Genomic DNA, 108624 nt, shown 5'->3' with positions numbered 1-108624 from the left:
GTGCTTCGTAGGTGATCACAGCACTTTGAGTTAGGTGCTATTCTTATTTGTATAGCGAAAAGAGACTCGGGGTTCTGGAACTATGTAGGCTCACGCATCTAGTAAGTAGCGGAGTCAGCACTTGAACCCAGGTCTGGCTAACCAGGCTTTGTGCATTTCTGCTGACCAACAGGTGGCTGTCAACCCAGAGACTGGCCCACAGTGGACAGCGTGGCCCGTCAGGCAGGCAGGGATGTTTTGGGGGGACCAGTTTCATGAGCAGCCACGTTAGGGGTGAAAGCATTTGAGTTTAGATGCTGTTAGTGTCCTTAGGCAACCTCTGAACCACAAGAAGTTAGAAAAGCAAAATCAGATATTGAGGATCCCCTCCCGGGGTTTCTGTGACGATTAAATTACATAATCCATATACAAAAAGTCGCATGCAGAGCCTCACATCTGACAAGCGCCGTTGTCTCTCGGCATCCGCAGGGGATTGGTTCCACCCCCTCTCAGACACCAAAAGCCACAGGCGCTCAAGTCCTTTATAGACAACGGCGTCTTTACGTATAACTTGGGCACATCCTCCCATATATTTTAAATCATCTCTAGATTATTATAATATCTCATACAATATAAATGCTATGTAAATAGTTGTCACACTGTAGTTTTATATTTATATTGTTTGTTGTTGTATTATTTTTTATTGGTTTTTTTAAAAAATATTTCAATCTACGGTTGGTCGAACACAAGGATGGGGAGCCCATGGATACAGAGGGCCAGCTGTACTCGGTAACTGTCACCCCCCATCAGGGTTCTTATGACTCCATCTCCCTGTGAGAACCTCAAAACCGAGGTAGGGATCAGATTAGAGAATGAGGGTGGGATCCTTCTGTGGACGGGGGCCACTAATGGATATGAGCTGTGTTATCACACAGGACTCTAATCAGAAATCACACCCACCCCCAGCCCAGGCTGCACCTGCCTGCCCAGCCCAAGAGACCTTGGGCAACCCCCTCCCTCTTTAAAGTATGAGCCTAGCAATAAGATGAGGAGGTGAGCAGAGGGTCTTAGCTTTTTTTTTTTTTTGAGACAGAGTCTCACTCTGTTGCCCAGTCATGGCGTCAGCCTAGCTCACAGCAACCTCAAACTCCTGGGCTCAAGCAATCCTTCTGCCTCAGCTTCCCGAGTTGCTGGGACTACAGGCATGCACCCCCATGCCTGGCTAAATTTTTCTATACATTTTTTTAGTTGTCCAGCTTATTTCTTTCTATTTTTAGTAGAAATGAGGTCTCGCTCTTGCTCAGGCTGATCTCGAACTCCTGAGCTCAAATGATACACCTCCCAGGCCTCCCAAAGTGCTAGGATTACAGGCGTGAGCCACCATGCCTGGCCCTCAGCTGTCTTCTCAGTGCAATAGTGTAGTATGAGAAGAAACATATCCAGAGACTCCCAGGACCATTCAGGCCTTTAATGATCCAAGACCTAATTAAACTAGACCAGCCTGTGTCCAGGTGTAACAACAAACAGCTGCTTCTACTGGGCATGGGAAATCCCGCGGCTTTGCTGCGGCTCAAGGTCTAGCACAATGACGTTCTTTGTGGGAGCTCTTTCTGAGGAGTCCACGTGTCATGGATCCTATCCAGGCTAAGCAGTGGGACATGAAAACACACATACAAAGAGTTGCCAAACCAGATAACATTCCAAATGACAAACAATTCATTTTAATTAAATACAAACAAGGAAAAAAGGCACCATGGCCCATTCAAGTATTTTGCATAGATGTACAAATATTGTAAACAATTAATAGGTGGACAAGAGAGAAGAAGATCTGTTGTCTGTGAACAATCTCCCAAATAAAAAGAAAATTCACATTGCCCTGGATCCCAGACACAAACACACACACAGTGGATGGTGTGAGAGGACACGCGGAGGGTGACTTTGGGGACATGGGGTGTGGATTTTGCAGAACCTCTCCTTAGCAGGCTTCCCTCAGGATGGGGGACCTTTCCAGTTGGCATTCCCTTGGCTTTCTCGGCTGTCCAGCAGAGCTGTTATATATGCATTTAGCACAATTACTCACTTTAGAACTGGTCCCTAATTTTAAAAATGCAAGACTTCCATACCCTCTGTCAAATAAGAACAAATTAGGAAATAGGTAAGGAGAGAAGATACTCAAAAGAAAGACTGCAAGAAATGGTAAGGGCCTACTGCAATGGGGGGAAGGTGTGTTGCAATACAGAGAACACTCTGACCAGAAAGTCTGCAAGCTTCTCGGACCTTAAGATCTGCAAGCGTCTCCAAGCTGGGGCAGAAAAGGGCTTTCTTTTTACAGGGCCAAGTCCGCAAGGCTAAAAGGAACTGACACAAGCAGGTACTTACAAGTTGGAGCCCGGAGCCCAGGCTAAAACTCCCAGAAAGACAGGGAGACAGAGGCGCTATCTTGCTTGAGATTTATATTTCAGAGATGGCTCCAAGGCCCTTAAGAAAAACATTCCAGAGTTGTAAACCTGGCAGGAGGCTAATTTAGCTTTTATAAAGATTTACATACATCTCTATCCGAGTGGGTGGTAACTCAACTAAACCAAACTTTAGTTAGGCTTCCCTCCTCCCCACCAGACCCTGGACCTTGACCTGCCCTCAACCTCAGCCAGAAAACATTCCCCTCCTTAACAGCCCATCCACCTCCAAATAAGGCTGGGCACAGAGGCATTCCCTGCATGTGGCTCTCTCTAGCCATGTTTACTTCTTCTAATAAAAGGAAAGGCCTTCTCTGCCTGGGCTCCGAGACGCTTGCTGATCTTGCAGTAGGTCAGTCTGAGCATGCTCCCCATTGCAAAAGCCCCCCTCATCCCCCTTTGGCAGTATTTCCTTTCCCCAACTTGCAATAATCCTTTCGAATAAGGTCTCTCCTTCCCTAAGCCCGGGTTTATTTGTATCTGACACCTCACAGGAGCAACGACGGGCACTGGAAAGAAAAGGGGATGCATGGGGGGGGTCTCCCCCCCCGCCCCCACCCCGCAGCCTCCCTGAACGGGGCCAGGAGGGAAACAGCCAATATAGAACCAGCTGCCAAAGGTCTCTATCGAATTCAAAAAAACCTCCACCATCTTCCAGTTCACAGTACAATTTTATGGGATGGAGGTGGTATTAAAATAATGAAAAAATAAAAACGAAACAAAAAGCAAGAAAACCACCCAGGTCTCTTTGGGGTATGGTTCCGGGGAGGGTGGACTGCAGGTTCAGACGCCTCATGCTGTCACAATGGCCGTGGCGTTGTCCCTTCAGACCCGCCTACCTCCTGGACAAGCCACAGGAACATCTATGAGGCATGGGCTGGGGTTTGGGGGTGTTGTTTATTTTCACTTTACTTTTCTGGGGCCCCGCCTTAAATGGAAGGCTGTCTCCTGACTTAATCAGGCCGCCAGGAAAGTGGGGAATGGATCTGGGAGCAAGAAGGGCCCAGGCCAGGGAGACAGGGTACCGGTATCACAGCCACCCTGAAGGTAGAGGAACTCATTTTCCTGAGATCTTTCTAAATCCACCCCAGGTTTGTGCGCGTCCCGTATCCCCCATTTATCTACAAACCCAAGAACATCTAAGAAGCACCTGTGTGCAGAGAACTATAAGGAGGCCCTGGGGTGGCAGGTGGCCTTAGTCCTTGCACTGAGGTTTTCGGGAACAAACAACTGCTCACTGCAGGAGGCAGGGAGCCCCCTGGAAAGCCCCAAAGGAGTGAAAGTCAGGCCAGCTCCCCTCTGGAGAGCCACCCAGCACCTTCCTGGAGCGGGAGACGGTCTCTCGGAGAACGTCTCCCGCTACTTTGAGAAAATTGTCCTGTCTAGCAGAGCACCGCACAGTCCTCCCTCCCTGCTCCCGGAGGACGGGGCCACTGGAGCCCAGCTCCCCTACCTGCTTACAGCTCTCCTTCTGCGAGGGTCAGGGACGGGCAGCAACCAGGGGGAGAGGACAAAAGGAAGTGAAGGATAAAAGCCAGGTTGGGGAGAAGGGGAGGAGCCCCAGCGCTGATTGTTCCAGCACAGCTGCTGATGGTTGTCTTCTCGAGGGCTCTCAGCTGCAGAGACTCCCTTGGTTAGAAACAGGTCTGCTCTTGCTCCGAGAGCCACGGTCCCACCTCAAGCCAGCGACCAGACCACCAGGGCAGGCTGGCTCCCTTGTGCACACTTTGTTAACAGCTGGGCCTCCTAGGGTGTCTGCTGCCTTCGCCACACCTGCCCCCATCCCTGGGGGAACCTCACCTCAGTGCAGGTCAGGGAGTAAGGAGGAAGACCCTGCCCCTGCTGAGGTCACAAAACACGATGAAAAATAAAGACAGGACCTCCAGGGCCATGCCCTGAGTCTACTCTGGCCAATGCTCTTGAGATCTAATGCAGGAAATCCAGTGGCCAACCTTGAGGCAGGACCCTGACTTGTGGTCACAAGCACCTGGTCACCGGAAAGTCAGGACTGCGGAGGGTCCGCTCACCCAAGCACCACACATTAGAGGAGGTCTGAGGGGGAAGGTAAAGCTAAAAGCATGGGGCACTAGGAAAGTGCAGAAGAAAAAACAAAAAGCAACCCAAAATGACCGAGAGTCGGGAGTCGCAACCTTTGGCATCTCAGCTCAGAGGAGGCCCGAGCCTGGCGCTCCCCTGCTGTCTACACTGCCTACAAATAGTACCTGTCTGAGTCAGAGTGACCCGTGTGGATAAGGGGACGTGGGCATTTGGGGGGAAGTGGGGAGGGGACTTGGCTTGTCACATGCAGGCACCTAGCCAGAAGTCGTCACCTCGACCAAGCCCTGGGCAGGGCCACAGCAATGGCTGGCCTGCCCCTTCCTCAATCCCTAAAAGCTAAAAGGCATGGGTACGTGCCAGCCTCTGTCCAGCCTGGGGCCATCAAGGGAGACAGAAGCAGTGGGAAGGTCTCATGCGTACCCTCCACCACAGGACATGGACGGGTGGCTTCTGCAAGCCACATCCTGGCCTGAGGGGCTGAACAGGACGTTTCCCCGCTGGGCTGGCCAGCTCGGCCAGCCCTGACCTGGGAGGTTGGGAGCAGAAGCTGCCCCCTGTCCTCCTCCGAGCACTCCCCTCCCTACCGGGGCTGTATATTGCACAAAACCACCCTTAGAAGCCATGGGCTCACAGTCCCCCTGGGTCTCCGAGGAAGCCGAGGAGGCACCGAGTCAAGAAGGAGATTCTCGGAGACGTGGTGGTTCTGGAGGAGGGTGGGCGGAGCTCAGAGGTGGCCGGACATGCTTCTTTCAGGTTCCCTGGCCCTCGATCCTCTGTGGAGTCCAGAGTCCTCAAAGGAAACGAAGATACCCCTCAGGCGGGTCTAGATTTTCGAGCGAGTCATCCCGCCAGCCCTCTGTGACCTGTATTCTGGAAACTGTGGAAAGAAGGAGAAGGGAGGGAGAAAGACATCAGCTCACTGCTGATCGACAGGACCGGGTGGCGGGAGCCGTCCTCCCGATTGTAACAGCCTGAAAGGTCGGATGGACCGTCCACAGAGAGGAAAGTTTTCCGGTGGAAGCCTGTCCATGCAACTGCTCGCCCAGCGCACCAGCCCTGCGGGGAGGCTGTGGTGGGGGCCCCAGCTCAAACTGACTGGTCATTCCTGCCTCCTCCCTTCCCCCCTAAAGCCGCAGTGCAGCCCACAGACTTCCCAGCGCCTTGTGGGAACGCAGGTTGTCGGCCAGAGTACGGGACAAGAGGTCGCAAGAGGGCCTGTGTGTGCACAGCCCACCCCGCCTCGCTCTGCACAGCAACCTGATGAGGCTGGGGCCTTCTGCTTTCTACAGCGGATTTCCTTTCTACAGAAAGGAAATTGAGGCTGGAGAGAGGGACTTGCTCAGGGTCCCTCTGCCGGTCAGGTGCAGACGCAGGTGTGAAGCCACCATAGCTCACGCTCCCAAGCAACGCCTTTCACAAGGAGACAAAACACCCTGCCACAAATATGACGGACGGTCAAGCAGGCACCAAGAAATGCTAAACTTTTGTCCTTGGCTATTGTTCTGGAAGCTCAGCCCGGAAGAGCAGAAGCACGAGCTGGTTAGTTTCCTCAGCCCCACACTTGCCCCATTGAAGCCCTCTGGTACTGGGCTCTTACCTCCAGGGCTCAGGCGGACGCAGTGGACTCACCTTTGGAATAGGTGCTGCCAGAGGCCGGGGCTGCTGCGGGGTGGCAGCAGGGGGCCGCAGCGTGGAGGCACCGCCTGGCCTGGGGAGCACCTTGCGGCCTGGCACTGGGTTTGCCGGGAGCGCTTTCTGGGGCGGCCGAGGCCTGGAGAAGTCCTGGAGAGAAAGCAGTAAGCCTCACTTGAAGGACGATGGCAGGGCCCATCCGAAAGAGAATGCTCCTGATATCTTATGCACCAAAATCAGATGAAGAAAGACATATACTTCATGTTCTCACTTTAAAAGCAATGGTGTGTCTGTGTGCACGCAGCGTGTTTATATGCTCAGGAAGGAGCCTTTCTGGAGAGCAAGTTGTAGCGTCTGTCAAAATTAGAAATGATCATTCTCTGACCTAATCATCCCACTACCTATGACCCCTGTTAGAGAACTATTTGCACAGGTGCACAAAATTGAAATGGCAAGGAGGTTCCCCGCAGCACTGCTTGTGACAGCAAAGAAACTATAAATAGCCAAAACTTCCATCGGTGGAGAAATAACTAAAATTATAAGGTGATAAATGATGCAGCATTTAAAAAGAATGAAGTAGGCTGATGTGGGTTGATGTTTGACGGTTGTTAAGTGAAAAAAGCAAGCTGAAGTGCAAGCTGCAGGGGACAGTTTATCTAAAATAAGTCACCACGCGCCCCATCTAATGTAAACATCCAGGAACAGAAAGAAGTCGAGAAGGCCACAGACCAAATTGGGAACAGAGGTTACCCTGGGATGGGGTGTGCAAGGGGGCGGGGTGGTCCAGGTGAACGGTCAATATTTTTAGCAAGAGCATATGTGTATGTTGCCTATGCAAATAAAAAGAAAATCTAAGAAAAAAAGAAGAAACCACATTTTTTTCACATTGGTTGATTTTTACTTTATCTTCCCACCCCCACAAGAAGAGAGGCAGGGGTGGGGTCCTTGTCTGTTTCGTGCACTGACACATTTCAAGCTTCCGGAACAGTGCCTAGGATACAGTAGCACTCGACACACATGAGTTGAATAACTGTGCTAGCCAAATACCTTAAAATAAATATGTATTTCTTCTGTGTCTAAAAAATGTTTTAAGGTACAAAGAATGGCCTGTGCCACCCACAGGCCCCCATGCTGGTGGAGTTGAAGGAGGAGCCAGACGGGAGTTCCAGAGCCTTCTCTCTGCGGCTTGTTCCTCTCTCAACAGGGTCACTAATAAGCATAAGAACGGACAGAAGACGAGCACGCAGAGGGCCGGAGCCACTCAGAGAGCCGAGATTCTCCACAAGAAGCTTCTCTGCATCAGAAAACTGACAGCAGAAACTAAGGCTCAGGCAACAGAATCGAAGTAAATTCTTGGGACCCAAAAGCCACCTTCAGTTCCACCCCAAGGACAATGCAATCCCCTCCTTCCCCATCCCAGACCAGCTGCCAAATTGCAGTGGCTGCCGGAAGCCAGGGCAGGGATCTCCCGAGGGGAGTGACAGCTGGGCGCAGGTGTCTGGGTGCAACTGGGAAGGGCTGCACTCCCTTGGCCACTTGCTGTGCGCAATGAGCCACCAGGGGTGGGGGTGGGGTGGGGGATTGTTATCTGGGCAGGAGCCTTATCAGCCCGTCAGCACTGAGCCTACCAGGGCAGGACCTGCCACAGGCCACATCTGATAGGTTTCAGCTCAGCTCTACCAGGGGCCTCGCCCAGCACTGTTTTCCTGAAGCGGAAACAGCCCCGGAACCACTCCGGCCCAGGGCTCCCTCCCTCACGGGTGGCATCTCACCCCATCGGGTTGGGTCGCACAAGCCACACACGGGGCATCGCCCCCCACCAACCCCTATCTGCACTAGATCCTGGAGTCCTGTCTATTTCCTCTTTTACACATTTCTCACTGGCTTCACTCCTCACCCCTGCCACTCACTGCTCCCAGCTTTTATCATCTTTCTCAGGACAACCTCTAAATCTTCTAACTAGGACATCCAATGCTGCCAGAGTGATCCTTTCATTTTTTTAAAACTATTTTTTAATTGAAGTGTAATGTAGACATAAAAAGGTGAACAAATCATAAATGTACAACTAGATGAATTATCACAGTGTGAACACACTAAGTAACCCCCAGCCGGGGAATGACGTGGAAGATTAGCAGCCCCAGAAGCATCTATGGGCCCCTCCCAGGCACGACACCTCCCTCCTGCCTACGGCAGTCCAGAGTGATTGATCTTTGTAAGATCTCCCCACGTCACCATGCTCTACTATCCCCTTCCCATGGAATGCAGACCAAAGTCCTGACCAAGTCTACGTGGCCTGGGCATAGTCCATCCCCTCTTGGCTCTCCAGCCTCATGTCACAGCTCCTCGGGCCCCCCACACACGGGCCTTTAAGTTCTTTTGACCTGTGAGGCTCTCTCCCATCACAGATGGGATGTTCCTCTTTCATGTCTCAGTTCAAATGTCACCTCCTCAGGGAAGCCTTCCTGGATTTCCCAGACTGGGTCAAGTCCCCTGTTATCTCTTCCGAGCACCCTGAACCTCTCCTTCACAGCACTTATTGCAGTGTAAGGACATGTATCCCAGAGTCTCTTCCGCAGCAAAATTGATCCTGGTGGCAAAGTTGGCATCTGCTTAGCTCACGGTTGCCTGGCAGAGCAGATGCTCATACACATTTGTGAAAAGAGCAGAAGAGCTGACAAAGTTTCACTGGCCACCTCCCCAGGGGGTCTACATCCCCTCCCCACCCCCCAGCTGGGAGGCCTTGAAGCTGCTGCTTGTGAGTGTCCCTGGGGCTGGAGGAGTCTCACTCAGCTATCTGAGCACTGGTTCAAGTCCTGGTTCCTCCACTCACAAACTGAGCAATGGCAGGCGAGTCCCTTCAACCCTGACACTCATCAGCCTCAGTGAGAAACGAGGGCAGCAGCAACTCACTTTCTGGGATGGTTCTGAGGAGGGAGGTGGCTGGCCTGATCCTGTCCCTGCAGCCCCCTCAGAGCAGTGGCCTCCCACTGCCTGTCACAGAGAAAGCCAGGGGCCCGGAGAAGCTGTGCTCGGGAACTGGGTTTTGGGGCCCCTGCCACCAGCTGGGCGGCCCCCTGCCAGCAGCACCCGCGGGCTGCACTGCTTCCCCCACTGTCCCTGACACTCTGACTCAGTCCTAGTGCTCTGCGCCTCAGGGTGACACGGGGTGAGGCCAACCCCATGTTTTCTGAACAAGCCTGCGGTGGGTTTGTAGGAACAAAGGTCTGAGTGGGCTGCTCCCATGACACATGGCCCTGTCCCCCCGCAGGCACCCTCGTGTCCCCCTCACCGCCTGTCTCTACATGGCTGCTTTCTCCTTTCTCTCCTCTCTCTGTCATGACTGAATTGTGTGCCCTCCACCATTTGAAAAAAAATTCATACGTTGAAGCCCTAATCCCAAGTACCCCAGAATCTGACCGTATTTAGAGATAAGGTCTTCAAAAAGTTGACTAAATTAAAATGAGGCTGTTAGGGTGGCCCTAATCCAATCTGGTGTCCTAAGAAGAGGAAATTTGGACAGAGAGAGAGACCGCAGGGACGCACGGGCACAGAGGAAAGGCCATGCGAGGACGCAGCCAGAAGGTGGCCATCTGCACACCAAGGAGAGAGGCCTCAGGAGATTCCAGCCCTGCCAGCACCTTGATCTTGGACTTCTAGCCTCTAGGACTGTGAGGCAATAAGAGTCTGTCATTGAAGAGTCCAGTGTGTGGTGCTTTGTCATGGCGGCCCCTGCACACGAATACACTCCATCTCCTCTCCCCTCTCCCCTCCTCCTGCTTTTTCCCCTTTCTCCTCTCTCTCTGCCTGTCCATCCCTCCCCTCCCTCTCTCCACAGGTTTCCTATCCCACCCCTGCCCCACACAAGGGGAATCGGACAGTAGCAGTTTCAAAGCTGAGCACCAGACCGGATGCTCTCAGCTCTGCCAAACCGCACCACTGCCCCACATCCCAGGGACCCGCCACGGGCTGCAGCCAGCCCCGCAGTCCTTAGCATCAGAGACAGCCTGGGCCCTCTGGAGCCCTTGGAACATGCCCAAGAAAAGCAGTCTCACTTGAAGTGTCACACCCAAAACACACAGGTTGGCTCCAGAAGGCACCACACCAAGCCACCACCCCGGAAACACCTGTGTCTGCACGGAGGGAACTTCCGCCAGAAGGTGTGGTTGGAGCCCTCAGAGCACAGACCGTGGGGTGGGGGAAGGGGTGGGGGCTCTGCTTCCATGAGCACCAGTGGTGGGGGAGGAGAGCCTGAACCCCTGCCCTTGCCCTGCCCGTCGGATGAGCAAGGGATCAAGGTACTTCCCTCTGTAAGACTTCTGGTTACTGGAAAATACTGACAGGTACAAGTTGGTGGGATAAGTTCTATGATGAGAGCAGTACAAGGGTACGAAACTCAGGCTTCCTGGGAGGAGTGGCATCTGAAAGCAGATCTGAGGATGAATAGGAGTTGGCATGCCAAGGGCAGAAGGAGAGTGTCAGGAGGGACAACAGCGGGTGCAAAGACCTAGAGGACACAGAGAATGGGGAACTGAAAGAAGTTAATTTGGTGGGGGAAGGTGGTTAGTGGTGTGTCATGAAATAGGCCACCCGGGGAGGAAATGCTATGTGGCTTAGGAGCTGCCTGGGCAGGCTACTTCCTCCTGCTCGTTGCTCTAACCCATTGCATGGCCCCCGGTATTCACCAGAACACAGGAAGAGCAGTCACTGTGTTCCATCTTCCCAGCCACTGACATTACCCATTGCAGGTGGCCTTAAGAGCGATGCTCCCAGCCCAGGGTTGCTGAGAATCCACTTACCTGGGAGAGGATGCAATTTGGTGCAGGGGGCACTGGCCGGCTCGGGGGAGGCCTCCTGGAGGACTCCCTTCTCTCTACTTGAGCCCCAGGCCCTGGGGAGTTCCTAGCAGCCCTGCTCAGGTGTGCTGGCAATGGCGCAGGTGGGGACCCGCCGTGCAGATAGTCCGGAGGGGGTCGGGGAGGAGGCTGGGAGGGCTTCCGTAGGGTTTCAGGAGTGTTGATCACCTGTATGCATAAGACAAGGAACGTCTGAGACAAGGACTCCTTACTGCACTTAAAAACTCAGGGGTGCCCTTGTGTGCCTCGTTGAGAAGACCAGAGCCCAAGGGGAGAACAGACAGGCTGACTCATTAAACCCCTAGCATCCCAGAGGTCAGATGCAACCTTGAAAGTCACTAGGGGACGTCAAAACAAATTGACATGTCTCTCAAGCCAATAAAATGGCTTTTATTACCAGTCCCAAGGGCCCACAGAGGCTCTTAGGAAAATTCAGCATGGTCCTGAGGGATAACAGCAAAGTAACAATGTTCGAGGGACAAAGCTCTTACCTTTCGCTTGCCCTGCGGTGTCTGCAACTTGAAAGTTGGGTTGGCATGACCAGTTCCGCTATTCTGAGACACCCTGAAGGGACAGCTAGTAATGAGGAATGGGAGGGGGAGACGGTCAGCAAAGGGCAGCGACTGAGTTCCCTGCTACCCAAGCACAGCCAGCAAGTAGCTAAATCTTCCCCAAGTCTGCTCTGGAGGAAGTAGGATTGGTCTTCTCAAACCCCATCTTCCCAAGGAAGACTTGTGTGTGGCCAATGGAGAGCTCCCAAGGAAAAAGAGTTGGCCTTATACAAAAGCACCTTCCCTTCATCCTTTTAAGACCGTTCCCCTCTAAGGAGACATCACCAGCCATCAACGAGTCCCCCTGGGCATAGATTCAGAAAGACCTGGGACTTACAATCCCCTCCAGAACAAGTGTAATTTAATAGGGACTCAGAGACTACACATGTGCAATATCCAAAAGAAGGAATCACTTAAAAAAAGACTTTGGTCTTTGTCCTGAGTTGATGTCCAGCCACCCCCATGACTGACTTGGGCTAGTGATCCCTTCTGTCGCCTCAGTTTCCTGCATTTTAAAATGGGGAACAAATCAATTAGATAAAGGATGGCAAATCAATTTTATTTTATATTCCAACCTGAATTGGTTTGGGTCATCTGCGGAGAAGGGTTCTGGAGTGAGGACCAGGCTCGGTAGTGAGAACTTACAGTCAAATCAACTAGTGATGTCTGCCATGGTCACAGAGCATCCCAGCAAGGAAGAGGACAGTGTGTACCTTGCATTTATCTTCCTTAAGTTAGACCCAGCACCCCCAACACTTTCCCTAGGTACTTCTTTCAAAGAGCTTTATGATTCATAAGTAGACGCCCAAGTCCCTCCTGGGACCCCAACGTACCTGAACTGTTGCCTCAACTTGGAAGGGAGGGCCGAGGGCTTGAGTTGGCCCAGTTTGTTGTTCTGTCTGCAGCAGTAGAACATCAGCATAAGGACCGCCAGCACAAAGAGGGCTGAGAATACTCCCGCTATCACAGGACCAACACCTTCCAGAAACAGAACCCAGATGGGAGATTTAGAAGCTATCTGGGCTATAGCAGTGGATTTCTGACAATGTACTTCTGATTCTTCTTCAGATATTTGATTTGCATTTAATTTGTATTACTCACTTTAACTGACAAATTACAATAAAACACACACACTGTGTACCACTGGGAAACCACTAATATTTGCTTAAAGGGCCAGGTCAACTTGCTTTGTGCAGACCTTCCGAAGCTTCTACGGCCACTTTTGCTTAATTGAAGAGAGGCAAGCAGGTCAAGCTCTGTTCTCATCTGACACTAGTTTTCAGCCTGAATCATACTTTTCCTGGACACAAGGCAACCACCACAGAATACTGAGACTGATTTAAGACTAGAACCCTCACCCATAATCCATAATTTCACATTTTGTTTTATGAAAACCACCTCAATGTTCTCACAAATTAAAAACTTAAATGGATAAAATATATGTATTCCAATAAAACAAACAATACTTTTTTATACATTTTATACATTGGGGTTTCATCCCTGAAAGATTTTGGGTTTTCTTTTTCTTTTTTCAAAAGTACTTTTCTACTATTAAAAAAAAAAAAAAAAAAAAAGTTTGGAAGCCACAGGGCTGGAACCCATGAGAGTTCCACTAAAAAACTTTTAAAACTTTTTTGCGTGTCTGGTTCCCCATTTTAACCTTTATTCACCAAAGGAAATCTAAACTGCCATAATGTACCCCAGGTTCATGATAATTTTTAAGTATCCAAAAAGGACTAGTCACTGTCCCACCCCTCAAAGGACTGAAACATTCAGTGATCTACAGACTATCTTTTTTTTTTTTTTTTGAGCTCTGTTGCCCAGGCTAGAGTGCTACGGCGTCAGCCTAGCTCACAGCAACCTCAAACTCCTGGGCTCAAGGGATCCTCTGCCTCAGTCTCCCAAGTAGCTGGGACTACAGGTATGTGCCACCATGCCCGGCTAACTTTTTCTATATATATTTTGTTAGTTGTCCATATAATTTCTTTCTATTTTTAGTAGAGAGGACTCACTCTTGCTCAGGCTGGTCTCGAACTCCTGACCTTCAGTGATCCACCCGCCTCAGCCTCCCAGAGTGCTAGGATTACGGCGGCGTGAGCCACCTCGCCCAGCCCACAGACTGGCTTAATCTCTCTCTAAGCAGGCTCCCCTCCTCAGGCAGGGAGGACAAAGGGCCATTGGGCCACGCCCCACTCCAGGCTGCCCAGTCCCTCCTCCTGTCCCTCCTCCTGCTCCGCCCCTCTCTCGATCTACAAAATCAGGACGACGAAGCTGACTCCACGTGCATGCTCAGCAACCTGCCCCCCGCCCCCACGGCGCCCGCCCTTCTGCCAGGGCGGGCAGGGCCACGCAGGCCGCCACTCACTCTCGGGGGGCATGGGCCCGCTGTCGATGCTGCCCCCGTGGCCCGGCGTGTTGCAGAAGGGCGGGGCCCAGCCCGGCAGGCAGTGGCAGTTCTGGTTGTTGTTGCACACCTAGGGCGACGGAGAGGCAGGGACGTCAGCACCGCGGAGAGCGACAGCCGCCCGCAGGGTCGCCCTGTCCCCGCCCCCGCCCCCGCCCCCACCTCGAGGAGCCCAGCACCCTCACGCACCCCGTGGCCGTGGCACTTCTTCCCGCAGCCCTCGGTTTCAAAGAAGGACGTGTTCCTGCACTGCCCCTCGAAGCAAATCTGCAGTGGGGAGAAAGCGGCATCATCAGTACAGGGGAAGGGACGCCGGTGGGGAATTAGGAGACGGGGTTTTGGACTTAGAACATAAGCGTGCCCAAAAGGGCAGGCCACTTCAGGTCATTTATTATAGAGAAAAATGGAAAAAAAAAACAAACTAAAAAGCCAAGGACAGGACAGCCGTTAACTAAATTCTGCTATTACTTTTGAGATCAGGGAGAAAACAATAAATACTATACTGTTAAAATATTATATTTAACAATATAATATCAAATGTGTGTTATTACAGTATATATTATGTGGATTATGTTAATTACTTGTCTATTAATATGTACTAATTGTAATATTATACTTAAAAATAATGGTGGTGACAGCAGGTTACTCTGTGCCAGGTACTATATACCAAGTGCTTCAAATGATTTTTATAATTTCATTATCACAACCAACTCTGTGAGATAGTTGAAATTAGTTTCCTCAAGCTTCCCTGACTCCTAGTCTGGTTTTAATTCATATGTGAATTAACGATGAGGGCGAAAATGGCCATAGCCAGCCCATCTAAGTGCTTTACAGGGATTATCTCCTTTACCCTTCTAGCAGTTCTGAGCGGTGGGTGCTTGCTGTCACTACACACGCTTCATAAAGCAAGCCCAGGGTTCCTGGGCTGAGGCCCAGGGTTGGGGAGGCTGGGGTGCGAGCCCAGCCATCCTCCCTCCTGAGCTCATGCTTCTCAATCACTTCCCTCTGCAGCTGGCTCCTGAGTTAGGCTGGGAGAAGGGACTCACATGGTTGTAGCCACACTTGGTCCCAGTCATCACCAGGCCTGGGTCCAGCATGTCACCCTCCTCCTCGGGCCCCCGGTAGACATGGGTGCCCCGGCACTGGATCTGCCTCCCGTTCATGATGATGGTGGTGTCGATGGGCACCGCGTTGGACTCCAGGGGCCGGGCCTCAGAGCTCTGGCACTGGATCTTCCCACACTTCGCATCTCTGGGCCCGAGAGAGGGAGGGAAGGAGAGGCAATCAGAGGCAGGGTGAGGGCTGGGGGCCCAGAGGGCTTCGCTCTTTCTTGACCAAGACAACAGGCTTGTGTGCGGTCGGGCAAAGGTCCAGGGCAGGGATCATGTTTTAGGGACCCCCCCAGGAGGGACTCCATGTGGACTGAGATCATGGGAGGGGAACAGGCTCCTTGTCCCTGAGCAGATCTGGGCCAGAGAACTGGCCTGGGAAAGTCCTTACTTCAGGGACAACTGCCTGACCTGAGCAATCTGTCTCTTTTTGCTCTTCCCACCACCATCCACCTAGGAGCTCTAAGAAGCCAGAAGCCTGGGGTCATCTCTGACTCCCCATTCTCTCCCACTGATTTCCCTGTCTCCAGTCTTGCCCCATAGGAGTCTGATTTCCACACTGCTCTCAGGCCAAAGTCCCAACTTTCCCTAGCCACGCACTCAAGGCTTTTCACAATCTGGCCCCTGCTTAACTGTCCAGGCTCATTTCTCGGCAGCCCCTCTCCACGGCACCCCAACATTATACCTCAGCTCTACCAAACTGTGACCAGTTCTTCCAACTGCTAGTTTTTCTCTACTCATCTCTCTGCCTAGAACACTCTCCTAGGCACCAGCACCACTCCCCACCCTGCTCACCTAGATAAATGCTCCAGATCTCAGCATAACTGTAGGTATAGCTTCCTTTGGGAAACCACCCTCATCCACTAAGCTAGGTTGGGTGGCTCTCTCCACATTCCCATTATCACAATGTATTGTTAATTAAAAGTTCCAACCACTCAGCACAGTATCTTGCACATGGTAAACTCTCAATAGACAGTGGATGGATGGATGGATGAGTAGATGAATGGATGGATGAGTGGGTGGATGGATAGATGAGTGGGTGGATGGATGGATGAGTAGATGAATGGATGGATGAGTGGGTGGATGGATAGATGGGTGGGTAGATGGATGGATGGATAGGTGAGTGGATGGGTGAGTAGGTGGATGGTTGGAATGAATGAATAAATGAGTGAATGAATAAATGATGGGCTATTCAGATGAAGGTATAATTAGCAACTTGCAGAAATGATTCAAGAGGGCCAATTTCCCGCCCCACTGTAAGATGATCCCAAAAGGAAGCCTGCTCAGCTTTCTAGGAAGCATTGCCATCCACAACCCCCCTTTCCTTAGGGCTGAATGGTACATTATTAAACAATAGGCTAAGAATAGATGACTGACTTCAACTGACTGACTTAAAGGCCCAGCTCTGGGGCCAGCCATGCTGCTGGGCCAGGCAGGAGTGGGGAGGGCAGAGCAGGAATTGCTTTGTCACCCTCACCTCATGGGGGCTGCCCTGTGGTCCTCACCTCATGTTGCACTTCTTGTGTTCACCATTCATGTCCTTTCCACAGTTTCCAAAGGTGTCTCCTGCTACATTCACCTTCTCGAAGCAGAGATCAGGGGCAGGCCGGGCTCCTGGCAAGAAACATTGATCAGTATACTTGCCCAAAGTTACCCTTGGTAAAATCATGAAGTTAAGAATGTCTGTTGGGAGGGGACACTCAGCCTTTTGTTTCTGTACCCCGACCAGGTTATTTCCATCTCCATAGTCTCATCAAGACCTATTCCTAGAAAAATCAGCTCTTCCTGCCTTATTGAGCACTTATATCCATGGAGGTTTACATGCTATGCCTGCTCTCTAATGAAGAAGCCATGTCCCATTTCAGGATTTTTAAAAATAGATAATACATGCACACAATTTTAAAAATATAAAGTATGTCTTTGGAATCTCTTCTCATAGCCATCCAGTTCCTACTTCCCTAAATCATGGATAAACAGCACTTATTAACAATGTATTTTCTAGAGATAATTGTATTTCTATCTTCTGTATCTCCCAGATACAATTCTGTGTGTATCTTCTAGAGATTGTCTATCTAACAAAGAGTGAAGGCATATTCTATTCATTATGCTAGACCTTGCATGTTTCACTTAATTTATTGTGGAAGATGATTTTATATAGTAAATACAGAGCTGCCTTCTTTTATTCAGTTATATAGCGTTGCATCTTATGGATGTACCAGAATTAACTTAATCTATTCCTACTGAGGACATAGAGGTTGTTTATTGCTATAACTAATAATGGTGCAATGAACAACTCTGTAAATGTATCTTCACAAACATGTGCAAGTACAAGTGTCAGCTACATTTCTAAGCAGTGGAATTGATGGGTCCAATAAGTGCATTTAAAATTTTGATATCTCCAAATAACTTTCGAGGAGGTTATACCTGTTTCCTCACACCCTCCACAACACTATATCAATATCCTTGTTATATCATTATTAACTTTTGGTCTTTGCCAATCTGATCTATATAAAAACCCTACCTCATAGTAGCTATAATTTATTTTCCCTTGATATGACTGAGGTTACACATCGTTTCATAGCTTAAAGGCCATTTGCATTTGCTTTTATGTCTCCATCCTCTGCTCATTTTTCTTTTGGACTATTCTTATCCATTTGCCCACCCTGAGAATTAAAAGTGCCAAAGGACTGAGAAGAATGTTGTCCACTGGCTCTCCCTGAATGTCTACCTGAGTCCAGGGGATGAAGGAGGTAGTATCTGGAGGTGCTGTTTTGAAGCTGTGATTCTACGCTGCCCCAAGGGCCTGACAGGGAGGCTGGCTCGCAAGTGCTGGGGCGGGAGGAGGGCTGTGCTTACCGGGCCCCCACAGCTGCTGGCACTGCTCCTGGTAGGTGAGGCACATGCCGTTGTAGCAGTAGGCCTGGCCGCCCTCGCAGGGGGTGCCGTCCATCTGGTAGAAGTTGGTGGGGCAGTGGGGAGATTTGCCTGTGCAGAACTCCGGGAGGTCACATTGCCGGGCCTGCTCACGGCACAGGGTGCCAGGAGCCAGCAGCTGGGCAGGGGCACAAGAAGGAAAAAAAACAGTCAGTGTCCTCCTTGCTCTCAACCCTATCTTGTTGAGCTTGTAAGTATCACTCCTGTGGAACAGAATTTTCCATTTTCACTCTTTCAGAGTACTTTTTACATGACCTCATTAGTTCAAACCATCATCAACCTTCTCATATGAATGGTGACTTAGAGTTTTCAAGGTGTTTTCACAAATGCTAACTCATTTCTTCTTCAGAGCAGTCTCAAGAAGTAGCTAAGAAATAATATTTATGGAATAATTTACAGTTTACTACTTGCTTTGTAATACCAGCTACTTTCATGCAGCTCCCACTTACATGCACAGGACAAATAGTACTTCATTTCATTTTCATGATAGTCCTATGTCATATAATTTTCCCTGTTTTATAGATGATGAAACCTGAGGCTGATAGAGGTTAGACAACGTATCCAAAGTCTCATAGTAAGTGGTGGAGGAGCCTGGCCCACTAATATTAATACATACACATAAATACATGTACACGCACGCACACACATACACACAACTAGCATTCATATAACATTTTTGAATTTACAAAGCTCCTTTGCAATAATACATCTCCATTACCAAGCCAGGCACTGGGATGAGTGTCTTATCTCATGTGATCCTCACAATACCCATGAGATGGATACTGCTATTTGCCCCACTTTACAGATCAAATAACCTGATAAATAACACACCTGGGGAAAATGGAGAAAACTGCCTTTTCACTTGAGTCTTACTGCTCCCCTGGGTGGCCAAGGTTACTAATACTCTTCCTATTTTACAGATCAGGAAACTAGTCCTCAGATGGTTAACAGGTTGCCCCAGATCACACAGTCAGGGCTTGAAGTCAGGGTCTCGGATACCAGGGAATCCTTTCTGAGGCTCAAACTGAAATCCTTGGACTGAATGAAATGGTCACACTCATGCTTATTCTTAGGCTTTCGGCCAAGACTGGAAGGACTTGGCGCCGCACTGTGAGTTCCCTGAGCTGGGCAAGGAAGCCTGTGACTGAGAATAGAGCCCTTTCCCTGCCCCTGGGTGACTCCACACCACCCACAAGGCACTCCCAGGAGAAAAGGCAGACAGGCTTCTTTCCTGGCCACTCTCAGGTTGAGAACGGGCCAGCTGAGTGGCTTGTGCTGAAAGAGCAGACCCCCAGTTGCAAGGCTGGGTGGGGGTGATGCATGCAAGAGGAAGCAGCAGGACACACCTCCACCAGCCAGGGCCAGATGGAGGTGAAGGGGCCCCGCCCTGCAGCCAGCCTGCCTGGCTCCAATCCCAGCTCCTCAACCCGCAGTGGGGCCTTGGGCATGCGCTACTTAACCTCTTCGTGTTTGTTCACCGTAATTCAGGATAATAACCCTCTCCTGGGGTTATTAGAAAGCATGAGTTAGAATAAAGGACTTGAACAGTACCTGGCACATAATGAGCACTCAGCAAGTGGTAAGCACAGGCCCATAAATCCCATCTAATACCTTAGGGCCAGATGGACTTCAGACTTCTCAGATTTTTGAAAGCAGATATCATAATACATATGTATATGTGTATATATAATTACATATGCATATACATATATGTGTAATATATGTGTGCATATGTATGTATATAAGTACATATGTCTGTATATACATAATTACAAATGTATATTACATAGCCACCCATCAAGGCCTGGGATAACAATTTATGATCAAACACATTCATATTTCTCCAATGAAACATAAATATTCAGTTTAGTTGTGATTAAAGAAAAGGCTATAATTAGTCTCACGTCAATTCAGGTCAAGTTTGGTCACCAAATGTATTTATATTTTTTTTTCAATTTTCAGAACTTTCTGAATTTCAGAATTGTGAATTAGAGATTGTAGTCCTATAGTAACACCAGTAGTAATAAACTGTTTATCTCCCACATCAGTGTTAGGGATGTGGACTCTGGAGTCAGGGGAAGTTGGATTCAGTCCCTTCCTGACTGCTTGATTCTGGATAAGCCACTCGTCCTCTGTAAGTCTCAGTTTCCTCATCTTAAATGGAGATAATAGCATACATGCCTTTTTTTTTTTTTTTTTTGAGACAGAGTCTCGCTCTGTTGCCCAGGCTAGAGTGCCGTGGCACCAGCACAGCTGACAGCAACCTCAAACTCCTGGGCTCAAGCGATCCTCCTGCCTCAGTCTCCCAAGTTGCTGGGACTACAGGCATGTGCCACCATGCCGGGCTAATTTTATATATATATATATATATATATATATATATATATTTTTTTTTTTTTTTTTAGCTGTCCAGATCATTTCTTTCTATTTTTAGTAGAGACAGGGTCTCGCTCTTGCTCAGGCTGGTCTTGAACTCCTGACCTAGAGTGATCCTCCCGCCTTGACCTCCCAGAGTGCTAGGATTACAGGCATGAGCCACTGCGCCCGGCCTACAATAACTATTATTATGAGCTCAAATAAAACCAAGCCTATTCTCTCTCTGGACATTTAAAAAAAAAAAAAAGTCTACCATCTCCAAGGAGGCACCACCCTCTGGAATGATTTGAGCTCAGTGATGCCCAGAATAGGAAGGGTAAAACTTTGTTCAGCTCCAAGTTTCTGAAACTCTGATGCCATCCCTACCCGAGGAAGGAGGTGAATCCCCGCCATGCCCAGCAGAGCAGGCGCTGACAGGTCAGAGCCCCAGGCAGGGGCAAGGGCCACTTACCTTACACTGGTGGCAGCAGGAGCCGTGGGCACACTCCGCGCCTGCCCTCAGGGTGCAATTAGAGGCGTTGCAGCAGGGGTTGTTGCATTCCTGGGGAGGCAGGGGAGAGAGTGTGAGCCTCTGGGGGTGGGGTGAGGAGGTGGGAGGCTGGGAAGGGAGGGCTTTCCCCACCCCACCCCATGCCCCCTAGCCCCAGCCCCCTGGGAACTCTTTACCCAAAAATCACTTTACAGTTTTATTGCTAAGCTACCGTGCATTTATCACAGAAAATATATATATGCACAATCATCGTCACACCATAATTTAGACGCAGCTACATTTTGAGTGTGATTATTTTCCCAGACATTTTGTCATATATATGTTTATATAAATATGCACTTATATTTATTTTACACAGTAATAGTAAAACCACACGGGTTTTAACTTAACATCATATGCACATTTCTCCTTGTCACCACATATGCTTCTAAAACATGACTTTTAGCATAATGTTACATTATACGGCAATTCTATGATTTGTTTCTCCCATCCCTGCCCCAAAAAAGAGGGCCTGGGAGCAACGGTGCTGAAACAACCTCTCTGCACACTCCAGGTCAACTCCTGGGTCTGTTGCCTCAGACTTCTTTCTCCGTCTGCTGCTCTTCCTAAACCCTCCCTGGCTTGGACCTCTCCGGAACAGAAGGTCTCTAGGGGTTCCCTGCTCTCCTCTCTTCCTCCCTGCCCCACAGCCTGAGATTTTAAAATGATGATGAGACGCCCCAGTGACCCTGAGGGTCCTTATCGCCCTCCTACAATATTCACAAGCCAATCAATCCATAAACCATTTCTTGACAGTGTGGGGGGCTCTGCATGTATCTCCATCGCAGCCTTGTGAGGCAGCCTCGTCCCCAGGCCACAGATGGAGACACGAAAGCTCAGGGAAGGCCAGTGGCTGGCCAAGGCACACACTTGTCTGGGGCCCCCCCCATGGTCACTAACTGGCCGAGGGTCTAGCAGGTTGGAGAGACACATCCCACCGCCTGACGACAGACACCTGTCCACCTGTCTCCCCTAAGAGAAGGAACAAGGATACTTTTCTCCCATTAATCTCCCATCATCCCAGGCTCCAGGCAGACCTGGGTTCCTGCCCTTCTACCACACCACATTTCTCCCCACCTGCAGGCACAGGCTCCTCCTCTGCCTGAAATGTGCCTTCCCTCCTCGTCCTACCACCATGGCCTTCTGATAGGGGCTCCATGGTCACCTCCCACCCAAGCAAGGCAGCTCCCCCTCACGTTATATCTGTTCAGAGCACCATGTTATTCGCCCTCCTGGCACTTGCCATGGACTGTATTTATATACTTCTGCAATTAATCGGTCAATGTGTGTTTCCCCCACTAGATTAGCAGCCCCCCAAGGACAGGAACTCTGTCTACTTCTGCCATCCACCCCATCACGAGCACCCGACACCGTAGCCCACACCCAGCGAGTATCTGTTGAATGAGCAGCTGCTTGGAATATAAGCCCCACTGGGCCCTTCACACTAATACAACTAACTCCCTCCTTTCTGAAGGGTCTGGGCTGATCTCTGAGCTTGTTCAGAGTAAAATTCTTATTTTATTCTGAAAGTCACATGCTGGTGTCAAAAAAAGAAAAACCACATCATAAAGAAGGTTATAAAGTCAAATCATTTTTTCCAAATATACAGAGCCTTGGTCTCACCCTCAGAGTTTACTGTCACTCGTGTATTCCACACCAAATTGTTATGCATGCATTAACATACATATTTTCAGCCTTCAAAAAATAGAGCTGAAACGATCCAGTTCTGCTTTTTGCAGGCCCATATGCATTTGTTAAAAACGACAGAGCTCTGCTGTGTGCCCTGCACAATCACTTTGAAGATCAGAAGGGAGGAAAGAGCTCATATACAAACAGCCCTGCTCCTCCTTCCTCCTAGCTGCCCTTTCGAGACTTGTCAGTGCTTCCTACATCCCCTTTCAGTCATCTCTTCTCCAGGCTAAACAGCACGAGCTTGTTATTTTAAGCATCCCCATAAGGCCCACGTTCAAGTCCTTATATCCGGCCGTGTGGCCTCCAGAATAAACTCAGTGCAGCTGGAGGCCGAGGAGACATCTGTAGCTCCACTGGGGAAGAGAGAGCCAGCATGCCACCTGGTCCTGGCTTCTGGTTAGCCCAGACAGTCACAAGAGGAACTGATCTTGAGCACAAACAATGCCAACCAGAAACCGGCAGAGCTGCAGGAACAGTCCATCTGGAAGGTTTACTCTCCACATCTTATTTGCCATGGGATCCTGGATAGTCATGTTCAGGAAATGCCTGTGACTAAGACATTTTCAATTGCATTCTCTTTTGACCCTGAGCTTTGGAACCAATGCAAAGTCTTCCCCTCCTGCTAGCACTGGCGTGGCCCCTCACCTCTTCCTCTCCACAGTCACACTCTTCCCCATCTTCCAGGTAGCCGTTCCCACACCTCCGGCCTCCATACAGCGTCCTGGTGTCTGGCATGTTGGAGAGACACATTCCACCACCTGACTGCAGATACCTGTCCAGCTCCTTCCTGTTGCATCCATTGAACACTCTGGGAAAGGGGTGCCTGGCAGAGGACAAGGTTGGAATTAGTTGGGAGTCTGAGCACCCAGCAGCCAGACAGCTGTCAACCCTGCTACCCATGGGGGCTGCTTACACCTGGGCTCAGATCCCTGTAGTCGCATGCCTATACATTCAGCCCCCTTAGCACATTCACCAATACATTAATTTAGAATTTTCATCTTTAATGATGAGATATCAGCCATCCCATAATGTTTTTATTTTTCTCATTCTTCCCCGAGGAACTATTTGAGAATCAACAGTGGCAATTTCTGTCCATTGCATGAGGGGTTTACATTAAGTAAAGAGTTGTGGGTGTGTTACAATAGGTCTCTTGAGCCTTAGAAATGAATCAAATATCAGCCAACTCAAACTTTTCCTGAAGCTAATACCAGAGGGATATTCTCTTGGGACAGAGGACCAGGCAAAAAAAGGGCCAAGATCATGGGTTTAATTTCTTTGTGGGCCAGTGATCTGGTCTCAGTTTTAAGGATGCAGAGGCTGCTCCAAACTCAACCAGCCAATTCACAAACGCATGCTCTTTATCATAAGAGTATAGGAGATCCTGGGTCCCACTGGTTCCCACTGCTGGGGAAAAGAATGAAGAGTACCACCATTTGGGTCTACAAAGAGAGAGTTATCCTGCTCCCCATTCTCTAAACCAATCAAACGGTAAACACTGGAGGGTTCCTTCAGTGGTAAGATATGCTATAAGGAATTTGCTACGAATAATTATTAAATTATTAAAATTTGTAAATAATTTAAAAACAAATTGGGGTAGTAATTAATATTAACTCTCAATCATTTGTCTACAGATATGCTTTTTAGATTGGGAGAGAAAGGGGTAGACTTAACCATGAGCTCATAGGGTTTTGAACATGACCCATAAATATGTATCCTGCATGTCAACATCATCCTCTGTGTGTCACGGCCAAGAAGTAATAAAAAATTCCTGGACACTGGCGCTCCAAGAAAGCCGCATTTCCTCTTGGAGATGTTGAAACACCATCCTCTAAGAAGTATAAGCAGGCCCTAATGGTCTGGAGTACAAGAACACAAGGTCCCAGCATGGATACCTTCCAAGAAGCCTAGAAGAACCCAGTGCTTTGTATTGTCTGAATCCACACATGAGAAGATAAGTCCTTTGAAGAAACTCCATAATTCTCTTTCAAAGGCTCTGGTTTTAAAAACCCTCGTGACTCCTGGGAGATGGAGCTGCCTTACTCTTGTTCCTCCCCGCTGAGGAGTCCCCATGGGGTGTGTGGATGGTCCCCTTCCTTCAACGTGCTCTAGAGGTTACATCAGAGCTTTCAAACTGATCAAACTCCCTTGGGCTGGAAGGTTTAAGGATTGTGGCTGTTATTAAAATGGGTCAACATCAAAAATTCATGAAGTAAAAAAAATACCTGTGGTCAGGCCAATTTTTCAGCTGAAAACCCTAAGACAGAAATTAAGTATATTTAGGGTTCTACCAGCATGAACCCTCCTGCTGGAAGCCTAGTGCTCCTTCCGCACACTTGCCTGCCTGGTCCTTTTCCAATTTCTTTGTTGTAAAAACCACACTTCTCTCCAAGGCCCCACCAGAGGTGTAACAGAGGCTCCCTGGGGCCAGCTGGGAGGAAGATCTGAGTCACACTGGCCAGGCATGTCCCTTCCTGTTTGACTCACCCGGTGGCAGCTGCCATGATGCACCCACCGTCAGCCGCACTGGCCGAGCAGCAATCTGCAGAATCATGGCTCATGCCAAAGTTGTGGCCCATCTCGTGGGCCATGGTGGCAGCCACGCCAATGGCATTCTCGGAGTGGTCCTGCTCAGAGAGAGAGTTGAGGTCAAGGTGATAGTTCCGCCTCTGCCCCTCTTGCCTGCCTTTTCCTTAGCCAAGTCTTGCAGGTCACCACTGATTCCACTGTCTCTGAGCATGGGGCTCTCCCCACATGCCTTTGACAGCAAGTCTAAAGCCACTGTCATTATTAAGAAATCAAATGTTTTAAAGTCCATGTTTCTTGAATTCTTAAAGGTTGCAGACCACCTCTGACTCACTGATGAATTTCCAGACCAATAAATGCTTTCTGAATAAATGAAAGATGAGGTTTTTCCCATTCTTCCTCTTAATACACACACACACACACACACACACACTATATATATATATATATATATATATATGGTAATTGACATAGGAAATACCACCTTGATTTAAATATTGGATGCACTTGGCTCAGTGCTTTCTAAGCGAGCCCCGTGAGGTAGATACATCCCAAGCACAGAACCTGGCATAAGAGTCTGATGTGTAGATGTGTAATTATCAGAAGCAAAGACAGGAAAACAAACAAACAAACAACCCAACAGAACAGAAGCAGCAAAAAGAGATTTACTGAACACACATGTGTGTTTCTTGCATTATTTCACTTAATTCCCATTTTTATCCTAAGATTATAAACTGTAAAATTATCTCTATTTTATAATTGAAGACACTCATTAACTTGCTCAAAGTCACATAACTGCTCTTTGAACCGTAGAGGTTCTGACTCTAGAGCCTGTGGTTTTTAACCTTTATATTATTTTGTCAATAAATACAAAGTTGATGGAGGGGTGGATAAATAAATGGATAACAGGCTTCCTTGATATCCTATTCAAAGGTTAGAAATGACTAGTCTAAACGTTCTCATAAAGTCAGAGTGAATTTCAAAAGGTACTAATTTCCTAACCATGACTTTGAGACAGCCTCTTGTTTCATAATGACACACATAACAACGTCAGACCTGGAATAAAAACACTTTTTTTTTGAGACAGGGTCTCACTCTGTTGCCTGGGCTACAGTGCAATGGCATCATCATAGCTCACTGCAACCTCAAACTCCTGGGCTCACGCAATCCTCCTGTATCAGCCTTCCGAGTAGCTGGGACTACAGGCACATACCACCATGCCGAGCTAACTTTTCTATTTTTTGTGGAGACAGGGTCTTGCTGTGTTGCCCAGTTTGGTCTCAAACTCCTGGCCTCAAGCAATCCTCATGGCTCAGCCTCCCAGAATGCTGGGATTATAGGCATGAGCCACTGGGCCTGACCTAAAAACACTTCTAATTTCTATTCTCTTACTGTCCCCCAGCCCCTGGTTTGGAACATATGAGAGATCTAGTCATGTATTCGTGTAATTGCTTCAGGGTCCTCCTGAGCTTGAAAATCAGGAAAAACTACAATAAACTATAATAAATGAAAATTCATCCTTGGGTATGTCCATCTCCTAATGACTTCATTTTAAACAACTACATTTCCTGATGTTCAAGGCTTTCTGCAGAACTGACATACTGGCCGGGACTCACCATGTTGACTCCTCCAGATTGGTACACGGAGCACATGGCCATGAGGGGGGCCAGGCCGATGGTGGTGCCATGGAAGGACATGCCCCTGCAGGAGAAAAGGACAGAGGGTGACGCGGGTTCCAGTGTGCTGGAGAGGAGGTAGCCACTGGCCCTGCTGACATTCCCAGGTCATTCCCAAGGGAATGGGGCCAAATGGACAACTCCCAGGTTGCCACACCTCTCACTTCCCCTCACCTACTCCCTCACTGCTCCAGGGAAACAGAAAGAAAGAGCAAAAGGTCACTTTTCCCCACAATATGCCCATAGTCAATGCTCCGGAAGGAAATGGGCAGGGCTTGCAAAACTGCATCCCATTCCTGCCACACAGGAAACGACAGAGCGGAGGTTGAGGGGAGGGTGGCACAGGTTCTGATGCTGAAGTGAGTCAGGCCCACTTCCACCAGCTGCCAGGGTCCCGGGCCTTATCCCAGGCTCTGTGGTGTGTGTCCTGGGGGGTGGAGGTGGGGCAACTGAGGCAGCAGCTGTGGGGCTGATGCTCTGTTCCCACATCACTCTGGGGCCAGGGAAACAGCTGTGTCCCAGCAGGGGCCTCACAGAGTGCAACTGGGCGCAAGGATGAGCTGTTCTGCCTTTGTTCTGCAACGGTGATCCCTGTCTGCCAACAGCAAGCTACATTTTCCCCAGGTTAGCCGTCCCTCCCTCAGCTATACACACCCAGGGTAGGGGAGAAGGAATAAATGAAATACCAGTGTTTTTTTACATGCCACAAACATGTAATCCATTTAAAGGATCAGTATGGAGATGTATTCCATGATACTTACATCTCCATGTTTGTCTTCTTTTCTAGACCATGATAGCTTTGAGAATGAGACTATCTTATTTATTTTGGGATCACTAGAACCTGGCACAGAATCTGACACATAGCGGGTGCATAATAAATGTTTGCTGAATTAAAGGCAGACTTATCTTCAGAGAAACAATCTGCAAAGAAATATGCAAAATACATGCAAATCCATATGAAGCCCAACTGGTTATTTTCTAAACTTAGACCAGGCTCTGAGGAAGTTCTACTGGAGGCTCAGTTTCAACTCTGGCCCAAAGCAACACACCACACTTCCAAAGTTCAGGCCAAAAGATTTAGTAGCCAAAGACTCTTCCTAGATGAATGAACTGTCCGGAAGTAACCACTGACAGCCCAGGTTCGGGGAAAGTTCTTTTCCCTGGTTTCTTTTAAAGGGCAAACCAAGGCTTAAATGATCATTACTCAGAACTATACTTAGGGGGCAAAAGAAAAATGGTTGTATTATCTACGTGCCTTTTGTTGTAACTGCCTCAAAATACCTTTGGAAGTAAACACTAACACATACCAAATAATCACCCTCAAGGGACTGTCATGTGCCACCGTGACCCCCATCAACGTCTGCTCTTTTCTCTCCAGGAGTGATGAAAATCCAGCACAATCCCGATTCACGGTCTCCCTCCCACTAAGCTCTCAGTTCCTGCATTATGTGCCGCTTTGACGATCTCAGGCACTCAGCCCTACACCCCTTGGGAGCTAAGGAGAGGGAAACCCAAGGAACCCCCCTCCTGCACCTGTGCTGGGAGATTAGCTCATGGACTAGAACAAAGTGACGAGAAGATCAAGATGAGACCCTTAGAAAGTCTGTTTCGAAGTGGCCCACGACCCATGGTCAGTCACGTCCCAAATACATACTCAGTTGTTTCAGATGTTCGACTGATTATGAGATCACTAGATCTCTAAATTATAAGATCTAAATTGTCACTAGGTCCCTAGAATTATAAGTCAAATTTTCTCATATAGACTGAAAACACTTTTTAGGACTGTTAGGACTCTTCGGCTTTTTAATTCTTTCCAGGGTGTGCTGGGTGCAGAGCATATGTGTGATCAAGCACGTGCCTGATCATCTGGACCGAGGAACCGGGATGGCTTTGTACAACCAACGCTCGCCACTGGGGAAAGAAAGGGTCAGGCTCTGAGCATGCGCACTGCGGGCAGAGGCTCTGCAGCCCAGGCTAAACGCAACACACATGGAAAAAGGCCATTTACGTGATTAATTGTGCGTTGTCATGGTTCTTCTGGGTGAGCAGCTTGCGCCTCCAACTCAGAAATGACCAGAGAGTAGAGTACGGGTTCTCTGAAACTTCACACATGTTGCCATGAGTCCACACTTCCAAGCCCACGAGAGCAATCCGGATGTTCAAGGATCGGTAAAACTGAAAGGACACACAGAAAAGCATCCGTCAGCACCACTGGGGATGTAAAAGCCCCTTCCTCGCCTAAGCGCTCAGAGCACAGATACCAGATTTCTCTTCTGCCCCTGGCTCCAAGGGGATAAGGGAACACATATCATTGACATTTTTCAGAAGGGGACGATGAGATCCTGAGAGAGATGCACAACATTCTGGTGGCAGAACTGCGGTGACGACACTTAGAGAACACTGAGATAGGACATAAAATTGCTTTCAAACGTGTACACAGCCAGCGTGTGGAAAAAGGACCAGCGTCGTTCTGCGTGATTCTCAAGCAGGGCTTAGGTCAACAGATAAAACAGACAGGAAGATAAATTTCATTTCAAATAGGAAAAGAGCTTTCAAACAAAGCTGGTGCTGAGTGAGCTCAGAGCTAAGCTTTGCTGTCTTTTGCAGTAAGCACCCTTGGCCTGGCTGTCTGGTACAATTTTCTCTCCCAATTCCTTACATGGCCTGGTCTTTTTTTTATAAGTATCTATATCTTTTTTTATAAGTATCTAAAAAATTATCTTGTACATGGATTTTTTTAAAACAACTTGATTGAGATACAGTTTACGTACCATCAAACCTACCTATTTTACCTATACAGCTCAGTATTTTTTACTAAATTGATGAAGTTATGAAGCCATCACCATAATCTAGTTTGAGAATATTTTCATCGCCTCAGTAAGATCCCTCATGTCCAAGTACAGTCACTTCCCACTGTCACCCTCAGCCCCAGGCAACATTAGCCTGCTTTCTGTCTCTACAGATCTGCCCTTTCTGGACATCTTTTATAAACAGAACCATATACTACGTGGTCTTTCGTGTCTGGCCTCTGTCACTTGGCATAATGGCTTTGAGATTCATCCCTGTTGTAGCCTGTGTCAGTTTATCATTCTTTTTTATTGTGGAATAATATTTCATCGTATGGATGTACCAAATTATATGTGGATATTTTATTGTAAAACGTGTCCCACTCCTTTTGGAAGTAAATGAGCGTAAGTGATATGCAAGTGGATACGCATGCTTACTCTCAAGAGTTTCCTTCCCATCCAGGAAGGGTTCTGGTTTTGTCAAGGATACCACGAACAAGTTGCAAGCACCAGCCTACAAAAGGTCCTTGATAATACTCAGGGTTTTGTTCCACCCAGAGATCCTGAAGTTCTACAAGTAAGACCTGAACTCTTGACCTCCTTAAGGCCAGAGCTACATCCAACCTTTACGACCCGTCATCTTTCATCTCATGAAAACATAAGCAGGAGGATGGTTTTGTTTAAAGCTAACCCTACCTGAAGGTGTGGGTTCAAGGGGTTCTCTGATGGGTCTACCCTAGAGAAGACTACTGAGCCAGTGACTTAAAAAAAAAAAAAAAAAAAAAAGCCCCATGTATGGAGAGATCGTATGGGCAGGAGATACCATCTTAATCCAGAATTGGCAGGTATTGCCCAGCTAAAAATAATAATCACAGCACTAATGTTTATCAAGAGCTTTCTATGTACTAAGCATTGAGGCTTAGAGAAGTTAAGGAACTCAGCCCAAGTCTCAGTAGGAAGATGGTGGGGCCAGGATGAAGGCCCAAATTATGATCTCAGAGCCAGCTCATGACCCTATGCTGCTTAAGTGCTGCAGTATTACACATCCAGATAATCAACTTGCCCCTAAGAAACAGGAGTCTAACACAGGCTCCAGAGTCGTGAAATAGCAGTTTATTTCAATGGAAAGTCTGATTTTTCTGTTCTGTGCAAAGTCCATCATTAGAGAAAATAAAGGGTTTGGATTCCAGTTTGAATTTGCTTTAGGGGGAAATTTGGCTTTTAAGGAAGTCAACTTGGCTTTTTCACAGTTAAGGAAAAATATTTCGGAATGGGTTCATGATTCAGCAAATCGGTACAGTTCATTCCAGTTTTAGTTCAACCGTAGTTCAGTTCAAGTAGCTGGGTCAGCAAGCTTCAAAGAGGCGGCTGTGCCTTCCCCCGCCCCAGCCAGGAGTGACGGAGGAGAGAACCCAGACTGTGTCACCGAAGGGACCAGCCAGCCAGGCCTGGGGCTTCCAGTAAGGACTGGGACTTGCTACTGCTGCTCTTCGCCCTGCAGTTTCCACAAGCGCCTTCCTGCTATCACCCAGCCCAGCTGGAGCGTTCACAAAGAGCAGTCCCAGCCAAGTCCCCCTCCAGCCAGGTCTCCGAACAATAGATGTCACATGGGTGAAGACAGAGTCCCACCTCCTGCATTGCCCCCAGGAAAATAAGCTCTCCTTGTTTTCCCAGATGTTGAGTGTTCGGGTTGTAGGATTGTTTAAATGTTATTGTTGAGGGGGTTGGGAGCCAGAGAGAGGACTGGACTGTGTCCCCAGAGTCCTTCTTTCCAGGAAATGCCAGTGCTTTGACTTTCACCTGCCACTGACCACCGATCTGTGTTTCCATAGACATCTAGAGCAGAACAAAAACAGGGGGCATAGAAACTGCCCTCTGATGACTTTAGAACACTACTAAATTTGCTTTTTAATCACTAGAAGATACTTTAAGTTCTTTTCTTTATCCTGTAGTGTTTAGGAAAAAAATGATTTCCCCTTTAGACGTGGGAGTCATGAATCCCTAGCAGGCCCAGAATTAAGCTTGAGAAGTTTTAGGAGTGTCCTAAAATTGTATAATAAATGTTATCGGATTCTCAAACAGACCTGTGATCCCAAACACATTAAAACCTACTTTTTAAAACTATACACTACTGGCCTACCAAGAGGCTACTATCATTCTAGGTTACCTATTCTGCATTTTCTACTATAACCAATATCTTCTTTCAGACATACAAAGTATTTCTAAGTCCCAGAACAGCCTGTTCTAGTAAAATTCCAAAATGTGGATATTTCTTAAGAGCATGTTGAAAAAGTTCCTGACCTACGAAAGTTAACCATCCATACAGCCTTACTAAGAGACAAGAAATAATTTTAGGATAGCTTTTTTTTTTTTTTTTTTTTTTGAGACAGAGTCTCACTCTGTTGCCCGGGCTAGAGTGAGTGCCGTGGCGTCAGTCTAGCTCACAGCAACCTCAAACTCTTGGGCTTAAGCGATCCTACTGCCTCAGCCTCCCGAGTAGCTGGGACTACAGGCATGCGCCACCATGCCCAGCTAATTTTTTGTATATATATATTTTAGTTGTCCATATAATTTCTTTCTATTTTTAGTAGAGACGGGGTCTCACTCTTGCTCAGGCTGGTCTCGAACTCCTGACCTCGAGCGATCCACCCGCCTCGGCCTCCCAGAGTGCTAGGATTACAGGCGTGAGCCACCGCGCCCGGCCTAGGATAGCTTTACAGATGGAGACTTGACAGATTGGCCCCAAACAACCCAATTCTCAATGTTTAAGGCTGTGCAATTTTCCTCCCCTGACCTACCTCAATTCCACCCTAAGTCTGAGAATTCCGGGGCTTTATACCTGGAAGGAACCTTAAAAATTCTTAAACCGGGCTTTTCCACGTCCCAGGTTCCTCAGGAGCCACGGCAGGGGTGAGGGAAAGGGGTCAGAAGGACAGTGCTCTGGTCCAAACCTCTGCTTCAGCTTAGAAGCAGTCTGTTTTCATCTGACTTTTATATTAGACATTAACATAAGATTTCATTTAAAAAGGAAACAGGATTCTACCATAAAGATAAAAATAACAAAAAGCCATTGATTTAGGACAACCCCTCTATTTTATAAATTCCAAACAAAACAAAATAAAAACCTGCAGCCCAAGGAAAATGAGTTACTTGCCCAAGGTTACATATCAGGACTTTGTCATGACCACTCTGAGCCTCTGTGGCCTTGCTCATTCCCCTTCAGAAGCTGGCTGAGGTGGCCAATCCAGCAGAAGGCAGCTCAGGTGCCATGTGGTCTCCTGCCCTGTGGTCCCTCTGAGGTGCTGGTACTGGGCACCTTTCCCACGAAGTACACACCTGGTCTCACCTTATCAACATAGTTGGCGATCTCCATGAGCTTGTGTTTGGTGGCGTCCTGGTCTCGTCGATTCTTCTGAAACTAAATGGGACAGGCAGAACCAAATGAGATCCCAGAACCTCTCACAGGATCCTTCCTGTGTCCCATTATTTGTTTTAGCATGTGTTCTTATTTAATTCTGTCTTCTGTGAGCTGTCATATTCATGCAACTGTCTTCCCGGCCAAGGTGACAGCTTGTGAAGGGCAGGACCTAGTCACATCCATCTTCATATCCCTAGCTACTAGCTCCATGCAGGGCATACAGCAGGCATGCAATAATTACACAGTGAATTGAATTGTCTTCCTCTAACCCTTGAAGGAAATCTTACTCTCCACCCTCTGAGTCACAAGGCCTCTGGTAAACTCCCATTGGGGCTTAGAAGAGGGACAGATCTAATCTTTGCCTTGGTCCTCACCCCGACATGAAGCCACCATCACACAGATCTCAGGAGGCTTCCCTGTAGGTGGCCAATCAACACTGGCCAAACTATTGCGAGGCATTGTGCTCAGCAGTAAGTAGGACACAAAGAAGTGTGAGATTTTGGCCCTAGCCTACGGGAGCTTCCATCAAAACAGAGAGAGGACCAGAAAAACTACAATGACAGATCCTGTATTTAAGGAGGATACAGTTGAAACGGGCTGAGAAAACGTGCACAGAAATAACCGCAACGCGAGGCCACATGAATGACACAGGATGGGTGCTGGTAAGGACCGTAAGACATTGGCAAATCCACCTTGTCTCACACGTGGCGGTGCCATCCGCAGTAAGAATTCTGAGACCACATCAGACAGAAATCAGACATTTCTAATAAAGCACAGGAACGAAAGCTGTGCTCCACGAGAGATGCCTACATGGGTACCGGGAACAGGACATTTCAGCATGAAGGCCTCACACTTATATTCCTCCCAAAAGGACAGATTTCTTGCAGCTGCAACGATGAAGGAGAGCTTCACAGTGTAGAGAGAAAATTTGCTGCAGTTGTAAATTAAATTCGCAAATGATGGGCATGTCTTGTATGGACACTGCCATGGTTACCTGGAATCTGGGTGCATCTTTAATTTACCCATTATACATGTTCCTTCAACTCCAAACCTTCACTTCCTTCCTCCACCCCATCCCACGAGAACATCTCAGCAAGAAATAAAAAGAACAGCCCAAATCAGCACCTGGGGTATTTGTCTGGCTGGGGGTGTGTCCCAGCTCCGACACAGGGAACAAATCCACCGTCTCTCCCTTTCTCCCACTGCTTTTGGACATTCCTGGGTTTCCTCAGAATTGTCACTCACCAGAAGAGAATTTCATCGTCACCACTGCTTTCTAAAGTTAAATTCAGTGTGACACACTGTGACTCAGACCTTTCCAAGGTATTAATCTAGAACTTTCTCATTAAAAAGGCCTCCCATTTCTAAATTAGTCCCACAGCAAAGTGCTGCAGCATTTCCATTCATTTAGCAAATATTTACTAGAACATCAGGGTGGAATTTTATTGTCTTTCAAATACACTAATCCTATCTTTAAATGACTGCCCAACCAGACCCCCATAATTGAAGGAGTGTATCCTCTTGTCCAGAATAGTCTGAAGTGAGAGTCAGCAAACCTCCTCTGCAAAAGCCAGAGAGTAAATATTTTCGGCTTGGTGGGCTATGTGGTCTCTGCCATGGTAGCTGGGAAGCAGCCACGGACAATACACAAACAATGTGTTCTAGCAAAACTGTTTGCAGAAACACGTGTGGGCTGGACCTGGCCACTGGGCTGTAGTTTGCAGACCCCTAGTCTACAGAAAAGACTATCTCAACCTTACATTTTCTAGGGTGACACAGGAAGTCCAACGTGGTGCAGCACCATTCCTTCCTGGCTACCCTATATTCTGCTGGCCTCATGAAAGTCCTTTACAGGCCTGTGTTTATAGAGACCCTGTCCCCTCCTACAACATCCCACCTTACTCTCCATTCCCCTTAGATCCGGTTCCATCTGAGGAATGAACAGGCTGAGAACAACCCTGGGAGCCCCCACCTAGACCCAGCGAGGGAGGAGCTGCCTGCTCATTCTAATGCGTCTCTGCTCCCTCCTCTGAGGTCAGAGCCCAGAGCAGGGGCTGTCCTGTCTGGGCACCTGGTTGTAAATCACGCTAACACAGCCCTCCCCTTCCGTGTTTTCCCATCCTTTCAGATTAATTGATTGTCAGAAATACATATCTGCCTGCAGAGGACGAGAGGGAGAGGGAGTAAGGGAGGTGGTGAGGGGGTGACGGGGGAGCCTGGGGACCCAGTCTGGCCTGTTACATCCCCACCCACCCCCTCCCACAAACCACTCAGAGCCTTCAGCTCAGCGGACCCAGAACCCTGAAAAATGAGCCTATTCCCCGGGCTGCACCAATCCCAGCCCTGTCGAGAGCCCAGGGCAATGGCTGAAGACGCTCTCCTCCCTTGTCTGTAACAGGAGACACCACAGGCCTGGGGGCCCTTGAGCAGACACTTTTCCTCTGGGGCTGGCTATGACCCTGGAGGTCAGGAGACAGAAGGTGTCCGATTCCTGCCCTGCCCCCCACTTCTCCGGCTGGGCTGTGGGAGACTCAAACCCGGTGGGTTTTAAAACTCTGCACAGAGATTCCTCTGGGGCCAGTACAAGGCCAAAGGGGAGAAATACCCTCCTTTTAAACCAGAGCATCTGGGTTTCTATATGCTAAACTACTGTGGTCCCCAGGAGCTTTTATCTACATAAAGGATTCTGTAGCTGGGAAAAAAACGTGGCTCAGACCACTGTATTAGATGATCTTAGATGCAAAGGTTAAATGGAAGTGTCCCAGAGTTCGAGGAGTCCAGCTTTCTCCTAGCAACCCTCCCACACTAGGGACAGTCCTGCGGGGCAGGGGCTGGGGTCGGTCACCTCCCACAACTGCAGAGCCTGGGCTGGCTCCTACACCAGCTTTGGATTCTGTTCCCCACGCCTCTGCCCCAGCCTGTACACACAACTAGTCTTTGGAGAGGAAAGAAAAAAACATAGAAAACACACACATACCAGGCTGCTAGAAAAACCAATACTGACATCAGTTAAAAAGCTAAACTCTTCTCAAAGTGGAACACGATGTTCCCTCAGCATGGAATGCCCCTCACCTCCACTTCTCTGCCTTGTGAACTCCTCCTTGTCCTTTAAGACAGCTCCAGGGCCATCTCCTCCTGTCACTGAGATCCAGTGACAAATACCCGAAGGCCTTCTGGCCTGAAGTCTAGTGTCCTTCCCACACCTGGCACTGCCCCTGGGACCGACGCTTCGGGATTGTGACAAGGTAGAGCCACCTTACAAGGAGGCCTTTTGGGAACCTGATCGCTAATCCCTTTGGGTGGGGTCCAGACAGACTGGAGTTGTGATGAGTTCTATCCTAGGGGTGCCCCAAGGCCAGTGTGCACCATATTGGAACACAGTGGGGGCTCAGCCCATCATGATGTCCAGGTGCAGATGTGCTTAGTTATACGGTTGGGCCCTACACAAAGTGAGGACCGAAGGTAACATCAGGCTAATTTAGGCAACTATGGGCTCTGGGGCCCGAACCCATTCTTCAGGTGTCAGCTTCAACATCAATGCCTCAGAGAAGCTTTCCTCAATTCCCAAAACCACGTTGGACCCCTCTACCTGCACTCTCATCCTCCCCAAGAGTCCACCTTAGCAGTTAGCACACTTGGGACACGTAGAGTTTTTGTGCCGTTACTGTAAACTCTGCGATGCCAGGGTGGCTCTGTCTTTGTGACAGCCATGTCATCTGGTGCCAAGCACTGTGCTTGGCACATACTAAAAAATCAAGAAATTGTTGATGAATAAGTGTATGAAATGTATGAGGAGCTAGTGTTCATCAAATCTTAGAACCTGTCTCAGTTGAGGAATACGGAGTTGAAGGCTAACATGCCATTCGTTTAGGTCAGTAGATCTCAGACTTGCCTGTGCATCAGAGTCACTTGGAAGTTTTGTCAAACATGGATTGCTGGATCCCACCCTGACGGTTTAGGACTCAGTAGGTCTGGGGTAGGACCCAAGAATTTATAAGTTCATAGGCACTTCTGATGCCGCAGTCTGAGGACCACATTTTGGGAACAACGGTTTTAGGTCCTCATTTGGCACCTATGTGATTGTAAAAATGGAAAATAGAAAATATAAAATAAGAATATAAAAATGGAAAATAGAAAAACATGGGGGGCAAAAAATGGTATTCAATCAGATGATTGAAAATAGACTTATTATCTATGTAAAAAAAGAATTTTTAAAATTTCTGTAGACAATTCATGGACCCCTAAGATAAGCATCAGAACCTGAAGGTCTTTGGACCCAACTTAAGAAATGTCAATCCAGATAACTGTCCTGACTTTCTACCCGACTGATGTATCACGCCATGAGAGGCTTTTCCTTATGGGTTTTTTTTTTCTTCCCATCAATGTTCAAAATGGCAAAAAGAGCCCTTGGTCATAGTTAAGGTCAAAATCATATGATAAACCAGAGAAGGATGAATGTGCCAGCGTTTCCCCACAGCAGTGCAAAGCCCGGCCCGGAAGCCATCCAGAGAGCAATGCTTCTGCAGAACCCGTTGCCTCCCGCTTACCTCCGCGTAGTCGGCCACGAGGTAAAGCTCCACGTACTTCATGGAGTGTAAATCTTCCCTTTTCCTCTAAGAAAGAGACAGAAGCAGATCAGGCTGCAGAAATGGTGGGCTTTGTCTCCTTTCAAAGACACCACTAAGAAACAGCTGGTGAATGAACAGTGGGCCTCCATACTCATTTTGTCCTTGCGCACCAGAGACAGTCCTGGCTGTGGCGGCCACCACCCTCACTAACACCTTCCACCACTATTGAGTTATCCCTGGAGGCTGCTCTGGGACATGGGTGGGATCCAGTCCTTTATTCTCAAAAACTACTGAGCTGGGCCGGCCGGCACAGGAGAACAGAGGCCAGCATACCGTGCGGGAACATGCTGACAATCAGGTTCCCAAATAAGCTTGAAACCACAACCCCTATTTTCAGTATGAATAAATACAAGCATTTGTGCACATGGCGAAGTGGCTATTCCAAAGGGGGAGGCATGCTTTTTTTTTGACTTTTTAAAGTTTCTGAAATCAGCATCTCATTTTACAGTATTTTCCATGTAGTATTGTTTCCAGTATTTTCCATGTAGTATTGTTTTCTCCAAAAGCAGTTATTCCATTATGAGGGTATCTCACACTCAACAATGACTCAGAATGAAAGAAGAAAGCTATTTCCTCCTTCTTAGCCATCGCCCTTCAATTGAGAAATACTCCTGGATTCAGAGGAAGGGTCATCGGAGGGGCAAGCCTGTGCCTAGGTTGATTTCTGAACCGAGAGCCTCACAACTCACCCTGCGAGGTCGTTTCTTGGTCTGCTGTGTAAACTGAAGGGCCCAGTCCCTGGTGGTGGGCTGGGAGTGCTCAAACCCACAGTTCCCCGGGGGCAGCTTGAGATGTTCCACTCTGTAAATAAGGTGTTGGCCCTCGCTGTCAGGGAGGGGCTCAATGACAAAGCTGAGGTTACTGCTCACCATAATCAGTCCTCTGTGGATAGGAGAAATAGAATCTCTGGTCAAAGATTGTGGTCCTGGAAAAGTCCCTTGCATAGGTCTTAGTTTCAAAATGACAGTTGGTTTTGATCATTGACTTTTAACCTCACTATGGGACCATGCACCCCTTTATGAGAATCCAACGCAAGCTCAGACCTCCTCTCTAGAGAAACGCACACGCATACGAAATGTGGTGCACAATCTCAGGGCACTCGGACCCCCTAAGCTCATCCCCGGAATCTAGGTGAGGAGTCTCTGGATTAGGGAAGCTCAGAAGGTTCTAAAAACGCTGTACCCAGGACGCTTAATACTTAGAAAGGATGGTAGGACTCGGATTCCAAAAAGCCTCCCAAACCCAAACATGGCATATGACAAATAACAGGTCAAAACTTTACAGACTCAGAAAAAGCAGTCCAGTGGCCAGAGAAAGAACACTGGCCTGCAGGTGAGGGGACCCAGGCTCTGGATTTAGCTCCCACACTCCATCGTCACATGCTCTCTGGCAAACATTTTAAATCTCTCTGTCTCCTCATTCCCAAAGTGGAAATAATTTAATAACTTATCAGGACTCTTGGATGATTACATGGAAAGAAAAGTGCCCTTGTGCTTGGAAACCAAAGCGAGAGGCTACACCGATGCCATGCCTACTAGTCCCAATGCCCCGTGTCAGTGCGGCAGCTATTTGGTGAAGTGACATCCACAACGAAGCAAGTGTTACTGCTTTTGTTCCCCTCGGTTATAGATGCTAGTGTTGAACTCCAAATCAAAATGTCTTCATCCATTTTATTCTTTCACTCACTGAGCCCTTACTCTGTCCTGGACACAATGTAAACACAATCCTTGTCCTCAAGTAATTCACAGTCCATCGGAGGACTGTCACTCACTGCACAAACATTTACTGGACTCCTGCTATGTGCCAGGCAATGTACCAGTTGCTGAGAATGAGCAGTGGATGAGACAAAGTGCCTGCCCTCGTGAAGCTTAGAGTCTACACATGGGAATCAGTCATGACAACATACAGCAGAGAGAACAAAGATGTCTCATCCCCCACACTGACGGATTGATGCAGCTGTACAGAGTGTTCTATCCAGGCCTCCGTGGGCTCATCCGGCCTCAGTGAGAAGGAGGGCCACGCTTTATATCTGTTGCTCTAACAAATGATCCATGAAGGGTGAGGCGAGGCCCATGCAGCAGGTGTTTGTCATCCTTGACACAGTGAGAGGAATACGATAGCAAGGGAATGTACTCGAGGCTCTGGGGCAGGGGGAAGTCCAGGAAGTAGTTCATGGGCTCCAAAAGCTCATGCCGGTGCCATTCATCCAGAGAGCTCGGAACCTACGGGATCTCCAACTGCGGGTCTTGGCCACTGTGGATCGGCAGGGCCTCTCTCTTGGGCTGTCTCAGCTTCCATCCCTACCGCAACCCCCTCGGGATCCCCACCCACGGTTTGCCCTTTGGGAAGAGCCTGTGACGCTTTCAGGAAAGACAGTGCCAGGCTCTGATCAGCAGCAGCCCTTCCCGGATGCCATCCCTGGCTGACCTCATTCCGGAGCCAGGGAGCCTGATGACTTCCCGGCCGCCTCACCCAGGCTGACGCAGCGATACCCAAGCAGCCCCCGGGCGGGACACGTAAGGTGCTCCCTGGACAGCTGGGGATGGGAGTGGGGCAAAGGGCAAGGGTCACATCCACTCCCTAATCCAGACAGGAAAGGGTAGAGGGGAGAGCTGCCGCAGGCATCCTGTTCCCAAGTTATCTCATCCCAGCTGTCCAAGACCCCTCCCATCACCTCAGTCTCCCCTAAGGGCTACAGACAGGGGGCGTGACCACAAGCCAGCCGATGGTTCTGTGTGAGCCAGGTTGTGGCCGCCCAGATTATACCCAGTGAGTGGAAAGTCCCATATAGGAGTCAGGAAAGTTCCAGTGCAGGACCACAAGGTGCAGTTGACCTGGCATCCCTTGAACAAGCCTCTGAGCCAAACAGGACAGAGACCAAGCCCAAGTTTGGTGCACAATAAATAATAATCATAGTGGCTATAGATTGCCGAGCCGTTGCTATGGACGTATGCTAAGCATTTTATTATTCACACCAGCTTCTAGGATCCTACAAATATTATCCCCAACATAGAAACTGGGAAAACTAAGGCTTGGCAAGGTTAATTAATTAGCCCAAGGTCCCAACAATAGTAAGAGTGAGAGTAAGGATTTGGACCTAAGCATTCTGGTTCACCCCAAGTCCCATATCCTTAAGCCTGACTGTATACTGCCTTGGTCACAACAGCCCTGTGGAGGGGATCAGAAAGGTAGCCCCAGTTTACAGATGGCTCAGTGACGGTGACAGCAACTCTCCTCTGAGGCGTGACTGACCACTACCCAGCTGCCTGTGTGACGTCAGAGCCCAGTTCCCGGGAGACAAGGCAGAGGAGGCATTCGGCCCACTTTTCATCCTCAGCTGTCAGTTACTGAGAGCTAACTGAATGCCAGGCACTGTGCTTACAAACGTTATTATTTCATTCCCACATCAATGTAATAAGGTACATACCATCATAGGTCCCATTTTATAAATCCAGAAACTGAGGCTCAGAGAGATCAAATAATAAGCTCTCCTGGGGAGTCTGGGGCCAAAGATTGAAGGTCTGGCCCCCATGGCTTTAGCTAACCTCTGTGCTCTCCGCCTCCACCAGGGAGGTCTAAACTTAGGTGCCAGCGATCTCTAGGATTGGAGGTCCCAGAGCCATCTAATAGAATATTCTACAGTGCATTAGAAATACAGATGTCTGGGCCCAACCCAAAAGACCTGATGCTGCAGGCCTGCGAGTCTGCACCGTGGACAAGTCCTATGGGTAAGTCCCTGCACAGCCACACTCAGGAACTGGGGCCTGGAGCCCACACGCTGCAGCAGGAACTTGCTTTCACAAGCCCCCGAGCAACGCTGTTTCAGGGAGCCGGCAGATGACAGTTTGAGAAACGCAGGCTCAGAAGGACACTGAAGGTCCTTCCATCAACAGGATCCTGTGGCCACTCCCCTCCCTCCCTCGACTGTGGCCCTTGGTAATTCACCCTGTGTCACAGCTGCAGTCCTCCCAGACTGCCTGGGGACGGAGGAGAGGCTGGCACAAGCCCCAGCACTTTACAGTGAACCCCAGCTTTGTTGCTGGAGGAATTTCTAAGAATGTGGTTCCACGGGCCCTCCCCTGCCACCACCCCCTAGCAAGTCCTCTAGCTGCCTTTTCTGGGCACCCACCAGTTGTTTATCCTTCTAGGAGCCTTGGTGGATCTAATTCGCTAAATACTAGCACGGGCAGAGGCAGAACTCAGCAGGAGGCTGGGTGGCCGGGACCTCACATGCTCTTCTCCGCTCTGTTCTCCATCCTATTCCTCATCCTTGAGAGCTGGATACAAACAAAACTGTACCAAGGAACAGGCCAGGCCAGGCAGTGAGCTGGCAATTCATGTTTAACCCCTGAATAACTGACGGACTCACCCAAATGCATCCTTCAAGGAACTAGGCAAGAACTGCTTCCTGGGAACTTGTCCATGCAGAGCTAAACCCAACGGACACATCCTACCTCCACACACCCAGAGCTGCCCTAAGAGGTAACCACCCTGTTACCCGTCTTTCCTGTCCCCTTCCCTTCAATCTGCACCATGGAAAGGGAGCTACAGGGAACTCCAAAGGCAGCAGAGAAGAGAGAAGAGGAGCCCACAGGTGATGGGCTCCCTCTGGGCTGGGGTGGCCGGGCATAGGTAGAGTGCACAGGCTCAGGAACGAGACACACCTGGATTCCAAGTGTGGCTCTGCCATCTGCTAGCTGTGCGGTCAGACACGTGTTAGTACTACTAACACTGCCAATCTCACAGGCTCGCTATGATAACCGACTCAAGTGACAGGCGATGTTTACTAATAACCAAAGCAACATTTGAAAACAACAGCTAACAGTCACTGAGCATGTATCATACACAGAAGGGTGCACCGCATTTTATTCCATAGCCATTCAGCACATCTGCATTGAGAACCTACTGTGTGACAGGAGCTGTTCTAGGCACTGGGGATACAGCATGTTCAAAACAAAGCCCCTGCTATCAAAGAGCTTGCACCCGTCACCTAATGTAAATCCACCAAGGACGTCGATATGGCTGTTTCCATTTTACAGGTAAGAAGACTGAGGCCAGAGAACTGAAGTAGCCTGTCAGGTTTTAAACCAGGATTGTCTGACTCCAGAATTTAAACTTGTCACAGCTTAATGTGCTGCCCTCTGAGGGCTTAACCCGCACAGTGCCTGACACAGAGGTGGCACTGATTATCTGTTCTGCAGAAGGAAGGCAAGATATTCGGAGGGGAAAAGGACATGCCACTTCTTATGGGTTGGCTGCATGTATATGATGAGCCACCTCCTTCTGCCCTCGGCCACCACCTTCCTGAGACTCTGCTCACTCTCTCTGCAGCCCAGGGCTTCCCATACCGAAGGGCCCTTTTGATGGTCTGGTCCACTCTCACTTCACAGGTGGGAGGAAACTCCCCCCGCCCCCCTAGGAACGGAATTTGCCCAAGCTCACCCACTGCGTTACTGTTAGAGCCAGGGGCAGACCCCAGATCTCCTCGTGTCCCGGGGAGGCATCAGCACAGCCAAGGGAAAAACAAGCAAAAAAATTAAATGAGGAAAGGACTGCTATGATATAAGGGTGATCCATCAAATAGATCACCATGGATATTTACTGTATACTTTTGAAAGACTTCTTATACAATTAAACTTGCCAGACGTTTGTATTAATACATAAGATACTATGCAACCATTAAAAGAATGAGTTAGATCTATTTGTACCTAAAACGTAGTGCCAAATTGGAAAAAAATTACAGGACTGTATGGATAGGATAATCTCATTTGGATAAAAAGAAATCTACATATCAGACAATTATGCACACCCCCAGCAGGAATGGGATTGGTTGGCAGGGTGGGACAGGATAAAGAACTTTCACTTTTTTAAGCGTACACATTCCTGTATGATTTTAATGTTTAACACTAAACCTGTATTAGTTACATACAATGATAATTTTTAATAAGAATTTTTTAAAAAATAACTTACCAATCAAGTACCCCTGCTGCTGATAGCGAGCTAGGGACACACACACATGTGTTTTCCAGAATGCACAGGCTTAGAGACACCTTAGCCTGGCACTGTCTAGATTTCTTCACAAATAATCATCACGCCTTACATGTATGGCACGTGTTAGCTTGCAAAGCATTTGTGCATGGCAGAAGTTGTGTACACATTTAGAGGATGGGTCCCTACTCTGAGGCAGGCCTGGGGGTTCTGGACACTGGCAACCCCCCACGAGAGGGCATCCCCATGTCTTTTTATTGGTGTAGTTTATAAGTATCATTAGCTTCTGCTCAATTCTCAAAGGGGTCAAGGGCCCAAATAAGATTGCAAAGCATTTTACTACATATCTATGTTCTTTTTCGCGGGGGGTACTTCTAAAAGGATACACAAGAAACTGATAACGGATGTCCCTGGGAAGGAGAGGAATCTGGGGTGAGAAAGAGAACTTTCTTTCATGGTATACCCTTTTGTACTATTTGAATCTATTCTTACTATGATCATGTATTATTTCTTCAATTAAGTAACCTAAAGAACTGCTTTAGAGAGAAGGGGGCCCAGAAACCATCTAGAAACTCAGGTGAATTCCTCTGTTTTTTGTATCATCAGCCTGATTATTCTACTCGGTGCAAATCCTACCTATTTTCTCCAATCTCAAGGAGCACGTTTCCAGGAGAGAACAATCGCCATGGAGATTTTCCATTGCAGCAGTGCTTTATGAGCCTTGGGAGGCGACTGGAGTTGGGGCGACGTGGGTTTGAACGCCGCGGCTGCTGCAGCTGCTCCTTCTCCAGGGTCCGAGTGGAGCCATCTGGCACGAGTCTCCAGCTCTTAAATCAATCCACCCACAGCCTTGGTTTGTTAAGGTGTGCAGTGAGAGGGCTGGGAAAGTCAGGCGAGTGGCTCTCACCAGAGGAAGCGTGCAAAACAGAAACACATGGACACTCAGCCAGTTCCCCCGCCAGCACCACTGCTGGAATGATTTACGAGAGGCCAAGCCAAGTTCCCACTGCTCCAGACCGAGCAGATGGAGGAAGAGGCAGAGAGAAGCAGGTCACACCTGCATGTTCCCTTTCCTCCTTCTTGGGAAAAACTTTGTTTACTTGCAGACTGCAGGTGGCGGCGGCTGGGCCTGCAAATACCACCATGAGGCCAGTTGGCTTCGCTCAACCGGGTCGCTTTAGTGGGGGGATTTGGGAGCCAGTCTGTTATTGCCTCCCAGCCAAAGCCTGTTTCCTGCCTAATCCCCTCCAGCCGACTCACCATAAAGCCTTCAAATGAAGACGTGGCCCAATTTATAAACAGACACATAGGACCTGCAGCGTGTGGGGTCTTGGATTTGTATAAGAGCCTGGCAAGTCTTAGTTTCACTGTTAAAAGATGATAAGAATCCTGTATGTTTATAAAGTGCTATAGAGTTAAAACAACAATTTCTACCATGCCTAATATCAATGTGCATTTTAGATAAGGAAACTGAGGGCTCCAAAAATTACAATGTCTGTTTTTCTCCACTTATGTAGGGCATGGGCATAAGGTAGGTACCCAATATTAATCTGTCCAATGAAAGAAGCAATCATTGAATGACTGAATCAATCAATAAAGAGACAAAGAATACACAGTAGAGCCACCTCCTACCAGCTCACAAGAGCCAGTTAAGGGCCTATCTTTTCAATTCTGCCTTCCAGAACATCATGATGGTAGCTTGAAATTGGGTGGGAGTATCTTCACCAGCATATTGGCAGATGCTACAAATCAGGGCTTTTGCCTTTTCTTAATAGAGCCAGTTTACCAACACACCGGATATACATAATACAGGCAATCGAAACACAGGCAATTAGAATCCAGGTGTTTTAGATCATCATCCTTTTTCCAACAAAAAAGTATAAGAGGGGAGAGTGGGACGGGTCCAAATAAATAATATTACTTCAGCATCCAAGTGTAGATGCTACTATATACAAGGCACTAGGGCAGGCTGGTGGAAATAGATATTGAAGGTAAAATTCATCTTCTCAAGGAACACGCATTCTCAGGCACAGACTGGAACATGCACACAGATCAGCTGGGGGTCTTGGTAGAGTGCGGACTGGCACCCAGGAGGTCTGGGGGCGGGGCATGAGATGCTGCATTTTGGACAAGCTCCCAGGCAAAGCTGATGCTGCCATCTAAGACCACAGCTAGGGAAGCAGGGGCCTGGGAGGCCGCTGGGTGCTGGCAATGTGGCAGTGCCATTCTGAGGTCAGACAGCTATTAACACTCGGAATCCTCACAACACCAGCCATATGTTCCTTTTATCCACATTTTACAAATGAGACCATCGAGACACCCAGCTGGTAGACTGCTACTAGCTCAAACCCGGGAGTCTGGCTGGAAGAAGGAAGAGTCACTCTAGAACGCGCCATCTGGTTGGAACTTTGCTGTCGATTTCCCGTCTTGACAATTATCCTTGCCGCTCCTTCCTCCCCCCACTCTGTTCACTAACCGTCCATTTCCTATTTCGCCACCTACGAGGACTTCTATCAGAGGAGACTGAGAAGTGTGACTGAATGCTCAAACTCATCAATGTTGAGTATATTAACCATGTGTCTTACTTTGTCTCCGTTGCTTTGACATCTGGGGTCTTGCTGACCCTGCAGGGACTGCCCCTTCCAGGGTTAGCCAGCCCCTAGAGATGGCAGACAGTTTTCCAGCTTCCTTGCCTTTCACGTACAAGCCAGCCAACCCAGAGCCCACACCCCTCCCATCTACTTTATTGGGACCTTAGCCTCTGGGCCATCCTCCCCCACTAATCACCCCAGAACTGGTACAGGACAACTAAGGACAGAAAGCCCTATGCCCCAGAGCATGCTGAAATTATTTAAACTAGCCAATCCTAAACCTGCTTACTCTGCCTCGCCCGCTCCTTCCTGCAGAAACCACAGAAAGGCTCTGGCCCACACTTCTGGCTCCCTCTGCCCCTGACCAGCCCCAGGGCTTCCCCGTGTGCCCCCACTTCTGTGGCATAGCATGCCCCCTCCTCTTTCTGTATGGCCATCTTTTCAATGGCACTTGTCTCTGGATTCATTGGCCTGACCATACCTACATGATAATAAAACCTGTATTTTAAAACATCAAGTTCATCAGGGAAGTTAAACAAATCCTGGTGCATCTGTGGATTATCTAGGATTTCCCTTGCCCCTCCCAGGCCCGGCCCTTCTCAGAGATGGCGCCCACACATTCTCAGCAGACTCCTTCCCAAGGCCCTTGCCTTGGGCTGGCCCTGCTTGTTCCAGGGAGAGTCCCAGGTGCCCCCTGCAGCCGCAGGGTCTCTTACCTAATTCCCCGGCAGGTGCTGAGTGTGACGCTGGACTGCTCTGCCTCCCTCACCGTGCCGTGGTAAAAGCAGTGGTCCTAGCAAGGAGAAAGGAAGTGGTCAGGCCAAAGAACATTGCATGGCAATGCTAACGTCTCGTGGAGGTGACGGATGATTCACAGCTTAGCATATATCTACTCCAACCTTACGGCACCTTACAACCTGCAAAGAGCTTTCCCAGCCACCATTTCATTTGATGCTTATAATAATCCTGGGAGGGGGGCAGGGCAGATGTCATTATCTCCATGGAACAGAGAAGGAAGCTGAGGCTCAGGGGAGCAAGGAGATTTGCCAAAGGTCTCTCTGCTAGTTGGAGAACCCAGGACTTCCGGATCTAGTTCAGAGCACTTTTGATGGCATGATGTTAGCCACAGGAAACAGTGATTTGTGAAACAGCCTGCCTCCCTACCAACGTCACCTTTGTTACCCTCAGTTGTGGGTTGAGTAGTGTCCCCCTAAAATTCACATCCACCAAAACCTCAGAATGTGACTTTAGTTGGAAATAGGGTCTTTGCAGGTGTGATTCAATGATGGGGTCATATTGGATTAGAGCAGGTCCTAAATCCAGTGACTGGTGCCTTCATAAGAAGAGACACAGAGAGACACAGACAATACAGAGAGACACACAGAAAGAGAAGAGGCCATTTGAAGACAGAGGCAGAGACTCAAGTGATGAAACTACAAGCCAAGCAGCACCAAGAATGGCCAGGAGCCGCCAGAAGCTACAAGAGACAAGGAAGGACTCTTCCCTAGAGGCTTTGAATGGAGCACAGCCCTTGCCCACACCTTGATTTTGGACTTCTAGCCTCCAGAACTGTGAGAGAATAAATTTCTATTGTTTTAAACCTCCAAGTTCATGGTGCGCTGTTACAGCAGCCCAAGGAAATGAATACACCCCCATCTCTTCCCCAGCTCACAACGCCTTCCTTCCCCGACTCCCCCAACACCTGGGCCATGCTTGGTTTGGCACCTGCGTCCATGAGGTCTGCTCTGCTCTCTGGTCATTGTGTCACACGGCTGTCTGCTCTTCCCCACCCAGCTGTGGAGCACAAACACGTGCCAGGCCCTGGGGTAGGCCCCAGAGACACAAGAATGAGCAAATAGAGACATAGCTTCGGCCATCATGGTGCCTCAGGTCTTGTGAGACCCAGTCATTAATTAGGAAGCCAAACAAAGATACAATTCCAGGCCAGGCATGCTGGCTCATGCCGATAATCCCAGCATTTGGGGAGGCTGAGACAGGAGGATCACTTGAGGCCAGGAGTTGGAGGTTGCAGTGAGCTATGATGATGCCACTGTACTCCAGCCTGTGCAACAGAGTAAGACCCTATTTCTAAGAAAAGAGAAAAGAAGATGATTAAAAAAGAGGATATAATTATAAACCACAAGGAGTGGCTTGAAATAAATATTTGAGGTGCTGGCAGATGGATAAGTAGGGTAGCCACAGTATTCAGGAGGCAAATACAGCACTGTTGAGTGTGCAAAGTACAAAACCAGACAGATGGGCACAACCAGGACTGTCCCCAACAAACCAAGGGGTAACAAGAAGAGACACATTCCTGTAAGCTTCTTCCCAAATAGGTCAAGAGAGATAAGATGGTCAGAACAGAGAGAAGGTAAAACCCTCAGGGTAGAGCCAGGTTCCAAAGAGATCTTAAGAAGGACGTAAACTCACAGCTACGGACATGGAAGCCTTCTCTTTTCCAACGCCCTGAGGCTGAGCAGGGCCAGTCATAAATGCTCAGGCCTCCACACGAGTGACAGTCCAAGGGGTTCATCTCTAGGACTACGCTGCTTGCAGTGGTTGCTGTCCCCCGGGCTGTGACCCAGCAGACAGCCAACCCATGTGTCTGTGTTCTCCGGCTCCAGCTCCCTCCCAGCTCTAAGCATGGGTACAGCCTAATAATTAAATTGGAGCATCGTGGCACAGCCAGGCCAGATCGAAATCCAAGCCCCCACACCTCCCAGGTACGTAAACAGTTCCACAACCTCTCCCTGACCTTCTGCGTCTCCGGCCTCTGCCTCACTGAGTGGTTGTGAGGATGCTGTACTCAAAGGAGCCAGCAGAGTACCTGGCCCAGAGTGGCAGGCGGTAAACATTAGTGACCACAGTATCATTAAATCCGCCCTCATCAAAGGCACATGTGGCCTCGAGAGACCCGGAAACCCACCAAGGGGCTGAATCCTGGCCTCCACCGTGCCAGTTCTATGTCCTATCCGGCCGAGCCAAGCAGCCAGATCAGAGGATACAGGCCAGGCTGACACTCGACTTGGGCTCATTCTCCGGACCACAGGTGTCCTTTAATCTGTGATAATCTACCGGCCAGCAATGTGGCTCCTTCCCCTTCCAGCCTGTGCAGTCAGGAGGGACAGGGGCCAACCCTACCTTTGCATCAAAGTTTCCTGGACTTTGGACAAGTCCAGTCCCACCCTTCAGAGGGGCACAAAGGAAAGCCCCTGTGCTGGGAGCAGAGGACACCCCCAGCACCTAGGAAACAAGGCGACACAGGCAAAACCCTCCTTCCACTCCTTCCAGCCCAGAGTCCATCTGCTTTCAATTGCCCGCCTGTCACGTGGCTCCTCTCCCTACCCCCGGGCTCTGGGATTCAGACGCTGACCATAAAGCACTCAAGTCCCAAACCTGGTCCTCAGAACTCAACAGCGGGGCCACGAACCCCACAGCACAGAGTCATTCACGGGGACAAGGGCGCCCGGCCAGCACGGGGCTCACAGACGCTGGAATGACAGAGTCAAGGAATTCAGAAACTGCATGTCGGCTACAGTTTCAAAATGCTGGTACCATCACTAATAAAGAGAACTCGGGTCCCGGGAAGGCTGCGAAAAATCCCTGCACCTCCTCCTACCTTTGGATTAAAGCTAACAGTGTTTGTGGCCGGGGTATTCTCTGCAATAGCCTAACAACTGATTCTGTAACATGCCTTACCACCCACAGAGGGTCTTCCTAGACATCATCCCCTGTGATCATGACGCCTGCCACTTGCTGTTGCCACCGCTAAGACCTAACATCTGTCCAGCTCTTACCACTGGATGGACAACATAGGCAGACTCTTTTTTCCTTCAGCTCTGACCAGTCTTACGAGATAGATATTATGTTCATGCTTTCAAAGGGGGAAACGGAAGGTGCCACAGCAAAGTGGAGACCGGAAGCCAGCAGCCTGGCCCCCTGCCCCATCCTCTGCCTCTCCCAGCAGTGGCAAAGGGAGGACTTGATTCGTCAGAGCTCCGTCATCCCTCTGCTTCCCGAGCAACAAAGGAGACAAGTTCTAGTCTGAGCCTTGCCCCTTACTAGTTATCCGAACTTAGGCAAGTTACTTTTCCTCTTCTCTCAATTTCTTCATCTGTAAAATGTAGGGTTGGAAGAGAGGTTTATGAATTCCCAGAAAAGCCAGTGATTCCTCTTACCCTCCTATAGCTCTGCGAGTCAGATATCAGCACATCCACTTTATACTTGAGGAAACTCAACGCTAGCGTGGGCAAAAGGGTGGTTTAAGTTCACAGAGCTGGTTAAAGCCAAGACTACAAGCCTGGCTTCAGACCCCAAACCCTGTAACTCGTTCCACGGGAACACGTTCACAGACCCGGCCCCCAGTGACCTGCCCTAGATCAGGGCTGGAGCCTGAAGGCCTCCCTGATGAGTCTTGATAAGGTTCCCAGAACTCCAGCTACCCCAGGCCAAGCTTGGCAGCAGCGTGCAGCCCTCAACACTTGGGTCAAGTGCAGCTGAATGGCTTATTCCATTCCCATTTCTCTTTGAGATCCCAGCTTCCAAATTGAGCACCGACTGAGAACCCCACGGGCCTGGGTGGGGGCTTTGCAAGAGCGCAGTCGCAGGGGGAGTCAGAAAACAGTGAGTGTCCCATGGTGCAGTCAACAAGACCTTCAGAAAGGAGGGGGATGAGGGATGCGGGGAAGTTCCCTTCCACTCGTCTGTTTCTGAAAGGCCCTTCAACATCTCTGCCTAACGCACGAGCTGAGAGCACAAAGAACAAGTCACAGATCAGTCATGAAGTCACTGCATTCCGTGGCTTCTCCGCCTGATGGGGCCACCCCGAGGGGGCTTTCATAGCAGGAAGCATGAGCTCATGGCAAATTGTGGACTGAGACCCATTCTCGAGCTGAGGGTACAGAAGTGGCAGGAGCCAAACTCAGAGGAAGGTGTTTCTGCGAGGTTGCAATGGCTAGAGGCTTTCTAGGTAAGCCCGAACCACCCCCCCACCCACACCCCCCACCCCTGGAGGCAGAGAACAGAGCTCTCAAGAGGAGAGGACAAGTTTTGACCAAGGGGCACTGAGGAGTGTGGAGTCACAGCTGGGCAGCCTCCCTGGAGATGAGGAGACACGGAGAAGATGCAGCCCGACAGCTCACGCAGGCACTGGCCACACCAACTCCCTGCCCAGCCAGGAGGGCCTTGGTGCAGAAGGTGACACCGCTCTTCACACCCAGCCTGGAACCCAGCCCCTGAGCTGCCTGGTTACTGGGCTCTAGATCTTTCAGATCTATCGAACCTTAACCGTCCCGTGTCGCTTTCACCACCCAGGGGTAAGCTGATGACCTATCTGAGCTGTTAATGACAGTGGCTGGCGTTGTCTTGTCAGACACCTGCTCTCCGGCAGGGATATCGTGAAGAATGGGCCGTGTGGGATCTCGGGTTTCCTGGGAAGCTGCTGCGGGAGCCTGAGGCCGAGGGGCCTCTCCTGCTGTCCTCCACACACCTCCCAGGCCACGTGCCTCTTCTCTTCCCCTTCACCCCTTCTCAGCAGCGCAGGCTCTGAGAAAGGGGACTTGAATCCAGGGTTCCCCAGCTTGGCCACTGTGGCACCTGGAGCAGGATAATTCTCTGTTGTGGAGGGTCTGTCCTGTGCACTGTAGAATTTTGGCAGCATCCCTGGCTTCTTGCCACTAAATGCCAGTAGCTTCCCCTCAGCCCAGTTATGACAATCAAAACTGTCTCCAAACATTGCCAAGTGTCCTCTGGGGTAGGGTGTGGGGAGCATAGCTTCTAGATGACAACCACTGCTCTGGGCCTACAAATTCCAACAGGCACCCGTAGGAAGAGCTAGCAAACCCCGAAATGGGTGTGATTCACTGCCCTAAACATCCACCGGTGAGGTGTGATACAGCAAACTCATATGTATCCATCTGAAAGACCATTTTCCAAATGACAAATCTTTGACTTTGTGCAAACATCCCCACTCAAAAACAACTTTCAGGGAAAAAATGTCCAGTCTAAAGATATCAGCAAAATAAGAAAACCTTCATAACTTAAAAATCACATCAAAAAGGCAGATGACAAAATTTGTATGCACAATGGTTATAAGTCTATGGACCTTATACTTCCATTTAAAAAGGGGGAGGGTGGCTGATCAAATATCTAGTTGGGTGAGGTGACAAGATTATGAGTAAATAATTTCTTTAACTTAGAGTTTTATTAATGTGTGGGTTCTTAACATGAAGCAAAGAAAACGTATGCTTCACGATGACACACACCAATTTTAATCAGATGTAATTACCCTAAAAGATTCTATTTGTTTGTTTAGCCATTTTAGCTAGCAAAGGAGAGGGAGCACTTATGCAACAAAAAATACACACTTTGCTTCTCCTGTTTGCTCCCTTGGTCTTCGGACAGGAGAAATAATCCTCGAGAGGAGGAACCACCTCCATCCAGACTCTCCTCGGTCCGCAGGAGTGGTCCCGGGAGAGGACAGTGGCGGGAGAGACATCTGCTGACCTGAACTCACCTCTGATTTCAGCGTGGTGGTTTGAGGGTTACCACTTGGAGTATAGTGGGTTTCCGTGTAGGCTGGAGCGAAAAGGTGCCTGCAAACAATAAAAATAGACATTTGTATCTTTAGTTAATGGGCTCCATCCTTCTGGTAACAGCAGCAGGTGATTTTAACTGAACAAGGCAAGGCCATCCCAAGCATCTGCGTGTAAAAGAAATGACACAGACACAAGGGGCTAAGGAACAAAAAGGAAATCTAGAGGAAGTCTGTTTTTAATTTTATATTTACTGGGATCATTACTTCAACTATTAATAGATGGAGCTGATAGCAACTAAAACAATGATCGTAATGTTTTTCTGGGTTTGGGGAAAATACACATGCAAACACATGCAAAATTTTCCAGGGTCTACAGATTCTCATTGATTGGTTTTTCCAGCACTGCATTCACTAATTTTTAGTATCAGCAGACCAATTTGTCTCTAAGAGAATCCCTCTTTCTTGATGGATATTTTGGTGAGATTGTCAATCATGGTGTCCTTCCTGGCGCTGGCCAAGGGGTGGCCTTTGTTCCAAGCTAAGCCAATGGAGTGATGTCACAAGGTCTGAACAGCCGGAAACGACACATCTGTTCCTCTGTCCCTGCTACGTGGGTTCCAAGAGCCGCCTTTGCCTGTCCGTTCTGAGACCTAGTGGTTCAGAATTTCCTGAGACCTGGTAGTTCTGTATGTTACCCTTCCAATAAATTCATCATTTTCTTTTCTAAACTTGGACATTGCTTTATGTCTTGTCACAGACCCCTTGAAGTAGAGGTTAAGAATCCCTCATCAAAGTCCAGGCGACACCACGCAAGGTTCCTAGAATTTCTCTCTAAAAGTTAAAAGAAAAGTAAAAGAGCCAAATGGATGTTTCAACTAGTTCAGCCACATGAAAAGCAGATTTGATCTACAGAAACTCAAGATCAGGGTACAAAAAGGTTTATAATGAAAAAGCACCATTAGAAATTGGAGTCTGGCAAAAAAAAAAAAAAAAAGAATGATGTGGATCTATATGTGCTAATATGGAAAGATGTCTAAAATGGAGTTAGATAGGAACAGTAAATTTCAGAAAAGTAGGTATCTTAAAAGTCTATTTTAGTGAAAAACCAATAATTGTACACACTAGTGCATGCACTGAAAACAAGTGGGGACACAAATGCCTGTTGCTGCTGATTATGTCAGGGGACTGCAGATGATATTCACCATGTAAGTTACACATTTCTGAAACTGGATGACTTTCAAGTCCATTATCAGATACGTATTTTGAAAACTGAAAGCCTAATTTAAAATTGCCTTTAAAAAGAAGAAAATGTAGGCTGAGGCCAGCACAGAAAGCCAAAGAAATCTGTAGGGACAACTGGTTTTGAAAGAAGTGGCATTTCCCAGCAAGAGAGAGTCGTCACAGAGGGTCTCTAGCGTCACCCTAGAGTCACTTCCAGCTGTATGTTCTAGAACTCCTGAATCTCCGATGTCCCTCCTCCCCCAGCATGTAGTCAGAAGGTTAAGTGCCACGAGAATGATCTCTTGTATTATGTCAACGCCTTCAACATGCAGCCCTGGAAAAGCAGAAAAGAAAACCAACAGGGAAATGTGAAAATAAAGCAAAGCTTGCATAGAAAGCTCTTGTTCACATGGAAACTTTGAGTCAGCAGCTAACTTGCCAGAATCTGTCTCTCTCTCTCCTTAGCTGGTCATAGCTGTGAGATCACTGGCCAAGGGTTCAAGGGAAGAGTGTGTGGGAGATAAACTGTAAGCCCCATGGCGGCAGAGGCCAAGCAGTTTTGCTCACTGGTATATATCAGTGCTTACCATTTGTTCGATGAAAGGATTGCTTAACTAATGAATGAATGAATGAATGAATGGGTAGTTCAGTGACTGGGAGCTTAGAACAAGGTCTGGAGTCTGGAAGACTGAGGTTTTGATTCCAGCTCTGACATTTCCTCTCTCTGTAGCCAGGAGCAAGTTACTTTACCTCTCCAAACCTTTGTTTCCTCTGGCACAAAAAAATGAGGATAATATACCCACTGACTTAATGGGGCTGTCACGAGAATCAAATGACATAATAATGCTCGCAAGAGGCTTAACACCACGCCTGGCACAGAGCTCTCAGTACAAGTTAGTGATTATCATCACCGCTTTCAACGGGGATTATGATGAAAGAACCCAGAAAAACTCATGGAATTTCTCTAGTTTTCTCTAACTCTCCCCAGCCATTAACTGTCCAGGACATCACTTGAGAGAGGCGGTAAAAAGCAATTTGCTCGTTCCTGCTAGCCCATTTCCTGCTCTGCCTTCCCAGGCTGCAAAATGCCCGGCTGGTCAGGGGTTCAGAGTTTAATGGTCCCTCCCAGGTGCCCGGGGAGGGGCGGGATGTGAATTTTCTCTCAGGAAATGCACTCCTGGTAAATACATTCTCAGCCTCTTCTGAGTCTTAGCAGGGGGAAAAAAATCATTCACCCAGTGCCGCTAAGGTGCTGCAAAGCCAGATCCCAACTGAGCCTCAGAGGTGTCCCCATCCCTGCCAGTCCTCAGCCACAGGTCCTCCGAAGATAAGAATTTTTCTGCAGCTTCTTAGTCTGAGGATCTGCCCCACCCCCCATGATAGGACTCTCGGAGCCTCAGCACTGAGAGGGACCCTAGAAATTACACAGCCAAACCCACTAGACCGTGGGTGGGGACCGCGGTTGTTTTTCAAGCCCTCTCCCCAGCTGCCGGCACCTGGCAGGCAGCACATGTGTATTCTGTGAAAAAGCGAATGAGCGGATAGATGCACGGACGAATGAATGAACCTCCTACCCAGCGCAGGAATCTGCCAGGCAGCCTCTCAACACTGGACACCTCCAGGGACGGGGAGCTCCTGAGACCGCCCACTCCATTCCTGACCATACAGTGGTTAAAGTTCTTACATTGAATTAAAAACCACCTCTCTGTCCCTGGCACCCACGGCCTGCATTCTGGCTTTTGAATCCACACAGAATAATCTGCTTCCTCTTCCACCTGCCCACCCTTTCCGAACCAACAGCATCAGCATCACCTAGAAACTACTTAAAAACGCAACCCATTGGGCCCCACCCTAGACTTGCTTAATCAGATAGAAACTCTGAAGTTGGGGCCCCCACCTGTTCTAACCACTCTCCAACTGCCTCAAGCTAGGCCATGCATGCCCACCTGCCCAGGTGCTGCTGTCCCCTCAGAGAGGAGGCCACACGGCCAACCGGCCCCCAGCTGTCTCTTCTCAACCACATCTTGTTCTCATCTCCTCCCCGACAAGGGGCTGGCTCAGCACATCGGCAGGAAGCCGTCTCTCACCACGGGATTGCATTCGGATTTTCAGGAAATGAGTTGCGAGTGATGCATCCAGGAAGAGAGAAGGACTATCCAAGATTTCCCATCCTGCCCCCTCCTTTTTCTAGCTTTGACAGCAAAGCAATTTCTGTTGTAACCTACCGCCTTCCACCCTGTCCGCTGTGCTCAGGAGCCCACAGGCAGGCAGGGAGCAGCAGGACGCTCTCAGAAGCATTGTGACAGTGGCAGCCAGCACTGCACTGCTGACGTTGGGCAAAACACAGGTCGCTCAGACCCCAAAGTTCCTGAGCAAAACCTGCATCTTCAGAGTCCCACCTAAGAAAATGAGCTGCCCCTAAAGACTGGACACAAAACATCAGGTCACACTCTCCAGGGAAGAAGAACAGAAGCCTGTTTGCACAAGCAGCCAGGCCCCCACAGCACCCTGCATTCCGAAAACAGCTCTGACCCATCTTTCTAAGGCTGGGAGCCTTCAAACCCAGGACAACTCCTTTAAGCACTATTATATCTATCCTCAGACAGATTTCAAACGCCTCTCTTAAACTCCCTCTCCAGAGGGAAGAGCAGCAAGGCTAATGTACATTTGCAAAACATCTTCTGGGAGCTCAACCCTTCTTCCTCCTGCTTCAGATAAGCAAAACCACAAAGACAAAGTGACAACAATTTCCAAACTACCTTGAAAAACAACCTACACAGACAGGTCAGCATAAGCAAGCCTCATGCCACTCATTTCAGTGGCTATTCTTACTGACGCCTCCTTTCCCGGGTCTTGCTGCATCTAGTTCTTCCAAGAGTACCTGGGCATTTACACCCTGATGATGCTTGGGGGGGGTGGGTAACAGCCTTGCTGCTCTTTTTTTATTTCACTTGGAGGGTCTTCACCCTGCCTGTGTTAGTGATAACGTCACTCTTAATGTCATCATAGGGGACTTAGCCCAGTAACTGCACAACACCCAGAAAATCTATGAAAAAATATAAAATCCCAGGCCCCCATCCCACCCAACTAAGAAGTACATTCTCCAGGGAAGAACTAAAAAAAAAAAAAAAAAAAATCTGTATTTTTAATAGTTTTTCCAGGTGATACTTTTTCAGTCTCTGGGAATTTCTACATTTGATCAATTTTAACATTTTATATTCTTTTTCCCATTTCTAGCCCTCTAATCACCCTCCAAATATCTTGATACCAGCACAGCATAGAGGGAAAGTCTGGGCTCAGAATACTTTGGTTTGAGTACCAGCTGCACCAGGCAACTGTCCTTCCAAACCCTGGAAATAAGGCAAAAGATGACTGTGGTTCCTTTCAATGTCACACAAAAGCACTGTCAGGCCTTAGACTCAAAGAGGCCTGTCTAGGGTTCTCCGGACTCCAAGGGAAGAATGCAGCTTTGAAAGACTTACTACTTACAATTAATTAGGGCACTCTTGTACCACTCAGTAAAATCAGATGTTAACTTGTAAACACTGAATAAGATACAAGAGAAATGCAAATACTTCCATGTAGCAGAAAGGATAACCCCAAAGGCTTTGGTTTTATTGCCTCTAGGATATCACCGAGTTTTGTATGTAATTTAGCAATCTTATCTCAGCATTCCTTCTTTCACTGTTAAATACACACACACCCTTAGTTTCCCTTATCCAATTTTAAACCAGTTTTACCATCTTGCTGGTTCCCCCATTAAGTAGGTAAATAAACCTTCCGTAAGAGCTAACAATGTATTTGTACAGAATTGTTTTCACTTGAGCCACCTAAACCCCTTCCATTTCCTAGACTACAAAACAGGCAAGAGTAATAATTACCACCTCATGGGAATGTTGAGAGGCTCAAATAAGAAAATACATTGAAATCCTAGCTCTGACAACTTACAAGTTGTGTGACTTTGGGCAAGTCAGTACCCTCCCTCTCTGTACCCGGGTTTTCTCCTCTATAAAATGGAGAGAATGATAGAATCGACTTCGTGGGACTGCTATGTGATGTTAGTGGCACATCAAGTAAGACTGTGTAACTCTTTGTTAGACAAAATGAACATATGTGGAAGAATTCTTTGTAAAGTAGAAAGTGGGCTCTACAAATGTCATTGTCATTTTCTCTAGCACTAGCTATGAACACATGTGGCAAAATCTTGATAATTGTCAAATATAGATAATGGGTTCATAATACTAGTCTCTCTTTTCTTGGGTATGTTTGTACATTTTGATATTAATATATTTTTAACTAGCTAAGTGATATGGTGCACATCACAAACTACTCAGCCTGTTTCTTTTTCTATCAAATGGAAATGGTGAGGCCCAGGACAAGCAGGCACTTGGAAGTGTCTTTGAAAAGAAGAGAGTGCTATTTTAATGTAATGGCCTATGCCAGTCCATATTTGGGTCAAAAAAACCAAAATTCAGCAAGTATTGGGTTTTTTTTTTCCTTTTGTTTTGGAAGATGGTGAAAGAAAAGGGGAGGAAAGACAGCTAGAGCTGTTTCAGGACACAGATTTCCAAATCAGTGCTCATTCCACCTCTGACTCCAAAGGAATGGAAACAAACCAACATGCCAAAGCCATGGCCCCAAAGCCAAATAAGGGATTGATCGGTCCAGGGGCCCACAAGCATTGCTTTTCCAGGGAAAAAAGACAAGGCCAAGGAAGGGGAAACTTTAAAGGTTATTCCTATAATAAAGGACTCCTACCCCAAGAACTCACTTACACAAACATAATTGTTGCTGGAGGACCAACTTTGGAAGCAACACTATGAAAGCAAGATGGCGCCATCCACAAGTCTGGCAAAAAGCCAAAGCTACTGGGTATGTTTTCTTTAACCTCCTATTAAGGAAGTTTCCAAACAATGCATTAAATCAACACTCCTTTTCATCAACTGCTTCCCATGACGTCTTCTCTCAGTGCCCACAAGACCTGGCACCCTTCCGACCAGCTCCTCGTCCTGTGTCTTGCTTTTATATCATATACCAAAGGATGTTTGGATAAGCACCATTTACTCCTTTGGCCATTAGGGTCTTTATTTAATCTTCTTCGTGCCTCCCTCTTCGCTGCCTCTATACTATGAGGATGAGTGACCTCTCTGTACAAATAGGGCAGACTTCCTGGGCTCAGGTAGCTTAACTGGCAGGGCCCTGAAAGGATCACCCTGTGACTTCCCCAAGAATTGCTCACAGGTTTGCTCCACAGCATCCTGAATAGCCCATTATGGGTGTTTATTGGAACTGGACAAGAACAGTTCAGAGAAATGGGGAGCTATTGTTTAGTATTTCTGAGAAACATTTTACAGCAAAAATATCGCCTGACAACAGCCTCTTTAGCAACCCCCGGTTTTTGGTAAATAACCAGTGTTCATCAGATTAGCTGATACCACAGATAACCTGAAGGGAAGGGCCAAGGGCTAGGGGTAGGAGGAAACAGCCACATTACAAAATAAACTGTGTGGATGAGACACCGGAGAAGGGAAGAAAAGGGTCCTCTGAGATCACCGGACCTGTGAGACTATGCTTAGAAAGAAGGGTATAGGTGGACCAGCCCCTGAAACACAAACAACCAACCAACCATAAAACAGGTGGGTGAAGAGCACAGACCAACCTGCTAAATGTAGGTGCTCAGTCCCTTTTAGCCTCTGATTAAATAAATATCCCAGGAACTTTTATAAATTGTGCTTAATGTTTCCTGGCATCCTAAAGCACAGATCAATTCAAAGCACAAGTCAAGAATGTCAGAACTCGGATCACAGTGGACACCTGTTGTCCCAGCCTGCCCAGCATCCCTGCCACCTTCTTGGGATGACAGTGGAGTGATGTGCATGTAAAGAAATACTTTCCGCTCGTTGCATTGCTGACCCGGGCACCTGGAGTCAGTCAAGGTCCCTGCCCTTAGCTGGCCAAATGACTGGCATGACAAGCTTGGACAGTCAGACCTCATCTTGGCATTTCTAGATGAGTGACACCAGTGTGGAAACTGCTGGGGCTGTTACCCCTGTAGTAGCACCTGAAGGGACTGTCTATTAATTCCTAGGTCCCAATCTTTTAAAACCCTAATTCTTCAATTTTTTCCTCATTCTATGTGCTGCCTCATATCCTTTCCAAATTTTTTTTTTTTTTTTTTTTTTTGCGGTGAGGCAGGGGTTAGTGTGTAAATTGCAGAGCCCACTACAACTAAGCAATCTTTATATACCACCTTCTCTGCCCAACGTGGCCTCTCACTTGGACAGATGAAGAATTTGAAAGAGAGTAAAAGCAACCTAGCCAGCATCACATAGTTATATTTTCTTTCTAAACCTATCATCTCAGTAACTAGTGAAAGCTAAATGTCAGCAGTAGATAATCCAAGAGTTGGGCCAGCCAGACACTCCCAGAAGGCAGAAAGGAAGGATGTTCATGCAATCTCATCAATAATTGCTTATTAAGCAGCATAATACGGTACAAACTGCAGGGCACATGGCACCGGGAAGCTGGCACGCCTCATGTGCAGGGATGGGGATACAGCAGCCAACGAGGTGGGCCTGGGTTTCCTGCCCTCCTCCTGGCACCTGCAGCTCCCACCATGAAGGTTAGAGGAGGTCATCCGTGACAGCACTTGGCAAACACCAACAGGCCACACAGAGGGCAGGTGTCACTGCCTGGTCCCCAGAAGGCAAGCCACTGTTTCACAGTTCATCTTCCTTCCTTCCTTCCTTCCTAGAACAGCTGCAAACCAGAGTGGTAACCAATTCCCAGTTTCCCCTACCAAGCTGCCCATGCAGGTATAGAGGAGAGGCTTGCATGTGCACACGTGTGTGTGTGTGTGTGTGTGTGTGTGTGTGTTGAGGGCAGAGAGCAAGGCCAGCCTGGGGATTGAGAACTAAAGACACTCACTCAACATTGCTACCTCCTTTTCCATGGTCATGTTCCTATCGCCACATACCTGACAGGTCAGTGTGGCGTTTGGATTCTTATCCAAGCCCCAAGTCCGGCATCAGCGAGTTGGGAGATAAAGAGCTTCTAGGACACAAGGAGCCTGACATCCGCCTCCCAACACTTAGATCACCCCTTTCTGTAGCACTCCAGCTTCCCTCCAGAGGAATCCCTTTCCATGACTCGCCCTTCCCCAGAAGGGGGGCCTCGGGGAAAGAAACCAGGCTTGGTATAAAGCAGCCATTATAGCCCCTTGGCCCATCTGGACCTCTCTCCGGGGAGACTGATGCAAGAGCAGAATGTGGACGCTGCCAGTTTTCTGCAAACCCAAAACCTCAGGGGGAAGGAGGAGAAAAGGGGGATACATGGGAGCTATGGAAGAAGCTGGAAAAGAGCTGTAAGTGTAGAAGTCATAAAGACCCCATTTCTCCTTCCACTGGCCCGGCTCCACCCACTCAATGATACCATTGTTCTCAACAAGAGCCAGTTTGAGAATCCCAGAGAGGCCTTAGCTTCTGGAATGGGCAGAGGTCTCACCAGTTCCAAGGAGATCAAGCGCTTGGAATGTTAGATAAGGAAGGAAGACAGAGATAACAGGGGAGGACAGATTTTGCTTCTGCTAGACCTGCCAGGCTTATGGAAACAGTACAGGAGGACAGGACACTGCTTTTTACATTAGATTTTATCAGCGGATCCCCTGCAAAGTTGGTGCTTTCATCTAATGAGAAAACTAAGGATCTGAAAACAGCAGTGGCTTATCCGAGGTCCCAAAGGACAAACCCAAGGACTGGCACCACCACTGCTACGGTTTGAAGGTGTTCCCCAAGAAGAATGTGTTGAAAACTTAATCCCCAGTGCAACAGTGTGGGGGGTAGGGCCTGATGGGAGGTGTTTGGGTTTTGAGGGCTCTACACTCATGAATGGACTTAACGCTGATAATAAAAAGGCTTGAATGGCCAGACACAGTGGCTCACGTCTGTAATCCCAGCACTCTGGAAGGCCAAAGCAGGAGGATTGCTTGAGGCCACGAGTTCCAGACCAGCCTGAGCAGGAGCGAGACCCCATCTCTACAAAAAATAGAAAAATTAGCTAGGCATGGTGGCACACGCCTGTGGTCTCAGCTACTTGGGAAGATCACTGGAACTCAGGAGTTTGAGGTTGCAGTGAGCTATGAGGATGCCACTGCACTCTAGCCTGGGCGACAGAGTGAGACCCTGTCTCAAAAAATAAATAAATAAATAAATAAATAAGGCTTGAAGCTGCGGGTTTTCGCTCTTGCTTTCTTTTGCCCTCCCGCCTGACACCGTAGGATGATGCTCGCACCGTACTGGATTTCCCAGATTCCAGAACTCTGAGAAATAAATTTATTTTCTTAAGTTGCCCAATCTCTGGAGTTGTTATAGCAGCACAGAATGGACTAAGATGTCATCGTGCTGCTTATTTAAGTGAGGAACCCTGGACTGGCTCTTGAATCCATCCGGTCCCCTCAGCCCATGTTCAAGCCACTTCCCAGTCTCCGTGATTCCACTCTATAAATATCTCTGGAATCCATCCTCTCCATATTAGCTACTTCTTCCCTACGTTAGTCCTTCTAAAATGCATTTTGGATGCTGTCACTACATGGCTCTTAAAGTATTCATCTGCTTCCCATTGCCCTTGAGATAAAAGGCCAAGCTTTTTAAGACACCTATTACAAGGCCTGTTGAGGACTCACCCCTGCCCACCTTGCCAACCTCTTCTCTCATTTCCCTTTGCCACTCTGTTCTAACCATGGAGAATTTTTCATCTTCAACGTTACTCCTGTCTTTGGGCTTTGTTCCTGCTACTGTGTAAGCCAACTCTACTACACCCTCCACCACCACCACACTCCTCCTTCCTTCACGTCCCCCAGAAGTCTTCCTGAACCCCCAATCCCCCTTCCCCAAGCTCCTGCAGGACCCTCCACTTCCTCCATCCTAGCACACCCCATGTTGATCTGTAATTTTTAATTATCTGCCTTCTCCGATAAGCTCTAAGTCCCACGATGGCAGAGACTGTGTTTTGTTTGCCATTGCTTCTCCCAGGAACACCCAGCACCTATTGCAGGGCCTGCTACACAGTTGGCACTCACAGTATTTGTTGAATGAAGGAAGAGAAAAAAAGAAAAAGTTAAGAATCCTCCACGAGTGTTCCAGAGTTCAAGCCCAGTACACTGGAGACTCTTGTCCGAAAAGCCAGGGATTCTCTGACCCAACATTTGCCCCCAGTTGAGTTTGAGGAAGACCTATGACTTGCCCCAGGGTGCCCAGAAGCCTATTCATGTAGTATGCAATGGGTCAGCCAAAGGTCTGTGTATGTCACTGACTTCTAAACAGAGAAAATAAAGCTTACTTTCTTAAATCAAAATATCCCCTGGGTGAAATGAAAATGCAGTTTCATTTTCTGGATAGAATCAGTCCAGAGGCCCCCTTGTCAGCCTCCTCCTCTCATAGATGCTTCCCCGGGATAGTCATGCTCCACTGCCCAGGCACGAAGGCTGGGGAGTAGGAAACAGCCTCCAGTTGCAAGAGATCCTAGATGAAGAGCTTAATCTGATCACATCCTTGGAGCTGGGAGAAAAGAGAGGGTGGGAAGGTGGGATCCACATGTACGTCCCTCCACATCCCACCACCAGCCCTGCTTCTCAGGAGACTCCCCCACCTTGCCAAGTCATGAAGAAGCCATCTCTGCCTGTGCTCAGCCCCTTGCCACTCATGAGTTCCACCCACCAGGTACACCTCCATCCACCCAGCTCCGCCCAAATTTCTCTTCAGTAGGGAGGGGTGAGGGGAAAAGCTGCTTCTGATCCAAGCTATAGAAGAAGAGCTTTGCTTTAAAGTGTACTTTAGGCCGGGCACGGTGGCTCACGCCTGTAATCCTAGTACTCTGGGAGGCCGAGGTGGGAGGATCTCTTCAGGTCAGAAGTTCGAGACCAGACTGAACAAGAGCAAGACCCCATCTCTACTAAAAATAGTAAATCATTAGCCAGGCATGGTGGTGCATACCTATAATCCCAGCTACTTGGGAGGCTGAGGCAGGAGGATCACTTGAGCTCAGGAGTCTGAGGTTGCTGTCAGCTATGATCACACCACTGTACTCTAGCTGGGGTGACAGGGCAAGACTCCGTCTCAAAAATAAAATAAATAAAAAATAAAATAAAGTGCACTTTAAGCATCTTTCCTAGAAGTAACCCACCTACTTCCCTGACCATATGGTTTTATCTGAGGCGAGAGAGAACCCAATTCAAAGTCAAAAAAGGAGAGATAAAAAAATTGAGCTCTACATCACTAAAATCCTCTGGTAGCCCAGCTATGGAAGGAAAAGCAACCCCTTCCCCAACCTCAACATGTCACTCTTCTGAATTCAAATGGTTTGGCTAGCTAGGAATACTGAATTCCTAAGAGATTATTAGCCCTACAGCTTGGGTTCCCCTTGATCCAGACTAAATATTTATACACTGTTTTCTCAGTCTGAATTCCTTTCTCATTCTCCCACCCATCTCTTCTCCTCTCCTCATCAAAAGTCCCCCCCCCCCCATTTTGCAAGACAGAAATCCAAGTAACCCCCTTTAGGGAAGTTTCCCCTATGCCCAAGTCGCAAATGCCCTTTCCACTTTCCTTCTCAACACTTGACTTTTAACTCTATTATGTAAATTTGTAATCTGTTCTCGATTATGCTGTTTGCATGTCATTTTCTCTCCCCTAGAGTATAATCTGCTAGAGGGCAAAGAAATCCTGTTGTCATCCCTACTCCGCACAGCACCTAGCAGAAAGCACTTTACACAGAGGTGCTCAATCAATATCCTCCAAAAACAAACTTGTAGAATGGAGAAAAGTTAGCTCAGGCTTGAAAGGCAGGAGATCTATCCACCGATGAATGGATTAACAAAATAAGTCATATCCGTACAATGGAATGCATGTAGCAATAAAAAGAAATATGGATACATGCTACCATGTAGGTAAACCTCAAACACATACTCTAAGTGAAAGATGCCAGTCACAAAAGACTACATATTGTATAATTCCATTCATATGAAATATCTAGAATAGGCAAATCTGGAGACAGCAGATTAGCAGTTTCGAGGGACTGATGGAGGGTGGGAGAGAATGGGGAATGACTGATTGTATTAGTTTGCTAGGACTGCCTTAACAAAGTGTCGCAAAGTAAGTGACTTAAAAAGCAGAAGTTTATTTTCACACAGTTCTGGAGGCTAAAACTCCAAGATCAAGGTGTCAGCAGGGCCATGCTCTCACTGAAAGTGCAAGGAAGGGTGTATCTCAGGCCTCTCTCCTAGCTTCTGAGTTCCTTGGCTTATGGCCGCAAATCTAATCTTCACATAGCATTCTCCCCACGCCTGTGTCTGTGTCCAAATCTCTCCTTTCTATAAGGACATCAGTCATATTGGAGTAGGGGCCAGCCATCCTCCAGTATGACCTCATCTTAACTAGTTACATCCATAACAACTCAATTTCCAAATAAGGTCACTCTGAGGTACTGTGGATTAGGACTTCAGCATATGAATTTGGGGGGATGTAATTCAACCCCTAACACTGCTAATAGTTTCTTTTGGGAGTAATGGAAATGTTCTAAAATTAGATTACAGTGATGGTTGCACAACTCTGCAAATATACTAAAAAACATCAAATTGTATATTTCAAATGGGTGGTATGTAAATTATATCTCAGTAAAGCTGTCTGGGGAAAAAAAAAACAGAGAGCTTGGGTTTAAAGAGTTTGCTCAAGCTCAATAATCAGGCCATTGGTGAGAGCTTGTGAAAACAGGACCTCTCAACAAGGGGGTGGGCTGTAAACTTATAGAGAAGCCTCTATAAATTTGCCTTTATAGATCCACATGTTACATGCAAATTACCTTTGACTCAGGGATTTATATCTAGGAGGTGACCCTCTGGAAGGACGTTTGAAAGGAGGCAGCTTTCAAAGAATACAAATGTATTCAATCCAGTGGTGTTTGTAGAAGCAAAAAAAGAAAAAAGAAAAAATAGAAACAACCTAAATATCTACCAATATGGGGTGATTAATCATGGTATTTTGATTATTGTTGAATCTGAATGATGAGTATAAGGGGATTCATTATTATTATTCTCTTTACTCTGTGCATTTGACAACTTTTCATTATAAAAAAATTTTAAGAGTTAATTATTCACATAAAATGTAATATCACATAGCCATTAAAAATAGTATGATAAATATACATGGAAACATATTCATGCTCTGCTACTCAGCAGACAAGCGCACAGTAGTACAGCCTTTGGGGAAGTATCTGGAGCAAGAGTTACAATTTGGCAAAATTTAAAAACATTTTAAATGGATATGCCCTATGACTTTGCAACTCTAGTTCTAGGTATTAATCCTATAGAAATACTTGCAAATGTGTTTAAAGATTATGTGAAAGCCTATTAGTGCAGCACTATTTGCAATAACAAGAAATCAGAAACCTAAATGTCCATTAATAGGGAAATTAATCAATTTTGGTCCTCCATTCAATGAAATCCTATGTCATCACTAAAAAGAATAAAATAGGTCTATAAATGTGCTCATGTGGAAAGATACTGAAGACAAACAATAAAAAAGCAAAATATAGATGAGTATACAAAGTATGATCCCCAGCCTGAGCAAGAGCAAGACCCCGTTTCTACTAAAAATAGAAAGAAATTATCTGACCAACTAAAAATATATATAGAAAAAATTAGCCGGGCATGGTGGTCCATGCCTGTAGTCCCAGCTACTCAGGAGGCTGAGGCAGGAGGATCGCTTGAGCCCAGGAGTTTGAGGTTGCTGTGAGCTAGGCTGACGCCACGGCACTCACTCTAGCCCAGGCAACAAAGCAAGACTCTGTCTCAAAAAATATTAAAAAAAAAAAAAAAAAAAAGTATGATCCCATTTATTTAAAAACTCCATCCCTGTAATTTTTCTTCTAGAGTTTTATATTATGAAAAACATCAAACATTCCAAAAAGTTCTTGTGTAAATTTTTTTAAGGTTTTGATAATGTCCATGCTAATATTTCCAAGTGAAAAAAAAAAAGTTATAAAACTGAGGGTACAGTATGACCCCATTTGGGTAAATATACATAAGGATAAAAAAATTGACATAAAATATTAAGTTCATTGTAAGTGCTTACTCACTGGATGCGAGCTATTGTTGTTATCTTAAGGTAAACAGCCTGATGACAAAGGGATTCTCAAACTCAGGGCACCCCTGACTTCTTCCCTTGGCTCTGACTGGGGTCTGTCTAAGGCCAACAGGGCAGTTGACAGCTTCCTCCCATTCATTTCACCCCACGCTCTTGCCAAAGAGCTGCCAGGAGAAATAAGCTTGAGACAAAAGAAAACCATGGATATCCTTCCTGGTTGCACAGGCAGCCCTGGCTGTGGGTCCCTGGAAGGAGATAGAGCCGGAACCAGTGAACAAATCCTAATTCCTTATCTGACAGTTCAGGGCCTCGCCAAGGGAGGGGCCGGCTACTGCCTCTGCAGTCGCAGAGAAGAGGTTCAGCCCGGCCGACTGGAGAACGCTGGCTGCAAAGCTGTGTTCTGAGATACAGTCAGGTCAAACTGGGCATCGCTGGCGAGCAGAAGTGAATTTCCTCCCAGGGGCAATGGGTTTTAAGGTCAACTCCTCTTAATTACATTTGGAAACCAACTCAGGGGAATTCCCTCTTACTTCATTCTTAAATGTTTTTCCGACCCTGCAAAACACCAATAACAGTGGCTATTTATTGCACTCTCACAGTGCACCAGGCGCTTTGTAAATCCATTCAGAGCATTACGTTATTGCATTCACATAACATCCTATAAGGTGGCCACTGTTATGGTCCCCACCGTGTGGATGAGGAAACTGAGACCTGCAAAGGTTAAGCAACTTGCCAAAACTTACACCCCCAGTGAGTGCAAAGAGCCAGGCTGTGGCTCCGCGCCTGCCTGGATTACACCACTATGCTACACTGACGTGCAAATTCTAATCAGCGCTGAGAAAAGGTAGGAGGAAAGAGAGGGAGCGTAGAATAATGGAGAAGTAATGCCAATGCCAACCGAAGAGGAGCTCAAAGCATACTGAGTTAGGACAAGGCATCCTAGAGACAATATAATGCCTGGATTAAAAGCCTGGATTTGGGAGTCCAACAGATCTAGAGTCAGATCTTGGCTCCGTCCTTCCCACCCAACTGACCTTGAGCAAGTCACACTATTCCACACCTCGGGGTCCCCATCTTCCAAATAGGGCTAGTGTAGGTACCCATACCTCATGCGGTAGTTGTGACAACTGAATTAGATGAACCACATGCAGACTGTGTCACAGTGCCTGTTACATAGACATCTTCTATATTTTAGCAATTACTACTATTGTTGTTATTAGTATCTGACCATCATTCCTAGTTATCCCCAGCCACAAGTTCCCTAAGGGCAGAATTAGCATCAGAGAGGAACATGACCTGGAATTTAGGAAATGTTCATAAGCAATAACCACACAGATTATTTCTCAATATGTTTTTGTCTTGTCATTTTCACACTTGAAGAAAGCTGCAGAGGCCACATGTCTTGCCTTGCATCATCAAGTCACTTTAGAAAACATTTGTTCTTGATTTTGCATTAATAAAAGTAAGCACGTGTTGAAAACCTGCTTGCTATGGGCCAGACATCGTACTAAGCACATTTTAATACATTATCTCTAAACCTCACAACCCTCCCCCCCTATGTGTTTTTTTCCTGGGGTAACTGCGCAATAAATAACCACAATGTGGTGGCTTAAAACAACAGAAATCTGTTTTTTCACAGCTCTGGAGGCCAGAAGAATAAAATCAGTATTTCTAGGTCAAAATCAAGGTGTCAGCAGGGCTGGACGCCCTCTGTCCTGAGATTCTGTTTCTCGCCTCTTCCTTCCGGTGGCTGCCAGCATTCCTTAGCTTGTGGCTGCACCACTCCAATCTCTCCCTCTGTGGTCACACTGCCTTCTCTTCTGCCTACAGTCAAATATCCCTCTGCCTCCCTCTTACACATATACTTGTGAATGCATTTGGGGTCCACCCAGATAATCCAAGATAATCTCCCCATCTCAAGACCCTTAACTTAAACACACCTGCAAACACTTGTTTTTGCCACATAAGGTAACAGGCACAGAAGACGTTCCAGGGATTAGAATGTGGGTATCTTGTGAAGAGAGGATGTGTATTTTTCAGCCTAACATACCCTGCATTGTGGGTACGAAAGTCTCTATCGTCTATGCAGGTAGTATTATGTAGAAAGAGGCAGGCAGACCTGAGCTTTACTTCTGCTTCTGCCCAATATTGAGTCAATTTCTCAAACTCCTCATGCTTGAGTTTTCTCGTTTATAAAATATGGACAATAATAATGTCTTTTTCAAAAAGTTGCCATGAGGATTAAATAAGACATTGTGCGAGGTGTCTTTGCCCAGGCACTGGCTGTCAGTAAATGCCCACTAGTCAGTGAGTGTCATCATGAATAGAACACAGATGAAGAAGTAGAACGTGGAAGGCAAGGCAAGGGACTTGCCAAAGACCACCCAACCAGGAAGTGTCAGTGCCTGGAATTGAATGTCGGTCTCAGGCACCAAAGTCCAAATCTGCTCTACTCTATGGAGTTAAGATGTTTGGGACTTATGTGCTCATGGCCTTCAGAATCAACACATCTAGGCTACTTCAATTTTGAATATCTCTGATACTTACTTCAGGCAGCTGTAGAGCTGTACCCCTTCTTTTTTTGTTTGTTTTTATTTTTTTATTTTATACTGGACACATTTGTGGACAAACTGCATCCCTTCAGGCCACCATTCTTAATTACTGAGACCAAGCTTAAGCAATGGACCCTGAGAAAGTGATATCATGTTTCCAGCAATTTAGGAATAATGATGTCTTAGTCCACTCAGGATGCTATAACAAAACAGCATAAACTGGGTAGCTTATAAACAACAAATTTACCACTCACAGTTCTAGAGGCTGGGAGGTTCAAAATCAAGGTGTAGGTAGATTTGGTATCCGATAAGGGCCCACTCTGGCTCATAGATGATACCTTTTAGCTGTGTCTTCACCTAGTGGAAGGGGTGAGCTAGCTCTCTGAGGTCTCTTTTATAAGGGAACTAATCCTATTCATGAAGCCAGAGCCCTTATGACCTAATCACCCCCCAAAGATTCCAACACAACAAATTTAGGAGAGACATAAACATTCAGTCCATTGCAAATGGAGACTGTGCTTATATAATACTCACTGCTTAGTGAGCATTTACTGAGAGCCAGCCAGGGGTGGGGTTGAGCATTTGGCTTATAAAAAGATCCTATCAGACTGGTTGGCAATCCATTTGTTCTGCAACTCCAGGGATTTTGGACAACATGGGAATTGTGAATGAAATCCATCACAGTCTACAAAGCTACAATTGAAAACTACATCTCAAACAGGACTACCAGGGTTTCTCTGGGGCAGGGTGCCTAGCACAGAGCTTGGAATTTGCTTGAGCATTCACTGCCTTCAGAGTCAACACAGCAGGGTTAAATCAGTTCCTGATCCTTCCAAAGGAATGTCTGAAGAAAATCTCAGACACACACAGGCAGCTCTCTTCAAATTCTGGTGACCCCACCCATCCATCCAACTGTTTCCCTAGCACCGGTCTTCCTGGGTTATACAATCTCAGCTGTGGGGAATGGGCAGTCCAGCTGCATGCAGAGTTTGGAAAAACATTTTTAATACTTTAGATCTGCCAAATACTTGGTTAAAGAATGACAGCCTTTAATTTCTTGAGCCATGTGTATTTTAAGTGAAATGTAATCCATATGTCTGTGACTCATTTAAATGCAACTCAGTGAAGCACTGGGACACTGTCTAAGCCTTTCTAAGCTGTTCTTTGATCCAGGAAATTGAATTTTGCCAACAACAAATGAAGCTCCTGACAAGAGAGGGTCAAAAAGAGCTGTCCTCTATCCTAGGTAAGATGTTAAAGCCTACTCTTGACCCAAGAGGAAGCTGCGAGGGTAGAGGCAGGGGGAGAATGCCACAGCCCACGTGGTATCCAGGGGTCTGTTCTGGATCAGCTACACATTTTTACCAGGTTTCCCTGGAAGAGAAGTGTAGGAATAAGAGGTGGCAACTAATCCGTCCTGTGTGTTGCTGAAAAACTCCTTTCCTGCCTGTTAATTCTTCCCTTCTCAGTTCCTCCAGCATTTTACAATCCAAATAGGGTTGGGGGTGGGGAGGAGAAAATTAGGGAGCTACATCACTCCATTAGCAGTGAATGACTGTAAATTTTCCAGGTTGTAGCTTGATTTCCAGGACAACAAACGCAGCCTCTGTCCCTAAGGTGTGTCTGAAGGACTGATAAGAAGTTAGAGATAAAGGCCAGGCGGTGGCTCACGCCTGTAATCCTAGCACTCTGGGAGGCCGAGGAGGGCAGGGGGATCATTTGAGCTCAGGGAGTTCGAGACCAGCCTGAGCAAGAGGGAGACAGTGTCTCTACTAAAAAAAATAGAAAGAAATTATATGGACAGCTAAAATATATATAGAAAAATTAGCCGGGCATGGTGGCACATGCCTGTAGTCCCAGCTACTCGGGAGTCTGAGGCAGAAGGATTGTTTGAGCCCAGGAGTCTGAGGTTGCTGTGAGCTAGGCTGACCCCAAGGCACTCTAGCCTGGGCAACAGAGCGAGACTCTGTCTCAAAAAAAAAAAAAAAAAAAAAAAAGAAGTTAGAGATATGAAGAGAGATTAAAGTCAGAAGTAATGGTAGGTAGTATTAGTAGAATCAGTATACCTCTCAATGCCCAAAATCTGCCTTGACAATTACTGTTCCCTAGGAGGTCTAGATAGATAGACACACAGAAGAAAACAAATACCTATTCTTATTAGCTAGACTTGTGCAAACAGGGTCTCTCTTTAGCTAACTGGGCTGGAGCACAATGACTAGGGTGAGACCACAGGACATCTCTCCCTTCCTCAGCCAAAACTAAATCTTATCATCATTTGGACTCAAGGAAGGTCAGTGTACTGACAAGATGAGAGTCCCAGAATGTGCTTAGGAGACCAGGAGACAGAAGTATATGGCCAAAGAGCCTCTGGGCAAAGTGCCCACTAGCTGAGCTGCTCATTTGCTTTTGAAGGTGCCCTTGTGACACAGTGAGCCTGCCCACCAGCAGTGTGGCCCGCTGAGCATCCTGGAAGCCAGCTGAACAGTCCGGCGTGCCCTCCTCCTGGGAGAATGCCCAGAAAGGATAGGGGAGAGAGCCAGGGCGCACACCACCCTAGAGATGTTCATTCTCCCTGGATGCCTACAGTTCAGGACGATTCCATTTGGTTCCAGCAAATATTTTATCAAATATGGTTCCCGGGTTTGTCAGCCAATCCTCAGAACACGGCGGAAATGACATGGAGAAAAAATATTATGGATTTATGCCTCAAATTTGTAGGTTGTAGAAATAGCAGCCTATAATTTCTGCCCTGTAATTTCCCTTCTTGTGTTTTCCTTTGCCTGAACTGGTGTAGTTCATTCTCAACTTCAAGGTCCCATGGTTCTGGGCACCACTGCCCTTGATCCCACTGCGAACTGTTCCCAAGGACATTGCTGCAACTGAAGCAAACTCCCTGAGGCAGGGAATTCTCTTCCATTTTTCCACTTACACTGTGTCCTTTAAATAGGTAGTGCAGGAAAAGCCCTTAGTGCCCAGCGGGGACAAAATCCCCACTTTACAGATGAGAAAGCTGAGGCTCAGGAGGGCCAACCGGCTTGCTGAGCAATTCCACATGGTCTGTCTCTGAGCTCAGTCCCCTGCCCACTCTACCACACTGCCCCAATCACAAGAAAGTTTCTCCAAACAATAGCTAGGTACCAACCTTTGCAAACTGTGTGTATATGTGCATATAAATATTACACAATGTAATATATACTTAATTAGAGCAGAGTACTATCTTCATGACATCCACTTGAGTCTAAAAAAACAAGTTCTGGAATAATATGTCTGGTATAATCTCATTTCTGCTCCTCGCTCCCCAACAAAAGTAGCAGTCTGTGTGTACACTTCTGTGCGATGGTGTCTGTGTGCGCTTGTGATCGACGTGCATGTTCTTGCAAGCAGAGAAAAGGTCCAGGGTATGCCCACCAAATAGTTAACAGTGGGCAGGGGAGACTTTCATCCTTTTATTTATTTGGTATTGCTACATGTTTTACAATGTGCCTGCATTGCGTCTGCAATTTGAAAACAATGAGCAAGACAGGATAATAGCTGCCATTGACTGAGCATGGAACACACGCCAGGCACTGTGTGAAACTCTTTACATACGCTATTTCATTTCATCCTCCCTGCGGCTCAACGACGTGGGACTATGATTACACTCTTGGGGAAACTGAGGCTTAAAGAAGATACAGAGCTGGTGAAGTGGCAGAGCCAGGATCTGAACACAGGACTACCTGATGCGAAAGCCATGCTCACACTATCCCTAAGAGGTCATTGTTTTTCACCTTTACTCAGTAGCGAAAAGAGTGTGTGACTCTTACAGGATGTCATCTGTTTATCCTGAGTTGCTTGAAAGCAGAGAAAAAGGCTGCTGGCTGCCCTGCTGTTGTTAAGCAAGTCAATGTGTCTGGGGCCGGAGCTGAGGCTCTGCTTGCTGCGTTCCCCCTTTCCTGGCCCATCCCCCGCACTCCTCCATCCTCACCATTCTTGGTGATCTCTCCATGTGTGAATTCCATTAAAGGCTTGCTCACTGCTATTTTGGGCCATGCATTAGCACGTGGGCTTTGATTTGATGGGAGAAGGCCAGACACCTCAGGCTGATGAAAAAGCAGTTTAAAATGTCCTCTCCCTCCCCGTAGAGTCCCAGAAGCCCTTGCCCACCACTCCTGGGAGGCCTGAGAATCCAATGTATGGGGAAATGTATGGTGCAGGGTACAGAGAGTGGAAATCTTCATAATCTATTAGGGCCTTTTGAACGTGGCTGTTCCCTCTCCTTAGAGTTGGCATCTCCCAGCTCTCCACTGGCTCACTCCCTCACCTCTTTTAGGTCTTGACTCAAATATCAATTTACCAGCAAGACCTTCTCCACCCACCATTCATAAACAGCAGCTCCCTCCCCACCCCCTGCTCTCCCCAAGCTCTTAAGTTCCTTTGTTTCCTGCACAGCTCTTGTCATCCGGCATACTATACACTCACTTGCTTGCTTACTGCTTCCCCCTGGAATATGAGCTCCATACAGGCAGAAGTCTTTTATTCACAGCTCCATCCCCAAGCCCTACACTGGTGCCTGCACTGTTACAGAGTAGATGAAAAGAATGAATGAATAGACCGAGCAGCCTGACTTATCACTTAGCACAGGGCCTTGTTTCCCCCCAAATATCAAGGGATTACAGAAACTTTAAAACAGTGATGTGAAAAATCGGAAAATCATCTCCCCCGACTCCAAAGCTGTTTTGAATCTGGACTCACACGCACCATGAATGAGCAGGCTTTGGGAAATAAACACACTAGGAAGTCGTGTGCAGTTGGAGTTCCGCTCCCTAACACATGTTCAAAAACAAAAAGCCCAGTCTGGATGAAAATAGCAGGAAACTGTCCCCCAGGGACACAAGGTGAGGTCATATTGCTTGGCTTTGCTGCTTCCATTTTTGTCCAATCTCCTGCCTTCCACCAACTCAAGGAGGCCGGGAACACATCCAACTCCACGGCGCTCACTGGGGAACGACAGAGAGCTCTGGAGCAGACAATAGAACCACATCCACGGGCTCTCCTCTGGAACCTCAGTGGGGGACAATAAAAATCGAAACAGTAGGTGACCACTCACCGGGTGCTCTGTAAGCACTTCAAGCACCTCACCTACCTCATTCATTCTCACAACCGTCCTATGAAGCTGGCTTTACTACCTTCATGCTACAGATGAGAACTCTGAGCTTCCAAAAGATTCAGCAATTTGCCCTGGGTCATATTCTGGGACTTTCGATCCAAGGTAAGAATACAAATGATCCTAGTCTCACCGCTCTCATTTACTTGCTGTGCAGCCTTAGACAAGTGCCAATCCCTCTCTGAGTCGAAATTTCTGCATCCATAATTTCAGTATTTTCTAAGACCATTTCATTCAGTGCTTTCTAGGGCATCTTCATGCTGTAGCTTCCTATGGTTTCTTGCAAAAGTTCCAAACAATAGGGAAGGATGGGGACTGGGATCCCTGCTTGGTCAGTTTAACACCTCAATATTTGCCTATGACATCAATATCATCCCTTGGGCTGACCAGAGGAAGCTGAAGGTCATATGCTCCACTCGGAGCAGGACAGCAGAGATTAGACACAGGTGGCAATAGGGAACATTTAGGCTAGAGCTACAGGCTGGAGCCATGAGAAACGAAAACAGGCCCCCTGAGAGAACACAGTCAAGAACAGACCCTCTAAGGGCTTTTCTTGTAGGACCGAAGGATGACAACCCGAGAAGAAATCCTGGCCAGGCAGAGCCTGCACCCTCCGAAGGATGCAGCTGATCAGATCTGTTCCAGGCAAGTAGGAGATCAGAGACACATCCCCAGGCTGATTTGACTCTCAGAAGAAGAGTAGCAAAAATGATTGCAATCCCCATCTTTCTGGCTTCCCAAGGCCACCCCATCATGGAGGCAGAGGAAAGATGTGGATGAAGCCTCATTACTGTACAGACTGCTTGAATCGTATTTTAACCACACTTGAGACATCATTCGTCTTCCTTTGCAAGTGTCTAAAAGCCCAAATTCGGAATAAATCATATTCTCCCTTTCCACCCAAGCCTAGCAGCCATTCTTGTCCTTCTGGATAGGGGAAGGTCCTTCTTCATTCCTTTCCTGGCAGTGATACATTTGATTACTCATTGGCTTCCAGGGGGTTCCAGAGGCTGCCAAGAGGAGACTCAGGCAGCTCTCCAAGCCATGCAGCCTTATCTGCAGTGTCCGTGTGGCAGGACGACAGAGGGACTGTTGGTGGGGAAATACCAAAGGCTTTCAGAGTCCCTCGGCCAAGTAAGGGGAGCTCTTCAGTGGCCAAGCCGATGGGGAATGGCCAAAGATTGGGCAACAGACATAGCCATGCATTATATCTATTCACCTCCTCAATAACATGAATCAAGGTACAACAGCGCCTGATGGCAAATCAATGTGGAAATATTTCTGAGCCCGGACACCACCCAAGATGAATGAGGTCAGGAAGATGAAGGAGCTGGGCCAGATGAAGCCAGGAGAGGCCGTATTGGCAAAATCTCAGGTTTAGCTGACCCAGAACAGATGGAACAATCAGAGTCTGAGGCATCAAATCCCAGCTCACTCTGCTTTGCCTCACTCCTCTCTGCTGTTTTCCTCTCCTCTCCTTCACTTCCTGCCATGCACTGGGCTGGAGCTGGGAAGGCGGCTGCCAAAGGCCTCCGGTCCATCCCCTCCCTTAACCTCACACACATACACACACCCCTGTGGGCCTGCAGTGAACTCTAAGAGGCCCCGGAATTACAGCCTAAGGAAGTTCAAGGAAGACGTTTTGCGGTCCAGTAATTTCACGGCAAGTCAAGAGGCTGGAAAAGCTCTGTCTTTGCAAGATGCTCCCCCAGAGCAATCAAGGATTGAGAGCTGGAGGTCACTCCACGAACTGCTTCCTTCCAAAACAGCGACACCTGCGTCCTGCCTTGCCATAGAAGTGAATTGTTTCATTTTAGACAAAGGAGGAGTCCACTTACTCATTCTTCTCCAGGTCCAGGATCAGTTCTCGGCCCTCAGCCATTACCCTGAGCTCAGCTTTGAATGGATGCTAAAAGCAACAACAAAAGAATGTCAGTTCCTAACAGCAGTGACCAAGGCTCCCAGAGTTGGGCACAGGGTCGGGCACGGGGTCTAACACAGTGCACGGACGCTGACCCACTGGAAGCAAATGAGCAAAGGTCAATTGCGTTTCCAGCCCAAACATGCGATGACCTCAATCCCACAATAGCCCAAATCCTTCCCCCATCTGCTTTCTCCTGAAAGGCACCGGAAAGAAACTCCGAGCTGAAATGTGGTCAAAGTGTGCACGTGTGGTCTGGTAAAGGGAAACACAGGAAAACACGGTGTTCAACAATAAATTTCCTGTAGAGTCAGATCTGGGTTCAAGTGCTGGCTCTGACACCACAGTTGCATGAGGTTGGACATGTCACTGACCCTCTCTGCATCTCAGTTTCCTCATTTGTAATGCAGAGATAGTGATCGTCACCTTACCGGGATCTTGCAAGGATTAAGTGACATAATGAATGCAAATAATTTATCACAGTGCCTGGTACACAAGAAGCCTTCAATAAATGTTGGCTGTTATCTTATAAAATACCAGGGGATCCTTTTCATAGTGGGTTATTCTATTTTGGCCCTCAGCTTGGAAACCCCGAATCATGTCCCCAGAGGTAACCAAGAGCATCTCCAATTAAGGTTTCATAGGCCCAAAAGTAGATGGACCTTATGTTTAAAGGTCCATCCTAAGCAGTTTGCTAGTGACCAAAGGTGCTACACGCCCAGAATAGATCACTTAAGATATATAAATGGCTGACAAGCATGAAAAATATGTTCAACATCACTGGTAAACCACCTTCTGCCCCCCTCAAAAAAATTTTAAAAAACAAGGTATCTTGAAAAAAATCAAAGTGCCAGAGATTGTTTAAAACTATAAATCACAATGTAGTGGAGCATAACATGAAATGGGCACTCTCACACCCTACCACTGACAAGTTAAATTGATATCAACTCTCTGAAAAATAATTTGATGGTATGGACCAAGAGTTTTAAAATTTAGACTCTGGGCTAGGAATATAAGACTGTCTGAAAAGAACAAACGGAAGCACAGGAAAAAGTCTGTACACAAGGACACTTACTACTTAGAATAAGGAATAATGAAATACAACATAAATGTCCTAAAATAGGAGAATGGTTAAGTAAATGATCCATTCATATGATAGAACACTAGACATTATAAACAGCAACTTTAGATCATTTTAAAATTATTGAGAAAGGGTAACACAATAAACATTAGGTACAAAGGCTCAAAATATAACACTGTATATTTTATTTAAATATACTTTTGCAAAGGGAAAAAAGTAGAAAGAAACCTAAAGATTACCATAGTTACTTGAGGCAGTGGGATCATGGGCTAATTTTATTTTCTTTTGTGCATCTTTCCATATTTTTATAATTGCTTTTATAATTCAAGAAAAGGACTTTTAATCTTTTGCCTTATTATTGTGAAAAATGTCAAAGAAATTTAAAAAACCAAGTCATAATAAACCCCCATGCCTCAACAATTAATTCAACTTAGAGCTGTTAAACTTTTTTTTAAGGAATTTATTTAACAGGATATTTATTTAACAGGATATTTACATATTTAAAACAGGATAGATTCGTTGCGGTGTTTTAAATATGAGCCCTCTAACTTGGGATCAAGGAACTGATAAATTCTTGAAGTCCCTTTCAATCCACAAAAGTCCTTGCTAGAATGGCACTTCTACCCCTTTTAAGGTTGACCACAAAGCTTAGTTCTTGCATGTCTGAGAAAGGGGGTCACCTGTCCTGCCGCCTCTAGTTGGGGGCCTGCCTCTTGTAAGCACATTCCTCTTACTTGCTGCAAATCCTACACCCCATTAGGGTGTGGACATTCCTGAGAGTTTCAGGTCACCAAGGGCTCTGATGAGATCTAAATGTTCTCATCAAAGACTCTGGGGCAACTCTATTGCCTAATTAATCCTATTACCTCATCTTAAAAAGAGACATTTCAAACCATGGGAGTGGGAAGCTGGGGTAGATGCTTGCCCAATAACTTTCACTAACAGAGTCACTTCTCTGTTTCTGATGCCCTGATTCAGCTTTGCCAACACCTATTCTGGTTGCGAACCTTTGCCACTCTGCTCTGGAGAGTTCTGGAGCAAGTGCCCAGAATCACATTGAACAGCAGGGACACAGCTCCAAGTGGGCATTTAAGAACGAACACACAGCAACAGAGCTTAGCAATTAAATCATCCAAGAGGTAGGTGACCATCAAATCAAAGCACTATTACCTCTCCCCCAAAGAGACACAAGCTGCAACATGAGTACTAATATTTATTTTTATGTGGGTAATACAAAAATAATTCTCTCTGTTCTGGAAGGTGCTCAGACACTGATACTTAAAATATAATGTTCCTTGTTTCCATGGGACATTTCATGCAAAACAATGAAACTGCATTTTAAGGATCCATGAAGCTTCCCTGCCCCGTGCTACTGATTGGCTTTTCTCAAGTAACTCCAGTCTGTGCCAGGAAGGGGCACCGTCACTTCTCCTAGGAAGTGCAGAGAGTTGACCCAGTATTTATACTTCCCCTAGTGAAGGGTTAAAAGTCCTTTTTCCTTAGGGCTAGATTAAAAAGACCTGCAGCTCCACAGGGTATTGGAAACCTGTCCTTTATATTTGCATCCCTCTTAAGATCTAGTACAATATTTAGTATACAGTAAGTGTTCAATTAATGTTTAATGAATGAACAAATTACATAAATGAGAATAAGAGGCCTGAGCAAAATCCAGCTTCTACTCTCTTTCTCTGACATTCATTCATTCATTCGTTCGTTCAACAGATATTTATGGTGCCAGGCACTGTGCTGACTATTCCTACAGAACACAATGACCTACATTCTGGGCAGACAATGGCTGGGGACAAAGACAGGATCCAGTCTTCCACTTTGTTTCTCAGGCCCTTCCTGAGGATGCCCGGCATCTACATCTGGAGGGAACAAAGAGGCCTCTATAAAAAGTACCAGATCCATTCCCCAGGCAATAATGGATAGGCTGCAATATCCAAGATCCTAAGTTTTAAAAATAATCTGCTCAAGGATGGCCATCCATTAACTTGTCTAGACTTTTCCTGAAGCTATTTTTTCCCAAAGCTTCTCCTACTTTTCGATGAAATGAGTTCCATGCATTTATTGCCTGTAGAACAAAATGGAACTTGCTTTTATTTGTCCTGAAATTTTCACTATAAATTCCCTTGGTGAATCCAAGCTGGAGCCTTTTGGGACATGTCTGTATTACTCCAGCCATAACTTCAAGGACCCCAGGCATTTCTCCTCTCTATTTATCTTTCCAGACTCAAGAGCCACAACATCTGAAGTCTTTCCTAACACATCTCTTTCCTACTATAACCTTGTTACTGTAGGTTGCCCAATAAATCACAAACCATTTGAACCAAAAGAGATTTAAAACTAACCCCTCTCCCTGGCTCTCTTCCTCTTTATTTCCTCTAAGCCCCATTTTATAAATGAGGAAATTCAAGTTCTTTAGAAACTAGAGGGTCACATAGCTGGTTACCGGAACACAAAAACCACATCTTTCTTTCTAGCTCTTTCATGTCTCACTTGAGCTGTAAAAACCAGAACCATCAAGACTATCCTAGATGCACAGGTCCTCTCTGCAAGCACAGGATAATGTTTTCTGTCTTGCTTCCAATCCCTTTGATAAAGCCTGTGCATGTTGCTGGTGTTCCAGCCAGGGGAGTCTATCGGATTTTAAGATCCATTCCCTAGTCCTAGGTCCCTATTCTGCCTCTTATTAAAAATAATTTAGATTATCCTTTTTCTCTCCAAGTACATTATCCCATCAATAAAATAAAGCATGTGTTATGCAGAGCAAACATAACAATGACAATACTTAATGAATTCCAATAGAGAGCAGGTGATTTTTGTGACACCAACACATTTGCACTTAGCTTGTGTCAGCATTAATGTGAATTTTCATTTCCTCAACTAACAGCATTTGGAAGTGTTCTAGAAGTTTGTCATACAATGAAGGAAAGTCCCATCTGTCATATCCTAAGCTGACACACAAAGACGAAAAAGTGGGCCAGAAACAGAACTAATGGTGATGACTGGGCTTCTGAGAAAGTTAAGTAAGTGGTCCCAACCCTCTAGCCGTCAACTCCTGCCAATGCAAATGAGGGCTTTTGAGTCTTACCTTTTCTCTCATGGGGCTTTCTGAAGTTTTCCACTGAGGTATGATTAGTTCATGCTGTAGCTGGGGGCTGCCCTCCCCACTTCCTCCTGCCAAGACAAAAAAATACGTAACCATCGGAACCCCACACCTTTATACCTAGCTAAGCCATGTGTGCACTTTCTGCGACAACAGCCGCCCACGTTGGGCCATTAGAAGACATGCTGGATTCCAGGCTCTTGGCACCGACTATGGGCCGGGCACCTGCCTAGGTGATGGCGATATAGTGGTACACAGGACAAATGAGGTCTCTGTACTTATAAAGTTTACATTCTACATGTGGGAGACACACCATGAACAAACATGCTCAGATAGTGCCGAGGACTCTGGACAAAATAAGCTAGGTTCACGGAATAAATAGACACCTAGCCCGGAGGTGCCGGTTTTTGACAGGATGATCAGCAAAGATGGCATTTCATAGAGAAGTGAGGGACCAGAAGAAGGAACCATGCTAAGATCTGGGGGAAGAGAGCCCCAGGGAGAGGGATCAGAACGTGCAGTGGCCCTGCCTGAGCAGAAGTGGGCTTGGCCTGTCTACGGAACAGGAAGAAGGTAGAGGTGGCTAGAGTCGAGTAAACGAGAGAGAAAATTGGTAAGAGATGTGATCAGCAAGGCAGCCATGGGTCTGATCACGCAGAGGCCATGGAAAGTGTCTGGATTTTATTATAAATAGACTTGGAAGGCACTGGATGTTTTAAACACAGAGCAATATGATCTGTGTTAGGTTTAAAAAAGATCACTGTGCCTGCTTGGTGGAGAATGGGGATGGGGTGGGGGATGGGGGCAGGAGGGAGAGCTGAAGCAGGAAGGCAAGGCTGGAAAGCTTCGGGAGTCCTGGTGAGAGATAGTGGTGGCTCGGACTAGAATGATGTCAGTGGAGAGGAATGAAGCAGTGGGATTCTGGGCATATTCGGAAGGTACGGGCATGCCCATGGGTATCGTTCTCCGGGAGAGATGAAGACAATGATACCCACCTGCCCACCTCACAGCTTTACTGGAGACAGTCAAGGTGAGATCGCCTCGTACTCTGCAGAGCATCATTACAGTAACTTGAGCTTCCTAATGGCAAGTTTGCATTTGTATTTCACTTCCTACTCTCCAGATCCCTCTCACCGCCCAGTTCTCCTTCATCCTCATGACAACCCTGGGAGGCAGGCAGCAGAAGTGCTCTCTTGCAAGAAAGAGAACTGAAACCACTAGAGACTTGTTCAAGGCAGTGCAGAGCTGAAACACCAGTTATAAACCATATTAATGAAATGGTAGTGTCCCAAAACCCAAGTAAATCAGTCTCCACAAGAACAAACCAAATACATAGGGCTCCTGGGTATGGAGGTGAGGACACCAAAATCTGTTCTTCTAAACTATCCACGTCAATCACATAGTATATAGAGTGATAAAAAGATGGCCATAGTTGCTCTGTTAGAGTGGTGAGATTACAAGTGATTAACTTTCCTTTCAGATTGCTGGCATAACTCACTTTCAGTTAAAATATATCCTAAAAAATAATCTCATAGGACTAACACCACTTTCATTAGACTAGTAAAAATCAGAAACAATGCATTCATTTATTTGTCAAATATTTTCTGAGTATTTAACTATGTACCAAGTATTACGCTGCGTATTTAACATTCATGAAGACACAAGACAGGCATGGTCCCTGCCCTGGTGGCTCTGAATTTTAAGACATATTCCTCAGTACTAGATTCAGTCCAGAATCTTTTGAACAACAACAACAAAAAATTATTTATGATAATTTCATAGACTATGTAAAGCAATTAAATGATATTTATGATTGCAAAAAATACTGAAAAAGAGTCTAAAGCCTCAACAATAGAGGAACACAGTAAATCTTAAGAAAAAAAATTGTTCAAAACTTGGAAATAGGGTAAAGAGCAAGGAGGCTGTCTTTTCAATGTCATGTTGGAGCACTGTTTAACAGGCCTCCAGGGGCATGTACCATTGTCTTTTTATTTACTATTGATTAAAGGCCTAGAGCCTGTTAAGTTGGATGTGACCTAGAGATTTGTGTCGCACAGAGATGCAAATCATTACAGCTTAGTAGCAAGATAACCAAGAAGTATGGTTGTTTTGCTTTGTGGGGCATCCGCCACTTCTGCATCTATCCCAGCCGCAGGATTTCAACATCCTTTCTCCAATGCCTGTATCACCCCTGTTCCTCCAACGCTCCTTTGAACCAGCTTTAAAACTACCCTGTTCGCTGCCTCATTAATGAATTGAATAAATCTTTGCCACATTCGTGTGAGAGTCATGTTTTAAACTTTCTGAAAATTATACTCGTGCAATCTCTTGATATAATTTATAGAGTCATTAAAATCATGTTTTTGGAGAATTTAATGATGTGGGAAATGTTCTTAGTGTGAAGTGAAAAATGCAAGACACGAAACTGTACGTATGGTATGGTTCCAATTTTATCAATATAGATTCCTAGGAACACACAAAGACTGGAGAGAAAAAAAAACCCCAATATCAATAGCAACTGTGGATTTGGAGGCTGTAGATCATTTTATTTCTTTTACACTTGTCATTATTTCCGAGAAACCGTACAGCGACTCTACCTCCCTAAGTGGTCTCCCAGGACTCAGAACTCACAGAAGGCGCCTGTGTTCGGAGCAACAACTTGATTTTCTTGCCCTTCTTTATGCTTTTCTCCTCCACTAAGCACTGACACGGGCCTCGTGCTGGGCTCGAACACCCTGTGCCTCAGTTTCCCTTTCGGCACTATAGCTCAAAGGGTGCCTCAGTTTCCCTTTCGGCACTATAGCTCAAAGGGCAGTTCTGTCTGCCCGCAGGCGAGTTCCGCCGCACCTAGCCCCTGGAGCTAGGCACTGTCCGGGGACAGCCTCCTGGCTCCAGGCCACTGGGGGGTCCAGCCCATCCAGCCCCCGCCCCTGCCTGAGCTTTATTTGAAAACGCTGACTGTTGATCCCTCAGGCAGCGGTCTGGAGTCTGCCCAGTCCGTCTGCAGCGTTGCAGCCAGGGCTAAGCTTTCCCGGGTCATAATGACAGAACCCGGGCACAGCCCCCCGGGACCATTCCTTCCGCGAAATCAGCCGAAAGCCCCCAAGGGATGGGGCCGGGTAGGGGGTGGTGTCTGGGAAACTAGTTGTGAGAAACACTTCACGCAGCACGGAGCTAGAAGCATCGAGTCCCACCCCTCCGCTTCACAGAAGAGGAAACTGAGGCCCAAAGAAAGAGACCGCTGGGTGGGGGCGAAAAGAGAGCCCTGGTTTCCAGTGCCAGCGCAGTTCTCAATCCATGACGTGGCCATGGGCAAGTCCTTTCCCTCTTGTGGGCCTCGGTTTCCCCATCTGTAAAATGGGTGCGCCGGACTTGATGTGATCTTCAATACAACTACTGCCAGGTCAGGGTCCAAAGTGCACGGCTGGAGATACCCAACGAGCTACTCCCACAGGGCTGCCAGTCTCCCGGGGACATTTATTTCCTACCCCACCGGCGTGCGGCTGGCACCCAGCATGGTCCCAGAAGGCTGCTCCCCAGGCCACACGGCAGGACGCTCGGGATGCTCCGGGCCGGCGAGTGCAGCGGGCGGGAGAGACAGAGATGGGAGAGACAGGCGGGGCGGAGATGAGGGACCGTGAGAAAACGGAGGAAGAGAGGCTGGGAGAGCAGCGGAAAAAGAAGCCAAAGGCAGAAAACAGAGGAAGGAGCAAGAGAGAGAGGAAGGACCGGCTGTTTTCTGCCTGCGCTGGGTTTCTCCGACCTCCGCCACCTCCCCGGGCGCACAACGTGGGAACAAAGCCTGGGCTCCCAGGCTGGGGGCGGCGGGGGCGCAGGCCCGGTGGAGTTCAGGGAAGCACAGGGTCGCGGTCCTGGCGATCCGGATCCACAGGGCGACTCCCAGGTCCCGGAGCCACCCAGCCCACTCGCCTCCATCCCCTCCGCCCTGGCCACTTACTTGTCGTCCATCCCGGCTCCCGCGCCGCCCGCGGCCGGAGCAGCTGCAGGGCGAGCGCCAGCAGGCAGAGCCGGGCGGCGCCTGCGCCCCCGGGCATGGTGGCGGCGGCCCCTCGCGCTCGGCGCTCACACGCCTTCTGCCATGCCTGCCCCCCGGCCCGGCGGTGGCGGCGTCTGGAACCCCCAGCTCGCCCAGCGCCTCCCCGCCCGGCTCCCTGCGCTCGGCCGAGACGCTCCGCCCCCAGCCCCGCGGGGCTCCGCCGGGGGATGGAGGAGGGAGGCGCCCGCCGGGGGGCGGGAGGGGGGAGCGGACAAGGGAGGAGCCGGCGGGACCCCTGGGGAGCCCAGTTGACCTAGGTGAGAGGCATGGCGGGGAGGGAGAGTCTGAGCCCGAGGAGAAGGGATTCACCTTGGACGCGGCCTGGGGAGGGTCGGGGGCTCAGACTCCTAGGAGTTAAACTGGACCCCTCTCTGCACAGCGGCCGGTTTGCTCTGTCCCGCACTGTGCCACACGCCTTGGGTGACGCTCTGAGGCGACTCGCTCAGCGCCGTCTCCCAGAGGCCCCCACTTCTGGAGGCAGGCTCTGAAAGAGTTAACCCAACCAGCAGGCACAAAGAACTAAGTGCTATATGGACTTGTTTTCTTAGCAGGACACAAATCAGGGAGCCATTCCTTCTGACTGGGAGGAGGGGGGTGGTGAGGACGAGGAATCCCAGAGGAGAAGACATCTGAGCTTGGGAGGAGGAGAAATGGAACACCAGGCAGAGGAAACAGCCCAGACGGGCGCACTGGGGCGTGAAAGCCCGTGGGCTACAAGGGGAGAAAACCAGAATTGGGGAGAGTTAGGGTTTAGGGGTTTGGAGGGAAATGGAGGGAGATGAGACCCAAAAATCATAATAACGACTATCATTTATTGAGGACTTACTGTCTGCCTGAACAGGAAAATCACGACAGCTGAGACTGATATAGGGCTTACTGAGTGCCAGACACGTCTCAGAGCTTTACATATATTAACTCGTGTAATTAATCAAGCAAAAGAACTTCCTTTTACTGGCCTTTTATTTGTACAAAGGACTCTGCATACATTATCTCTCAATTAGCCTAATAATCCTGTGGGGTAGCTACTAGTATTATCCCTGTTTTAAAGATTAGAAAATCAAACCTCACCCAAGGTCACAAAGCTAATGTCCAAGCCTGGATTCAAACCCACATCTGTGTAACCCCAGAGCCTGACGCAGCACACTTTGAACTGATAATCAGAGAGGAGTGACTTGCCTAGGATCCCTCAGCATCTTCTGGCAGAGCCTCGTTCTAGAAATCCAGCCTCAGATGTTCATCAGCTGTGTCTTTCATTGAGCCAAACCCAGGTTTGCACAATTACACGAGATGCTGTGTGTTGGAGAGGGCAGGGAACTCCTGAAGGTGATGGGGAGGGAGGTCTGTCAAAACCTACTCGTGCGCGCCCACAGCGGAATAAAGGTGTGGCTCTTGTCATCGATGTGGTTAGGGACTCTATTAGTCTTCTCCTGCTACCATAACAAAGTACCACAGACTGAGTGGCTTAAACAACAGCAATTTATTTTCTCACAGTTCTGGAGGCTGGAAATCCAAGATCCAGGTGCCAGCAGGGTTGGTTTCTGGTGTAGTCTCTCTTTCTGGCCACCTTCTCACTGTGTCCTCAAGTGGCTTCTTTGTGTGTACACAGAAAGAGAGAGCTTTGGTCTTTCTTCCTCTTCTTATAAAGACACAAGTCTTACCGGAGTAGGGCCCTATCCTTATGACCTCATTTGACCTTTATCATCTCCTGATAGGCTCTGTCTCCAAATACAGTCACACTGGGGGTTAGGGTTCCAACATATGAATTGTAGAAGACACAATTCACTCCGTAACATTCTCCCCCAGGCCCCCAAAATTCATGTCCTTCTCACATGCAAGATACATCCATCCACCCTATCCCAATAGCCCCAAAAGTCTTAACTCATTCCAGCATCAATTCTAAGTCTTTAGTCTCATCTCAGTATCATCTAAATCAAGTACGGCTGAGACTTGAGGTATGATTCATCCTGAGGCAAAATTCCTCTCCAGCTGTGTCCTGTGAAACCAGACAAGTTAGGTGCTTCCAAAATACAGTGGTGGCACAGGCTTAGGGTAAACCTTCCCATTCCAAAAGGGAGAAATGAAAAGAAAGCGGTGACAGGTCACAAGAAGTTCAAACCTAGCAAGACAAATTCCATTAGACCTCAGAGCTCTAGAACGGTCCTCGTTGGCTGGACTGTTCTGCCTCTAGGCCCACTGGGGCCGCAGTGTCACCCCCACAGCCCTAGGCAGTGGCCCACACCCACAGCTCTTTGCCACTGTCCCATCCTCGAGGCACTGAGGCTTGCCTGCTTAAAGAGGAGGGGACCCCACGCTGGGAAACAGCCTTTCCCCCTGGGCCTGTGGTGGGAGTGGCAGCCCGGACAATTTCTGCATTGCCTTGGGGTCATCGTTCCCTTTTCTTGGAGGATAGGAATGGCTCTATTGTCCTTGTCTATAGAATCCTAGAATTCTGAAAGCCTTCCTTTCATCCTGTCTCTTGTTCCCTTTGGTCCAAACTGACAGTGTCTTTGCTGGTAAAATCCCACCTCTCTTCCCGGCTTCTGGGTTGTCTCATTAGAGAGTGCTTGTCGGGCCACACCCTTGGCACCCTCTCCAGAAGATGCTTTCTCATTGTTTGCAATATGAACAGGCTGACGGTTTTTCAAATCTTCAAGTTCTGGTTCCTTTTTGCTTAAAAAAATCCTTCAGTTGCTCTCCCCTCTCTCACATTTTATATAAGCAGCAAGGAAAAACCAGGCCACACCTTCAACACTTGGCTGAGACATCTCCACCGCTAAATATTCATCACTTGCAGTTTTTACTCTTCACAAAACACTAGAACACAATTGTCAGAAAAACACAAACTCAACGTGCTTTCTCTTATTCTCTCACTCAACAGGACAATAATCAACACAGAAGACTTCCATGACCAAATGTGTGGGGTTTTCCCCCCCACACAAGCAGCAATCAGTTCTGCAGCAGACACCAGCTGGGTATCCTCCAATCCAATTCTGGCACTGTCCCCATGGAGATAGTGTCAGATCCCACAGGTTGTGGATTCAGTCCCCAAAACTCCCCCCGGCCCCTCCTTCAAACACCAATCGCCAGTCTACGCCTCCAGACTAACTGGCTTCAAGTTGGGGTTCCCGTGACCCCCTCTTTGGGTTCAACTAATTTGCTAGAGTGGCTCATAGAACTCAGGGAAACGCTTCCATAAACCCAGCAAGTCCTGTCCAGATTCTTCTCGGCCTCTCTGCGCAGCATTCCTCCAGGGTGTGGGGCAGGAGCCTCTCTGCAATGAGAGTTTTATGACCCACAATCGGATTAGAGTCCTGCTTAAGCAGGTGAAAGGAGGGCAGGAAAAGGTCTGATTCTGTTTCCTGAGGCCTGCTTCTGAGGCCTAAAGTGCCCTAACATTGTATCAAAAGACTATCAAGGTCTATAGGAGCTATGAGCCAGGAACCACGCACGAAAACCAATATACATCTGTGTCATATCACAACGATTCAGCCCAAGTTCTTTGCCACTCTATAACTAGGATCACCTTTCCTCCAGTTTCCAATAACATTTTCCTCATTTCCAACTCAGACCTCTCCGGAATCACCTTTAATATTCACATTTCTGGATTCAGAGTCCAGCGTGCTAGCCATTACACCATGGAACTGCCATTAATATTCATATTTCTACCAACATTAGGTTCACGATGATATATGTATTCTCTGAGTTGTATTACTAGATCTCTACAAGTCTCCTCTCTTCCTGAGCCCTTGCTAGAATCACCTGTAACACCCACATTTCTACCAACAGTCCCTGCAAGGTGTGGGGCTCAGAAACCTACACCTCCAAAATATGGCATGTTGACATGCTGAAGAAGCCTCAAGTTCTCTCTGACCTCCTCCCACCTGTCACTGTGAAAGAGAGCTATTTACAAGTTAATCTCTGTTCCTGGCCCATTCATTCTCCCTAGTAATCCTTTAATACCCTTCAACAGAATTCCTCTTCTTTCCCCTCCTATAACCTGTTTTGCCAGGGTGGTATAAGCTTCTGAACCCCTTGGAGGGTGGGCAATCACCCTGTGATTCTTCCCAAGTATACAGGTTAAATAAATTTGCATGCCTTTTCTCCAATTAATCTGCCTTTTGTGACCTGATTTTTCAGCAAACCTGCAGAGGGTGAAGGAGACGTCTCCCTCAGCTCCGCTATAAAAGCAATCTAGACGTTTCTCAGTGTGCACCTAAAATCTCATCCAGCCTCTACTAATTACCGAGTTCTAAACTCACCTCACATTTGTAGGTATTTGTTACAATAGTACCCCACTTTTTAATACCAAAACCTGTACTAGTCTGCTAAGGCTGCCAATAACAAAATACCAGACTGCTGGGCTTATCAACAGAAATTTATTTTCGCAAAGTTCTGGAGGCTGAAAGTCCAAGATCAACGTGCCATCAGGCTTGGCTTCTGCTGAAGCCTGTATCCTGGCTCGTAGACAGCCACCTTTTCACTGTGTCCTCACATGGCCTCTCGTCTCCACATGGAGAGAGAGACAGAAAGAGAGGGCGCGAGCGTGCACAAGTGCATGCACTCTGGTGTTGCTTCCTCTTCTTGTAAAGACACCAGTCCTGTCAGAGTCGGGCCCCATGCTTACGACCTCCTTATGGCTCCATGTCCAAATACAGTCATACTGGGGTTTAGGGTTCCAACATATGGCGGAGGGATGCAAATCTAGTCTATAATAGGGGCTGTAGCCCTGGAGTCACAAGACTAAAACTCTAGTCCCACTTTTCTTTCCAGCCATCCCTGTGACCTTGCTCAAGTGACGTCTGCTTTCTGGGCCTGAGTTTCTGGTAGATGAATGACCTGGGAATGGGAATGGCTGCTCTCAATCCATCTCACCCAGGAGCTGCGGGGAGCTGTTGAGATGACGGCAGCGGAAGCGCTGTGCCCAGTGAGAAGTGCAGAAGTGCCACACCTACCTGATTCTGCGGACACATCTCCCTGCGGAAGACACACAATCCCCATGCTTGAAATTCACTTCCATTTGCTGGCACTGGGTTGATCAATATTTAATCAGCATGTAGCCCTGAATATTGGGAAGTAGCTCACAGGAGAAAAAGTCCAGGGGTTAATGCACAACCAAGGAGCCAGGAAGTTCCCAATGCAGTCTCATCCCACCCCTCCTCCACACTGACACACAGGAACGAGTGTATATACAACTTTGACCCGTTGGAAGTCTTTCCATTTATTTGTAAAGAATGTATTTGTGGCCGGGCGCGGTGGCTCACGCCTGTAATCCTAGCACTCTGGGAGGCCGAGGTGGGCGGATCGTTTGAGCTCAGGAGTTCGAGACCAGCCTGAGCAAGAGCGAGACCCCATCTCTACTAAAAAATAGAAAGAAATTATATGTACAGCTAAAAATATATATATAGAAAAAAAAATTAGCCGGGCATGGTGGTGCATGCCTGTAGTCCCAGCTACTCGGGAGGCTGAGACAGGAGGATCGCTTGAGCTCAGGAGTTTGAGGTTGCCGTGAGCTAGGCTGACGCCACGGCACTCACTCTAGCCTGGGCAACAGAGTGAGACTCTGTCCCAAAAAAAAAAAAAAAAAACAAAAAAAAAGAATGTATTTGTTATTACAAATACATGTAAAAAATACTACATCTCTACATAATATTTAAAATATTCATGACATTTAACCTAGTAATTACATTTCTGGGAAACTATCCTAAAAAAATAATCTGCAACGCACATGCAGATTTATGGACTAGAATGTTCATAATGATGTTATTTATAATAGTGAAAATATTGAAAACAACATAAATATCCAACTGTGAAAGAACAGCTCATAAATTATAGAATGTCCATATGATGGATTATTAGGCAGCTACTTAAAATGATGAGAGTTTATGCTCTGATGTTAAGTGAAAAAAATCAGGGTCCAAAATTACATTTAAGTATGATCTCAGTTATGTAAATAAAAGACATTTTTTGAAAGACTAGAAGGAAATGTGCCAAAACATTAGCAGTGGTTACTTCTGCATGGTGAAACTATGGGTGAAGATTTTTTTTTTTTGGTTTGCTTTTTGGTTTGTCTTTTTTTTCCTCTCATTTTTTACAATAATTAAGTACAGTCAAGCATTGCTTAACAACAGGGATATGTTCTGAGAAATGTGTTGTTAGGTGATTTTGTCATTGTGCGAACGTCATAGTGTACTTACACAAACCTAGATGGTACAGTCTACTATACACCTGCGCTATATGATACAGCATACAGCTTATTGTTCCTAGGCTATAAGCCTGTACAGCATGTTACTATACTGACTACGTGGGAATTGGAACACAATGGCAAGGATTTGTGGATCCAAGCATAGAAAGGGTTACGCTTTATGCTACAATGTTACAAGAGCTATGATGTCACTAGGCAGTAGGAATTTTTCAGCTGCTTTACAGTCTTAGGGAACCACCGTCACATATGCGGTCCATCGTTGACCAAAATGTCATTATGCAGCACATGACTATATTACTTTAGTAATGGGGGATAGGTAAATGGTAAACACAGAAAGGAACACAAAAGGAAAAGGGGTTTATCCTGGTATCTTAAGCAGAAGTTCTGCAAACTTGAACTCTGTACATATGGTTGACTTTCTCCTCTGATGTTGGGAAAAATGGAGCCAGAGTTACACCAACTAGTTCCAAAATTCAGGAGTTGAGGTGACCCATCGTTATTCTCTAGCTATAGTATACTATTACGGTTAGGAGGTGGCCATCCTATCAGAGGTTAAATCACTTTTCTGTCTTTTATTTGCTGTGTGACCTTGGACAAATAAACAAACTTTTCTGTGACTTTGTTGTCTCATCTATAAAGGATAAAATGACAGTGACAGTGCATAGCTCAGATGGTTTTAGTGAGGACTAAATGGGTGTTTAGAATAGCACCCTCACATAGAAAGCAGTCAATAAATGCCAGCTCATATTACTCTCATTCTAAAGCTAGTAAGTACTGAGGGGTAGGGTGTTACTCATAATGCTTGTGCTTTTAGTTGTGTAATGTGTGAAGAGTCTAATTATATGGCATTCTTTATTATGCAAGATAATAATCGTGTTATACCACCACTGTCTTTTTCTTACCCTCTCTCCCTAGATTGTGAGCCCTTTGTGAATAGGAGCTGGACCTTGTTTTCTTCTCAGCCCTCCAGTATTTGAAAGGCACAATAAATATTTAATTAAACAAATTATAAATTAGGCAATTAATAATAATTATCTCATTCTGGCTCAGCACAAACTTTCGAGCCTCTCACAGAAGAACAGTCTATTGGTCCCTGTCATGGTAATAATGTTGGATCCGTGATAACTTTCCTTTGTGAACCACTTTTCCAGCAACTAGCTCTTGTTTTTGTTAAGTTTTATTTATTTAGGTATAATTTCATACATTTAACATTCTCCATTTTTTAACCTACAATTCTATGAATTTTGACAAATACATACAGTCAAATAACCACTTCCACAATCAAGATCACCTCAAAAACTTCCCTCCTATCTCTTTGCATTCAAACCTTCCCCTCGCCCCCTGGAAATCACTGATCTGTTTTATGTCTCTATCGTGTTGCCTTTTCCAAAATGTCATATAAATTGAACTATGCAGGATATAGACTTTTGAGTCTAGTTTCTTTCACTTAGTATAGTGCATTCAAGATTCATCCATGGCATGACATGTATCAATAGTTCCTTTCTTTTTATGGTTCAGTAGTATTCCATTGTATGGATGTACCATTGTTAGTTTATCCATTCACCAGTTGAAGGACATTTGGGTGTTTCCAGTTTTTGATAATTATGAATAAAGTTACTATAAATATTCAGGTTTTATGTGAACACGAGTTTTCATTTCTCTAGGGTGAATAACTAGGAGTGGAATTGCTGAGTATTGTGGTTAAGCTTTATGTGTAGCTTTATGAGAAACTGCAAAAAATATTTTCCAAAGTGGCTGTACAATGTCGCATTCCCACCAGCAAGGTATGAAAGTTGCAGTTGCTCTGCATCCTTGCTAGAACTTGCTATTGCCATTTCTTTTGATTTTAGCCATTGTAATGGATGAATAGTTTCTCAGCAGCTCTCTTGCTTTTCAAATACTCCATGAGGTTGCCAGGTTAGTATTATTGTATACTTTTTTTTTTTTTTTTGAGACAGAGTCTCACTCTTTTGCTCCGGCTAGAGTGCCATGGCGTCAGCCTAGCTCACAGCAACCTCAAACTCCTGGGCTTAAGCAATCCTCCTGCCTCAGCCTCTCGAGTAGCTGGGATTACAGGCATGTGCCACCATGCCCGGCTAATTTTTCTATATATTTTTAGTTGTGCAGCTAATTTCTTTCTATTTTTAGTAGAGACGGGGGTCTTGCTCTTGCTCAGGCTGGTCTCGAACTCCTGAGCTCCAGCGATCTGCCCGCCTCGGTCTCCCAGAGTGCTAGGATTACAGGCGTGAGCCACCGCGCCTGGTCATGAACTTTATTTTTATAGCAGTTTTAGATTCACAGCAAAATTGAGAGGAAAGTACAGAGAGTTCCCATACACTCCCTGTCCCAGGTACACACAGTCCTCCCTGTCACTATCTTTATCTCCCACTACATTTATTACAATTGTTTCAGTTGATGAACTACGTTGGCACATCATCACTCCAAATCCATAGTTTATGCTCGGGTTCGCTCTTGATCTTGTACATGTATGTCATGTTTCCAGCATCATGCTGACAAACAGGATGGTTTTGCTGCCCTAAAAATCCTCTGTGCTTTATCTATTCATCCCTTTTTCCTCACTCCCAACACTTGGCAACTATTTAATACTAATATTTTTTACTGTCTCCGTAGTTTTTCCTTTTCCAGAATGCATATAGTTGGAATCATAGAGCACATAGTCTTTTCAGACAGTTTCTTTCATTCAGTAATAAGCATTTAAGGTTCCTCCACATCATTTCATGCCTTGGTAGCTCATTTCTTTATTCCATTGTCTAGATGTACTGCAGTTTATCTGTCCAGTCACCCACTAAAGGCCATCTTGGTTGCTTCTAAGTTTTTACAATTATTAATAAAGCTGCTATAAACATTTGTGTTCAGGTTCTTCTGTGGACATAAGTTTTCAATTCATTTGGGTAAATACCAAGAGGCATAATTGCTAACTCCTGTGGTAAGAGTATTTATAGCTTTACAAGAAACTGCCAAACTGTCTTTGAAAATGGCTACATCATTTTGCATTTCCACCCCAATGAATGAGAGTTCCTGTTGCTCCACATTCTCCCCAGAATTTGGTGGTGTCAGTGTTTTGATTTTGGCCATCTTAGTAAGTGTGTAGTGGTATCTTGCTGTTTTAATTTGCAATTCCCTAATGACATATGATGTTGAACATCTTTTCACATACTTATTTTCTATCTGTGTGTCTTCCTTGGTGAGGTGTCTGTGCAGGTCTTTTGCCCAATTTTTATTGGGTTGATAATTTTTTTATTGTTGAGTTTTAATAATTCTTTATATATTTTGGATAACAGTCCTTTATGAGATACGTCTTTTGCAAATATTTTCTTCTGGTTTGTGGCTTGTCTCCTCATTCTCTAGACATTGTCATTCACAGAGCAGAAGTTTCTAATTTTAATAAAGTCCAGCTTATCAATTGTTTCTTGCATGGATCATGCCTTTGATGTTGTATCTAGAAAGTCATTGCCATACTCAAGGTTATCTAGGTTTTGTTCTATGTTATGTTGTAGGAATTTGATATCTTTTCATTTTATATTTAGGTCTATGAAAAGTTGCTGATTTTTCATTTTGTTAAGCTTTTCTACTTGTTTGGACAGAGAGGTGACTTCTAAGCTCCTGACATGCAGGACTGGAAACCGGAAGTCAAATATTTTACAGAAATAATCATGCAAAATGTATCCTAGGAGCCAGCTTCCTGCAGCTGTTTCCCTTCCGCAACTACCAGCCACCCTCTGCCAGGTGTTTTTTTCCCCTTTCCTGATAAAGCCCTGGTGGGATTCAGAGATTACACCAACCTTTTCCAGAGACATTGCACTGAATTATTTGATTCGATCCCTTCAAAAACCCATGTGAGCTGGGTGTTGGTGATCCCGTTTCATAGAAGAGGAAATTGGCATTCTAGGGGGTGAACAACTTCCCCCAGGTCACACAGCCAGGGCACAATCCCAGAGGAAAAAGGAGAAGAAAGGTAGAACCCTAGTGTGGGTATTTTACCCCATCAGGGTGAAGTGGGGATACAGATCTCAAAGCAGCAACATTTTGAGAGACTTCTGGGTCTAAGGCTTTTTCATTCAGCTATTTGCAAAGCACTCTGACTCACCTTGGAAACAGAAGTGCATAGGTAAGAGCCTCTGACTTCTAGAGCCTCCTTAGCCAAAGCGTGGTCCACAGACCCACAGCATCAGCATAACCTGTCAGAAATGCAGAGGCGGGGCATGGTGGCTCACGCCTGTAGTTCCAGCATTTTGAGAGGCTAAGGCGGGAGGATCACTTGAGGCCAGGAGTTTGAGGCCAACCTGGGCAACATAGCAAGACTCTGTCTCTACAAACACACACACACACACACACACACACACACACATGACATGCAGAATTTCAGGCCCCACCCCAGACCTCCTGGGTCAAAAGCTTCATTTTAACAAGATCCAAAAATACCAGGGTGATTTTCATGCAAATTAAAATTTGAAAGCACAGTTAGGAGGCAGTCGATAAAACTTGATTTTATATATGGCAAGAGAAAACAAGCGTTTTCCTGGAATGGAATCTAAGGGTTGAGGAAACCCAGGAAAAAGAGATTGAGTATAAACAAGGATTGCAGAAGGCTTCATGAAGAAGGGAGTCTTAAGTTGAGCCTTGAAAGAGGAAAGTTCACATGAACAAAGGCACAGAGGTAGGAAGCATTCAGTGTTTGGGGACAGGCAGATAGCCCCATGTGACCAGAGGGAGGTAAAGTTAAGAATAGGAGCAAATGGTCAAGGACATTTTCTGTATGGTTATTATAGGTCCGAGGTCATGAGCTAGTGACCTGTGAGCCAAAATTGGCCAACACAGTGTTTTACAAATAATTTGGATTGTAGTTGTGTAAAAAAATAATTTTCAAAATGTTAAGGATACAATTATCATAAAAATACATAGTGAGGCTGGGCATGGTGGCTCACACCTGTAATCCTAGCCAAGGGGGAGGATCACTTCAGGCCAGGAGTTCGAGACCAGCCTGAACAAGAGCGAGACCCCCCCCGTCTCTAAAAAAAAAATTAAAAAACTAGGCAGGCATGGTATGCATGCCTGTAGTCCCAGATACTCAGGGCACTGAGGCAGGAGGATGGCTTGAGCCCAGGAGTTGGAAGTTGTAGTGAGCTATGATGACACCACTGCACTCTAGCCTGGGCAACAGAGCAAGACCCTGTCTCAAAAGGAAAAAAAAAAAAAAACATAGTGAGCATTTGTCAGATTTTATTTAATTAATTAATTGGAGAACTAGGAATAAGAGGACAAGAACAACTGGAAACAAGGATCTCCAAAATAAGATTAAGTGAGATCCCTAACTAGTTAATGACCTACAGGGCAATAAAACCACATTCTTCGGGGTTTTCTTTTCTACCAGACACAAATCATTTACAGCTCTGTTGGACAAAAAAGAATCACTGGCATTTCACTGATTTTCCTATAAGTTAACATCCAAACTTTACAGAGTTAGAAAATATCAGGACCTTAATTAATAATAAATAGTAAACAGTAGGTCCAACAATCCCGGGTTCCCCTGGAATAACACAATGCTCTGAACAGAGAAGACAGTGTTGAAGGGCAGTGATTCTCAAACTTAAGCTTAAATCAGAATTACCTGGAGGGCTCATTACGGCACCGAGTGCTGATCTTCATTCAACCCTGGAATTTCCAACTCAGCAGGTTTGAGACAGACGCTCATGATTTGTTCTCCGGTGATGCAGGTGCTGTTGATCAGGGAGCGCACTTTGAGAACCGCTGCTCTTGGATGCCATTGAAAGGAACTGCAGTCATCTTTTTTGTCTCATTTCCAAGTTTTGGATAATTTTTCTTAACAGTTGCCAACATTCAAGTATTAGACTTTTGTCCCCCCTAAATCCTGATTCTGGCTTCTCTTGAAAAATTAGAAGGTCAGGCAATAGTAAGCCTAAATTCTCCCATGGTGACAACTGGCTGCGGCTCAATATTAGCTGCTCCTTTAGGGGGAACATTGTTCTCCATTTTGTCACAGTCATCACCACCCCTAGCCTACATCACTCATTTATTTTGTAGGCATTTGATTCTGTTATCCTTGCAAGATAGTGGAGACAAAATGCAGATCGTGGAGGAGAGGCAGGAGCATGGATGGTGAGTGCCTGTCCCTGAGTCCTATCTGATCAGCTTAGGCACCCTGAGCTGGCTTCCTGGAAGTGCAGCCTAGGCGATTGCATGGGGCCCCACTGTCAGAAGAGCCCCACACTTGGTTTAGTGCTCTGGTATTGCCATCTTGAAATGCTTAATAATTTTTGGAGAAGGGGGGTCCCATATTTTCATTTTGTATTGGAATCCACATATCATGTAGCTGTCCTGCAGCCATCCACTCTTAAAGGGGACCCTCTCATTACCAGATTGCTAGGGAGAGGAAAAGGTCACTCCAGCATCAGAGATCCAGGGGGCACTTCAGAAACCATCTCGTTCTGCAGATAAGTTAATTATTTTGTTTTATAGCCAGAGCTACTAAGGTCCAGAAAGAGGAAATCGACTTCCCCAAGGTCATGCACAGCCCCTGAAAAGGAAGCCAAATTAGAAATCTAAAGTGGTGAGTGTGTAAGGCAGTGAATACTAAGACTGCCAATGAGTTTATGTATCTGACATACCCCTGCATACCAATGTGGAAATTCCCGTTTTTCACTTACCCCAGTCTACTTTGAATTGATCTGGTTGAAGCAGAAGAAGGAAACAGATAAGACAGGAAAGTGGGGGTGTGATCTTTGGACAGATCATGAAAACTGTATAAACAGACCCATTTTACGATAAGGATTGGGAAGGAGGAAAACATTATATACGAACTCCACACTTGTCTTTGTTACAAAGGACAGACTTTCACCTAAACGCCAAATAAATTGCAGAGGGCAAAGGCATTCAGGAAACACCCAACAATATACTGCCCAGTTGAAAATGGTAATCAAGGTTCCAGAAAGCACTTAATTTCAGCTGGCCCCACTTAGCTGGAAAATAGCTCAATTGCTTGTAGGTCTCAGCTGGCTGGTCTTAGGTTAACGGCTGCACCCACCCAGGGAGAGAGCTGAGTCCCTGCAGCTGGTTGACTGGGAAGCGAGGGTTAGGCAAATGCCCAAGCCCCTGGTGGCCTTTCACCTGTTCACATTTGCTCATGTGGTGTGGATGGGGTGGACCTGCCTCTACCAGCCATCCAACACTCAGGGACAGCCAAGGAACAAGGGCCTGGGTGTAGAGCTGTGTCCCTATATCCACTGTGCTTGGCTTAGTGATGGGTAAGTGGCCCTACGCTGGACCAATAAAGCATCCTCCCTGAGACTCTTGACAGCCCTATCAAGAAGTTGCTTCCTATTCCTCTGAGATGGTAAACAATGTAAGTTTGGGGCTATGAGCAGTCTTCTTGCTACCATGTCAGGAAAGAACCTGTCCAAAAATAAGTCAAACTGGGGCAAGAGATAGAGAAAAAGAGAGACAGGATCCTAGTGATATTACTTGAGCCTGTGGATCCATCCATGCCTGAAGTCAACCTGCTCCTTCAACTTCTCAACTACATGAAGGATTTTCTTTTTTGCTTAGGCTAGTCTGAGACAGAGGTCTATCACTTACAGCCGAAAATATCTCACTAATGCAAAGGCCTCCTCCAGCTTAGGCACTGTGCTAGGTGCTGGGATTTCAACAATGGACATGTCATTCCTATCTTCATGGTTCTTAAGAGTCCAGCAGGAAGGATGACAATAAGCAAGCTGGCAATTACACAGATACACAAAATATAATAATTACACACTGGGACTTGTACAAAATAGGTACTTAAAGAGAGATTAAGAAAGGAAGACTACTTCAGACTCTCATTGAGTTGTCTTTTGAGTGAGAGTCAGCAGTATGAAGAACAGGGGGAAGAGAAGACAGCAACTGCTCTTAGGCCTGAAAGGCCTTCATTCATTCTAGACTTGAAAGAAGGCCTTGGTTTATTCATCCATTCAGGAAACATCTAGCAGGCAGTGTCACAGTGCTAGGTAGAAGGAGATAAAGATAAATAGAAGCAGTCCCAGACAAGTTGGCAAGATGTGTTAAAAGCTCTAAAAATGTTCAAACCATTGATTCAGCAATTCCACCTCTAGGAATTGAGTCAAAAGAAAAAAATAGGGATGTCTGCAAAGATATATCTACAAGAATGTTCATTGCAGCATTGTCTATTTTTTCAACTCTCACTGAAGTATAGCATATATACTACAAGTGCACATGTCCTAGTATACAGTTCAACTATTTTTGCAACCTGAACACACCCATGTTGTTGGTACTCAGATCAAGAAAGAGAGCACAGCCTGCACTCCGGAAGTCCCCTTTTGTTCCCTCCTAGTCACAAATCCCCCTCCAATCAAGGGTAAGTACTAGCCTGACTTCTAAGAGTATAAATTAATTTGGCCTCTTTTTATTTTATATAAATGGAATCACACAGCATGTAATTTTGAGGAAGGGGATGTGGGAAGGTCCTGGCTTCTTTTGGTTAATGTTGTGTTTGTGAGATTTTACTATATTGTTTACGTAGTTATAGATCGTTAATTCCATAGAGTATTCCATTATTAGAAAGTACCACAATTTATTTATCTATTCCTCTATTTGTAGACAATTGGGTCATTTCCAGATTGAGATTATTATAATCAGTGTTGTTGTGACCATTCTTCTGGCCAGCATATATCTGCATTTCTCTTGGGTATATACCCAGGAGTGACATTGCTGGATCACAGTATACAGCCAGCGTTAGAAGATATTGCTAAACAGTTTAAGAAAATGGTTGTACCAATTTATACCCTCACCAACTTTGTAAGAGAGTTCTGGTTTCTTCATCTGGTTGAAAACACTTGGTTTTTCCATTTTTTTAATCTTTGGCCATCTGGTTGGCGTGTGCTGGTTTTTGACTTGTGGTTTCCATTTTCATTTTTCTGATGATTAATGAAACGGTAAATGAAAACCTCATCATCTCTTTACTGGCTGTTGGACATCCTCTTTTCTGAGCAGTCTGTTCAAGTCTGTTTCCCATTTTTCTAACGAGTAATCTGTGTTTTCTTCTTATTGGTTTGTAGGAGTTCTTTAAACATCCTGACTACAAGTCTTTGGTCAGACATATGTATGAAAATTTCTTCTTCTACTTTACAGGGTGCCTTTTTACTCTCTTTTGATAAAAATAAATTCTTAATATTAATATAGTAGAATTTATCTTTTTTATGGTTAGAACGTCTTGAGTCCTATTTACTCTATTGGTTAGAAGCAAGTCAGAGGTCCTACCACAATTACGAGGATCACAGAAGGACATAAACACCAGGGTGGGAATCACAGAGACCTTCTAAATTGTTTCCTACCCCAGGATCAGAAAAATGTTTTCCTCAAAAAGCTTTATTGTTTTCATTTTACATCTAGACCTACAACCTATCTGAAATTTATGTTTATTTATGGTGTGAGGTAGAGATCAAGTTAATTTTGTTCCATATGACCATGGTTCCCAAACGGTGCACCAAGTCACCCTTGGGTGCCACAGTGAACTCACAGAGGTGCCATGGGATATGTCACCTTTTTGTGGGAAGTGCAATGACATCTGTTGGACACCACATAACTGTTAGCTTGAAACAGCTCAGAGTTGCAACATTAAATCATACTACATTCCCTTCAGTGACATCATATTTTTGCGAAGCTGGGTTTTTCGATGTTGCTGTGATAAAAAGTGAGGACGATGGTGTTTGATCTGATTTCAAGGCCTGAGAAGCCGTGCAGTGTCCTATGGGAGCACAAATCCATTAGCAAATACTGTGGTTGTTTAAAAATAAAATAACATTATTTTTTTTCTTTCAATGTATGTGTGTTATTTTTTTAAACAGTTACTAAGTTGTTAGGATATAAACATTTATTAAGTTGTTTGGATCTAACTATTTAATAAGCAGAAGTGTTCGGTATTTCTTTTGACCTTGGGGTGCCATGAAAAACTTGCTGAAACACTAAAGGTACCATGTATGGAGAAAGTTTGGGAACCTTGCTGAGACAGACAGACTCTAGGGTGGTCCCTGTGATTCCCACTCCGGTGTTTATGTTCTTCTGTGGTCCTCCTCTTTTGAGTGTGGTGGGACCTCTGACTTGCTTCTAACCGATAGAATACAGCAAAGGTGACGAGACAATGTGTACGGCACATGATTATTTTACACAAGATTATAATACCCAACTTGGGAGGATTCCCTCCCTCCCTCATTGGCTCGCTCTTTCTTTCTTTCTTTCTTTCTTTTTTTTTTTTTTTGAGACAGAGTGTCATTCTGTTGCCCAGGCTAGAGTGCCATGGCGTCAGCCTAGCTCACAGCAACCTCAAACTCCTGGGCTCAAGCAATCCTCCTGCCTCAGCCTCCCGAGTAGCTGGGACTACAGGCATGCGCCACCATGCCCGGCTAATTTTTTTTTCTATATATTTTTAGTTGTCCAGCTAATTTCTTTCTATTTTTAGTAGAGACGGAGTCTCGCTCTTGCTCAGGCTGGTCTCGAACTCCTGAGCTCAAGCAATCCTCCTGCCACGGGCTCCCAGAGTGCTAGGATTATAGGCGTGACCAACCACGCCCGGCCCTTCATTGGCTTTTAAGAAGGAGGCTGCCTTGTGAGTTACTCCACAGAGACGGCCACGTGGCAAGGAGGTGAGGGCAGCCTCAAGCCATTAGCCAGCAAAAAACTGAGGCCCTCTGCTTGGCAGTCTGAAAGGAGTTGAATTCTGCCAATAACCATCTGGGTTTGAAGCAGATCCTTCCTTAGTCCAGCCTCAGATGAGACTGCAACCCTGACCAGCACCTTGATTGCAGCTCTGTGAGACCCTAAGGCAGAGGGTGCAGTTGAGCCATGCCCAGACACTGTCTACAGAAACTGGAAGTTAATAAGTGCGTGTTGTGTTCAGGTGCAAGTTTGTGGTAATATTGTTATACAGCAGTAAGTTACTAATATGCTAACCATATAGATATCTTATTGTTCTAGCATCATTTAGTGAAAAGATAATTTTTTGCAGTGCCAAGCATTTTCATAATAATGATAAATAGAAACTACCTGAATTTCTTTTTCTTTTTTTTCCTTCTTTCTTTCTTTCTTTCTTTCTTTCTTTCTTTCTTTCTTTCTTTCTTTTTTTTTTTCATAGACAGAGTCTTGCTATGTCACTTAGGCTAGAGTGCTGTGGTGTCAGCCTAGCTCACAGCAACCTCAAACTCCTGGGCTCAAGTGATCCTCCTGCCTCAGCCTCCTGAGTAACTGGGACTACAGGTGTGTGCCACCACACCCAGGTAATATTTTCCATTTTAAGTAAAGACGGGTTCTCGCTCTTGCTGAGGCTGGTCTCAAACTCCTGACCTCAAGCGATCCTCCCACCTCGGCCTCCCAGAGTGCTAGGATTATAGGTGCGAGCCACCATGCCTGGCCAGAAACCATATACATTTCTAATAAAGTTTTGATAACTAGATTATGACACGTTTTATCCATAGGACAGAATAATACATGGCTATGTGGAGGATATCCAATAACATGGGAAAGTTTTCACAATAGATTATTAAGTGAAAAAATGAGTTGTAAAATCATATGTTCAATTATACCCTAATTGTGTAAAATGTGAATACTGTGTGTATTTTCATTGTAAAAAGACTATTAAAAACGCCTTTGGCAGAGAGAGGATTACAAGTGTTTAACAACTTTTTTGTGTGTTTTAAAAATTTCCTGCAGAGAGAACATATTACTTTTATACACACACAAATTCATACACACATATTTTTTAAATCAAAGAGCAGTCCCGATATTGCAGGAATTTAAAGTGTGGCAGAAAGAGATAGGCTGTAGACAAATATGAGTACAGTAAAGTTAGACACTGTGTATTCAGGATCCTTTAGAGACACAACTCAAACCATCTTAACACCGAAGGAAGATACGGACTCATGGACTGTGATTGGCCTTGCTTGGGTCATATGTCATCCTTGGGCCAATTACAGCCTACAGAATGCGGGTTCCTAGGCTGGAATCATGAGCCCACCCTATAAGCCCTGTCGTCAGCACCAGGTGGCAAGGGGGAGGAGAGGGAGTCTTCCCAAAAGCAAGAAAAAGGGTACTGCGACCAGGAAAAGAAGAGGAATGAGAAAGGCACTGCTGAGAGACCAAGCAAGAAGCAGGTGGTTTTTCCTGGAGGAGGAGCAGGGCAAAGGCACAGAGAAAATGACACTTACGCTAAAGTGTTCAAAGATGAGGAGATGTTTCCAGGAAGCGAGGTCAGGAGGGCACCTGGGCGGAAGGGAGAGTGTAAGCACTGGGGAAGGAAGCCAGAGACGTGGACAGAGACCAACTCTGGAAGTGGCTTCCGTGTCAGGTGAAAGGGTTGAGCCTTTATCCCAAGGGCAGCGGAGGAGCCCCAGAGGAATGAAGGCAAGGACAGGTGTGTTTGATCACCTTTGCTTCCCCAGCGAAGTACAGTGCCTGACAAATACCTTTACCAGCAGGAATGGTAATAATAGTGCTGTCTTCTCCACTAGACGTCATGGCGGCACCGTGGCTGGGAGGAGGGTGGAGGATGGATTTGAGGGCCTTTGACAGTAGGCTTCACTACACTGGTGTGTTTCAAATGTTTTTGACCATGATTCTTTTAGTAAGAAATGCATTTTACAAGACAAGTCAACAGAATTTCACTGAATTGTGTTAAAAATAAAACCAAAACCAAAAACCACTGCCTTAGACTGCCAACTCCATCATGACAGTGACCAGGACTGCAAGACTCTTGGTTATCACCATAGCCTCAATGTCTGGCACTATGCTTGCCCCGTGGCGGGACCATAATATTGCCATTGTTACTAAGTGCCTATTTCCTCAATGAACAGATGCTGATATCGAGAAATGATTCAAAATGCTTGCAGACTGCAAAGAGTCATACAGATGCAAACAACTGTTGGTTAGCAACCAACTCAGATCCGTATTTAGGAGTCTGTATGTTAGACAAATGGCCAGAGCAGACAGTGGGAGGTGGTCCCGAGGACAGAGGAGGAGGGGTAGAGGGGATTTAGTGCCAGCACCATGCACCGCATTTCAATGATTCATGCTACTTCCTGGGCCAAGGTCCCCTTCCATAACCCCACATCCTCTTTTATAGACCGTGAGTGATTTCAATAGCTTATGGGGAACCATGATTCAGAAACTGGAGGTCAGAGGGTTTTCTTTGATGACCTGAAGAATTGCATCTCAAAGCGAGTGCAACAAATGCACAAGGTGGTCTTTTCCTCTGAATAAAGACATGGGTTTAAAACTATGAATAGTAAAAGGCACAGATGCACAGACACACACAGAGAAGAAAAGCCACTGCTATAGATATCTTGAAAGCACATTTGGCTCAGGGAGGGTCTCCGAGGACCACTTACGCCCATCATTTCCTTCCCACCTCTTGAAGCTTATTGATCAGTATCAGTTGCAAAGCTCTTCCCCTGCGTGCCCTGTAACCAAAGTTCTCTAAGTAAAAAGCCAAGCCAAAGAAACAACTTAAAAAGGAGCAATTTGCCTAAGGATTAGCAATACTAACTAGGGCTAAGCAATGACTTCCTCCCAATGTCAATATTCCTGCAAGGATTAAGGATGAAGACCTCATTTGACAAAGTGCTTGTCAGAAGAAATAATGATTTTCTGTCTTTCTCAAGGAGCCGGAAACCTTCGTGGTAGACGAAGTCATTATTAAATAAATATCTTTAGTTCAGGATTGCACTTTTAGTTTAATAGTTACAGATGACTGTGGAGCAATTTCCAATACCAACCACATGGAGCCTTTTTCATTCAACAAACAAGCAGAGTCAAGATCAAGGGACTTTGGGACTAGGGAGGGTTGGGTTAGACTTCAGTCGCATCCCTGTGCCTTTTGAGCACCGGGTTAAGGAGCACACCTCGCTGATCCTCAAATTCCTCAGCTGTAAAATTTCAAAGGTGCTCTTGAGGATTAGAAAAAAATACAGAAACGAATTGAGCACTGTACTTGGCACATGACAAGTGTGCCATGAACAGTGGTCGTGGTGATGGTGGTGATGATGACGATGATACTAATGATCTTCATTGTTTTGTTATAATGCAATATGAAGAAATATAAGATCAAGTTCATATCCAGAATCCAGTTAAGAAGATGAGCTGCCTTCTCAAATAACCACAGTACCAAGCAATATTTGAGAATGATTTGCACATTCCTCTCTTCTTGTCTTTTTACAAGCTGCTCTATCCAGTGGAAAAGACCTTACCTGCCATGTTCACCTTTTCAAATACAGCCAGACTTCATTTCAAATGCCGTTATTCTCTGAAGCTCTCCTTGGTCACTCAAGCGCTGAGCAAGCTCTCCTGCAAGCCCCAGCTACACCCCCACCCTTCATTTGTGTAAGATTCCCCAGGAGCTTTTCAAAAAAATACTGCTTTTTAATTGAGTTAATTTGAGTCAGTTTCTGCTGCTTGCAACCAAAAAAGCTTTGATTCAGGTATTGCTGCTGAGTGTGGTTTTAGACATCCTGTGAGTGAGGGTGTTGGAAACGAGGGAGGACGGAAGCAAGCTGGGGAGAGAGTGTGGATATGAGCGTCACAGGCTGATCATTGATGCTGGTTGGGAACCGATGAGATCTCTCCAGAGGGGAAGATAGAAGAGAGAAAAGACTGGAAAGATGACTCATTTTAAGAAGAACTAAGATAAATTCTTGGCCCCCTAAATGAAAGCACACTACCATTGAGCACTTAGCATGTGCAGCCAGGCACCATCTAGGTACTGGGAGAGAACGAGGGGAATAGTGAGACACAGCCTTTGTCCTTCAAGGAAATCACAGCTTCACCTCCAACACCCGCTGAGTACAGATCAAGTGCAAGGACAACCATCTTGCAATTCTTTCTCTCAGGTGTCTTTTAGCATGAAATGGAAGACCAGGACAGATGATTCCAAATGATGTAGTTGAAAGTGCCTTGTAAATGGAAAATGGCTTTGTAAATATAATTGATGTTAGCATTCAGACCAGGAGTAGTAACAGTCCACAATATGGAGGACCTACTGTGCCAAGAACAGTGGCAAAGCTTTGACACATATTTATTCTTTGAAGAAAAAAAAAAGCACCCTAGAATTAGGGGTACCATGATCCCATTTTACAGATAAAGAAATGGAGCCTCAGAGATGCTAAGTGTTTATTCAAGGTCACAAAGCCAGTGAGTAGCAGAACCAGAAGTAAACCATACACGGTCAGCTGATATTCAACAGAAATGCCAAGGTAAGTCAATAGAAAAAGAATGACCTATTCAAATACTACTGGAAAAACTGGATATCTATATTTAAAAAGGAGGGGAGGCTAGACACAGTGGCTCACACCTATATTCCTAGCATTTTGGGAGGCCAAGGAGGGAGGATAACTTGAGGCCAGAAGTTCGAGACCAGCCTGAGCAACACAGCAAGACCCCATCTCTACAAAAAAATATTAATAGCTGGGTGTGGTGGCATGTACCTGTAGTCCCAGCTACTCGAGAGGCTGAGGCAGGAGGATCACTTGAGCCCAAGTGTTGGAGGTTGCAGTGAGCTATGATGACGCCACTGTACTCTAGGAGGGAGACCCTGTCTCAAAAAAAAAAAGGAAAAAAAGGAATTTTGACTTTTAACTCACATCATACACAAAAATTAACTTGCAGTAAAAGCCAAAACTACAAAATTTCTAGAAGAAAGCATAGGAGAAAATGTTCACAACTTTGAGGTAGAAAAAGATTTCATGGACAGGACACAAAAGCATAAACCATAAGAGAAAAAAAAATTGATAAATTAGACTTCATCAAAATAAAAAAATTTTGCACTTTGACAGATACAATTAAGAAACTGAAAAGACAAGCCACAGTCTAGAAATATCGGACTAATATCTGATATTGCAAATATCAGATTAATGATTTATACCCAGAATATATAAAGAACTCTTAAAATTCAATTAAAAGAATTCAACTCAATAATAAAAAAAAATGCACAGAATATTTGAACAGACTTTTCAAATTGATGAGATATGAATGGCCAGCAAGTACATGAAAAGATGTTCAACGTGATTAGTTATCAGCGAAATGCAAAGTAAAACCTCTAATGAGATACCAGTTTACACCACTTAGAATAACATTCGACTTTGGAAAACAGTTTGGCAGTTTGTTATCACTCACCCTATGACCGAGCAATTCAACTTCTAAGTATTTTCCCAAGAGAAATTAATACATATGCCCAGAAAAAGATTTGTGCATGAATGAACATAGCAACCATATTCATAGCAATCGAAAATTGGCAATAACTCAAATGGCTACCCAGATTGTGGTAGAGCCATACAACAGGATATTACTAACCAGTAAAAAAGAGCTATTGAAATATGCAACAACACTGATGACGCCTTCCTTCATGTTGAATGAAGGATGCCAGCAACAGCTCTACCATTCAACATATATGAACTGCTATTAATAGAAGAGGCAAAACCAAGCTGTACTGACAGAAAGTAGATTAGCGGTTGCCTGGGGTTGGCGTGGGGGAGGGGACTGGCTGGAGGGGACAGGAGGGAGTTTTCTGAGGGGTTGGCAATGTTCTAAATCTTGATTGTGGCGGGTGCATACATTTGTCAAAATTTATCAAGTTATATGTACACATAAAATGGATTCATGTTATAGATGTCAATTATACCTCAAAAAAATAATTTTTAAATAAAGAGTCTTGAGGCTGGGCGCAGTGGCTCACGCCTGTCATCCTAGCAATGGGGGAGGCTGAGGCAGGAGGCTCCCTTGAGGTCAGGAGTTTGAGACCAGCCTGAGCAAGAGCGAAACCCCATCTCTACTAAAAATAGACAAAATTAGCCGGGCGTGGGGGTGTACACACCTGTAGTTCCAAGCTACTCGGGAGGCTGAGGCAGGAGGATCGCTTGAGCCCAGGAGTTTGAGGCTGCTGTGAGCTCTGATGACGCCACTGCATTTGCATTCCAGCCAGGGTGACAGAGCAAGACCCTATTTCAGAAAAAAAAAAAAAAAGAAGAAAGAAAAGAAAAGAAAAAGGCACTTTGAAACATGGTGAATTGTTCCACAGGCACTATGGCAGGAAGAGGACCTGCGTGGCTAGACAGATATGCTGTAGCAGAAACATGGAAATAAGAAAGAACAGGATACCTTGGGGAAGAGATTCTTTTGTAAAAATCGCTCTCAGCTTTGCCAAGACCTTTCACGCATGCCCTTATAGGCTGGCCAATTGCTTCTTGGATCCCCTGTTGGAAACGGAGTGTTGGCCCGGCAGAAGCAGGGCTGCAGAAAGGGTGACAATATGGAAAAAGGGCCTGGGGCGCAGGACAGATAATCTCTCTTGGTTCTGAGCTTCTATCAAAAACCTCATGGCCTTTCTCTCCTCGTCCCGGCCCACTGCCTTGGGATTCCAGTCTCACAGCACAGAGACAGCAAGTAACTGTCCACTCTGAGTCCCTTCCCTTC

General features: G+C 46.6%; 1 protein-coding gene across 1 annotated transcript; it reads right to left on the bottom strand.

Moving 5' to 3' along the window:
• Nucleotides 1–5147: 5147 nt before the first annotated feature.
• On the bottom strand, nucleotides 5148–84936 carry ADAM19 (ADAM metallopeptidase domain 19). Its single transcript, XM_069484308.1, has 23 exons — nucleotides 84840–84936; nucleotides 80867–80952; nucleotides 76609–76679; nucleotides 52698–52776; nucleotides 46900–46976; nucleotides 38294–38486; nucleotides 37524–37589; nucleotides 32905–32976; nucleotides 28781–28947; nucleotides 26713–26797; nucleotides 25058–25197; nucleotides 23219–23396; nucleotides 20804–20893; nucleotides 17899–18094; nucleotides 16548–16656; nucleotides 14980–15184; nucleotides 14123–14200; nucleotides 13895–14003; nucleotides 12363–12507; nucleotides 11470–11554; nucleotides 10922–11146; nucleotides 6123–6275; nucleotides 5148–5370 (listed from the first exon to the last, which is right to left on the bottom strand). Exons 1-23 carry the CDS (start codon nucleotides 84934–84936, stop codon nucleotides 5317–5319), a joined length of 2760 nt encoding a protein of 919 aa, XP_069340409.1. The 3' UTR covers nucleotides 5148–5316.
• Between the last annotated feature and the right edge of the window lie 23688 nt (nucleotides 84937–108624).

This window comes from Eulemur rufifrons, chromosome 10 (assembly GCF_041146395.1).
Source record: "Eulemur rufifrons isolate Redbay chromosome 10, OSU_ERuf_1, whole genome shotgun sequence".
Lineage (NCBI taxonomy): Eukaryota > Metazoa > Chordata > Mammalia > Primates > Lemuridae > Eulemur > Eulemur rufifrons.
The sequence above is the reverse complement of the archived record's forward strand: the minus strand, read 5'-3'. Positions and strand labels throughout refer to the sequence as shown.

Coding starts and splice junctions, on each gene's coding strand:
- ADAM19 (XM_069484308.1), bottom strand. CDS start 84,936: ATGCCCGGGGGCGCAGGCGCCGCCCGGCTCTGCCTGCTGGCGCTCGCC. Junction 28,948..32,904: donor TCGCCAACTATGTTGATAAG/GTGAGACCAGGT, acceptor GTGTCCTTTCAG/TTTTACCGATCCTTGAACAT. Junction 16,657..17,898: donor CCAGCAGCTGTGGGGGCCCG/GTAAGCACAGCC, acceptor GTTTCTTGCCAG/GAGCCCGGCCTGCCCCTGAT.